A 122,287-nucleotide genomic window follows, 5' to 3' on the forward strand; every position below is an offset into this window, starting at 1 on the left:
GCTGGCATGTGGCAATGCTGTCATAACATTTTACACCAGACTGTGTGCTGTGTGCAGGCGACGTGCACTATTCTGAGTTAACACAGAATGCCATCACCGCGGGGCATTTGCAACTTTGGCTATGCGTTCTTGATGAGAGTTGGTTGTTGCTTGTTTGCTGCTGTTGTTGTTGCCAAAAAGTGACAAAACAATTTTGCATGCAAATAAAATGCTTATTCTATTTTATGACTGCTGCAATTTATATTTTTTTTTTTTTGCATAAACTGGCAATAAATCATTGCTTACCCAACTATGTTAGTTGCTGCTGCGACTGATGATGTTGGCAGTAGCATCATCAGCAGCAGCAGATTTAAATCAATAAGCGTCAAGCACTGTTGGAGTGTGAGAATTTAGCATATGCGTTCGATAAACATTTGCATAAGCTGGGGCCGTTGCTGGCAGCCTAAGCTGGCTGTATTTGAAAGTTCATTTAATTGGTTGCCAGTGTTTGCTTTATCATTATATAAAAGGCTGGACAGCGTATACAGTGCGTATGCGTACTAAATTTAACATACTGTAAAGTCATCAAACGTTGCTACTGCTAAGATTTATAGCTTCAAGCTCTGCGCAATTTCTTTAAGAAAAATCCATCAACAACTTCTGCCAATTGTCACAAATAAGCATAATAATAAATTTTCCGACCCAATGGGCACGTAAAAATAACTTGCGTAACAAGAAACTTCCCCCACCCACCACACACACACACACACACACACACACCGAATGTTTTCGTATACATAAAGTCGCTTTTGTTTTGGGGCTAAAAGGAATATTATGCCAACGCATTGCTTGCAATTAATATGAATTCTGCAGAAGAAGAAACCTGTGTGGGACTACTTAAGTTTATGTATAGGTTTAGGTGAGCATTTGTTTGTTTAGTTGCTTGTTTATTGTTTACGAGCAGCAGACACATGCCATTACCTCTGATTAATCCCTTATTAAGAACTCACACAAAACCTTTTTGTTTACACAACTGCTGATTATGACTTAAGAAGCTTAGCTCAGTCTGACAAAAGAGCAATAAACCTGCATTAAATATAAGTAATGTCCAACCTTAAAGCAGGAGTGCCCAGCTACAAGTTCATGACAACTAATTAGCAATCAATGTGAATTGAATTTTTACACAAACACAAGCACAAGCACTTTGCACAATTAATTAATCAAAACATAACAGCGCACAGCAGCCATATGATAATGACGGTGCCTTTAATTACATGTTTTTAGATATAGCAGCAACACGATATCTAACATTAGGCTGAGCAAATTGCTGTTTTAGTCTTAAGGCATACATATGGCTAATTAAAGCCCTTTGACCGTTGGCCATTAAAACTAATGAACTGACAATGCAGCTTGAGTTGGCATTTTTAATATTATTAAACACAGACACTGAAATTGATTGTAGGCCGAGCGCCCAGGCTCGGCTCGGCTCAGTGGAGCATTAAAAATGCCAAGATGGCAAATACACACAAAGGCAGCAGCAGCAGCAAAAGCAAAAGCAGAAGCGTGAAAAGTGAAAGCTTTTGTTGCTGTCGATATCGGGGCAATGGCAAACCAGCAAAAAGGAAATGCCAAACAAGCAAGAGCCGATGATTAGACGCTTTTAGCGCTTAAGCTTAGCACAAGGCAGGGGCTTCAGCTGAGTGTGGCTGCCTGCCTGCCTTCCTGGCTGCTTGATTGATGTGCCGCTCTTGGCTGTCAATCTCGGACACTTGCTAAGCGGCTGCCGCAATTAAAGCCGCAGTCTGTAGTTTAAAATTTGCTTTTGTTATTATAAAATCGGTTTATTGTCAATTTGAAATGCTTAAGCAACATGCTTTAGCTTTCAAGCATCTAATTTTTTTTTTTGCTGCTTTCTGCACACATACGAGAGAAATAAGCAACAAGCACACAGCAAATAAAACGCCAGCTGCATATAAGAGCGGGCGAATTTGTTTCCTTCTTTTGTTGTTGTTGTCAGTTGTGCTTACATGACTTTGTGGGCTGTGGCAGGCTGCTTACGACAAGAGAGCAGCACGTGCACCCACACGTACACACCCACACCCACACACACTCACATGCGTTGCTGTTGCTGCCGTTATAAGCGCTTGTCGAGTTATTTATTGAACAGCGCGTGCGGCTGCTGCTGTAACTAAAAGCACATTGAATTTTTCTTTACTTTGGCTTACGAAAGCCTCAAATATTTGTCTTAAATAGATTGTAAGTTTATTTAAAATATTTATACAGTTTTGCTTTGGATTGCAAACTGCAGCGGCACATGTGCGAACAATTTCTATTTATATTTTGCAGCTCAAAGAATTTCCAATTGCTTGTCTCGGGCCAACATCTGCAGTAAATTTATTAATATTTTATTGTATAGATGGGCTTGGGTGTGCTGCATATTTTTCGATTTCTAGCGGCACATAAATTTCCATAAACAAGAGCCGCACACAGTGTTGGCCTCTTGGCCTATTACAGTCTGTGGGCTAAGTTTGCGCACACAGTCTAATGTACTGGTGTCATCAACAGCTAAGCAATGTCGTCATAATAGACTCAAACAGCTGCTGCTCATGCTGCCTGTCAACATTCAACATTCTTGTTGCAGCTGCCATGTGCGAAATGCCATTAAACTGCACACAGACACGCACACACCTGCAGACAGACATACACATGCATGTGTGCGACACCTTAGCAGTAGCAGCAGCAGCAGCAGCATAAATAAAATTAAACGCTTCGCATAAATAAAATGTAAGCTGAGTGCATTTTATGCATGCAATATAAAAGCTGGCTAAGCTTAACAACAATTTTAAGCCAACAAAATAATTTGAGAGCTACAAATGCAGCACGAACTTTAAAATACCCTGTGCTTAGCTCAGTAATTTATTACGTATACGCAATATAAGGCCCATTGAATTGCAGTCTTTGTTACAACTAACGAGTCAACAGCATCCGTGGGATACCTTAGGGTATATTTGAACCCTTTTAGCCGACGTGACAGCTTAAGATATTTAACTTTGGCATCAAATCAAATGACAGTCATGCTAAAAACAATAAAGTGACTTCTGTGTTAACATCAAAGTTGTTTTTACTAACTGTTGACGTCGGCTTAGTGCTGCAGCAGGCGACGGCAAACTGGCAGCTGTTACAGTCAGTCGGGCGGCACAACAAGTACAAGGCAGTTGCCGCTGTCAACTTCATTTAAATGCAAATACGTTTGTGGTGCACCTTGGGCTGCGCTACCCAGCAACAGTTACTTATATTTAATGTCTTTGCGCACCACTGTGCACCGAACAGTTTTCAAAATGCAAATTTATTGCTTAGGCGTCTGTCTCTCTCTCTCTCTCTCTCTCTCTTTCTGTTGTATATCTGTAAGCGCTTTTCGGTTTACGGCCTTGTTGTCAGCTGGGCCGCGTGGGCAGCATCCGAAATTGGAGGCACGTGCTGAGAACAACAAAAATATGAAATCAATTGTGGGCAACGAGATTAGACAGCCCCATGTACATGTCCATCAGCAGTTAACTGCCACCACTGAGCTGAACTGAACTGAACCGAGTTGAGTTGAGTTGAGTTGAGTGTAGCGACAGCGGCAAATGTTTGACACAACTGGGTCGCTTAACCTGACTTGCAAAACTGGTTCAAGGAGACAAACAATTGCAGCCAGCGCCGCAAATATGTCGTCTACCAACAACTTTGTTAACTATGCACACACACACTCAACACACACGACCACGCACACACATGTACACGGCGTGCTTAACATGCCTTTAAAAATATTGCGCACACACACGGGGCGTATGAGTGACAACAACAACAGCAACAAGGATTTTTTAATGAGCCTGGCAAATTGCAAGCTTTAACAACAACAAAGGCAACAGCAACAGAGTCAGCAGACAAAAAAGTTGCCGTTTGCCGTTACCATCGTTATGGGCATAGTTTTCTTTTGTCATTGTTTTTATCGTGTTTCTGGCTTAGGAACACGCCTTGTTCGCATTGAGAATTGGCAAATGTGGGCGGCACGGGGGTGGCAATAGACTTTCGCGTATTTCACAATTGTTGATCGTGTTTCTGGCTTAGGAACACGCCTTGTTCGCATTGAGAATTGGCAAATGTGGGCGGCACGGGGGTGGCAATAGACTTTCGCGTATTTCACAATTGTTGAGCCTCGACCACGCCTTGCCTTAAAACTGGGCCAGCTCATCCGAAATGCCAACAAGCACGCAACATGCGGGGCCGCTAAGAGGGTGGCGCTTGTTTAACGAAGCTTTCCAAACTTGTTTACAAATTTTTTTTTGTTTTTATGACGTTGCGTGTCGCAATTTGTTGTTGACTACTGCTGTTGCTACAGATGAAATGTTATTGAAAAGCAATTAGGCTGCAGCCCCTTGAGCTCGTTGCCGTTGTCTCTTTATTGTGTCGCGCCTAAGCTTAAATTTCACAAAATACGATATATAGACATATTTATGTTGTTGACTTCAGCTGTTGCTTTCCTTGTGCCCGCAATCGATCAAATACCAGACACTTTCTCGCTGTACCTCTGCTCCAACGAATCTGCTGCTTCTTCTGCTGCTGTTGTTGTTGTTGTTTGAAATGCCAGCGGCACTCGTGCCGTGTTTGGCTAACTACACTTAAAAACCGCCAGACATCAAATATAAAATTTGTGCTTCACTTGTTGCAGCGCCTACAGTTATTTATTTATTTAAAAGCACATTGCGCATACGCCGCGCTGCCAGTTGCCTGTTGCTGTTTAAACATGGCGCGCCACTGTAGTTAGCCATTTGTTTTTAATTTCGTTAATGAATTTTACTTGCTCTGCCACTTCAAACGTTAATTATTCGCCACTGTCCGTGCCCAGCAGTAAAAAGTGATATTCATTGGTAGCACCTTGACGACCAGGCGGCCAGTTGTCAACGCTATTACGCCATTTTAATGCCAAGGCAGCCGATAATAATTAAAACATTAATCAACATTGTTGACAAATAGCTCAGTATTGTTATAGAAACACGTAGCAAAGCCATCAGCATTGGCTTATGACAAACCTTTTGATAAATGGCGCAGGCAATTGCGTGTTAGAGTAAATTGAATTATTTGCAGTTTTATTTAAATTTCACAAATGTCGAGCTGTTGTACCATACTTTTTCTTAGTTATCTTATCATGCTTGTGTAAATTCATTTACCCTTTTCACAGCGTCTCAAGTTGTATGACAAGTGTAAACCCAAAAAGAAATAATTTTGCAGTCAAACTTTGAGCCAAATGTTGTGGTACCAAATACTTGCGGGCTGTCCAAAAGTTTTGGCATCTAGCCAGCGTGCCAGTCACGTTTGCCACTCAAAGAGGCAAAGAGCGAGATAGAGACAGAGACACAGCATGACACAGAGTGGAGAGGGAGAGAGAGAGAGAGAGAGAGAAGGAGCCTCCCACTGCTTTCAAAATTGTATTACATTTTGCAAGTATTCAATCAAAACGTAGAACGAAATACAGCAAACTTACTGCAGCGCGTCTAAATCGACGCAGCTTTGAAATGCATGCCACACAGCATGTGTTGCATTTATACTACCAACATATATCCGCAATGTTGCTAGACGATTTCACATGGAATTGAGCAACTTGAGTTGCGTGAATGACACTTTGATTAGCATATGGAATATTAAAGTCTTTGTCAGCAGCTGAAACTGAAATGTCAAACAAAATGCTATGCAATGTAAAGTGCTGCATGCCACAAAACATTTTGAAGCAATCAAGCTGGACAGCTGCTTCTTTTATTGCAATTTCCAAGCCTCAGCTGAATGTAGGTAATTGCCATAAATAATGAAACGTTGATGAGCTGGCAAAAATGCCAGAAATGCCAAAAATGCTGGACGGTATCAATCAGAACTTGGCCCAAGGCATTTTTTCGCACATGAGCCTCAAAAATTGTTGCCTAATTAACTGCGCATGTGTGCGTGTGCGTGTATGTGTGTGTGTGTGTGTGTGTGTGTGTGTGTGTTGAAACCTCAATTTGCATTTTCCACTCGCCAGTGGGCAACACGCGCTGTGCTGCAATTATGTTAATTTCTTGGCCAAGTTGCGCGCATTTTACAAAATTACCAAATTGCCAAAACCAAATTCAAAGCCAAGGACGTGCTGAGCTTCGCCCTGCGTGTACTTAATTTAAGCTAATTTATAACCATTTTCATTTTAAGCTGTCTACTGCCTCAACCCGCACTCAATTGCAACAGCAACAGCAGTAACCACAGCAGACAGCAGCAGCGCAAGCAACAGCTGTTAATATAATTAAGGGGCGTGCAGCTTAGCTGTTGCATATAAAACAGTTGCTTTGATAACTTATGGCTAATAACACTTACAACCTTTGACACTGATTAAGCCCAAACTTGACCAAAAGTTGTGTGTGAGAATAGTTCGTTCAGTTTCGAAGGAACTGGCACAAAGTTTGTGCCAGACAGACCATCCCCAAGTGGCTTCTCTTATATTTAGGCTTTGTGTTTTAATTAAATTCTTCTGAAAACTGTCTGACTCAAAAGACCAAAAGAATTAGTAATCAATTAAATGTATTCTGAATAATAACAATAATGATAACTCTATATAATGAAAACGAGAAATGCTTTTAATTACTTATGATTACGCCTACAAATATTTAAAACATGCAAATTCACCAGCCAAAAAAGTAATCTAAGTATTTTATTCAGGTGCATATGCTCTCGAACTAGTTTTTATAAACTGGCTGTGAAACTATGACGACAACTATAAAAACTTATATTTTGTGTTGTGAACAAATTTAAAGCCATTAACTGTGCCTGTTGCTCACCACAGGCAAAATTGCTAAAAAAATTCCACAAAATGACCCAAATTCAAGCAAACTTGTTTGGCTTTTATTTTGACGTGACCACAAACAAGCTATAAACTAAACATCTCTACTATATGCAAGTATGTGTGAGCGCTTGTTTGTGTGTGTGTGTTTGCTTTCGCAGTCCTTGATTTTATGCTGCAACTGGCAACGCTTAACTGGGCAGCTATGCATGCTTTGTATGTTTGCCAACCTTTTTGATTGGATTTTCGTTTATATTTATCGCCTTTGCTTCACACTTAGCCGCTGTCAATGTTTCACAGCTTTTTATTTTTCATGCTGCAGATTGTAGAGAGAATTGATCAAGGCAGGCAAAAATTTAACAAAAACTTAAACTTTAAATAGTTATAAAGCTGTAATTTTAAACCGTATGCTTGCCAACTAAAATATTTATAAATTTATGTAGGGGTTTCACTAAAGAGTTGAGTTTAAGTAATGCTACCCACCTGCAATATCAGCACTAACTCTTCTCTTCAACTTTTTCCATACAAATTAAACTTAAAGTTTTTCGCAGTAACAATTTGGTCATTTAATACTTTTTAAGTACGGCAAATTCCTGAATTTCATTAGCACTTAAATCGTTTACTTTGCCCTTTATTGCTTGCTGGCAATCTGCTGTCTACAATCTCAATTGTAAATCAAACTACAGCCCATGGTACCTTGGCGACAGCATTTAACTCTATGGAGCATAAAAATAAAATAAATATAAACGTAAAGTATGTGAATGAATCCATTTGAAAATTTAGTCAAACTTTTAGCTTAATGTAAAAGTTTAGCTGCTATGTTGTGTGAATTTTTCATGTAATTTTAAATGTTGAATTTAAAATGTTTCTTATCAGAGGCAATTGGTGATTTTTCAATTAAATTTCGCTCTTCCTGTGGCCTTTCAACTGCATTTGCATAATTTATCTGGCATTGGGCTGTAATGAGCATTTAAAATTTAACAACGGCACATTGAAATTTGCCATAATCAATTATAAAATAAAAACGCTTTTCATATGAAATAAATGCAAGCTCATTGATTTATAAGAATTAATTGACAATTATGCAAAACAGGCTGACAGAGCAAGAGAGCTCGCTCGACTGTCAATTTCCTTACAGCTCTGACCGATTTCCGGGCTGCTATTTATATTTATTAGCCCAACATCAGCCTAAATCCTGAGCTGAGTAATGCCATAAATTTGACGTTTTCTGGGCTAGCGCGCAGCAATTTTGGCTTTTCCAGGAATTTACGGTACAAAATTCCAGCAGCTGCTAGCAATTTGTGCTACTGTCTGTTCCACTTTTGATTTAATTTGAGTTCAGTAAACTAATGGCCATAATCATGTATGAATGTGCGGCATGCGCTGCTGACCCGATTTGGGCCAAGCCTGGCGTGCATTTGTTCGAATTTTCGCTATGCTTTGATAAAGGCAACAATTTGTCAATGTTCTAAGCTCGCAGCAACATTTACACAAATGCATTGTGTGTTCATTTATATTCACTGGCAATTAATGCTGGTGCTGGCTACACGGCGCATAAGGAATTCCATTAATGAGTGAGTGAGAGGCAGCGCAAATCGATGCGGGTAATTATTCCAGCAGCTAACTAAGTGAAGGTCGTTAGCCAACTGTGCCATGAATATCAAACAGCAAACAGGCAAACAGCCTGACTGGTGTTAAAAAGAATACTTTATTTGTTAATAATAATAATTCCAATAGTCGTATATCGCTTACGTTATATCGCACCAGTTAAACCACATACAGCTGGCCAGCACTTGGGGCTGGACTAGGACTAAAACTTAAGTTTCTGTATTGCATACAAACTAACATATTTGAATTAAGTCAAGTATCACTTAGCGAGACTTACACGTACGCTTAAACTATATGGAAGTGCTTGGTGGACGCAGGCTCGCTTTGTCAGAGCGTTGCATGCCTCTTGGGCAGGGGCTCGTGTCCGGCGGCATGCAAGGCTGGACAAAGGGAACGAATGCGCTTCAAGCACACAACTTGTTTGTTTGGTTCGTCTGTCTAGTTGGTAATTAAGTAATATTATTATGCTAGGTATAGTGCGCTTCTAGTCGTTGTTATGGTTGCGGTTGGGATTGTGGGGCGCGTGGGGAATTGCTGCCGCTTACAGCCACAGCGCATCGATGGCTTCTTCCATGTCATCAGTTGCTGAACGTCGCAGTCGCTGCGGTTGGGCCGCCGCGCTATGTTCGCTGACAACAACCGCCTTGGCTTCCATTTCAGCGCCACTAAGCAGCACCATCAGCAATACGCTGCTGCGTCTGTTGCGTGTCTGCCGCGGCTCCTGCAGCTCCTGCTCATCCTGCAGCTGCAGTTGTGGTAGCGGCGGCGGCTGCTGCTGTGTGTGTTGTGTGTTGCAACTGTTGCTGTTGTTGTTGCGTAGCTTACGCAGCCAGTCGCTGGCTGGCCATATGCATTTGCCACCAACGCTGCGACGCCGACGACTGTTGCTGCTGCTGCTGTTGCTGTTATTCTGCAGCTTTACGTAGCTGGCAGTGCGAGCAGCTGGACTGTGCGTGGGTTGCAACATTTCAACCACACAGATGTCGTTAGTAGCACCAACTTCGTTGGCACATCCATCAACATCAGGCATTGCCTCAGTCATTGCAGTAGCTGTTGCTGTTGCTGCTACTGCTGTTGCTGCTGCTGTTGACACTGCCCTGCTGCTCTCCTGCTACACATTCGTCACTTGGGTTGTCAGACCCAAATCAATAGCCATGCTCTTGCTGACGGCATCCGTATGCACCAGACGCTGCCTGCCATACGCATCCAGCCCAGCGCCAGCACCATCTCTGCCATCGCCGTCATGCTGCGACAGCGGCAGCCATTTGTCGAACCAGCGCGGCCGGAAGAGCAGCGTAAACGTGCTGCGAAATTGCCGACTCATCGAGCAGTAGAGTATGAAATTGATGCTCGAATTAATAAGTGCCAAGATGTCGATTAGGTCACCTATAACGAGACAAGCAAATGCAATAAGTGCACAATCGATTGATTATTCAGTAAATAATTCAGTAATTGTGCGCCTCACACTGCATATGATTGATTAATGCAATACTCACTCAGCTTCAGGTAGCACTCCATTAAAAATTTATCACCCAGCATCGCAATCAGCAGTCCCATAATGCCCTGCGGAAACTCTGTAATGAGAAAGAGCAACAGCACCGCCAGCAACATGCGTGTGGTGCGATCTGTTTGCTTTTCCTTCTCCAACAGCTTGCAGCTCTTGGGCTGCGTGGGCGTCACCACCTTGCCATTTACAATCGGCTGCATATCGTTAGCCGCATGGCACGCCAGTATCTTGCGGCGCCGCTTCGCCTCCAGCAGCGCGCCAATCAGTCGCACCGACAGCACAGTGAGCGCAATGCAAGGCAGCAGTTTAATCAGCACGCTGTAGATAAGAAACGTGGCGTTCCTCAGCGTTGGATCATGCAGGGCCAGTGCGCTGTGATAGAGTTTATAGACGGTTACGTTGCGCTCCTGCCGCTGCTGCTGTTGCTGAGAGCAGGCTGGCTGCTGTGGTATTGTTGCTGGCAGTGGCCAGCGTCCAAGGCATATTGGGCGTAGTGCTGGACATGACCTGCAGCGTAAGCTGCTCCTCGCTCTTATAGTCCAGTATATACTGGCTTAATGGCACGGAGGTGAGTGTTTTGCCATTGGCATCCAACGTCTCCAGGAACTTGGCAATGGCCGTAATCAGATAAAGCCACGGCGACACCACCAGCACGCACACCACATACGCCGTGGCAATGGTTATAGTAGTGGTGCGCATGCCGCACCAAATGCGATTGCGCTGCGGATAGCTGACAGCGATGTAACGCCAGACGGCCAGCGTAACCGTCAGCCAAATGGAAATCGTATGCAGCACCTGTGCGAAGATCGAATGGAACTTGATGAAGCACGCCCAGTTGTAGCTGAGCTGCTGCTCGCGCGGCAGACTGCTGCCCAGTATGAAGTCGTGCACTGTGTAGGGTATGTACTCCAGCATCACAGCCAGATCGGCCACCGCCAGACCCGTGAGTATTGCATTGGTGGGCGAGCGCATTTCCCGACGCGTCAGCACAATGATGTTCAAAGTATTCGCCAAGGTGCCCAGAATGCAAACAATTAGCGAAAAGTAGCCATGAATATATTTGTAGCTGCAGAAATAAAGGTTTATGTTATATTGTGCTGTGTGGTAAAGTGAATTTTTAAATGCCATATTAAGTATACGCTTCGTTGGCTGGCAATTACACAGTTCATTTCATTATGCACACATCAGCTGGCAGCCAAATCATTATGTAAATTACATTTAAAATAAAAAAAAGATGCGAATAACCCGGAGCAAAGTAATTAATATGTTGACATGGTAGCGGCTCAGCGTGACAATGACCTCAGCCAACCCCCAAATGGCAGTAGCAACCACAAAAAACCGCATTAACAGCTATCAACTTACTTTGTGTGAAAATCATCGAAGCTGGCGCCGCAGTAATGTGGCTGCGACATGTTCGTGACCATCCTGTCAATGTTGCTGGCACGATTGCCCTTCCTACTGCTGCTGCTCCGACTCTCGCTCCTGCTCCTGTTTCCGATCGCTCTCAAACTCTCGCTTTGTGGCTTTTGCGGCAATGGCTGTTGCTGCCAAGGCTGCCACGCTGCCTGCTCATTAATATAACGTTCGTATATAATATATATATGCTATATATTTTTAGTCAATTTTCCAATGCTTAAATATGCCAGCTGCGTAGCTGTCGTGTGTTTGACTTTTTTGCATGCGGCTGAAATTAAATAAGGTAAATATTTATACAACACCCTTGTATCGTGTGCTTAGCGCTAAATTAGAGCAACGTGTGTTTGTGTGTGTCTGTGTGCTATGGAAATACCCAAAAAATATGTGTTACGTGTTGCTTTTAAGGCCTTCGGCTTGATATGCTGCCTAGCTGCAAAATATATTCATGTAGCACGCGAGGCGCAAATGAAATTGTAATTTAGTCGCCACACACAGTCGTTCAAGTTCAGGGCTATGACAATTTAATATATTTTAATGCGTGTGTTTGTTTTATTGCCTACAAGCTTAATTACCTTTGATTAATTTTCATTGCTTCAAATTACATCACACGTTGCCCCACGCCCACTCAAAAGCCCATTGTCTATCTAAAAACAGCTTAACACAATCATCAAGTTCAACTACGGCGTAATTTCCTGGAACCCATGCATGCACATAATTTATTATTAAAGCTCTCCGGATAAACTGTCTTCTGTTTTTTTTTTTTTTGCATAAACCAGAAGCCAGCAAGGCACCGAAAATTTTCCACAACAAACCATAAATTTTCATGTCCAGCACAGTTTCCAAGCAAGCAAGCTAAGTAATTGGCCAAATTTGTAGCACGCCCACGCCTCTGACAATATTTGCGCCAACTTTGAGCAGCGTACGCCATCAATATTGCGCATACGCCCCAGAGGCACACAAATTGAAATCGAACTGTGGTGCTCAAAAAAAATGAAAGAAAAAAATACTCTAAAGCAATAAAGCAGAGAGCTGCGGCAGTAACAAGTAATTTGTCTTTATAGACAAGTGCATGCCAGGCACACGCAGCGTATACGCAATGCCACAAGAGACACCGACAAAGAGCTGCTGATAGAGAGCAAACGTCAGCAGCTGGGTTCTTGGCTTTTGCACTTTGTCAACCGCATTGCTGGCTTGGCTGAACTCTTCTGCTTGCAGCTGTAACTATAATGGAAGTTTTTATGCGACTCTAGCTGCCAGCTACATTTAATATACAACACTTTGCTGCCCACTCACACCTGCACCACAGAGACGATACTGCAAGACATACGAAACTTCCTATTCACGCTTTTTGTTTATCTGATTGCCAATCTACATAACAGCATATAGAACCAATTTGTCTTTCTTTTTTTTTTGGAAAATTGCCGCACTCATGCGTAACAATGTGTGTGAATGTCATATATATAGCTTAACAGCTTTTGCATTTCTCAGTTTCTCTCTCTCTCTCTATGTGTCGCTGTCCTTGTCTAAGATGGTGTAGTTTTTGCTTTATGCCTCGAAATGTGATTCGGTCAAGTGCGAAATCTCTTTTTGGCAAGTTGGCCAAGCACACATTACAATTTGTGTCTGCTGAAACTTTTGCAAACTCATGTGCAAAGTCAACTAAAAGTCAGTTGAGATTGTGGCCTACCAAGCAGCTCACAGGCCGCCCTAACTGACCTAGTTAGACCTCTAAGCCCCAGAGCCAATATTGACACTTCAGTCGATACTAATGCCTAATGCCAATGCATTGAAACATGTGCAGCTAATGAGCAAAGCACAAGACACAGGCAACAATTGCACATTAAGCTACATTATTAAGCCATAGTAATGACTGCGGCTGGCACTTGCGGCAGTAATTAAAATTGAGCGCAGTAAGCATATTCTAAAGCTGCAGTCTGATGCTGTGTATGCTGCCTGCATTAATATTGTAGACCCAATGGCCTCATTAGTTCATTTAAATTGATGCTGTTTTCGCTTCACAAATAACAGTCCGACGCATCAACAAGTCAACGCTGAGTACGTGACATGGCGTAGTTTGAATAGAAGCCACTGAGAGCGGGAGAGATGAAGATGGTAAGATGCTAATGTGCCCAGCTGCTATTCATAGCTGTTCATGCATTAATGTGCGGCATACGGTGCGTATTAGTGCTATTTGAAAGCAACTCAAGTGCCGGCGACTGCTGCTGCTGCTGCTGCTTCTGCTGCTACTGGACTATGGTCGCTAAGTAATTGAAGCTATTTGTTTATTACTTTTACGAAGCACCACATAGAATTCAATTAAGCGCAGCACACACACACCCAAGCGCCTGGCGTGCTTTAAATCAAACCAAAAGCAAACGAGCCCCAATTCAATTTTCGACAAGTATTTAATAAGGGCGCATGTATGGCAGCTATCAATTAAAACTTGCTGAGCAGCCAATTCGATTAATTCCACAGCTGTCCATCAAGCGCTGAATGCCTGGCTCAACGTGAGTTAATTGAAAAGCTGCGAGCCAATAAAACAGCATCCTTTCGACGGCCTTTCAACTTAAAGTGTTAGGGCTTACAGCTAACAATACAGTGCACTAAAGCAGCCCAAAAATGTTGCAAGAGGCAAGAGCAAACAAGCGCAATGAAGCCAAAACAAATTGTGGTCGAAATTTGCAGCAGCAATAACAGCTGCAAGTGTAAATCTAAAGCAACAGCAACCACATAATGCACAGCGGCAAGCAGAAAGACAAAGCGCTGACCAAGCAAAGCAATTGGACCGTGCAAGCCACACATTGCTCAGAGATATAGCAAATGAAATTTTCTATGGCCAAGGCGAATAAACAATCAAGTCGAGCATTGTTCTGCAAACAAATTAAACAAATAAAAAAGCTGCTCAAGTAACATTTGCGTTTCTTTAACCGTAGTCTGCTTTAAATGAAAACTTTTTATCTGCAATACTGTCAACAAAATTTGTTGCGGCAGCAGCTGCTTTCCAGTATCCTTTTCTTTTGCAGTTATCTTTTTGCCATGGCGCTTTGATTGCCTGCCAGCATTTGTCGAATTTGCAGCTTTTTGGCAAATTTCATGCGCTTGGGCACGGCTTAATGTGGTTCGCATATTGCGCATACGCCACGTGCCCTAAATTATTCAAGTATTCAATTATTCACGCTTATTTACTGTTATGCTTTTGGCCATAACTATGCATATATACATGCCGCTGCAATGATTATTTCCTTTAAGGTTCATTTCCGGTGATTTTAGCATGGCTCTTACTTAAGTCCGACCCAAGCAAGTAGCAGATGTATGCAACTACCGGAGTAGCTGCCTTGCCTTGCCTCTGTGTGTGTGTGTGTGCTTGTAATCAAATGTCCAGTGAGCCATTCACGTGTGCGTTTCGAACTGTTAAGCCGGATTTCATGGTACCTGCTTGCCAAGGAAACTTTAAAATATATACGTATTTTTGAAAATGACTTGGTAGCCCGTAATGATTCCCTTTGTATCCTGCTACCTTTGCTTGAGCTTTTTTCTTTTATGATTTAGCTTTGGGCTACATGGCTCAAGGGTGCAGCTCTCATGAAACATTACTTTTCTGTTGTGTGGACAAGCTGTTCGTTAGTAGCCCCTTGGCCATTTAAGTGCAGAAGCTTTGGCTCAGAATTTGTGCAAATTAAAGAGCCACACAAGAACATTGACAGAATGCCAGCAAAGCTTCGTACATATGTATTTAAGTTATAAGAAAATAAAAACTATGCTTCGCTGGACTCGCAGCTTTTTATAGCGAGAGGCAAAGCATAAATAGAAACAGAAATATAAATGATAATTGAAATTGAAAAGGCGATCACAGTGCTTAACATATGTTTAATAACTTAACAGAAGCGGACCAAATTAAAGAATATCTATGCATGCAATTTAATAAATAATTCACCCTTTTATAAGTTTTAGCATTTAAGATTTTACATTGCATTGCAAAACTCAATTTTGTTGAGCAGCGCTCGGTTATGGTTTTCTTAAACTCATAAGTATAAAAGTAAAGCAGATTTTTTGGATTTTCTTTGCAACAGGCATCTCAATGGCTAAGCTACTTAACGGATTTAAAGCGGCTGTGATAATACTGTTGGTGCGCTTAACCCCAGGCAGGATGAGTGCCCAGGCAAATATTTGTAAAAGGTGTGCAGGACTCTGGTGAAGTGCAAGTCACACACACACGAAACAAAAACGCGCTGCATAAACAGACACACATGGCAGGATTTTATAATTAAGCATTCAGAAACTGTTGGCAAAGGACGCGTCAACAAACAGCAAGTGAGAGTGCGAGAGAAGGCAGCACTGGGCTGGCAAAATACACAGATAAACAGACGCGACATTTGGTCGCCATTTGCGGGGCAAGCGGCCACAGAGTTTAAGCTACAAACTGCACTTTTCGTTGCCAAAAAATAAAACGTAGCAAACAAAGCCTTGTTGACAGCACACAGAAGGATTTGCGGAAATGGCTTACCCTTTGTTGTCATCCACGTGGGTCAAGGTAATTGCGCACAAATTGTATTGTCTGAGGTGCAAGCACTTGCAATTAGATTGCATAAAGTACAGCCCAACTTTGGGTGCTTGTTTTCCATTATCCTGTGCCAAATGGATGCATTTTTGGTGACCACTTTAAATTTGGAAAATTGATTTAATGACAGCCGTTTTAATTAGTTTTTGCGGCTATTTTACTTGAATTTATGCATTTGGAAATTAATTTTTAGTTGCAATTAGGCAACTTACCAAGCTGCCATTTAATTTTTGTGGTCACCAATGTGTTGCACAAAAGCTGCCACAAAAAGCCACAATAACCAACAGAGCACTTGTCACCCACCAACCACCCGCCCGCCCACTGGCCAAGCAATCTATTTCAATTTAGCCTGGGCAAATATACTATGCATAGATGTGTAGCATGCAATTTTTATAGACCAACCTGACTGCTCACTGCCGACTGCTGCGAGCGTTATTTAATTTTCGTAAAATAAAACGAAAAGCAAGAGAAACTCATTTTTTCTTATTTTCTGTAGCGTATTTGAACTGCGGTTTATTGTGGGCAGCTCGTTTGTTTGCTTTTTAATTTGCATTCACTTGTGGCGCAATAATGACGCTTACATACAATTAAATATGTTTATAGAGCGATTGTTTAGAGTGCCGCGTTGTTATTGTTTGATGGTCTGTTTATTATGAGCCTTTCTTTGCCCAATAACAATCACAATTGATTATCTCTCGCTCTTTGTCGCGCGCTGTCTCTTTCTCGCACAGTTTGTGCAAGTCTATAAATTATTAATAAAAGTGCAGTTATTTGCTGCTCATCAGAACATTTAGCACACTTTGCTCAATTGCTATGAATCCATAAAATGTTTATTAACAGCGCTTTGACGTCATGCGTGCGTAAATGTTTAATGCTATTAACAATTAAAACTCAATTTTTTACAAATGTTTGTTTAAACCAATTAGCTGCCTAATTAATGCAATTACACGCAGACTAACTGTAATTACAAATGGTCTTCTTTTTATTTATAAAATTTACATTTCGAAAAAAAGTCAATTTGACGCTCATTGGTAGACCTGTCATTAGCCATGCCAACATATATATGTATACATTATATATATATATATGAATGAAGCATGTCCTTGCCTAAGTAGGAAGCAGCGTTGCTGTCTGCCTGCGTCTGTTGTAATATGACAAGCAAACCAAAACTAATATCCGTTTGCTGGCTCAGCAATTCAACAGGCAAAGCAACAAGCAGCAAATGTTGCCTGCTGCTGTCATAGTCACAAGTTCAAGCCGAGACCAAGTTGCCAAAAAACTGGAGTGGCACACACACACACATACTTATATATAAGCTCGCAATTGCTAAGACAGCAGTCCCCAAAGCGTGCCACTCACTCACAAATACAAACGAAAACGAAAAGTCTACTCAATAAGTATTATATTATTTTTCAATTTATCATCAGTACCTGCTGCTTGCGGCTAAATCGCATTTGCTGGCTGCTTATGGTTGTTGCTACAAGAATTTTCATGCAGCGCATTTGCTTTCCATTAAAGTGCCATCAATTTGTGTGCAGGCAGCAACAGCAGCAGCAACAAGAGAAACTTAAAAACCTAAAGCGTTTAGCTGTGGTCCAAAACAAAATGACGCTAACAGCATTTGCCTGTGTCTGCTGTAAATTGTGTGGCAGCGAATTTAAAGCAAAAGCGCCATCAATTTTTCAGGGTCCGACATTACATTGCTGCAATGTCATAATAAAAATAAATCTGCTTTATGTAACCAGCTGCTGAGCTTGTGATTTATGTGCTTTAAAAAGTGAATACTACACCTGTGTCTCTGTCTGCCCAGAGCCAAAGAGCATTAAATTGTCTATTTAAGCTGTCAAGCTTCTGAAATTGAAATTGAAATAGTACTTGCCATGATGGAGCGTTATTTTAAAGCTGGTATTACTTTGCGGCTTAGCTGCTCGTTGGGCAAGACTAACTCGCTAATATTTCATAATTATAATTATTGAGTTTTCAAATAAGCTATTAACGCACCCAAAGCTTATTGTGTGTTTGCCTTCAAACTTTTCTGGCCCAAATGTTTCGCCAACTGCCATAAAGTATTAATAACAAATTGGTTTGAATTGAGATTTAAAGTGCTTATGCTCAATTTGCCTTTTTCCTAATGCAATTCGAGCAGCGCATTATTAAAAAAGTTCTGCCGCTAACAAAAAAGGGAAAAAGTATGTTCAAATTTTTAGCAATTAGATACGCGCGCTTGCCAGGCAACATGCCAAGGTGCCAGCTCTCAATAATTTGCAGCACAGGGTTAACGCACTGCGCGCTCGCAGCGCCAACTTTTCTGTTCTGGGGCTACGTGAATTCCCAGCCAAAACAGAGCGGAGCGCACAATTGAGCTGGCAGCTTGTAAATCCAAATACTTGCTTTACATACTAAATGCGTGCGTGGGAGCGCGTGGAGACGCGCGTGTGTGAGCCGGCTAATGGTTATTTGGTGCTGGCATACGTTAGGGGCGGCTCCCTAAGCGCATTTGTTGTTTTACGCGTGTGTGAGTATAAATAATAAGTATTCACGTGAATTATAAAATGTTTGTTAACGCAGCAGCTTATTTTTACTTATTTTTAGCAAACACAGCATAACAAAATATATTTCTCCCAGCTGTACAGCATAACTGTTAGTCGCGCTGACGTATTTTGTTTGAGTTTTTTATATTTTTAAAAAATTTATTTGCTTTGCCAGCAAAGTCTGGCACACTTTTTTTTTGGCGTCTGAGCTTCAAATATTTAAGACTACAGTTAGTTTTACGCGTGCGTGTCCTGGCCGTAAATGCGTGTCTCCTAACAGCAACGGTCTCATTATGGACAAGCGCCGAAAACACAGAGAGCTAAATACGAGCTACACTTTAGCTTGCTAAAAATTTTATTACGTATACGCAAGCAGCAGCGTCTTATGCGGGACTTTACGCAATTAAGCTGAATGCCATAAAGGCGTCTTAAACGCCCATGCGTAGCGTTTTTAGTACCAGCACTGCAATTAAACTGGCTTCGTAGTAAATTTTTGGCAGCTTAAAGGCAAAGTCTAGGCGTTGCTACACAGCGACTGACGCCTATGTAAATACGGCAGTCACAAAAGCCTTTGTTTGGCAAGTTGATTGCATATTCATACGAAAAATTGACTACAAAAGCGTTGCGTCGAATTTTAAGCCTGGCAAACACACTCGAATAACAAAAGCCGGAACACGCGCGCTTACCTTGAACGCGCCTATTGAAGTGGCCAGCTAACTCACTAGCCTTGCAGCGATGTCTCGATTCGAATTACATTAACATTGTATGGTGGGGCAAGGTATCATGTTTTCTGGGCTGACGCACTTCACATTTGACAAACTTTGGTTGCTTTGGTTGAATTTCAAGCGCGGTCGCTCGCCGCTAAGCAAAAGGAAGCTGTTTTAATTAAATGAGTGTGCAGGCGGAAACTATAAAATTGAGGTCAACAAGCTGGCTGCCAGAGCTGCCAAACTAAGCATTAAATAAAACGCTAGTTGGAACTGCTAACAGTTCAAAATAGCGCCGCAAGCTGTGATATTTGCCTAAGTGAAAGAAAAGTAGCAATGTGTAGGCGCCAGCCAAGCAGCACTTAAGTGTGCTTGACACACACACACACACACACACATACTCATGCCATGGATACGGATACATAGACTTGTACGAGTGAGGCCAAGGTGAGAGAACTAACGCTGACTGTAAGTGTTTTTTCAGCCACTTCTTTGGCAAAACAGTTGGAGAGTGTGTGGAAAGCAATTGACCATAAAAGCCAACTGGCTGCAGTTTCTATTTTAAGCACACTAACCAGCAGCTCAGAGTTATTTTGGCGACATCAAGTTAACTAAGCAGCTTCCATGAACTCTGCACATGGCCTTAAGGTCAGCTGCTTAACCCAAAAGAAAAACACATTTATACTAAAGAGCATCTGTCTAATGATACAGGACTGAGGACAAGGCATGTGAAGGTACCTGCAGTTCATATGCCAATATAGACCTGCGTTAAGTCAATAGACGCAGCGACAGGGCGATTTTAATTAAAATTTTAATATTTAAAGTGCTGTCGTTTTGATTTTGACAACACTGTTTAGTGCGCTGGCAGGACATAGCACTCACGTTTTGCCGTTGGCTGACAGCTTTATGGAGAAATGTCAACACAGCAGCTAAGTGTAATAAGCAGCTCGTAAGTATTTCCTGCCTGATGTCCTACAATTCCCACAGCTTGCATTTCAACAAGTCGCAAAATGTTTGTTGCCTGCAATAACACTACGAGACAGATAGCAAGAGAGCGACAGACAGACAGACAGACAGAGAGAGAGAGTCCTTGGCATCGCTCTCACCTTAGTCTGAGTCTGTACGTGGCTTGTTATTTGCCTTTGCGCTGACATTGCATTTGCAGTTGATGTTTGTCTCCTTGATAAAATGCACTTCAAAAGCTTGAAATATAAGCTAAGGGTGGGCATGAACAACTTTGATATACGCTTTGCCTAATAGCGCACATTACTCAAGCTCAGATTAAAACTGTATTTACTCTATGCGAGCCTGAGATACTTTCCTTTCACTTGAAGCCACCCGCCTTTACTTTCACTGCTTAAGCGCCAGAGCGTATGAAAAATGTTAGCAGTGTGCGTTGTAGGTGAATCTCAACATTTATACTGTACGTGGGCGCAATCAGAACTTTGAGCATGCTAGAGTCAAAGACCTCATAACTCAAACACGAGCCATGCTTTCCAGTTTTTGTGTGGGCAGCGCAAATACAGCAACTCCCAACTTTAATGCCGACCTTAATAGGCAAATTGATAAGTGAAATCAGGCAGCATAACGAGACATTCAATATGTGTGTGTTGCTTTATTGCCGAGCATGTGAGCAATTGTGGAATAATGAGCAGTGCTTGTCTGCTCAGACCGTGCACCATATTTTTTACTCTTTATAATCTTTTAAGTTGTCTGCTCTGCGCTCTGCTGTGCTTTGGTCTTTTGTCTATTTGCTGTATGCCATTGTTATTGCTGTAACGATGGCCACTGGCGTTATTTATTTTACAAGCGCTTTGTCCGAGCGTCTGCACCCAGCTAGCCGAGAAAACAAAGCGATTGAGCTTAAAGCGCCCCAACATAGGTTTAGTGCACTTTGCTTAATGTGGCGCCACTAAAGTGTCGAGTATCGAGTGTCGACCGTCGACCGTCGACATGGCCTGACTAATAAGAGGGTAGCACGGGCCCAGCTCATTTATCTTTTTAGCGGCATAAGCGTAGGCATAGTCATTGGCATAAATAATCGATAAGCAATTCCGCTATGTGGAAGCGGCAGCTTTAACACCAAAATAAAACATGAGCGCACGCGCCCGCTCACACTTTCGCGCCAGACTAAACTATAATTTGCGCTAAGTACAGTCTGCTCTAATAGACATAATTGCAGCACAGTCTTATCTGTGTGTGCAGCAAGTGCTGCTGGCAGCCATAATTACTGTCAAGCTCTACGCACACACATATAATTGAATTTGTTGCTGCTTCTGCTGCTAGTGCTGCTGGCACATTAACATTAACAGCTGCAGCACTTTTGGTGTAAGAATTCTTCATTTAAATGCAATAATTATGATTTTCAGTTGTAGCTGCCAGACGCCACATTGCGTATGCTTGATATGCGCCCAGATTTATGCAATGCGCTGCTAAGTGCAAGTAAAAAGTGAAATATTTAATATTATGTGCATGGCTATGGATATGATTTTACTCGTGCATATCAGCATTGAGCTCTAGCTTGCTATAAGAGCGCCGTAATGGCCGCGCGCTGACCTTGGTAGCTGGCACGCGTATTGCACAAAATATAACGCATACGTAAGAGATTTTGTTGTTGCTACCACTGCCACTGCCACTGCCACTGGCACTGCCACTGCTGTTGTTGTTTGCAGGGCACATATGGTTGCAGAGATACATGTATGCGCCTCGCCTGGAGCATGCTTGATGCCTTTGGCCCACTGATTTATTTCCACTATTTTACAGCCACTGCTCGTTGCGGCAGCTTGACTTGCTCTTGTCGTTGTTGTTGATGTTGATGTTGCTGTTGCTGTGCGGGTGAAATGAAATATTGATCCATTTAAGTGTCTGCCTAGGCATACGTATGCAAAAAAGGCTTACAACTTGCTTACAAGCAGCAGCAGCATGTAACTGTAACTGTGCAACTGTGACTGGACCCCTATCTGGCCACGTTACAGACGTTGACGACAACGACGACGACAAGTTTGTCAACCGCAGCCATATAAATCTTTCAGCTTGCCACTTGCCACTTGCCACTCACCACTTTTGCAGCTTGAGCTACAACTTTTCTTATTGAAAAAATTGTTTGCAATTTAAAGAGCTATTTGAATTGATTTGCGTTACCTGCGCGCCGGCTAGACGGCCCATTTGAGCAGACAAAGAGTTCCGCAGTGCTTGCTATTTATTTTCGCAGTCTAAGTGCCTGGGATTAGACACTTTAAAGTTTAAACAGCCAGCTCAGCCGTGCTCAAGTTTGCTTCGTAAGTTTTTTGCAATCTACTTATGAAATGTTTCGCTGCCGGCTGCACACATGGCCAGCCCAGCACATGTGGCGTATGCGCAACGCTGAGCGCGCGCGCTTTTACAAAGCTAAGTTGAAGGCTTTAATTAAAGCGTCAAAGCAGCTTGACTTTGACTATGCATACATACAGACAGCTGCTAAATGCCGTAAGCGTTACATTGAAATGAGTTTGGTTTTAGCCAAAAAGCCACAGCCGCAATTTGTGCTTAAGCCGTGCCCAAATATGGCTGCTGGCATTTGGCTTTGTTACGGCCATAGCAGCTGAGACTTCCACCACAACACACAATTCCAAGCGCTTCGCCAGCTGCAAAAAGTTAATTAGCTCAGCTTAACATAGTCAGAGAGATAGAGAGAGAAATGATAGAACTTGACCGACTGTAACGAGCAGCAAAAGTTGTTCTAAGCGTATCCATTCAATTATGCCAATTGCATGCCTAGGCTATTGACATTTGACATTGGCATTCATTGCTGTCTCCGACACGCATTACCCAGCCAATATTTATGAACTGAAAGTTAACTGCGCATTTAAATATGCCAGCAGTCGAGAGTTTTTAATTGCAGCCAACGCACATATTTGACAGCTGCATAAGCAAAGTAAATAGAAATATTTTAGTATATATACATAGTTGCATTCACATGCGAATAATGTGTCGACAACTGTTTAGAATGTTTTTGGGTGGCACTTAATTCGAAATGTTTATGTACACTCGCCGTTTATTGACGCAAGCTTTTGGTTTTGTTTGCGTAACTAAAGGCGCAGCGCTGTCTGCATGAATGCAAAGGCTTGCGCTAAGTTTAGTCAATGGTCGCTTGTGCTGGGCAATTTCCTACTGGGATATTAGAAAACTTTGCTACGCTATCTCAATGTCCAACTGTGCAAATATTTTGGCAAACAAAACCTTTGTTACAGCCCCTGGTACCTGCACCACTCTTGACATTTATTATGCCACAAAAAAGCAACATAAAAAATAAAAACAAATTGTAGTATTCGAGCTAGAATGAAAAAAATAACTGTTTTTACTTTGTGGCTTGCGGTAGTCCCTGTTTCATGTTTATTTGCTTGTGTCTTTTACTAAACTTTGCCATTTTGTCTTTAACACAAATTTTATGCGCGTAACTTTTTCTTCTCCCAACTGCAGTCAAAGTGAATGTGATTTTATGACTTTCAAGCAGTTGAACTTGAGAGAGAAGCGCCGCTCTTTTGCTTTTTATTGTTTATTTGTTGACTATAAAATATACTTTTATGGCCGTTCATAAATTTCGAGCACACTACACGCAGCTATACCCCTGTGGATAGTTCGTCGTCTATATATAAATATTGTGAATTGTTGTCAGCAATCGAATTGCACATTTGTGCCCACATTGCTCATAAAAAAGCTTATGTTGTCTGCAATGTTGGGAGTGTGTTCGCACTCAGATTTTGAGTGTCATATTGCGTTGACGTTGAGTGTACGATAAGCGCAGAAGTGCTTCAAGGATGTGCCATTTGCCTCGTCAGTTTGTATAAATGCATAAAAATAGGCTTAAAGCAGTAAGTATTTAAATGACTTTAAAGCTTATTTCATTTCACTTCACTTATCGATAGTTGAGACAAGTTCGTTGCCTAATTTGTTTTTCTTTTTTTATAATTTTTAAATTCAATTGAAACAAATTTTGATTTTTGCATAGAATTTTTTAATTACTCGTTCCACATAAAAACGAAAGGCCAAGCCTTGACAAATTTTTAACGTGAAATTGAACAATAAATATTTCATTTATTGACAGTATTGACGAGACTGTGCTTCGCAATTTAATTTACATAAACGTCCAAATCAATTTGTTTTTTCGCATACAATTTGGCAGTACTTTATAGCGCAGCTGCAATCTCTTTTAATACAGCTTAAAAACTTCATAGCCAATTTGAAATTAAATTGAACAACCCAGTCGGTCGTTGACCAACCACAAAGGACACTTTTCCCCATGCAATTTGAGCGCTGTCAGCTGCCGCTTTGTAAACTTGTCAAACTTTGGCTGGTACTTATAGCATTAAGCCCCAAACTTACCGCACGCTAATTTCGTCAAGGCTTGCAAACAAAGCACAGCGCGTGAAATATTTTGTATGCAGCTGCCAGCACGAATTTTACACGTTTTCAATTAATGTCAGGCCTGAATGGACATTGTTCTTGCAGCACATAAATATTTCACAAACATAAAATTTCACTCACTTTAAACGTTTGACGTTTGAGCGGCGCACACAAAAATTCCGACAAAACTGAAACGTTAAAGAAATGCAGATGCAGCAGCACTCGGGTTCAAAATTTATTAAGACAGCGGGAAATTCGTTGTGCTGCCGAAACGCGTGCGTGCGGCGCCAGTATGGAAAACCAACTGAAAAGCTGAGCCAACTGAGCAAGCAGCTGTTGGGCAATTTCCTGTGCGCCTGTCGACGGTGCGAGGAACAGCTGTTTGGCGCGTAAACAAGTCAATGGCGTCCACAGGCAGACGCAACTGGTGCGAGTGGCATTGGCATCCACATAGCATCCACATAGGCGAACAGCTGTTTACAAGACTTGTTGACGCTGCAGCGCTGCAAAGTAACACACGCCTCTTTCTCTTTCGCTTTTGCACTCTCTTTCTCTCCCTCTCTCAGGGGCACCCACTCTCTTGAGTTTGCTGTTTTTGCATGTGTTTTGCTTTTGGCGCCTTGTGGATTGCGTTTGTTTTTATGAATGAAGCCACGTCTTCAGCTAAGTCTTGTCTGTGCTCGAAGCACTAATTCGAACTGCTTGCCTGATTTCTTATTTTATTTTGATTTGTTTCATTTCGATTCGTTTCGGTTTGTTTACCTGTCTGTGCCCTTTGATTTACTTTTATTTATTTATTGCTAAAAGTTTATTTCGACTTAATTTACGAGCTCTGCTTTCCCCACATACTACAAAACCAACTGCCAAAACTAGCCACAGCACACTCAAACATATGGTCAGAGTAATCGCTCTGCCCACTTGGCGTATACGTAATAAATCAACAAATGAAATGATTTACTACCATACACACCGACACATTTTTTATGTATGTGTGTATAAACAAGAAAAATTAAACCCTTTTTAATACACTTGGCTAGACTCAAAAACAAAAAATGCCAACTATGCATGTGTGTGGGCTTAAATCCCGTTTGAGTGCTTATAAAAAGTTGTTTTATCATTTGAATACACATTTTTTATAGCATTTCATTGTTTTCAAGATTTATGCCTGCACCACATATGTGTAAATGCAATTCAATTTACAATAGTTATTGCCAGGCTTTCAACTTAATTTTCGTTTTTGCAGCTTGTGTTTTTTATTTACTCCTCAACACAAATTTGTTTGCCGATGGATTTATGTGCAAACATATATATGTATCTTTCTTACAGTTTAATCACAAGCCACAAAGTTAGCAACATTTCAATTTCTCATTGATGTTAAGCAGAGCTCATATATCAAGTGCTCAAGCGTTTAAACAACAAAGGCGCCCAAATTGGGCGACACTTGCCTAAGCTAGGCAACAACTATGTTATAATATTCAATAGCAGCGATTAAATTTCAACGCTGCATCATAAAGGCTAAGGGCTAAAGTGTAGTATCAAGAATTTCCATGTGAATTGAAAGGATTATGGCGCATGGGTTTGGGGCTTTAGCCCAAATGATTTTGGTTTTTGCGGTTAAGCGCAAAGTTGCCATAGCAGCTGCTGTTGCTGTTGGCTTTGTTGCTCGAATGGCAATGTCGCTGTCAACTCAGCATTTCCTGTTTACTATGGCGGGGCACTTTTATATTCCCCCGCTACGCACACGCCCACAAGTCGCACATATCGCATAGTGCTAGTGAGAAAGCTTTAATGCAAAGCAGCTGAGTTGGATTTGCTACACACTGGCGTCAAAATGGCTGAAACGTTTAGTTGGCATTACAGCAAAATGGCTGTCAAACAATTTCCGATTAACACACGCTTTAATATTGCGTGTGTGGTCGCGTGTGAATATGCAAAGTAAAAATGTTTGAGCAAACGGTTTCGATTCCATTTAGCATTGCAGATTTAGATTTGAAAATATCGCCGCCTGAATTTCCTTAATGTTTGCGCGTAAATCGCTGCAATTGAAAAATAATTGAACGTTTGAAATGTTTATTGAATGTCAGTTAAATTGAGTTGCGTTCTATTGAGTTGCGGCTGCGTTACCCTCGGGTACATGCCTGACTGCCTTTTGCATATCTAATGGACATAGACACTCTTGTTGTATGTGCATGTTTGTATTCCTGTAAATTGGTTGGCATTCGTTCTTTCCGTTCCGCTGCGTGCGTTGCGTTGCGCTGCGTGTTGCGTTGCGTTATCAAATTCCTCATGCTACGCACGTCTGCCATGTGTGATAACAACAACAGCGGCAAGAGAAAAACGAAACGTAACGGAAATTATTGATTGAGTTTTGAACAGCGAGTGCTTTAACGACACCAAGGCTCAACTTGTGGACATGGTTTATCACCAGCTGTGATAAATGCCTGCGATAGCCGACTTAATGCCCTGAACAATTTCAAAGTAACACATGAAGCTGCAACACAGTATTTCTTCACTAAACTTTGATGCTGGATGTTGGCTACGGCCTTTGTCATTCACTTATTTCTGACAAGACCCCAAAGGTAGCACACAGCTCAAAAATTCAGCTTCAGCTTTGTGTAGCGCTTTCGCTTTTCAACTGTAGCATAAGTTTGGCATATGTGCAATTTGCAGAGCGCCCACAGCGATGAAAGTGAATGTATGTATGTCTGCCTTGAAAGTTCTGCTTTTCTTTGCTTGCCAAAGTGCACAGGAAAATTAAAAATACATACATATATACATAGCCGTAGCTATAGCTATGTGCATAAAAACCACTTTCAGCTTGTTTACCTATTTAAACTTTTAGTGAAAATTTAATTACGCGTGGCTTTTCTTTGCGAGCTGAGCATACAAAAGGCAGCTCCTGAAAGCGCTCAAAAGCTTCTGGGAACTCTTTAAATATCTATGAGTTTTCTTTGAATATGGCTGGATTACATGGAAGCATTAATCAGTTAACTTTTATCATTTACAATGAATTATTTATCTGCTTGGTTATTTTGTTTTTATTGACAACACAGATTTTTATTGCTACCTAAAGTTTTTTATTAAATTATTCTTTCGAATTTTCTCACATCACATTAAGCTAAAGTAATGCTTAAACAATAACAACAAAAACATTTGTGAATGACACTGAATTGCTGCATACCCTGTGGGGCGACTGTTAACCGATTTAAAGCTTAACATAAGCCGTTTAACATACAAAAGCATGAACCGGATGTTCTGCTAAATGAAATTATACAGTGCAGATCGTAAGTTAAAAGTAAACACTTGATTTAATTTAACAAAAGCCTATATTATAAATATATATATTAAATAATAGTAAGTTTGTTTTATTGAATTAATTACTGCTTACCTTTTAAATTTTTAGCAAGAGTATCTGGGTTTTGGTCAGCTTGCATCTCTTTTATTTTTATTTAGGCACAACCCGAAAATTTTTTGCTTTTGTAAATCAAGCAAAGAGCGACAAGTTTATCGCTGGCTTTGCCAACTGATGACAATGTCAGCTGTGCCAAGTCCCAAGCAGCAACAATGAAAAATGTTTCGGTTATTTTGGGAGCTTGTCTGTCTGCATCTGGCATGTAGGTACGTATCTGCGTACGCGTATGTGTGTGTGTTTTTGTCTGCCTAAGCTGAATAAAAACAAAAATTTATTATTACTAATATTTGCGTTGCTGTCGTTGACATATTTATGATGTGTATAGTGATGTGTGCGTGTGTGTGTGTGATGTGGCCTGTTTTCATTGCCTTTAACTTGTGCACGTTTTTTCTTTTCAGCTTTATGCTGCCTACTCGCCGGCGCGAAGCCTTTGAGCTCAACACACACACACACACACATGCTGCAATCCAGCACACACAAAAATAATACAAATAAAAAGCAATTTGTTAAATGAGCTCAGCAAATCACATACACATACATATCTGCAGCCATAGAAGCGAATCAATCAGCCGACACGGCACCAAAAGGTTCAATACTATGTATATATGCAGCTGATTAATTGATTTTTTATTGAATGTACAAATATTGCACGCCCGGCGCCTGCCTGCCTGGCCGCTATCTCGGTCACACGCGCCGTGGTCCAGACTGTGGGTCTGCCGGCGTCACCGGCAACTTTCCAATTAGCAAGTGTTCAAGTTAAAACTCGACACAATTAAGCCGCCCGAGCTGCATGGCTAATAAGCGAAAAGGGCATGAAATGAACTTAATTGGGTAGCATGGCGTTGAAGCAATACTGCAATCAGTGCAGAAACGAGCGAGCGGTGATTCAAAAATGGAGTAATAACATGGGAGAAACTGTGTGAAAATTGCTGCAATAAATACAGATTATATTCTTTATATAAAAGACTGTAAGTAGATTAAGAATTATTATGCTTTTGTATGTCTTTCGCTTAAGCAGCTTCAAAGATTTCAGTAAAATTAAGCTTGTGTTAAAGAGAAAATCAAACGAACTATTGAATTGCTTAAAGCCAAACAGTTGGCATTTAAGCAAGAATATAAAATGAATTAAAATTAATATATTAATATGGAAATTTTAAATGGAATGTATGCTTTGATTTAGCAAACAACAACTGCTAAAATATTTATTTAGATATATTCTTAAGTATCTTTGGCCGCCTCCGATTAAGTCTCTCTCTTGTGGCAAGTCTCATGTGTCTTTAGTTCTCATTAAACTCATTAGTTTAAAATGCATGCATATATGTTTGTATTTTCAATAACAAGCACTGCGTGCTCATTGCTTCTTTTGTGGCCACAAGATTGCAAGTTGAATGCGCTCATTATAAGCCACAAATTAACAACAATTGCATTGGCAGTTGAATAAACGCAATTTGTATGAGACCAATGTCAATGCGAGTGAAGACATGTCAAGTCGGACTGAAAGCTTAATCTCTATTTCACTTCATAGACAAACGAGCACATGCATTATAGAGTTGAATGTGCTTTACACACAATTAGCAAACAAACAGAGTAAAAATTGCAGTAGATATGTTTGTATGTTTGGATTAACTTTTATTGCTTAACTTAGCTAAGAGCGAGCAAAACGATATATAACACTAAATTGCTTGGTTTGTATATACAACAATAAAATGCAAATGTAAATACATTTCAAGTGTCAATGACACTTGATGATTTTTGTTTGCATAGATTGACAGCGATTGCAATTTCCACTAGCTTTTCCACAAAAGCCAGCGCAATTGCAGCAGCGGCAGTAAAATTGTGTGGGCGTGTGTAAGTCTGTCGATATGTATTTGTATGTGTGTGTGTGTGTGTTTGTGTCTGTATGTGTACGTGTTGTTGTTGTTGCTGTTATAGTTGCCTACCAACAGCCTTGCATATGGTTAAGCTGCTGTATGGCACCGCATCCTATGCGATTTTGCATATAATCCGGAAAATTGCTTTGCAGCACCCGCATCGTGTTGCGCTTGTAATCGGGCACAGCATGCGTGACCAGCTGGCATGTTTGGCTGCGGTACACGGGCTTGAAGTTGGCCTCGGCGAACGTGGAATTTGTGTCCCAGCGATACACTTCCGCATCGCCCTCATTCCGGAAAAATATGGCCGATCCATTGTCCGTACCAATGATGACCATGCGGCTTGGTTTTTTACCCAAATCTGCAAAAACAAAAAGAAAAAAATAAAGGCCAATTAGTTGACATGCGGTGCATACAAAGCATTTGCGGTGAGCTCACCTAAAATGCGTCCATCGGCCACGCCGCTGCGCAAATACTCGGATTTCAACGAGAACAGCTTGCTGGTGCTTAGGTAGGTGAAGTAGAGTTCCGTGGAGCCGCAGTCACGGCGTATGAGCGCTATGTAGAGCACATCACGGGAGCGACAGCCAGCGGATACAGCCTTGGGCAGCACCACACGGAAGCCGCGATCCGCTTGCAGATTATAGACGATGATGGCGCGATTGGCCGCATCGCTGACGTAGATAAAGCAGCCGCCATCAGGCGCATAGTCCACCACCAGATACTGCAGACGCGAGCTGCTCGAGGTGAGACCCTCCAGCGAGACTGTCTTCAGCACCTTGCCGGTCTTAACGGACATGGCGACCACCTTCGGCGGACATTTGCGCACTGGTGTCTCCAGCGTGTTGACTATGCCCGTGTCCAGCACCCAGAGCACCTCATTCTGATCCACTACGAGATCCACCACCGACTGCAAGGCCTTGCAGTTGCCCTCCTCCTGCATATCCCAGCAAGGATAGGGCTTGAAGGTCGTGGAACAAGTGCCTGGCTGCACTGTGGACTTGACCAGTGTGGCTGGCACGCCCTTGCGATAACGCGGCAGCGCCAAGTAGATGGTATCGCCAATGAGCTGGGCACGCGTTGCAATCACGTTCTTGGCTATGTACTTGCCGGAGCTCTTGAAGAGCGACTTGGTGCTGGCGCAGGGAAACTCAAACTGTCCGCCCGTCCACTGTATGGGCTGTGTGTCGGCGTGGGCGCGATCTGGCGTCCACAGGCCGTACTTGGTGCCCTGCGCTTGGGCAGCGGCAACGAAGAGAAGCGGCAGCAGCCAGCGTGCTAAATGTGAACGCATTCTATGTGTGTGTATGGGCAAACAATGTGCGTCTTGACTGCTGCTTAAATTGGCCCATTCTTGTGCTTATATAAGCCATCGCTATAAGCCACGACGTGCTGCTGAGCCAATTTCTCAAATTGCTGCCAAAGAACCTTGAAAAGCAGCAAAAACCATCAACAAACTATTGATGTTGTGTGTGTGTGTTGCAGTTGCTGTTTGTTGTTGTTGTTGTTGCACAGTTGGCAGCCAATTGCATACAAAATAATTGAAATATTTCACGCGCAGAAGCCGCAGCAATACCACAGCAGCAATAAATATATAAAAACATCAGTATAAAGATAAAAATCAGCTGGACCGAAGCACTACAAGTGCCTGCTGATTGCAAACTATTTGCCTACTACTATATTTAGCGTGGGCAAATCGTCAAGCTTGCTGTCATGATTAAAATGAAGTAATAGCTTAACAACTCATTGTGCCTTAACTTTAACTTTAAGCCTCACGGCACAATGCACGTCCTGGCCCACAGTCTAACAGCTCGAGCTGCAGGCTGTTCACGGTTTAGCGACATGCTTGGCATCAGCAAAACTTTGTACTCAAGTCCTCCACATGTGTCTCGTCGTGTTAAACTCCCGCCCCAAAACTCATGCGTGATTTATTTGCGCACTCACAAACAGACAATTCTTTAGCTGCCAGGCAGGCAGCCAGGCAGGCAGGCAAGAAGAAAAAAAATATATATTGATGACAAGCACTTCCGGGCCACTTTCCGTACATAATTTATGCAAACATTAGCTTATAGCCTGGGGACAGTTAAGCGTAAGGCAGATAGCGACGACGACAGCATCAATACAGATCAAAATCTGACCGACCCCCATTAGACACGGCTGAAATCTCTGTTCTAAGGCAATTTAGTCCCCACATATCAGGCAGACAGTTTTTATTGGCCGCCTAACGAGGCGTATACTTCATCTGCAGCAACAACTTAAATTAAGCACAAATGCCTGTTTAAAGTACTCTCAAAATATGCCAATAAATGTCCAATATTAGCACGCCTGGATTTAGCAGCAAAATTATTAAAATAATCATTTGTCTGTGGTCACGTTTGGCATAGCGCTCGATTAAATGGGCCGTTAAACTTGCTGCCCAAAGCGAATTTTGTTATTCCGGCTAGCAGGCAAAATTTCACATAAATTATAATAAGATATATCAACATTTTATTTATGTTGTTGATGTTGCTGTTGCTGATATAATGTTTGCGATTTGGCTGTTTTATAGGTTACAAAGGCTACATTGGGTCAGCGACTGTTGCTTCAAGAATTTATTTTTTGATGAGCATATGAAGATTGATATGTTGGCGTGCTTTTATTGGGGTATTGTTTATATTTATACATGCATTTAGTAACAAGTGTGATGATGTGTATTTATAAAAAAAAATGCGCTTTGATTTATGAGCTTATGAGCTCAACAAAAAAAAAATGTATTTGTGTGGCTTTGGAATCAACAATGTTGATTGACAACATATTCAATTTAAGGAAACTTAAACATCAAATATAAATTATCTTTAAACAAAATTAGTTGTACAAAAAAACTTAAAGCGAATAAATACAGTGATATATTTGGCATATAAAATACAATTAATTCATAAACTAAAAAGTAATTTGCACATAAAATTTAAAAAATCTTTACTCATAATAAAATATTAATTTTGCTTAAATTGAAATTAATATTTTTTAAAGTACTAGGGTATCTTAGAAGTCTGCCAGTCTGTCTGCTGGCCCATTTTATGTTTTATGTTTTATTGTTGCTTTCGCTTTTGCTTTCTGGCTTTCTTCTGGGGCTCGGGCACAAAGTTTCTGTTTACGTTTGCTTAAAGTTTTGCTTTACTTATGGCATAACAACTATGTTAGCTCTCGCTTAAAATGATTTGCCATAAATTAAGAAATTTTTGTTTTAACGTTTCTTAAATGCTGCGAAAACTTGTTTTGCTTCAAACATTGTGCAAACCCAATTTAGTTTTAAGCAGAGCACAGCTGAAACGCACAACTTTTTGCTATTTTGTTTGTTGTTATTTATAGCAAGTGTATGGGGATTTTAAAAACGCATTTGAATTTTAAAATCGACTTGTGTGAATTCGAATTTGCGTGCAATATTCTTTTATTTGTCGGCGATTCTCGTTGCTTTATGGCTTTTATTTATGCATTCGCATAAATATTTATCTACGGCTCGTGCCAGCCCACACACACACACGGATACACAGACAGCTGCAGTTGTATAATAAATTTAGAGATTGCCATCGAGTGAAGGCAACTTATGACAGTTTATTAAAATGCACACCACACAAAATTCAATTTGACGTTGTTGGCTAGAAGATTTAAGTTCCAAGCAGTTACATTGACCTCTCGGGCACGGAAGACTGTAACTGAAACCCAAAAGGGTCAGCTTGCTGCTTAATTTAGCCAACACCCATTGTAACTGTGGCTACTGCTTGGCTGTCCATAATTCATGGCACATGCTGCTTGATGCTGCTGCGCCATTGTATGCAACGTTGTTATTTATCTGCTATTATTCGAGCCAAATAAGAGATAATCAGGCAATGGCACCAGCAGCACTTCAGCAGCACTGGTCACGCATTGTTTACGCCAGACTCGCTCAAAGGTCAACGTCATTTCATTTCATTTCATGTGTGCAAAAATAAGAAAACAAAAAAGTGAAGACAAGGGGGCACCCGGATTTGAACCGGGGACCTCTCGATCTGCAGTCGAATGCTCTACCCCTGAGCTATACCCCCAGTTGAAAAAACTGCCAGTCAAACTTGTTATTGTTTTAGGAAAGCAGCTCTGCTGCTGCTGCTCTCATGACTGTTTATTTTCGACTGCTGTTTATCAATTTGACGCCGCACAATCTTTTATCAATATGCAGCCAATTGTCAGACTTTGCTGATAAATACAACTACAGCAAACATATGTTACTTTGAGTTGTTATGTGGGCATCAATTAACGCGCAGCATAATGTAATTGTAACTTCCGCAGTGTAAGCGGGGGTGGCTTGGTGGTCAAGCTATGTTACTTTATGCACTTCCGCTTTGCCGCAAAATGGCGTACAGCAGACGTGCTGGCTGGTGCGAGACAACGGTGTGAAATTTGCGGCAGACACATGTTTCCTCATGTTTAACCAGACGACCTTGCCGCATAGCACGCGCCGGCAAGCGCTCGTCGAGCTCAGCTTATAAATATAAATGTGATAAACGCTGCCACAGTTTCACACATAATCAAGCTGCAGTCAACAGCTAACAACAAGCCAACTCTCAACAACCAACAGCAAGAACAAAAAGTACAAAATGGCCGCCCTGCTGTTGGTGTTGCAGCTGCTGTCGCTGCTCGGTGCAACGTTCGCCGGTTACAGCTCCTCGCTGGGTGAATCGAGCAGTTCGAGCAACTCTGTGGCCACCAGCAAGTGTGATAAGAATCCCTTAACCGAGCTCACCTTTCAACTGAGTGGCAGCAATCTGCATTGGCCCTGCGACTCCACCAAGAACATTTATGTGCAGTCCGGTCGCTATGTGCCCCGGAATGTGATTGTGACGCGTGCGCAGCTGCAGCGTGATTCGGCGTTTGTGGCGCTGCCCAGATACAAGCAGGGTGTGCCATTCACGCTCGGTAAAGTGAATCTGAAAAAGGGCGAGTGCCTGGCCAAGATAGCGCCATATCCCTGCTGGGCGATACAGGAGGAGGGCAACTGTCAGGCGCTGCAGTCTGTGGTCGACATTGCCGTGGATCAAAATGTGAGTGCAATTAAATTTGATATTCTTTGCTAACCCACCCATCAGAGCACCTGCCCTACTCTCCCAACTGACTGACATGCCATTACCAGCCACATTGGCAGTTGGCCAGTCCACGACACAAAGCAAAACAAAAGCAAAAGCAATTTGTTTCTTTTAAAAATGTAAAAATGTAACTGAAAACTTTTTTACACGCTGCCCAACAAGCTTAAAAATGCAAACATGTCTGCATATCCGAAATGCATATGTACATATATTTATTTACACGAGAGCCACTCTACACTTTCTTTTTTTTTTACTTTAACTGAGCTGCGTGAAATTGCCTTTTTAATCAAACAAACTGAGCAGTCAGTGTGGCAAGCAACAAGAAAAAATATACTTTTAATTTAAATGAAAGAATTTCAAAGTTCAAGGTAACGGTAACATTTATCTTAGCTATATAGGGAAAAGATATACATGGGATTTAATTTGTTGCTAATAATGAACACTGGGCGCTTCTACAAACTGACATCAAATTATAGTAGCAAGAATTAAAATATTTTAATTTAAATTGGTCGTTATTGCCCTACCAAAAATTAAATAATATTTGTCCCATTAGCATACATGTTTATATATGCATAAAATCTTTAAATAGTACATTTTGAACAAGTAATATATTTTCATTACACTATTAAATTTTCATTTTATTCAAAGATATAAATACCAGCTTGGTCTAAATTCCAAAAGAAAAGCAAACATATATTAAATAGTTTATTTACCACTTGCATTCATTTTCATTTTATTATAACAACATATTTCATCTATTATATAGCTTGGCCTTAATTAAACACATATTTTTATTTTGTGAACGCATATTAATTATCGTTCCACTACATATTTATATCTGTTTCATTCATTGCAATTCTCCGCGCATTTAAATTTTAATTTGCAAAGCCAAAAGTCGAAATGCATTTCAACAGCAAACTGTTGCGCATTTTAATTAAACAACAACAAAGTGGCAAGCGTATGTTATTCATTTATTTGCATTCCAGCAATTCCATTGTTGTTGTTGATTTTATTATTGCAGCTCATCAAAAATAATCAAAATGTTATGTATAACACTTGCATGCCAAAAGCAACAAATGCAAGCTGAGCTCATAAAAATGCCAATTGCAGTTCTTAATTGTTTTTTAATTTCAGGGCTTACTCTGGGTCTTGGATGTGGGCATTGTCAACACGCTGGAACAGCCCATACGTCGCTGTAGTCCCAAAATTGTGGCAATCAATACGGCCAACAACAAGGTGGTAAAGAGCATTGATCTCAGCGATTTGGTTACCTCCGAAAGTCGTCTGCAGTTCATTGTTGTTGACTACTCCAAAGATAACAAGCCATTTGTGTAAGTTGAGAATCCTCGCTAAACCAAAGTCTGCGCAATCTTATCAGAGCGCGGTGATAAAAGCAATGCTCACTCTAATGGATTTTTAATCAAAGCACGCAACTAATTGAATTTCTCTCTCCTTCTCTTTCTCTTTCCTTCTTTCCACTGCAGCTATGTGGCAGATGCAGGTGCTCGCAGCATTCTGGTGTACGACATAACAGGCAACAAATCATACCGCATTGTGTTGCCACGTGCCACGGCGCCCAGCAATGATGTGCTCTATGTCGCATTGACTGCCAAGCCGGACGGCACCTCGACACTCTTCTTCAGCTATCTGAGCTCCTCGCGCTTGTACTCCATTAAGGGCGAGTACTTGCGTGTGGGTCAGGGCGCCGGCTCCATTATCGATGTGGGACCCAAGCCCTATGGCAAGCAGGCTGTGCTGCTGGGTGCCGATGGCGGCACCTCGTTGTTCTTCCGCTATAAGGGCGAGAACGACATTTATTTGTGGGACTCGGAGACCTGTTTCAAGGCCTCCAATTTGCAGGAGGTGCAACGTGGCGGCGACTGCCGTCTCTCCACGCAGGTGCTGCCCGGACACAAGCGATTCATGTGGGCGCTCGAAAGCAATTTCCATGACTTTATATCGGATCGCACAGGCTGCAACGGCGCCTCCATTGTGCTGCATCCGGTTGTGCGCGAGTGCGATGATTAATTAACTGCAATTTATTAGTCTTAAGTAATTTTTTGTTGCCATGTCATATTTATTAAACGTTAACAAGTGCCTGGAACGCAATAACATTTGACTATATTAAATATCTGGCCTGGCCGACAGACGCCCGGTACCATGGGATTACCTATCGTCTCGCAAGAGAAAAATTTACGGCAGTCCGTTGGGTCCTCCCACATGCCAATCTCATCACAAACAGGAATTGTGCTTGTTGCTTTTGTGGTTGTTGGTTTTGTGGTGGTTCCTTCTGTAGTTCTTGCTTTTGTGGTTGTTGCTTTTGTGGTTGTTGCTTCTATTGTTGTTACTTCTGCGGTTGTTGTAGATTTTGAAGGTGGCTCGCCTTGTCTACACATTTGATTAGAGCTATCAAAGTAGGTGCCCTTTGGACAAGTCTCATATTGCAGTTGCCCCCTCAAGCACCAGTAATAGCCATACTCATCATCCGCCGGATAGAGAATGTCAACGCGACAAGTCTCTGCCAGCAGAAAGCACAAGACGCACAGCAATATAATCTTCAACATTTTGTAGACTCACGCTTGACTTTTTTTCCTACAGGCTCTTAAATAGCAAGCCATGAAGCCATTAAGTCAGAAATATGCTGCTGTTAACAACTTTAATTTGCAGATAAGTATAGAAAAATATTCGCAAGTGTGATAATGCCAATAACCTTGATATAACTAAGCTGATCACCCTTGACATAATTGTACTAAATGTATTTGTATTGCAATCAGCTTTATTATTTGCTGTAATCAGAAGTGGAGAACATGTGCTGGTCTAAACAGGACGACACGTGAGCTGGACGGGATCAAAACGATTGCCGACGCCACAAGTCTGATAATACAGATTGTTGTTGATACAGATATAGAAGCCGCTGTCGTCGTCTGCTGCAATCAGCTCACCATCCATGCAATTGATGCTTTTCAGCGACCTGGAAGACTGCACACAGCTATGGCCATTGAATTCATAGCCCTCGCGGCACTTCATCATCAGCGGATAATAGTAATCGTCGCCGCCCACGGTCTCCTTCTGACACACATAGTAGAACCGATTGTCGGCCGGCCAGGCGCCTGTATCGCCCACAGCGCGACATTCGTATTGCTTCTCCGTGCACTGGTCGGTGTGTCGTGGAATCACACAAGTATTTGTAGCCAGCGAGTAGCCAGCACCATTGGTGCACTGCCGCGGCGTGTCCACATGTCGCTCATCGCACTCGTGATAGCTACGGCAGTCGTAGGGATCAGGGAAAAAACCAGGTTGCTGGCAATAGAACTTGCCACGCACTGGCACCGTGCACTTCGGCTGCCAGGTGCAACCAATAGTTCCTTGACCCTCATCACTGCAGTAAAAGCCGCGTTCCGTTTTGCAATCTGTCATGCCCACAGTTTGCCATTGCCCATTAACGTTTGAGCAGAAGCCCAACGTGCCGCAATCCACGCAGATAAAGCCTGCTGTTTTCACCTCCTGGCAAGGATTTGTCACAAGCGCTGCTGCGTCTATTCCCAAGTGAGTCCTATTCACTAGAGCATTGGCCTGACAGCCAACTAGACCCACCAGCAGTGTTAGCAACAATTTAAAGCACCTCATCTCGAAGACTGTTTGCTGGCTGTGCCTCTGGCAGCTTCTTAAATAGCAGACATTCGACTTGTTAGACGCATAATTAAAAGATAATATTTTGCTGCTTAATTAGTTATCAACAAAATTAAAAGGGGAATGTTGCAAAAACGATAGAAAGGTAAATTCCCTCCATGACTTCATGACATTGACAATTGAATAGTATTTTAAGAAGTGTTTATTTTTTAAATAGAGGAAACAATAATTGATAATAAAAGAAACACTTGACGCTAATTTAACACGTGCCAAGCACACAGGAGGCAACATCTGACTTGTAGTAAGTGCCCACTGGACAGTCCATGTGGCGCAGCCCTCCATTTACCCCAGAGCAATAGTAATACTTGTAACAGCTCTGTGGATCCGCCATGAGACCCACGTGCTCACATCTCATTGGCACGACGGTATAGCCATCATCGTTAGGATCTTCCGACGGTCTTAGTGTAGTCTCCATAGGCACATTGCTATCTGCGCGACAACCAAAGTTATCAAAGACCTCGCCGTCGTTGCAGCGGTGAAGTGACGGATAAATGATGACAGAGTCATTAAGATTTAGATTCACTGTGGACTTGCAGACGTAGAATATGTTGGGGTTGCTGGGCCAGGCGGATACAAAGCCAGCATGTGGACACTGATACTGCGGTTGGGTACAGACACTGCTCTGCACTGTCAAGGAGCACTGGCCGGTGCGTGCGTTGAATGCCTTGTCATTGCCACAGCTCACAGTGGCGGCGACCAATGTGGTTTCAAAGAAGTAGCACATGTGGTATTTCTGGCAATCATAGGGATCTGGAAAAGTTCCCTGGGAGGTGCACTGGAAGTTTACGTCGACGGCAAAAGGATGGCAGGGTCCAGTGGCATTGGAGCATGTGCCCAGGCGAGCATTGCAATAATAACCTTTCGCAGTATCGCAGGACTCGACGGGTATGTTGACCCAGCCGTTGGAGTGCTGCAGACAGGTAGACAACAAATCGCAGGACTCGCAAATAGGACCTGCAGTCTTGCGTCCCTCACAACTGTGTGTTTCTCTTGGCTCTATGAGTTGTCTGGACAAAATGGCCGAGTGTATCAAATTGCTGACGTTGAGCAGCAACTGTTGATAAAATATTATTAGGTATAAGTGTTTCTAATTAATTGTGTAAGCTTACCAAGCAAATAAAAAGCTTATTAAAGGACATAATTGAATTGGTTTAAAGACACGTCTAATTGCTTCAATGTACTCGAATAGTCTGAATTTGTTGCGTGATTGAGAGCAACTATAAATGCTTGACTCATAAGCAACTAAATATAGAAGGTAAAGATATCTCCAAACGTAGAGTCATCTCAACAGATACCAATTGAGTGTGTATGTGTAAGTGACATAGTAACTGTATCTATTGGGGACTATCAGCTAGAGAAGTTAAGAAATTCCATAACAACGCACAGTTATTGCAACAACAAAACCAAGAATTTAATATAAATGTGTTTGTATTTGCTCACACACTCACACAAATTACTCATATCAATCTGCAGGCGGAGCAAATATTAAGCACTTAAAATTTATTTACGCTCTTAGAAAAATCAAATATTTGCCCATCATTTCTCTAAGCTAAAGCAAATTGACGTGGCGCGCTTTTTAAATCTTTTATATGTAGCGTTGCCAGACTGTTATCGAGAGCATGCAGAATAATTGACGAAAGAGATACACTTACTGTACCCATCATGCTGCGCTCTTTACTCTTACGAGTCTAATTCAACAGCTGTTCACTCAAGTTACGACAACAACAAAATTCAACAAGAACCAAACACACATAATTCGTACAAATCTAAAACTATTTTATTTTGTAAATATAAATCATGGATTTCTTACACGAATCTGTGGCGCTGGGCGTTGACCTGCTTATCCTAGGACTCTGTGTGCGTGAATATGCAAAGTGTAAGAACAACGCCAAACAATTGCGGGTAAGTGAAGATTTGTTGCACATTTCTCTGCATAATCATAAACAGCGCGAAAACTTTTGCAGGCGGCGCCACAGTACAACATCGATAGTGACCTCAAGTCCCTAGTGGCGCGTCAACGGGACAAAAAGATACCTTATGCTGTAATACGGGGCACTGTAACGCCGATGGGCGTGCCGCTCCGCAGCAGCTTCGTGCCCAGCGTAAGCGGCGTTCTGCAGATTGTAAAACTGCACGAGCATCGTGTAATGCGCGCTTTTGCTGGATTCTGGGCAGAACAGCGTAAACTGATTCACGAGAGTGCCAATGAGATGCCGTTCGAGCTACGGAATCAGGAGCATGGCGTGGAAATAGTTGATGCCATGACAGCGGCCGTGCTCGATGTGGACATAGTGTATGACAACTATGAGGCCACATCGCTGTCGTTCTTTGATCACGTGTTTGGCTTCTTTACGGGTGTGAGGCAAAAAGGACTACAGACGACGGAGCAAGTGCTACGCGATGGCAGTTTCCTGACTGCCATTGGCGAGCTAGAAATGGACGGCCAAACGCTGCGCATGCAGCCGTCGAAGTTAGGACCACTCTATCTCACCACCGCCACTAAGTCAACGCTAATCAAGCGCTTTGAAGATGCCAAATCATCAATGCTGTAAGCTTGCCAACTAACTAATCCGCTTGAACATTAAATAATTCTCTTTGCAGCTTTAAGATTGTAGTATGCAGCAGCATTTCCATGGTGTTGGTGGGTCTCATAATGCGCAAGCTGTACCGCAAAAAGAAGCAGGAGCGCGAAGAGGCCAAAATACGCAAGCGACTGGAATCAGAACGACGAGAGCGACGTGCACGTAATCGGCCGCATACACTAAGCCAGGATCAGCTCTGCGTGGTGTGCTCTACCAATCCCAAGGAAGTACGTCAACTCGTAAATGTTATAAACTTTAAATTAATTCTTTTTAAAATTTTGCAGATTATATTGTTGCCTTGTGGACATGTCTGTCTCTGTGAGGATTGCGCACAAAAAATCGAAGTAACCTGCCCCGTGTGCCGTTGCAAAATCGAATCTAAGGCGGCAGCATTTATAGCCTAAGCCCATGTATATAGTCAAACATCATCATTTACGTTACGTGTGCAGTTTTACAATTATTTATAAAAATTTGCTTAAAGTTTTAACAAGCCAAAAGTTAAGCAATCTAAGCTCCTTGCATAATCTCTCTGTACTGCCGTTGATGCTCCAAGAGCTTGAGGAACACTTTGTATTTGCGATTGTGCAGCTCCACAGTCTGAGGATTTGGAGGCAGCAGCTGACCAGTGCCACCCATAGCTTTCGAGGCACTCTAAAAGAATTAAAGGCTTTAATTATAAACTTAATTGAATTACTTGAAAGCTGTTACGTACCTCCAAGCTCTTGTAGTATCCTGCAGCAGCTGCACCCAATGCTGCAGCACCCACTAGCACCATTTCCTGTTCATCAGGTATAAGTGCTGGCAAATTGCAAATATCGGCATGGCACTGTACATAGAGCGGGTTCTTGGCCAGGCCACCGCAGAAGAGCAGCGTATGGAATGGTGCGCGCTTGTGCTGATAGAGATTCTCGATAATATGACGCGTGCCATACTACAAATTAAAGAGGAACTAAGTATATTAAATAGCTACTTATTTTGCCTACTCACAGCTAGCGCCTGGGTAAATGCCAAATATTTAATGGCCAACGACTGCACGCCGCGCGTCATGTCCAGACCAGTCAACTGTGGGGGGAAGAAATTTATTTAGAGCTGCATCTACTCGAAATGTTTTAACCCACTATGCCACGTAGTGTTGGATCAGCTACAGGTGAACGATTGCCATGCAGGTCCGGCCAGACATGCACATCCTGAGTCAGGCAGCTGACATTGCTAAGGCCACGCTCTTGGGCCAACTGATTGAGCAATTTATTCAAATGCAGGTAAATATATCTGTAAGTTTAATTTCAGTTTGAAACAAATTTTATTTAATTTTGATTGCTACATACTTGTCCTCCACCAGTTGCTCTTTCAGCGCAGCATAGCTCTCATGAGTCTTGAGCACATGATCCAGCAGATGACCAGCAATAGATTGACCACCTTCGTTCAAAAAGTAGCCAGGAATTATGGCATCCTGATAAGGACCCCACACGCCCTCCGCAAAGCAAGCAGTGCGCGTTATGCTCATGTGACAGGTGGAGGTTCCCGCTATAAGCGCCATCTTGCCCTGCACGTCATCAACAGCATCTTCATTGTTGTCGGCGCGGCAGCCCAACATGCCCAAGGCACCGGCATGCGCATCAATAAGCGATGTGCTAACCACTGTGCCCACTGCCAGGCCTAGCTCGGTAGCTGCTTGTGGGCTTAGACCTTTGCCCACCGGTTTGCCAGGTGGCTGCACATCGCTACCAATGGCTGCGAACTTTTTACTTGCCAGCTCTTGCAGATCCGCAGCACGTAGAAAGTCCTCGTTCCAGTTGTGTGCAGCTGCATCATAGTTCCACTTGCAGACCACGGAGCATAGTGATCTGGTGTCCACGCCCGTTGCACGCCAGGTTAGAAAGTCTGGCAGATCAAATGCGCGCCATATGCCATTATATGTATTAGGCAGATGCCGCTTTAGCCATAGCAACTTGGGCATCTCCATTTCCAGCGACACCTGACCGCCCACATAACGCAACAAGGCATGCTTGCTCTCATTAATCTTCGCCGTTTCCTTTTCCGCACGATGATCCATCCACAGTATGACATTCTGCTCGACTGCACCATTCTTGCTTACTGTCAATGGAGCGCCATCTGTCCCCAGTATTACCAGTGAACAGGTGGCATCAAAGCCAATGCCCTTGACTTGAGACTTGTTGATACCGGCAATCACTTGCTGTACGTAATAAATGCAAACTAAGTTAATCTAAACAAACAAGCGACGGCCTATTTATTTTATTACCTTCACCACCTTGCATATCGCCTGCCAAATGTCGTCCGTTGACTGCTCGTAGTAGTGTGGCTCCGGTGTCCAAGTCTTTATTTCTTGCACCGCTTGCTGCTCCACACGACCATCAGCTGCAACTAGTGCCGCTCGAGCACTGCCAGTACCCACATCCACACCCACGAAGTAAGTCTCATTAGACATATTGCCGCTGTTGAATCTATTTGCGGTCAAATAAATGTTATTATTCAATGACTGTCGCGCGCGCCTCCGGACTCGTGAAGCGTCAAATGTCGACTGAGACTGATAAGAAATTTGAGCTGTCAGAGTGTCTGCAGCCCTTCGACCGGTTTGTGAGAGATCTCTCCCGCTCTCTGGCGCACAGTCAAGCTTAGAGCGCAATGCATCGCGCATCTCTTGAAGAGAGGCTGCGCTGCTAACGGTGTGCAGTTTGCTGTTTATTAAGCGCTGCATATAAATTCATTTATATGGGTAAATGACTTTTTATAAATAAATTATTACCATAACTTGTGTGCGCAATTTAATGTGTATATTATATATTCTGGTGACTTTTACTTTACATCTCACTTGGCTGGTAAACATATTTAATCTGATACTTTTTATATGGTGCTGTAATTTTGATGTAACACTTATTTGTAGAGCGATTTGTTTGATTAGTCGCCGTGCACCAACTCAAGGTCATTGAAAACTTACATTTATGATTATGGCCGCAATTCAAATTGTCAACTGCGCGCTCTCTCACAGATCGCTTGCAGCGTTGCCACCTTAGAATACATAACAAACTGGCAGCGCTATGTATGAGCAGCGCACGTTTCCCACGGTTTGTTTACAATGGTGCGCATTAAAAATCGGTGAGTTAAATTAGCAAATGATAAAAATAACAAGCTAATCATTCTGCTTATCAGTTACATAGCCGTGCAAATAGTGCCACATACGCCCGTGAAAACGCTGCGTCTCAACGACCACACAGTAGCCAAGTGTCTGCTGAAATATGTTGAGAAATATTATGGAGTGTATGCTCTGGGCATCTTGGAGCACGGCTTTCGTGTGAAATACTGCAATGATCGCACCAAAATAGCCATTATACGTTGCTTGCATCGTGGACAACGCTATTTATCAAGCATATTGCCACTCATCACACTGGTGAGCTATCAAATTATGTACACATTTCCATATTATTTGTTGACTGATTGATTTATCATTTGCAGATAGGTGATGTGCGTGCAAAATTCCGCACTCTGTATGTGGGAGCCACCGTCATACAATGCAATAAATTTATTATTAACCACCAGCGGCAGTTTTTGGATCGCATGATGGGCCAAACGGCATCAGCGAAGGAGCGTCAAGACCTCTTTAAGCGCGTAATGGAGCTTGATGTAGACAGATAGTTTGCTTATATATTATATATATACATATAGTTTATTTTTACACACAATATCGATTGGACTAAATGTTAAGATTAAGTATATTTTTGGTACGAATCATGTTTATACTTCAACGAGGAATTTTCGACTTGGTGAACGAGATAGCTTGGCGCCCATTTGCTTGATCCTATGCCTCAAGTCAGTAAATGTCAGCTTGTTCTTCTTGCTGTAAACATTAAGATAAATTCCGAGAACCACAATCAATCCAGACCAGACATATCTAAGGAAACAAAACGTTATTAATCACAATATTGATCTTAGTTGCCTCTTACTTACTGCAAGGTAAATGGCTTGCTGAAGAGCAGAAATGAAAAGGCGATGGTCACAGCCTTGCGTGCGGTGGTTACAGTTGCAGCCAATGGAGCGCCACTGCTTCGCACCAGCGCTAGCACAAATTGTATGCCCAAGTAGCCAGACAGGCTAAAAAGAAGGCCATAACCAAATGTTTCCTGCGGATGTGCAAGACAGAAAGCAAATCCGCTGAAGAAGTTGCCGGTGAGCAACATAATCACAAAAAGATATATAAAGCCTAAGCCATAGGAATAGAACACAACCTCGCTGCTGGGTGCATTGTGCTCGCGCATTGCCTTCTCCTGTACATTGCCAATGGCAGCGTCGCAAAGAAGTGCACCTGATATCATCGCAACCCCAAGTGAATTGAAGTTGGGCGTCATCTGAGAATCGGCTAATGTAAACCAGGCCAGGCCGATGCACATAGACAAGGCAGCCGCAAAATCTAATGGTCCATATCGCTTGCCTTGTATAATAATGCTGCCCACCAGCACTGGTATTAGCTTGCAACACTTGAATATCACCTGCGTGGGATAGTTGAGATAACCCAGACTAGAGTTGGACAAGCCCATGGTGCCGAGCGTCAGTGCTGCCAGCACAAAATAGGTGCGTATGGGAATGCAACGTGGCGCGGGTTGTACAGTCCATATGGCACCACCAGCCCCCATTGTTCTATATGCCTCCAAGCGACGCTCTACCATTCCGAAGATTATGTAGTAAGCAAACTGCACCAGTGTTAAAAACCAGCCGTAGGGCTTGAAGCCCTCCACTGTAAAGATTAGCTCTTGCAGATAGCCATATATGATGTATAGGACGAAGACGCCGGTACAGCTCAAGAGGAACTGCGTCGTCTTGTTGTAGTTGCTAAGATCAAAGCATAATATATGCAGCTCAGCATTTTGTGCCTTGACAGCGGATGAAGGCTTCCGCTGCGTTGTCGCTGTGGTCGTTGTAGAGTGTGTATCATTATTAATGCTGATAATGCTGTTTCCACTGCCAGCTTGGCTGTCAGCTCCCATTTTTAGTGGAAAATTAATTAGTTGCTCTGTGATAGAGTGTGTGTTGATGTAATTTTAACACTCTTACACACGCATTTTGCATTATTGATTATGCATTTTGTAAAATTTGTAATTAAATTCTGTATCAAAACGCCAATTTTTGTTTATGTTACTTTTAATGTTTGTTTTTATCAATTGTAAATCAGCTATGTATATTTAAGTGGAGCTATCCACCTGTTACTTATCACAAGTATGTTGCAGTGTAGTGATTATTTAATCGATATGGTCGCTATCGATATCGAGTCAACAGAGACATCGATACTTACTCTACATTTTACTACAAGCGCGTCATTTAGCTACTCGTTTTTGTTTCATTTTCATTTTAAAAATGGCAGACGTAGAAAAGGAACCCGAGAAGACAATAGCGGAGGATTTAGTTGTTACTAAATACAAATTGGCTGGCGAAATTGTTAACAGTGAGTATTGCTTAAGTACAGCGCAATTACCAAATTACGGTGGCCAGGTGAAAGTGATTTCTGGCATTTTCTGCTTTCGTCTACGCTCGCTGCTACGTGTTAGGCCGAAAACAGTGAAGCTGACGTCGGCTGCGCTGTCGAGAAGTGGCCACGCGGCTGGCTTGCTCTGTCGTTGTACGCGGGATATACGAGAGCGTAAAGCGTGTATAACCTCAAAATTTTGTAGGTGTTGAAACTTTTCCATTGTTTTTAAAGGCCAATAAGCAAGCGATGGCGTAAGAAACAATTGCATGCTAATACGATACGCACGCTCAAAAAGGCAGGAACTTGTTTCGCATGGAAATAACTTGACTATTTCTGTATTGCGTTTAATTTTAGAAACACTTAAATCGTTAATTGGACTCTGCGTAGCGGATGCCTCAGTGCGGGAAATATGCAGCCAGGGTGACAGTCTGCTGACTGAGGAAACCAGCAAAGTAAGTTTCAGTCGGTTATATCCAACACAAGCCACAAATGTCCAATGATTAAAACCTACATAATTGAGACTCTCAGCTCGCAAGCTTTTGCGTTATGTGGCACGGCAGCGTGTGTCAAACATGCTTGCGGCATGCGTGGATATTTTGTCCCACGTGTGTCTTGGCGCTGGTTACAGAACGTGCGGCAAAGTGGGCGTTTATGAGAGCCAAAGATTCATAGATTATGAGATCTGAGGACAACTTGGCAACATGCCAGCTGTTGTGTGTGCTGTGAACAAATTTGCTAACGACGAGTATCTTTTCAGGTATACAAAAAAGAGAAGGATCTGAAGAAGGGTATTGCATTTCCGACATGCTTATCTGTCAACAACTGTGTCTGCCATTTTTCACCATCCAAGAACGATGCCGACTATACGCTCAAGGCTGGCGATCTTGTCAAAATGTAAGTTGTGTATATATTCATATGTGGCCAACTGTTAAATATTTAAATATCTGCAGCGATCTGGGTGCGCATATTGATGGTTTTATCGCTGTAGCCGCTCATACTGTAGTTGTGGGCGCTGGCGCTGACCAGAAAATAACGGGACGCCAGGCTGATGTCATACTGGCTGCTTATTGGGCCGTTCAGGCTGCCTTGCGTCTGCTGAAACCCGGCGCTAGCGTAAGTATATCAAATGTTTGCATTTTAAATCAGTTTAGTGCAAGAAACGGATTGTACGGCGTAGTTTCTTCAGCGACCGCACATCTCAACACTTGCATAGAACAAGTGCGGCAATATTCCTTTCGCATTGTTTGTTATTGCCAAGCTATGTATTTAGGTATATTGTGCACAAATCTAATTTTAAAACTAATTCTGCAGTCAACGGATTGTCTGCTGCTCAATATACTAATGGCACAGTACATCTCAACGGCTGCGGATAATAATTGCAATTTCGTGAACTGAACGAGTTTATACACAGAAGTGTTTGGTCTTTAAAATTGCGCACAGCTCTTAGCTTATCTAAACTTTGATTGAATTTAATTAAATACTAAGAAGTAGTTCTGCAGTCAACGGATTGTCTGCTGCTCAAAATACGAATAGCACAGCACATCTCAACGTCTGCAGATAATAATTGCAATTTCGTGAACTGAACGAGTTTATACACAGAAATGTTTGGTCTTTAAAGTTGCGTACAGTTCTTAAGTTAGCTGCACTTCGATTGGAAATCAATTTTTATATATATTCGATTTATCTTTATAGAACTATAACATTACTGATGCCGTGCAACAGATCAGCGAGTCGTACAAGTGCAAGCCTATTGAAGGCATGCTCAGTCACGAGCTCAAGCAGTTCAAAATTGATGGTGAGAAGACGATTATACAGAATCCAAGCGAAGCGCAGCGCAAGGAGCATGAAAAGTGCACATTCGATAAGCACGAGGTCTATGCCATCGATGTTATTGTTAGCACCGGCGAGGGTGTGGTAAGTGTATATCCAAACCTAAACTTTTCTTGCCAACTTTTGTTCGATGATTAAAACAACGCACTTGAGGATTGGCTTGGCAAAGTGGCGTAGTTTTGGGTGGCATGTAAGTGTCTTGTACGCTTGGCGGCTGCTTCAAACAGCTTGGCACATGTCCTTCAACTACAATGTAGCGCTATTGTTAGTCCAGAGATTGTAAGATTATGAGATCTGAGAACGTTGTTTATTATTTTATTATGTTATAAGAATTATTTGGCTTGCATTACTAACATTTCGTTTTGTTGCAGGGACGTGAGAAGGACACAAAGGTCTCCATATTCAAGAAGTCGGATGAGAACTATATGCTGAAACTGAAGGCATCGCGAGCGCTGCTTGCCGAAGTGAAAACCAAGTACGGTAACATGCCTTTCAACATCCGCAGCTTCGAGGAGGAGACTAAGGCACGCATGGGAGTCGTTGAGTGTGTTTCCCATAAAATGATTGAGCCTTTCCAAGTGCTGTATGAGAAGCCAAGTAAGTGCCAGTACCTTATTCATTATTCAATGGCAAAACTTAATTCCGGATTTGGTCCAACTCTTTTGAGCTTCCAACTACGGCCAGACATTTTGCCAGAGCAAAGGTTTTGACGTCTTCAGCAGTTGCGCCTCATTCTGTAGCCTCTGTCTGAACATGCCAATGCTACAATCAAATCTCTAAATAAAAATTAAGTTTGAAGTGGTTTTTTAATTACTTTTTCTTTAATCTACAGCTGAGATTGTGGCGCAGTTCAAGCATACTGTGCTGCTAATGCCCAATGGCGTCAATCTTGTTACCGGCATACCCTTCAACGCAGAGAACTTTGTCAGCGAACACAACATTGCGCAGGCTGAGCTCAAGGTAAGATATTTGCCAAGCTCAAGCATATTTTACTTAAACAAGTATTACTTATCATTTTTAGGAGCTGGTTGAACAGCCTTTGGGACCCGTGAAAGGCAAGGGCAAGGGTAAGAAGGCTGCTGCTGGCAGCGCTGCGACTAAAGTGGAATCGGCGCCGGCCGTTGAGACCAAGGCATAGGCTGCCTCTCGTCCGATTACAATCACGCCCCCTTAAAGCAACAACAATGTGAACAATTGCGCTGCCTACTGCTGACGCTCCATTAAATTTTACTATAGCATACATTGAGTAGTAAAAACAGAGAAACCTTTTGACTACAAAAACAATAACTCTTTTTGGTTCCAAGAACTTTGAAGAAATTCCTTTCTTTTTCACTTTTTTAAAACAGAACAGTGCAGTCAGCTAATAGTTTCCCTCCTTTTGAAATGCGTACTGATCTTGTCATTAAATTACAAATTTTTGATTTTCGATTTGTTCAAGCAATGCAACGAAACGATTAATTCTAAGAAATGTAATATTAAAAGAAAAAGAAACTATGATCTTTTAAATGCTTAATTATTCAACAAGAAGAAACAAAAAGTCGTTTAAACCGCGCGTAGTAGGTATTAAAAATAAAACTTTTTATACAAAAAGAACACAGTTTTCTTTGTCAAAACCATCGATTCTTCCCAACCTGTGTTCAAACAACAAAAGAATGGCACATCTTGGAGGGAATCCTATAAGTTACAGCCCCTGCTTTCGATCGGACAAATGCATAATATCAAATCCACACACTAGCTGTTGGAGCTAGATTTAGAGTATCGAATATTTTTAACAAATAAAAAATTAAGAATTAATTCCAATACAAATGGGTTTTATTTTGTTTCTTTTTTTTGCAATTATGTTCACAATTTTTTTTAGGTTTATTTTGAATTACTTGCATGTTCCTAAAATTGTACACAGTCTCATTTTTGAACTCTTTTGTATGCATTACAAAAGTTGCAAGAATTTATACATTTTTATTTAATTTTTGCATCTATTTCCCCATTCCCCCTATGACGCCGCTGGACAGCACTCGGTTGCAACACAAACACGTTGAAAACAAAACAAATTAAAAGTGAATGAAAATACAGAAATTGACAAAAAAAATAATTGACACCATCATAGAGATAAATCTTTTGCCTGGCTAGTTATAGTTGAATTCAATTTTGCTGTATGTATTTATGCATCCGGTTATACAAGCAAATCTTAAGCAGGCAGAAGCAATTTAAATTGAGGTTGAACGACGACGACGACGACACTAATAATGACGGTGATGTTGACGATGCCACACGCTTAGTTATCTATGTACGCGTCCACAGGCGCTGTCGCCGTTACATTGCTAGGCTTCTCCGGCGAGTCCAAATAGATCTTGAGCGCACGCTCCCGACGCTGCGAATAGCGTGTCGTTGAAATGCAACCCAAGCGATCCAGACGCGCCTTCTCTTTGTTAGTTAACTGTCGGCGCTCATCCACAGACAGCTCCCGCACCGGCACGCGCTTATCTCTGCAAAAAGTCGAACATGGAATGGAATTCAATGGGAAGCTTTTGTTTGGACTTACTTGTACAAATAAATATTGGCGCATTGCGACGTGTTCAGTGGATATGTCTCCATTGTCGCCGTCACTGAGAGCCAGGTCATATTCTCATTAACACTAATTGCCGATATGCTTGTGCAGGGAAAATTGCTGTTTAACTGTAAGGACAACTAACGTGAGTCAGAATTATGAGTTGTGAGTTGCTGCCTCGCTCACCTTCAAATAACTTAAGTGGTCAACGGGGATGTCGCATATTTGTGATAAACAACTTTTGATTTCGCTGTCCTCTGCAAAAAAGAGAAGCAAATAATTAAAAATATTGCTGAATTCTCTAGCAGCGAATTTCCACTTACTGTCCATTGTAATTTCCTGGAATTTGCCAAATTCCCACTTATCTGGATACCACTGACGCACGAATATGGTCAAGGAGTCTTCATCAGGCTGTGCCACTACCTCGGGCTCGCATTCTTGCACTATGAACTGCAAGTCATGGATTAATATATTACTTCAAATTACTTTATGCTGCTGATTTCAAGCTCACCTCAGCCGCATTGGTGGAGCGCAAGTCGCTGTAGAGCGTATCATCGTTAGCCAATAGTCGGATGGGGGCACGTCCGCCCTTTAGCCAGATGCGACAGTTTTCGACTGTCAGTGATGTATATTTGGCATCGATGCGATGCAGTTTGGCTACCAGATCCTGCTTGGCCTGCGCCGTGGTAGTTGTGGTAGTGTACACCCATTCGCAGGCGCAGGGCAGCTTGGCCGTCTCGTTGTCCAGTTCAGCCAGACGCAAAAAGAAGATTTTGGCCTTGTGCTCGTCCGGCTGCAACGTCTTGCCGAGCTCTACGGTAAGTGTTTCGCCCTCGTTCAGCACCACATTTAACGTGCGCGTGGTGTTGGCCAGGGTGTCGTCATGCTTGCTCTGTAGCTTAAAGTAGGAGCCAGGCACGCGTATCAGCTGCTCGATGTGTCGCTTGAAGGCAGTCATGGGCATCTGCTTGCCCACCAGCAGCTTGTAGGCTTGCGTGGGCTTGCGCAGTTGCGCTTCGTCGTCGGACAGGTGACTACTGGCGGCTGTACTCGTGCTGGTAGTGGTGGTGGACACGTCCACACGTTCTATTTTTTGGGCGTGGAAATAGTGCACGGTTGGACTGTAGCTGGAGCAGGTGTCACCGGTATCGGTGGCATAGCTGCCATTGCCATTGCAGAATTCACGAACGCGCATCATGGTGACATGAGTGGCCGCCTCGTCCTCGGGACTGGACAGCTGCGGTGAGTGGCTGGTGGAGCTGACTTGGCTATCGCCGCCGCCGCGATGCTGCATGCTGTTCTCCACAAGCGTGCGGTCGCCATCGCTAAGGCTGCTGTCCTCCGAGTTGGACTCGTGGCCGGGCGTTGCTAGCGGCGCCAGGGGACGCCAATCACAGTCGTTATTGCCGGCTCCGGCTCCGGCTGCGGCACTGCCACTGGCATGCTCTGGCGTCGCCATGCCATTGCTGATGCCATTGACTGCATGGACTCCATTCATCATGGCAGCATCCACCACATCTCCACCGGCGCTGCCATTGGCAGCCTGCAAAGAGTAGAATGATCACTTGAGCGCGCATTTTCATAATATACATGGTTAAATGCTTGCATCTAAAATAAAAACAAAAGAGCTGTCATCACCCAAATCCGTCTTGAAGAGACTCGCAAACAAAATTAAATAATCTCTAACGCCTGTTTATCATGTGAAGGAGAACTACGCAGCTGTTGCTCTTACCTCGGCGTGCATATCGCAGCTGGGCACACCCAACATTTCCAGGCTGCAGGCATCGGTGTTAGGCACATTTAAGTAGAAGTATGTTAAATATTTGTATTGCGTGTTGGCCAGATGCTGCAGCTGCTGTTGCGCCTCCAACGTCGGCTGGGGATCGTAGGCCACAAACGCCTTGGGCATTCTGCCGCACACGGTGGCCAGCAGGCACTTCTGCTCGTCAATGTGTAAACGCATCGAGATGGAGCGACGCAGAGTCTGCAGATCGCTGTCGTCCCGCGCTGCTGAGTAAATCAGGAAGGGACCGTCCAGCGCATTGTTGGCGAGATCTACCGTATACACATACCAGGTGGCGCCATCGCTGGCGTAGCTTTCAAACTGTTGATCCTCGGCGCGATGCTCCAGCAAAAAGTCCAGCGGATTCTTTGAAGCGCGCAGCTCTGTCAGTGCCGGATCGGTATCCTCCAGCGATTGTATAATGGTGTCCCTTGCCGAGTCATAGGCCACCAGACGACAGCGCGACAATGGCGCAAACTGCTCCACATTGAGCATATCGTAGGCAGATTGCAGCACCAGATTGATATCAAAGCTCTGCGATACATAGACGCGCGTCATCTTGAGCTTCTTCAGCGCTGGGTTGTAGGAAATAGACGCGCGGCTTGTAGAGATCAGGTAGCGCCAGATCTGTGACGGTAACATGTCTGCCCAGACGTGTGACGCGCGTCTCCTCCTCGGCGTGCAGTTTCGGCAGCAGCGACTTGATATGCTCTGGGAAATCGGCACACTTAACCGCATGCTCATTGCGCTTGTGGTCCACCTGACGGTACATTAACATATAGGCATTGGTGCTGGATGTGTAGGCACTCGAGTAGTAGCTGCCATTAGGACCGCCAAACGAGCGTTGAATATCCTCTTGCGTAATCTGCAAAACAAAATATGAGACTAAATTCCAATCTCTAGTTGGGCCAGCTGGCAACTTACAGGCGACACATTTTGATCGTTGAAGCAGAACCATTTGTGGTTCTCAAAGTCCTTGATGTAGGCATAGTAGTGGCCACCCGAGGCGCTGCCCGAGTGTATCATAATGGCAAAGAGCTCATACAGATAGGGACCCGCTTGAGCCTCCTGCTTGAGCTGAGCGCTCTTGCCGGTGCTGCTGCTCATGTCGATGCCTTCATCCTCATCATTCAAATCGTTCTCATGCTGACTGGAGCTGGCCGTGGTGACTACGCCACTGCTTAAGTTATCCTCCTCCATGGCCGAGCCGCTGTCCGCCGTGCTGCAGTCGTCCACGTTGCTGGTGCCATTCATGTGATACTGCTCGCCCGCAGGACCGCGATTCACAAAGCTGTTTAGATTCAGTGTCTGCGGAAAGGTCACTCTGGAAAAGAAGCAGGTTGGCGATCGATTTTAGACTGGGACTGTCATTTAGACTTACCTGTCATTCAGTTTGATGCGATGCATGGTTTGGTAGTCAAAGTCAAAACGCTTCAGATGCAGCGTCAGTATATAGGGAAATGACTTAAAGTGGAGTCCCTTGTGAGCATCGCACTTCTTCTTGCACTTCTCGCACAGATACTGATTGTTGCCATCGAGTGTTTCGGGCTGGACAAAGGCACGCAGCGCTTCCTCAATGCTGCCATAGGCGGAGCTACTGCCGAAGGGACGCACTGGCAGCGGTATGTCGAGAAAGGTATCCTCGCGCGTTTTCTCCGTGTTGCACTCCAGGCACTTCACATAGTCGTTCATCTTGCCCTCGTAGAGCGTAGAGATGAGATTCGCCTGTTTGGTGTTCTTGAACTTGTGCTCCAGTGCATCGAACATGACGCGGCACAGCTCCTGTATATCGTGCTGCTGCCAGGCCTCCGTCGAGTCCCAGCCAAAGCTGCGCGTCAGATCTGTAGTCTCCACTGAGGGCTTGGGTGATGTCTGCAGATTGAGAAACAACTTTTGCAACTGATAAGGTATATTCTTGGCTTCGTTGTCATTGTCAAACTCCCAGCGATAGAGCGCATTGCGAAACTCTGGCGTCATATAGAGCGCCTGCAGCAGACTGTTCAGATAGCAGGTCATGGCCTGGTTAACCAAGCCCACATAGCCACGCGAGCCGCCATTCAGTTGCATTTCTGCCTTCCTGTTGCCGGCGGCCACAGACTCCGCAATGCTGTTGTAGGCGGGCTGCCAAGAGGGCACATCGTCGCCACCGTACTTGCGAGTATAGAAATTCTCTTGCTGAGTTGGCTGCTCATCGTTGTCGGACAAATCGCCAGCAAGCAGAATCTCGTTTGCTGCGCTGTTGGCCAACAGATCGCTTTCAGTGGGTCCGGCGTTGCCGAACTCGTAGTTGGGGCTCAGCTGTGTGGGACTTGCAGAGGCGCCCAAGGCCAAGTCATCGTCCGACAGCTGTTCGCCATCCGAAACGGGACTGATGTTGAACAGTTCCGCAGGCGCATCGTGCACAGGCGAAATGAGTATGCGATTTTGTTGCGGCAATTGCTGCAGATGCTCGGTGATTTCCACTTTGGTCAGCTCATCAATGGGCAGCTTGGTGGCACAGCTGCTGGTCTGTGTGTTGGCCTCAACCACATGATCCACATTGTTTTCGCAGACTTTGCTTTTAATTTTTACAGTTTTGACCTTAACGGGACTGCTGTCGCCGGACTCGGCTGTCGATTCGCCTGTGCCTGTGCCGGCTGACTTTGTTTTGCTGGGTGACTTCTTCTTCTTCTCGCCAGTTTTACTAGGCGACTTCTTTTTCTTCTCGCCTGTGCTCTTAGTGGGGCTTGCTGTGCTGTCTGCGGACTCCGACGCTTGTGGCTTGCTGGCAATCTTCTTGACGGTGAGCTCATAGCGCTTAGACACATTGCCATCCCAGCTGCCCTCGGGCAACAGAACGAGATTGTTTTTCAGCTGACGCTCAAAGCCTGGCACATCGTAAAGCAGCTGTGAGGCGAGCGCATTTAAATGCACCTAGAACACACATATGGGGAAATAAGCAAAGTGGAGCAGAGAGTAATGGACGCTTGCTTACCAGATCTTTGTTGCCATGTGGCTGCAGCAAGAGCTCGAATTTGTTGTAGGCAAACTGTGTGCCGATTTGCGTTATGACACGCTCCACTGTGTGCTGGGCACGCACGATGACATTGATTTTCTTTTGTTGTGAGCCCGGGGTTTGGTCAAAGACGGCGCATTGTGTGCTGCTGCTCTCGCTGTCCTTTTTGCTGTTATCCTGTTCGGCCATTTCCTGGCGCGCGTTGTTTATCTAAAATGCTTTGAAGGCCTGCCGAATGCAAAGTTCACTTTTAATTTACACTTAGAAATTTTGATAATTTTTTATGCTTTTTTTTTTGTGTTTTTAATAATTTTATGCTATAAATATACAAATTACAAACTGACATATCAGTGAGTAGCTGCTTGAACAAGGAAGCCGCCGCACCCACAACCACAACACACACACACAGCCAGAAAGACAGACAGATAGACATAAATAAAGCAATTTTCATGTGCTTTTCGCGCCTTATTTGTACGCGCGGCACCAACGAAAAAAATATATAGGAAAATGACTAACATGCTGCGGAATTTTATAAACAAACTGCGCTCCAGAAACGAAATTTTCTTCAGTTTTCAGCTGCAAGTTTCGGCAAAAGCGTCATAATTGCCGCATAAATTGCTCTCGCCGTCCAAGCGAATGTCATTTCAAGTTGCTTTCCTTTCTTTTAAGCAATGGTCGTTGGGCAATGGGGCAGTGGCAAGAACAGTGGACACAACGGAAGTTGTACAATAAATATATACAAATTTAATACATATTCGACAGTTGGTGCTTGGCGCCTCTGCTTGACCGCAATGCGCAAATTGCAACACGCGTCATGGGCACATTCTACATATTTACACTATAATATAATGAAATATGATTTGCATTTGCACGAAAATCTTCTGGAAATCGTGCAGCGCACTAAGAACATTTTTAGAAATATTATTTACTTATCGTTGAATTAATGTAGCTTGTCAGCTGCTTTTAAATATTCAATGCAGTTAATTCTTTTTTAAAATTCTTTTTTGGAACCTGCTGTGCCCCATATCTTTCAATATTCACAACTGTCGTCTGTCAATCTTGAGTTTTATTTGTTTTGCTGCTCTTGTTGGGAATGAAATGAATACATATAGTACGAATCTGTGTACAGTTGCGTTATTGCAACATTTGCTTGTAAGCCACAGAGATGTTTCATGTTTATTGATAAAATTAGCGTAAGTGCAATTGCAATTGCAATTTAATTAAATGTCCAAAGCAATTAGTTAGCAATAGAAAATGTATAAAAATAGTCACAAACATGGCCAGAACACTGAAGCAGAGCAGGGGCTTTGACCAGACAGGCAAATGAGCTGCAATTTCAAACACATGTTGGATGTATACAGATCCAAACATATAGATACAGATATATGTATATGCACATGCAAAGACAGACAACGAATCCAAAAATGCTAATACGCAACCAAAGCAACAGAAACCAAAATAAAAAGCAAACTGATGAAAAAAATTGTGCGTCTAAAAATAAAAACAGGCGGCGACAGCCAATATACAACACTTTAAAGCATTGGGAGAGAGCATAAGAAAAACAAATATTCAAAGCTGTAAATCCGAAGGTTTTCGATCAGTTTCAATATCTTATAAAGATGCATAACAATCTCATCAATATTTACACAACATTTTCAGTTGAAGCTTCTCAGTGGGTTAAACATGTGTGTGTGCCCAACATCATCTATATGTGTGTATAATTTTATATTTTTTTTTCAATTCGCATATAGTTGAGCTATTTTTAAAAACTATTTCAATACAATTGAGTTCTTCATGTCTGCGCCACACATGCCAAATAGTTCTGATTTCTTCTAGACCTACATATAAAGCATATATCCATACATGCAAAGCACAGGAATTAGTTCGAGTTATAGACGAGAGTTGCAGTTGCGTTTATTACGAAAGCGTTCTATTTAAAAGTGGCATTTATTTTTAGAAGAATTATTTTGCACGTTTGATCATTAAGAAACTCCATTTGAAGCAATCACACAAACACACACACACACTACTTAGTGGTATAGATATATACTATATATATTTTTATAATCACACTTAATGCCTGCTTTTTACCGTCTATGATTTCTGGCGTAAGAGATCTTTGCGCCCCCGTTAACGCAACGACATCGTTTCACGCGTATACGAGTACTGACCACATCCCACGAGCTGACGCAGCTGCTGGCGCCCCAAAGAGTGCACACGATCATAGCGGATCGCTTGCCATCATCGCTGCCGCCAAGTCGCCCAGTTGAGTACGCTACGCTGTTGCTCAGACCCTGCACGCACTGATAACAACAACAGGCCAATTAGCCACAACTGTTTATATTGCATATTGCGATAATGGGGTGTGTGTGAGTAAGGCAGTGGCAGAGTTTATTAAGCTCTGCTGACGCATTATTATCAAAGCGTAGCCTATTGGAAAAGCGCACTGTGCCTAATCTCAGGCAAATTCTTTGAACAGCAAGAACGGCAGAGAAAGAGCGAAAGTGATTTTGTGTAATGTTTAGATCCGCTCGCAGTCATATCCCAATGAATGACTATTTTTGTTTGCTGTCCGCTTGATGCTGCTGCTGCTGCTGCGGCTGCTACGCTCCCCCATCCAAAGCCATAAGCGATTCAGGTGTGACTAAGAAGCGCTGATTGTGTGTACCGGCATCTACGTACATTGTATACTCATTCGCTCTTGGCTGAACTTTGCGTGTTATTGGCAAATTTCTTTCTTGTTTGCGCAATACTCAATGGGGGGGTGGCCCTAACCGGGCAGGCGGGCGATCGGTCAAGGCTTCGCTGCTGGAATGTGTCACATGTGACCAGTGCATAAGCGAAAAAAAAATTGGAAAACTAGTTCAGGCTGTCCGTCCTTCTAGCGGCTCCAAAAACTGTGCGTATTTACCTCCATACGTGAATATGTTTATATATGTCGTATGTACACGGCACTTAAAGCAGTCATACAGATGTATGTGTAGCTACATACATATGTATGTATGAGTGATTTCACTTACCTGAACTGTGAAAATGTTGCAATATTGTGTGTGGGTGAAATGCAAAATCCGGCGGTACGGCTGCAGCGTACACGATGCGTTCGATTTTATGCTATCTAAACTGGCCTAAATTGATGATGCTTGACGTTGATACCGAGCGACAACCATTTTTATAAATGAAACAAATGTTTTTTGTTGTTCGGCTGCGGTTTACTTTTTTTTGGTGAATATGATGACCGCTTGGATGACAGTGAGTTGCATGCAATATGAACAGAGAATAACTGAATTAGTTCACAGCTCCGACATATAACAAATATCAAAACAAATTTTACATGGAATAACGATTATATTAATAAACACATTATTACTGCTGGTTTTTTTTTTTATAAGATGTTAGTTGACAGTGCGACGCCAGCAATAACCACAGGCCGCGCTCACTATCCACAGGTGATTTATCGATAACATAAGTACTTTTTTACAATAAAACATCGATTCCACAGTAGTTTTCCAATCGGAAATGCTTGTCAACTTAAACGGCATTTATTTTTACACCATAACAAAATAAATGCATTTCACTGCGTATATTTTGTCAAAATTTAAAAATACATGAATTACGTATATGATAAAATAAATTGAATTTTCGCGCCAAACGTTATTGAGCACGGTTGCAGGTAGCCCTTTAGTGCGAAAAACATTGAGCATTTTCAACTGCAACCAGTACTACCATTGTGCGTCAAAAATATAAAAAAATTATACATTAATATATCGTTAAGGTAGTTATTGCTAATGAGTTACGCGGTTAATTCTTACAGTAATTCTCAAACTGCGACCAGTAGGACCAGGTTAAAATTGTGACCAGTGTTACCAGGTAGTATGCGTAAAAAAATACACTACTCTTTACTAGAATATACTATACTTTCGAGAAATTTCTACGAAGAGACTGTGCGAGTCTATATAAAGGGTGCGTAGCTGCCCAAAAAATCATTTTATCTGAAAAATAGCAAAGCGAGTAGATAGTGTTATTGAGCACGGAAGAATCCATTGATTGGAAGAAACTACATAAAATATTTAAAGCAGAAGATAGAAAAGCCTTTTTAGACAAGAAGAGAGCATCAGGAAAAACATTTAAACAGCTGTATTTACAAGCAACAACAAATAAGGTAAGTCAAAGCAAATCTTTGCTGAAATTTGCATGTTTTCATGTGGCATTTGTGCAGCTGTAATGTCAAAAAATAAAACCACAAGTGAACAATAAAGCAATAATATACAACAATCAAATAATAATACATAGTACAATAAATGAGTATGTAGATACGCTATCGTCGACGTCACCGTTACACACACGCAAGTTGACAACACGGCAGCTACAGGCAGCAGATACATTTCGCTGTCGTTGCACAACTCGAAGCTTCTAGTAAATTCTACTGAGACGCGCGCGCATTGAAAAGCAAAAACAATTTGTACGCGTTCCCTTGTGATTTTAATTTTGCATTTGCTGTTCTGTCAGTTACGAATAATATAATAATAAACATTTGGTGCTTTGTTTTGTTTATTTGCAGTTGAGTGCACGACGCTAGAGTAAAACAAAATGGGCAAAGATTTCTACAAAATTTTGGGCATCGACAAGAAGGCCACAGATGATGACATCAAGAAAGCGTACCGCAAACTGGCCCTCAAATACCATCCGGACAAGAACAAGAGTCCACAGGCCGAGGAGCGGTTTAAGGAAATAGCCGAAGCATATGAGGTGTTGTCCGATAAGAAGAAGCGCGACATTTTCGATCAGTATGGTGAAGACGGCTTGAAGGGCGGCCCATCGGGACCAGATGGCTGCCCCCAACCTCCCGGAGGCTACACTTACCAGTTCCACGGCGATCCGCGCGCCACTTTTGCACAGTTCTTTGGCTCGCCGAACATCTTTGGAGCTGCCGATCCATTTGGCGCCTTCTTCGGCGGATCCGGAGACGGTACACAAGAGCAGGTCTTCTTCAACATTGGCGGCGATGAGATGTTGGGTGGCGGCGGTGGCTTTGGCGGTAACCCCATGGGCGGTGCCTTCCGCTCGCAGTCGTTCAATGCCCAAGCGCCCCCCAGTCGAAAACGTCAACAGCAAGATCCACCAATCGAGCATGATTTGTATGTAACGCTGGAGGAGATCGAAAGAGGCTGCACCAAGAAAATGAAAATATCGCGCATGTCCATGGCTACGGGCACGGCGCGCAAGGAGGAGAAGGTGCTCAGCATTACAGTTAAGCCTGGCTGGAAGGCGGGCACTAAGATTACATTCCCCAAGGAGGGCGACCAAGCCCCACAGAAGGTGCCAGCCGATATAATCTTCATCATACGCGACAAGCCACACCCGTACTTCAAACGCGAGGGCAGCGATCTGCGCTACATTGCAGAGATTAGCCTGAAGCAGGCGCTATGCGGATTATCAATGACAGTGCCAACGCTGCATGGCGAGCGCATACCGATAAACACAAAGGGCGAAGTCATTAAACCCACCACAGTGAAGCGTATTAGCGGACGAGGACTGCCCTTCCCCAAGGAACCATCCCGCCGTGGCGATCTGATAGTCGCCTTCGATATCATATTCCCAGACACCGTGCCGCAAGGCGCGCGGATGACTCTGGCGGAAATACTACCCGACTAAGTGGGCGAGGACGAGTCACCTAGCCACACAATTGTATAGTATGTTCTAAATTTATTTTAAGTTTAATTAGTTAACCCTATGATTGCCTAATGTCAAGCAAGCGACCCTTAAGTGTAAAGGTTATGGCCAAAATCGAGCTTGGTTTATGGCACAACTAGATACTCTGCCAAACAAACTGTAGATATAAATGAATGATCGATAGCATAGCAAGGCAAGAATTCTCGCAGATAAGATAAGTACACTAACAAACAAAATACTGATACACTTACACACATAAAAACACAAATGGTTAACACGCTAGTGTTTTGTGCTGGAGACTGAAGAGTTAAGATCTTGTAAACCATAGCATAGCAATAAAAGATACCAAAATATGTAACTGCAAATTGTTTTGTGCTCCACCCCCCCAAAGACAAAGCCACACATATCCAATTAACACTGTACTCTCCCATTCCAACTTGGCTCCCTCAAAGCACTGCGTTGTACCTTGAAAAAAATAACAGTGTGTTCCAATTATTTATTAACATGCGATTGGAGTAGTACGTTCTAGTACCATAAACAAACACATGTCAAGCTAAACAAAGCAAAACTAAAGAAAACAAAATTGTTTAATAAAAGTTATTTAAATGAAAATTCAAGTGTATAATTGTGAACAATAATATTTCATCAGCGCATCTTTTAAAATGGGCATGCAAATGTTATTTCACATTTTGTTTTTATTTTTGTTCACTTCAAAAGGATTTTTAGTAATTAATTTATTTTCACATATTTTTTCACTTTCCTTACTTTGAGTGTTTAATTTGCATACGCAATTGTATAATTATTATTTCTTATCGTTTTTTTTTTGTTTTGCTTCTTCTTCATTGTGTACTTGTATATTTGGTTGTTGTTGCTTTCTCTTTGCAAAAAATATTAACATCGATTGCATTTGCTGTTGTTGTTGCAGCTGTGTTAACATTATTATAATAAAAATTGAATTTGCAATGTTTGTTCATTGGTTCATTATAACTAGAATTGTTGCTGTTTAACTGTTTTCGTTTTTGTTTTTGTTTTTGTTTTTGTTACTGTTGTGTGTTTGTTGTTTTTTCTAATCTTGCGTGTGTTAGCTGACTTATGCACTTAACTGTAATACATTTGCATTTCCTTTATTCGCTTACTTGTCTCTCCAAATGATAACTAATCAAACCTAACAATTGTTTAAGCAAATCAAATGCTCAATAACAATTTGTTAAACACATTGCCGTATTCAAAATGTGAACTGGCCTCAGTTTGAACTAAAACTAAATTACTTTGTATTATTAATAGTTATACAAATACATAAATATGTATTTACCTTCATTTAAAATGCATTAAAATTAGTCAAATGTGTAAAAAAGTTGATGCTATTATCTTGAATGAACAACGTTTTATTAAATGAGCTTTTCTTTCTTTTATAATTTAACTATTTTCATTGACTAAAGTTTTCCTGCTGCTGGCTCTCTGCTCTCTGCTCTGTATTTCTTAACTATGTATGTATATTTTTTGTTTTTAGTTTAATATTTTTCGTATTTTATTTGATTTTTTTTTCATATTTTTTGTTCCAAACTTATCAAGGAGAGTCCCACCAATGCGTTTGCAAATGGACAGAACCCCACGCCACATACAGGTAAACACCCTACAGCACATATAGTTTTCGTTCTTAGGTTTATATATAGCATAAGTTTATTTATTATTTACTGCCTTTTGTAGTTTAATTAAAGTTTACATTGTATACTCGTATTTAATTCAATTTGATTGGAAACCTAAAAATGTTTTGATTATGTTTCGATTATTTTTCTTTATTATTATTCTTGATTGGTGTATGGTTGAAATGGAAAGGGGGAGGGGCTTGGCAAAATTAATGCGACAATGTACAAGTACACTGAGAAAAACTAAAAAACACTTTGGCACATACTGCAGTTGCCTAAACGACAACTGGAAATTTCTGCAACTGGAAAATTGATTTACTTGTTGTTGGGGCTTCAAAAATTTTCAAAAGCTGCATTCACAACCAATATAATTATTATTTCTGTTCTTTATTATTTTACTTTGTTTAATGAAAATGCTTGCAAATCAAATAAAATTGCAAAATGTGCTTTGTATAATTTTTTGTTTTTGGTTTTTCTTTTGACTATGGAATTTTCCTATGCTTGCATGTTTTGTTCGAGTGAAGTTCTTAAATATTATATTATTGTAATTTAGCTAGAAGAATGTTTTTATTTTTTTGTTGTTTGTTTTTTGCATTATGTGTGTATAATTTTTTGTGTTTTTTTTTATATATATTTGCTTTGTATACTTTTTAGTTTATTCAAATGTTTGACTGCGTTTAACAAGTTGAGTTTTGCAATTTTCCATGCATGTGTTCATGTGTGTGTTTGTAAGTTTTTTCTTCAAGTGTATGAAATTGTTGTGTGTTTAGTATTACTTGTTAGTTTACCATTTAACATTTTGACTAAATTTGTTTGCTATTTGCTGCGTGTGAGTTTCGTTTTTGCTATTTTATTATTTATTTCTTTCAGTGTACTTTCCTATAAACTAATCAATTTTGCATTGCAGAATTTTCTTTTCTTGTTTACGTTTTTATACGAGTATGTGTAGATGTGAATTGTGACTTACATGGCTAAATTCTTTTCATTTTGGTTTTCATTTTTTTAGAACGCTTGTTTAAAGTTGCATTTTTAAATATATTTTGTTTTGTTTTTATTTTTAAATTCTCTAAGCCTAAGTACAATCAATGTTTCAATTTGTTCACGTTTTATCTTCTCATAATGTATGCGTGTGTGTGTGTGTTTATTTTTATTTTTAAATCGAAATTTATTTTCAAGTCTTTTTCAGCGACAAATGCATTTGAATTTGTTCATACTAGAATTCATTATTAAATTTGTTTTCAAAATCCTTTGCTTTCATTGCATCGTTATGTATACAGTTATTATATGTTTTGCACATTAAATACATTCCGATAATAAGTACGTACACATATATGTAAATCAAAAGTCTTGTTGTTTTATTTATTTGTTTAAACTATTCCTTCAAACGAACGAACGAACGAACGAACGAATGCGATTCAAGAGTTTTGTTTTGAAAACGAATTAAGAAACAACAAACTTGTTCGATGTGTGTGTGTGTGTGTGTGAGAGTGTGTGCTCTCTATGCTTAACTTTCAACAATTTATTAAAACTTTGCATTGCATTCGCAATTGTTGTTGCATTTTTTGAGTGTGTGTGTAGTTTTGTTTTTGTTTAGGGTTTGTTGTTGCTCTTACACTCGATGGAACAAAAGACAATTAGTTAAGAGAGTTAAGAGTTCTTATGTTTGCTTAGCTTCATACTAAATGTGACGTTTTGCTTTTTCTGATTTAATTTTTCACATCGTCTTTGCGGGTTGTTGACTGTGGATCTGTGCCTAAATTTATCATGTCTCGTGGTTTCCACACCGGGGACCCTACAATTAAATGAAAGAAAAAGAAAAGATACAATGGAAACCATATATGAAAAAATATGACAAAAATTTTCAACTTGTTGAAACTTTTCGTTGCATAAATGTTTATAGTTTTTGTTGTTTTTGGTTTTTTCGTTTGAGCAAGGCAAGAATAGAAAAGCTTTGTTAATTAGAGTTCCAATTGCAGTTACGTTACTTTCTGTTTTTTTTTTTATGTTAAAGGCATGCAAGCAACGCTTTTGGTTTAAGCTTAAATAAAATGTAAGGCAAAAACTAATTAGTTAATGTATTAATGAGCACTACGTTTAAAAGCTTTGGTTTGCAGCTACTTAATAAGAATTAACTAAGTTCATAGAGCTTTGATATTTGTGGGGGGTGTTGTTGGTGTGTGGGCAGGTGTTTTTTAGAAAAGGTTGGGGTGGGTAGGCGTATAAAATTGAGTACTGTTGGCTAAAATGTTGACATCGCTTGGTCTCGGCACTTGTTCAATTTGTAGCTTTTCTTCTGTATATATCTTTAGTATTTAGAGTTTATACAAGTTTTGATTCGAATTGCATTTATCGGTTTTGCATTTATGCCAACATTTTTGGTTAAAAAGGTTACAAATGATGCAAAAATTAAATGAAACATGTGTAGATGTGATTTGTTGGAAAAGTAAAGTAAAGCCATATAGTATAAGTAAAAGGTGCGTTCATAAAGTTGTAACCTATGGACACGAAAATAAATAAACTATAGTAGTGTTTGCAATTTAGTTGCGATAAGTATTTGCCAAATTGTTTGTAAGTGTTGTTGTTGTTGTTGCTGTTGTTGTTAGGCTGGAGAGTTGGGGTCGAGAGTTGAGTTGAATTGCGATTGATTGCGGGGGCACGTGTGTGTAACCATAAGACATATAAATATATATATATATTATATCGTTTATATATATGCATAACATTTGCTTTAATGCATTGGGCACTAAATTAAAGTTGACATTGGCACAGTTTTCATTTAAAAAGATTCTCTTGCTAGAAAATGCAAAACGGATTTAAATTGTATAAAAAATTCTGTTTCTTTTGAATTGTTTTTGATATCAAGCGATGTCAACTAAGAGTTAATAGAGTGTGTGTGTGTGTGTAGTACAGTGTGTACTGCTTACAACGCATTGTGTGTGTGTGTGTGTGTGTGACTTAGGTACAATAATAAATCAGATTTGATTTTATGGCTGTCCAGCAATTAATATAATTTAATTTAATTCAACAAAATTAAATATCACCCGTTGTATTCATTTAATAATTAATTCAATTAATTTACTAATTAAATATACAATACACAATATGCGCCTAATTACATTGATGCACACTTACCTGCTAATAATATGACTAAAAACTATAACTAATGAATACACAACTAATTTATATATATATATAATGGGTGGGGCGCCTACTCGAAACTAAAAAGGGGTGGCCGGGTCAGTGGCTTGGGCGTGGGCGTGGGCCGTGGGCGTGGGCACAGGGAATCGCTGCAATGCATTTTACTCGAAAATTTGTCGCTGTCCAAAGAGCTGCTTGTATTTAATTTCGCTTTTAGTTTTACGTTTTTAGTTAATTAGAGCGTGTGTTTACTTTTGTGCTTAAATATTATATATAGTTTACGTATTTTGTTGATTTTGCTCGCGCTAGATTTGATTTTAGTGTTTTTGATTATTCATTTTGTGGTATTACGGTATTTTAAACAATTTTGTTCGCAACATTGAGTTTTAGTTTTAGACACATTTTATTTTATATTTTGATTCATATTTGATTAGGGTTTATGCTTTAAATATTTATTTTAATCCTTCACATGTAGTTAGTTGAATGCTTATTTATTTATTTTGATTTACTTCTGTTTGGTTTTTGTTTTTCGTTTTAGTTTATTTTGATTTTGCTGCTGTAAAGCCCAGTGAAAACTGTAAATGTTTTTTGGTTTTTATCTTTATGCTTTAGTTTTGTTGAATAGCTTAATTAATATTTGTATGTATGCATGTATATTTATTTGAATACTTTTACGCTTTTACGCTTGAACAACCTGACATTTGATCTATAAGTCCGTGTTGGGTTTCTGTTTGTATATAATGCCTGAATAATTAGTATTTGCTTCCTGGCTGCCACCCAAACTTACGTCTAAGAATATTTGTTAATTTGAGCGCGATGTCTATCTGCCTGCTCGATTGGTATATATATATATATATAGTTTGTATGTATATAGTATATGTAGCTCTTATGTATTTAATACTGAACATTGAGGTACAACTTACGATTATCATTCTTCAATACATTTACTTTGCATTTGCATTTATTGTATTTGTTAAATTTGCCTAATTTAACTGAAATATGTCTGAACTGAACAATAAACTCATAAAATATTATAAAAGTATGCAAATTATTTGTCACAACATTGTTTAATTTTGGTTTAGACTGAGACTTTTATCTAACTAACTACAAGTACATATATAATAAATATTTGATTTGATTTTCATTTGATTTCCGTTAGTTATATAGTTTGTTGTATAATGTTAACCTATAGAATGTTGCCAACCCGCATTTTCACTTAGACTTAAATTAAAATATATGCGCTAGCAGCAGCTGCATTTTCATTAATTAAAAATTTGCTCATCAAGTCTTGGGGAAACATGTCAGTGACACAGTTTGCTGACATTTTCTCGGAACAAATTTTACTCCCAGCTGTGTAGTGAGTACTGCTCTGTGTGTGTGTAGAGAAAAGTTCTATATAGTTTGTTTGTATGTATGTATCTATGTGCGAGTACGAATTTCAACTTTAGTTAGTTTCACATAATTACACCACTTGAGTATTGTGTGTGCAACGCTGCGTATGCTGCATATGCGTTGCATTGCGTATACGTTGTGTATACCGCTTGCAAATCATGGCCAACCTTAATTAACCTGCTGATTGCAGCGGCAAAAACTTTCGACATCTGCTCATAAGAACTAGTTTAGTGTTTAGTAGCTCACTTTAACTTAGTTTAACAGCAACTGTGCATTTTATTGTTTAACTATCATCTTGAGTGTCTGTGTGTGTCTCCCCTATAAATGTCTGTGTGTGTGTTTAGTTTACGTATATCTGTAATTTAGGGCGCAAAGTTTTAAATATTTATTCGCATTTAATAGTTATGTAGTTAATTTATTTAGTTTGAGGCATTTCGGGTTGTTGCTCGTGTTATCTTTGGTTAGTTCCCTGTTTTTCTCTCAGCCTGTAATTGTTGGAATTGTTGTTGTTGCTGTTGTTGTCCATTTAGACATGTATCTCGAAGTAGTCATGGCAATCCACACAGCCGCCGGAATTCGGGCATTCGCCTGCGCCTGCGCCCATCTCGGGCAAGTAGCCTATGCCGCCGCTGGCCGTGGGCTGTTGGCTGATGACGATGCCGCCTCGTGGCGTCTTCTTCCGCGTGCGACTTTGCCGCACGCGGGACTTATGCTAGGAGGGTCGCTTCTGATACAGACAGTCAATGCAAGTGGTGTACTCCGGAGCTGAGGAGCTCATCTGATAGTTCGGCTCATGCGTGCAGGCGTGCGGCGGCGGCGTCGGCTCGTAGCTCAGCTCCTGCTCTGCTTGTTGCATGTAGTTGATCATGGGCATGTACTGCTGAGGCGGATGCCTGGGCAGCGCATCGTAGATGGGCTGCGAGAAGTTGTTCTCCGCCGACTGCGAGCGCAGCGGTCCGGAGCTGTAGACTACGTAGCTCTGGCTGGGGCGCTCCGGCGAGATGCCATAGGCGCGATAGTTGTTGCTGCTGTCGCGACTGTCGCGGCTGGCGGTGCGCTCCAGCGACTTGCTCAGACGACTGCGCCCATTGCCAGCGTGGCCCGCATTGTAGCGGCTGCTGGTGGGCGCGGCGGCCACGTAGTGATCGCTGCAGGTCTGATTGTCATACACGGGATAGTATTGATATGTCTCCTGTGCGTAGGACTGCTGGCCCGTCTCGAAGCTGCCGTGGGCGGACATGCTGCGCTTGCGTGAGCCGCCCGCATAGGGCACGTCCAGATTGTGATCGGAGCCGCCGTGGCTGTCGAAGCTGCTGCGCGGCGAGTGGCGCTGGCAGATGCTGGCGCGATCCGGCGACAGATGATCAATGCTGCTGCGTGGCGAGATGCGCGGCGACAGGCCAGAGCCGGAGCCGCTGGGCTCGCAGACGTGCGAGGGTCCGCCCTTCTTCAGGCAGCTGCGATCGGGACTCTTGGACTTGGCCGGACTAGCTGGTGGCTTCAAAATGCTTGCGCCTGGAGTCGTAGTGTGCTTTAGTATGCCGCCGCCGCCCTCGGAGCTGCGCCGCGGACTGGGCGTGCGTCGGCCTTGTAGACGATCCTGCGAGTTGTCGCGACTGCTGCTGCAGATGCTCAGACGCTTGCCCTGCTCGCTGACGCTGCTGCGCGGCGACTTGATCTTTATAATGCGCACTGGCGAGCTGCCCTGGGACTTGGCGCGATCCGGCGATATGTAGATGCTCTGGCGCTTGCTGGTCTTGGGCTTGGTGCCTGTGGCACGCTCCGGCGACTTGGCCTTGAAGATCTTGTCCACCTTCTTGTCAATCACAACAATGTGCGAGGCCAGCGAGCTGGTCTCTGTCTCTGTCTCATCGCCGGAGCGCTCCGAGGGGCCCGTGGTGTTGCCGCCAGTGCTGTCCGACTCGGTGGCCGGACGCGAGGGCGACTCTATGTCCACCACGACAGTCTGTTGGGTGTTCTCCACCACAGTCTGCGGCTCGGGCGACAAGCTCGAGTCGTTCTGCTGCGGATCGAGCGTCTCCTCAGCCTCGGCGACATGCTCGAAGGACTTCTCACGCAGGCTGGCCATATAGGCGGCTATGTCGCAAGTGCCTGCTGCCAAATCCTCCTGCTCCAGCTCGCACAGATGCTTGTCCATAATGCGCGCCGTGGCGTCCACTTCGTTCACCTGCTCAATATCCGAGCTGCTGCCATTGCTGCTGTCGCGCTCCCGGTCCCGCTCCCGCTCCCTATCGCGTTCACGTTCACGCTCGCGTTCGCGCTCGCGTCGCTTGTGCTGAGATTCCCTGGCCTGGTTGCCATGCTGATGCACTACGGCCACCTGCTGTGAGGCCGCCAGCCGCTCTGACTCTGACTCAAAGATCTCGATCACTTCGATCTCTTGCTTGGGCGACTGGCGTGGCGATTGCCGCGGCGACAAGTGCCTGAGGGTCTGAGGTGTGGGGGTCGGGATTGGTATTGGTATTGATTGGTCGCTACTCTGCTGGGCAAACAAGCTGCCGCTACTGCCTAGACTTAGATTAAAGTTGGCTGCCACCTGTGCGGCATGTGCCTCGGCCTCCGACTCCAGCTCGGATTCGTCGGGCAAGTGCTTACCTAGATCCTTCATCAGCACCGGCTGATAGCTCGCCGGCGGATGCGATGATTGTATCAAGCGCGCCTGGCTGCCAGTGCTGCCCACCGATAGCGTCGATGTGGTGCTAAATGTTGTTCAGTCCCAAATTAAAGCAATAGATCAAGCAATAGGCAAGCGTTAATACGTTTAGCTAAGTTAGTTTCATTTTATATATAAAGTTAATCAGAGAAATTCAATTTGCTGCCAAGACTTGAGCCACAGTCGAACTCGCCGCAAAGCGTGTAAACCAATAAATTATTTATTACAAATAATTAACTGACTATCATAAATGTTTGGCGCCAAAAACTCATTGGAATTATTTATTATTATTTGAGTGGCAGTTCAGTCAGCACGTGTGGAGTCGTCAACAGTCCAAGCACAACTGACTAGGCGAGGACTCTTCGCTTGCTGCCTACCTGCCAAGCTCCCACTCATGTCAACTGCTCTTCTCTCAAATGCTAGGAGAGTTGCTCTTCTCTACCTGGCAGTCTCCCACTCAACAATACAATAATACAAGGTAACGGATTGAGCTCTTCGTTTTCAGTGTTTCGGGTACTTAGCTTCAATCGCTCGCGACCAGCACAAACTAAGGAACCCAAGAGCGCAATCCGCTACTTTATTGTATCATGCACCAGTCAGTCTCCCACTCATGTCAGAGCTGCTCTTCTCTACCTGCCAGCCTCCCACTCATGTCAACTGCCCTTCTCTCAAATGCTAGGACAGCTGCTCTCCTCTACTCGGCAGCCTCCCACTGCTAATGAGAGCTGCTCTTGTCTCTCGTTCGCTTGCGCTGGAGTCGATCGGCAGTTAAACGAGAGCGTCGCTGCGTGATGCGTTGATGCTAAGCGAGCGCTCAATGTGCATCGTACCATGTGATGACTCCAGCTAGAGTAGAGACTGACTTCAGGCTTAGCACATGAACATATGTGTGTCCTATATATATATTATATTTGATATATATGTGTGTTTAGCTCTACAAATGCTACGTTCAATTATTTAATTTAAAAATTGATACAAATATGTTTGATATGATTGCAGAGCAGTTCAATAAAATATTTCAGAGCCCAGCCTGAACGTCTTTGTTGCTTCAGCTTTACTATAAACATTAATTCTGAGTTACAAATATAATAATACAAATTACTGAGCCATCATTTGCTTTAAATTTGTGCTACAAAAGTTAATATGTAAATATATATTAATATATAAAACTGACTATATCATTTGTAGTTTGCCAACTGATTTGTATAAACAATTGCATATATTACTCGTAAAAGTGTAAACTTTATGCTCAATATATATTAATGAAACTAAGTTATAAATGCAAGTAAAACAGTTAGTTTTGCTCATACAAAGTTTGAAGGCTCTATAAGAACTTTTATTCTTCAATTGGAGTTTACTTGAATCAAAACTGTGCCTCATTTTCAATTTATGCTCAAAGGGAAAACTAATCAGACTTATGTTTATTATGTTTTATTTAATAAATATTTGTAGCCTAGTGTTAGTCGTAGCAAGCAAACAAATGAATTGTGCTTTAAATTTGTGCTCTGGCTTTAAGTTCGAGTTCGACTGTGTGTGTGCTTGGCATTAATTTTTAATTAGTTAATTCATGAGTTATTGCCAAGGCTTCTTCATCTTGTTTGTTGATTAGCTAGATATATACTGTGTGGCTTGACTTGTGGGATTTACCTCAGTGTCAGGTGATTGGGTGTACGGCCCAGCGTGGCCTTGGGCCTGATTGTGCCTTGTTGCGAATCCTCCTCGCCCTCCGACTTGGTGCCCGGATCGATGCGCTCAATGTCGCTGCTGTGATGATGCAAATGCGGCTGCCTGATGGGTGGCGGCGGTGGCTCACGGGGATGTGGATGCGGGTGTGGGTGTGGGTGTGCTTGTTGCTGCTGCTGCGACTGCTGTTGTTGTGCGCTGCTGCTGCTGTTGTGGATCTGCGGAGGAGTAAATGATTTCTATTTGATGACATGATGTGGATGCAATGATGTGGCAACTTGTTAGCTAGCAAAAGTGACTTTAACCCCCTACCCCAATCCCTGCTCCATTCAGTTACCCACCTGTGACATCGCCCAGAGTTTTGCTGCGACCTCGAAAGCCGCCGCCGCCGCCTGGCTGGGGCTGAATCTGTTGGCTTTGCGTGTGCGTGGGCGCATAATGCACCACGCCCACCACGCTGGGCGGCAGCTCATCGCCTTCCTGGCTGCCCGACAGATTGTCATAGTCAATATTGCCCGCCGAGTGACGCTGTGAGCCAGACTTCTTCTTCGGCTTGCCCAGCGTATGCGAGCCATGCACAATGGTAATCTAAAGAGAGAGAGAGAGAGCGAGTTGGGTATGAAGTGTGGACAAACAGAAAATTAATCGTTTGCACATAGCTTAAGTTGATAAATGATGCTGGATGGACAGTCAGACGGACGGACGGACGGACGTACCTGCTGCTTGGGTCGCTCCAGCGTTTGCGAGTTGCCTGCATAGCCGCCCAGCTGGCTGGAGAGGCCCGAGACGGAGCCAGAGCTGCCGCCAAAGTTCTTCATGGGAATTGACATGTTGCGCACGCTTTCGCGTATGATTTGCCTAATGGTCTTGAGGAATGCGTTGCGGAAGTCGGCGGTGCTGTTGGAGAGCACGTAAACCTTCTCGGAGCGGCGCTGCAGCTGCGAGCGCAAATGTATGAGCTCCCAAAGGAAGTGCGAGTCCATGTCCTTGGCCGAGCTGGCGCGTACCTGCACCTCGGTGACAGGTATGAGCACCTGATAGCGAATAATTTCCACCTCATTGGGTGCGTTCTTGCTCGAGACGCCCTGCAAAGCAAATGAATTTAGTTTATAGCGAAGAAAGATGGAGATTGATGCTCACCATTAGTTTCTTCTTCTGGCGCAGACGTTCCTTGCATAGGAACACCACCGCCGATTTGAAGACAAAGCACATGGCGTGCAGCTCCAGTCCCTTCTTGATCTTGCCCAGAAAATCGGATATATTGAGCCACTCCACGCCGCCGTAGTAGAGCAGATCGCCTGGGAATGCAGCAGTGGTATTTGAGGCTTGAGCCTGTGCTTGGGCTTGAGCTTGAGTAAGCGACTTTTGCTTTAACCCACCTGGAGTCAAGTCGATTGGCTGCTTGCAGGACTTTTGATGCTGCCTGAACAGATGATCGAATATGGCGCCATATTCCTCATGTATGCGCTGCATCTCGTTAATATGCTCCGCCACCTTCTCCATGCCCTTCAGCGCCTCTGCAGAAACGATGAAAAGATGAAGGATGAGGGTCAGTTTGAGCTTGGCTTGGGGATTTGGACTTACCGCATAGGTGCATGTGCTCGTCGGCGCGTTGGTCTGTCAGGTTGCGCATCTGCTGGAGCAGCAGCGGATACTTGAGTATGCGTTGTATGGGCTTGATCAGATACGACTCCAAGGTGCTGCTGTGCTGCTGCTTGGGATTGCGAGCGGCGAGGAATTCCTTTCATACCACGCTCAGTCTGTGTGTGTGTGTGAGTGAGAGTGAGAGAATGAGTAATTGAGACATTTGACAAATGATTTGTGTCTCTGTCTGCTTTCAATTTGCAACTGAATTGATTTGCATTCAATGCGCCTGAGTTGCCATTAATTGCAAAAGCAAAGCGCAAAGCGAAACGCCCATTAAAACCTGCACAGGCAGCAAGAAGGATATGCAGTTACAAGGATATTGCAGCAGGAGCAGCCTGCCTGACAGCAAAATGTCATTAACTTGTTCTTATTGTCAGCTGAGAGCGAAGCTTTGATAAAGGCACAGCGCAGAGTCTCAAAGCCTGTCGGCTGCACAGATTTGCGTCTAATGGCGCCTGTCAACCTTTCTGCTAACCTGCTAAACGTCCCAAGCGCACGCTCACGCCCTCGCCCGAGTCCCGCCCCATGCCCAAAAGCGTTTGCTGCTTTAGCTTGTAAGGCACTTAAGTGCACTTCTTGCTATAATTAATTATCCTTGCCAACTTTTTGCATAAAATTGCGTGCAACAGCCAAGTGCAGTCGAGTGCCACACCCACCAGCCGCCCATTTTACACTTTGCCACGTTCCACTCTCTAAACGCTGCAGCTGTCGCTTGTAGCTTTAAGTTTTTGTGCTGCCTCCATTGATTGCATTGATATACTTAAATTTTTACCTAACAATTAGCTGCTTTTTTTCTTTGTGTGTGTGTCTGTGTGTGTGCCACGCCCACTAGTTAACGCCCACACTTACAGCTGCTTGCTGTTTGCTCGAGTGTTTTTAAGCTGCGACTAAGTCTAATTTAATTATGACATGTTGTCGTCTCTCTAAGCCCCTAGAGTCCCAGCTGCTGCTAGTCAACTTAGCTGCCTTTTATCCGCTTGGCTGCTGCGCCAGCTCCCAGCTCCAGCGGGCATAGCTGTGACATAGTTCTCTCGGCAGCAGCGGCAGCGCCAATGCGTGTCATAATTCTACAAGTTTAATTAACAAAAGATACTTGACAGTTGCTGCCGAGGCATGAATATGAATTTGCCAGCAACACATTTGCCGCATTTGCGGTTGTAATTATGCATTTAACTTGAAAATGATTTAAAGCGCTGGTTGGTTGCTTGGTTGGCTGCCAGTGCGTATGCTTAACAATTGAAGCGCATAGTTTGCCAATTGTTCGTAACTTGTCGCTGCTGTTGTTTGACTTTTAGCCAACTTTCGCCTCCAACTACTGTAAAACTCAAATAGACTTTGACGCTTTACGCTGATTGCAATAGTTGAGCGTCGAAAGTTCCTCGCTCGCATGTCTATAGCGCCAGTTAGTTCTACTCATAATATATGTATTTATGCATATGGCGAAACACTTTGCTGTTTGATTTTGCCATTTCGAGTCCCACAAATATGCAATAGTGTCGCCAAGTTGTCTTAAACTTTGTCAGGGTTGACAGACAAAAGCTTTTATTGTTTGGGCGCACAGTGCGTATGCGTAATCAACATTGAATATGCCAACTAATTTATACAAATAATAAACAGCAAAATCTTAAAGCCACAAATTTGCTTTAATTTTTGTGATATTTTTTTTTTTATTTATTTTTCACTTACTTGGATGTAGAACCTTTTGAGCTTTGCTGTGACTAGCGCAGAACGATGAGTACAGCTTGAAGTGATTGACATAATAGAGAAAAGCGGAGCCTATGGCAAATAGCACATTCTGTAAAAATAAATTTTATAATAAATATTAGAGTCACGCACAGTTTGGGGCTTGGGCCTGGGCACTTACCCTAAACTGGCCGCTGTGCTCGAATTTATGGAATTCCGGCTCAAGTTCGAGCGACTCTTCGAGATTCTGTAGAAACTGTCGCTGGAATGTAACAATCTCGTGTATGTTGCCAAAGAGCGCATTAATCTCCGCATTCGATAGAAACGTTTCGCGTTTCATGGGCTCCAAATAGTGCTCGAGCAGATTGTTCAAGTGCTGAGAGGGAGAGAGTAAAAGTTCTTTTAGTAATTCACTTTTCTTGTTCAATAAATTAAAATATTGTTGACAAAAACAAATAAATAAATAAGAGTAGCATAACAACACAAAGAGCAGGCAAAATGCATAAATTAAATTAAAAAATCAACAGCAGACGCAGCAGCAGCAGCCCCTTAAACAAAATAAAAAAAAATTATGCATGTATATTCTATATATAAAAAAACTGTCCACACACACACAAGCAAACAAACAGAAAGAGCGAGCTCAGCTCCCAGCTGAGGGGACCGAGCAAGCAAGTTCTGGTTAACTGAACAACTTTTTAGTTTACTGAGTGCAGAAAAGAAAATAATAATAAAAAAAAACTGTAGCATAGCCACAGGCGCGCGCTTTCATTTGGAACAATACTTCCGGCCAGCGGATAGAAGCGGCATACAAGCAAAGCAGAGTAACTAAAGCAGCCAGCAGCCAGCAGGAGCAGCAGAGCTGGCAGCAGATAAGACTGTCCAAACGTTGCCGCAACGGCGCTTTACATAATTTCTAAATTATAATAATTATTTGTATGCTTCCTGGGCCCAAGCCCGACGCGATTCTCGCCGTGGCGTTCACACTGACGCTGGCGCTGGCTTTAGCTTAAAGCGCCAAAAAAACAAAAAGCGTAACAAAATAATAAAAATAAAGCAAAAATGTAAAACTGACGACGCACAGTTAAAGGATTAAAATTTGCATTTTTAATTGCAAGCGGACGCCGGGCCGACTAATGAATGTGCCCAACTACTCAGAGCTCAGCTCAGTTTGGACGGGACGGGGGAGGGGCAGACTTAAAGCAGCTGCGAACTAAAGCGTAACTCACCTTGACGTAGGTGCGTTCGGTGTCCACCAGTTCCATGATGACTTTGCGCAGCTTCTCGGCATCGGTGAGTTGGCGCGATGGCGTCAGCGCTGTGGTCGAGACTGATGATGTGACTGAACCCGTGGGGCTCGATTTGCGCGTTTCCTGAGGTGAACGACAAAATCCGGTAACCTTAACAGGTTCAGGTTCGGTACGGTTCAGTTGATTGTGTTGTGTTGTTGTGTTTTGTGACGTGACCGTGCACTGCACATTGAAATTGTGTTGTTGCATGATGAGGATCGTGAAACGTAACAAACGAAACGAAAACGAGCCAAGCGACCACAAAAATAAATGACAATAAACAAAAATGAAGTTAGCATGACAGAGATAGATAGATACAGCGATAGTTACAGTGGGGGTCTGTATGTGTGTGTATGTGTGTCTGAGTGTGTTTGTGTTAACTAGGTCGGCTTAAGGGGTCGCTGGTTAGGGGTCATAGGGGGTATTTTTCTTTTTTATAGTTGTTTGCTTGGTAAAAAAGGGGGAAGGGGGGGGGGGGGGCGTTGCTAAACTCGCGGCCACTTTACAACGGACAAAACCAAAAACCCCCCCCAAAACCAACACCCAGACAGCAACCCAACCAATCTCTAACCATCTAACTCATGCTCAGCTCGTGCTTCAGGCAAACGTCAGCTGCGGTTCTAAATGACTGTCACGTCCTTGTCGTAAGTCCAAGTTGGGGGCGTCGTTTTGCGCTTGTTCTCGCTGTTGTCCTCGCTAAAGTTGCTGCTGCTGCTGCTGCTGTTAGTGTTCGTGTTGCTGTTGTCGTTGTCGCTGTCGTTGCTGTTGGGGTGTTTGTATTTGTGTGCGGTTACAAGCACATTTGGCACTGACAGTTGACGCTTGACGCTTGACATAGAGTGCACACACACACACACACCAACACAGCAATGCATACAACAACACACCAACACTTACAGCAACACCCTCAACAACCGCATTTTGCATAAAGCATTGGAGGTGCGCAAATCTTCAGCCATCTTATGTCACTTTGCACAGTGGTTTTATTTTTTCTTTCCCATGCCCATTGCCATTCCCATTCCCATTCCCATTGGCCATTGCCATTTGCCATTCCCAGCTTGTTATTTGTTTTGTCTGTACCGTTTTTCTCGCTTCTTTTAGCTCTGAACTTGCTAAAGTGTTAAATGACGCATTGACCGGAACTTGTGCTAGCAGCTGATAAATTGACTTGAGACTACGCCAAAGGCGTAGCGACAAAATATTGAATGAATTTGCATTGTAAATGCCTAAACAAATATTTTTATGTGCCTATCTCTGTGTGTGTGTGTGTCTTAGTCTGTGCAATTTGCAAAAGGTCAAAGCTTAAATCAACAGAGCAAAGAGACAAAGACAGAGCCAGAGACTGCGACTGAGACTGAGACTGACAGTGATGGGCGTTTGATGCCGATGTCAGCGTGACTAAGTAAAAGGCTTAGCCCGACCACATTATTCTCTCTTGCTAATGTACATAGATTAGGCATAACGCTGCCACGCCATTTATCTCTTTATATACTTAGTAGCGTAGTTGCTTAATTGCAATTTTCGCAGCGCCAAGGCAACATAATTACAGCGCTAAATTAACTGAAGCTGCTAAAGAGCCAAAGCGAACGCACTGTTGACTTAGATAAATGAGCAGCTTGCTATAAATAATATACAGCAAACTGACTTGAGCTTAAATGAAATTGTCAATAAGCATTACATTTGGCCTTAGGTATTGTTGAGAGTAAAGTTACTTTTCGCAGAACTGAACAGAAACATAATTATTAGGTATTCAATAGCAATTGCAACAATTTTGCTAGAGCTGCAGTCGCTTACAATCAGTCAGTCAGACAGATCAGTCACATTAGCGATAACTGACATTTTGCGCTATAACTGTAATATGCCGTTATTTTCGTTACATTGTTTGCAGCTAGTTTTCTTAACTTTCAGCTTGAATGCATTGAATGTATTGCGAGCGCCGTGTCTTTGTATTTTTGTCACGTTGCCATCGCTGCCATAGCCCTAACTACCCACCAAGAGCTATCTAGAGCCCAAGCTCATGAAATTTCAGTTGTCATTGTTCAGTCGAATTGCTGCTGTTGTTGCACTTGTAGTTGCTGTTGCTGTTGCTGTTGCTGTTGCTGTTCACTGGCATTGTGGAAGACATTTCACTTTTATGCAGTTGCACTTTGTGTATTATTATTTCGTTCGTTCTGTTTGTTGTTGTGCAGCTTGTTCTTGTCTACTTTTAACTGTTTTATTGTTCTGCATTTCTTTCGTTGCTTTCAGTTGCAACGTCAACGGTTGCGCCGCTGATTTGCATAAGCGGCGACTGCGACCCAAAACCAACAACAGCAACAGCAACAGCAACAAAAAAAGCTGTAACTGAAACGAAGGCACAAAGCGCAACAGCGAGAGAGAGAGAGAGATGAAAGCAAGAGCTTAAAAGAGCTGTGGTGCAGGGCGCTGGGCCAGGTGAGCTTATGGGCCAGCTGCTGAGTGCCAACATTGTTGCAGTTGCAGCTGCTGCTGCTGGCGTCATGGCCCAAAGATGAAAAATTTGAAAATGTCTTGAATTTCTGCTGTGTGAAATGTCAACTTGAATTAAAAGGATTCTTATGTAACGCCCTGACTCTTCAGTCTCTGTCTCGCCTGTCCATTGTGCATGTGTGTGTGTGTGGGTCGGTCTCAGTGTGTTTGTGTGTCACTGTGTTCAAGTATCATTAAATGAAGTGGGTTTCTGCCAGTCTCGAGCACACTTGGGTAAAGCATATCCAGAAACAAAGTGCATTCTGTGGCGTCTTTGCGTTGCCCTCGCTCTCTCTCTCACTCTCTCTCTCTCTCTCTCTCTGTCTTCTCTAGGCGTCAGTTGTCTGTCTGGGTCTGTTGTCTTGTATTTCTATGCACATCCTTGATATTTTTATGCCAGCCCATTTCTATTTGTGACGTTTATTGTTTGCTGACTTGCAACACAACAAGACCCAATAGGCCAAATTTCCACTGACATCTTTGCCCAATTCCCCAGACCACAGCCCAAGACTCTGGCAAATTTCAATTTCAATCAGGCAGCCCTCCCCAACTCTCTTAGCTGCAGCTCTCATGTTTGGCGCTCGTTTTAATAGTTTCCGCTTCCGCCGAGCGAGTTCAAAGCAATTGCAGCTGCTGTTTGGCCATTGCTTCCAGCCAGTCAAGTGCCAAGTTCCGGCCCCGCATTGGGTGTGTGAGTTAAGTTTAAAGGGAAGGAAGTTCTTGGCGCGTTTACATATATAAAATATATTCGTTTTGCTCTTTGCAAAAAGGGAGTGCAGTTAATCGTGTTTGCGTTTTGTTTCTTCTTGGATCATGTTTATGCTTTATACGATATATATAAAGTTGTTTATGTTTATAACTAGGCACTTACTTGCTCCGCCGTCTTGAGTAGATTCTCGATTTCAAAGCTGCTGGTGCGCGATGTGGGCTTGCCCACGCCCAGCGCCGAGACTCCGGCCATGCCCACAGTCAGCTGCGCCATGGTGGGGTCCACAAATGAGGGCGCCGGCGAGCTTTCTGCCTCCGGTGAATACAAATCCTTGCCGTTGCCATCTACATTACAAAAGGCATAGAAAGAGAGAAAGAGAGAGAACATAAAGAGTTGCAGATAACAGTTAGTTATGTTTATGATTATTAGTTTGCTTGTTGCTCATAATTAGTTGCCCATGGGCAAAGTGTTGCTCTTGTTGTTGTTGTTGTTGTTGTCGCTGCGGCAATTTAAAGTTCGATTAAGTTTTTTATTTATGTTCTTGCAGCTTGTTTGCTCATTTTAAATTCCATGTTTGCGCAATAAACAGCAGCAGGAATTTAATACTTGCCCAAATGACGCCCAAAAAAGCAACAACAACAACAACAGCAGCAGCAGCAGCAGCAGTCGCACAAAAGGCTGCAAGTAATAAAAAAAATAGCAACCAGCCAAAAATAAGAATAAAAACAAAAACAACAACGAGCTGTAATGATTATTGCTGCGATGTGTTTGCCACAACGTCCACACGCGAGAGCAAGGAATCGAGCACACACACACACACACATACAGAGACAACAGCGCTGGCAAACAAAAAAAAGTAACAAGAATATAAATTTATGAGCCATGCATGGCTTGTATACACATGTAAGTAACACAGTAACAGCAGCAGCTATACATGTGTGTGTGTGTGTGTGTAGTTGTGTTAGTGGCAGTTCTGTTGGCGGCAGGAAGCCGTTTAAAAATCATGTCCTTGAATGCCACTGCGTTCCTGTCGCATGCAAATTGGTTACAACAAATTTTATGAACGTTTCTTGCCTCAAATTTGACACTACACTTGCCACACACACACACACACATAGAGTTGTGTATAAGGATATTGAAAATTGCTGCCATATAAATTTCAGCTTGCGGTCCTCTTACAAATTGCACATACTCGTAAGTCCTTGCTAGACAACAAGGCAAATGCCTTGGCTAATAACTTATAGACATTCGCTTCCTTTTTATTCTTTTTTGGGGCTGGGGGGTTGCCAGAACGTGCCAGCTCAAATATGCTCATAAACTGCAGAGTTTTAGTGACTTTAAGTGAACTATAAAGACGTACGGGGCGACTAGTTTATGTTACATAGGCGCTGCTCCAAGTCTGAAACCATTTCCGAGTATCGAATACGTTGCAGGCTACCAGAGCTAGAGCAGTTTGTATGCCATGAATGTTTTGCTGGGCCTTAAATAGATTTTATGACACTTGTTTGCGGCTTATGTTGCTGTACAGTAAACGCTCGCAAGTGTGAATTTGTTGTTGGCAGCTGCTTAAGGCTTAAGTTAGGGCAGTAAATCAAATGAGCAGCACAGCTGACTAGTTCGATAGCCAAGACTGAACTAAGCTGCAAGCTGAACAGCTTAAATTTAAAACTAAAACAAGCAAATATTTATTGATTTCGTTTTAGTTGCTTATTGTTAGTTCAAAAGAATATTTTTTGATTCGCTTTATATTAATCTTACAATTCTTTGGAATTTGTATTCCTTTGTAAGCAGCTTAGCTGTGAACTGAGAGAGCTGCACAAATATGAAATGTGTATTCAATAAAAGTCAACTGTATATGCATATCTGGAAGCTTTTAAATTAAATCGTATATTTATTTTTTTTGCGCCATGCTGTATCCAACACATTTTTATTTGCAGCTGAAGCTGCAGCTGAAACTGAAGCTGAGCTACTTATCAAGCCAACACTTTTATATATCAAGCTGTGCTGACTCTGATTACCAGCACTACTCGCTGCGTGTGTCTTTTGAGCGCATACATGCTTCATTTAATTGTAGATTTAATTAGCTTCAAGTGCTGCCGCTCGGCTTGTTGTTGCCCGTTGCCGTTTAATTGCCAAAGTGAAATGTAATCCACTTTTTGTACTAACTACACTTCCTTGTTTCGCGCTACCCTTTTGGAGCGACCAGACTTGCACATTCATTATGTATGGCAAGCGTTTTATTTCTTTTTATTGTTGCTGCTATATCCCATATCCCATATCCCACATATGCCACAAATGTCCGTTCATGAGCTTGTGCGTGTGTGTGCCCAAATGGGCTACACCCACACACACAGGCACACACCCACCAATACATATGCTGCTGCAATATGAGTCGTTTAATTTTTTCGCAACAATTCTTTTTTGTTGTTTGCTGTTTTCTTGATTTCTTTATTGTTGTTCGTGTGTGTGTATTTTAATTCTTTTTTTTAGTTTAGCTGTGCCTTTTAATTGTTTGCCGCATAAAAAGTTTCATTTTGTGTATAACAAACACACACACGCACACACACACGCATACACACATGTGTTTTCATTTTATTTTTTTACTCACTCACATTTGTTGTTTGCTGCGTTTGTTGGTTTTTAATTGTTTTGTGTTCTTAGCCACTTCGGCTTTTTGAGTGCACTGCAGCATGTGTGTGTGTGTGTGGGAGTATCAGTGTATATGTGTGTGTGTGGGTGCAGTTTGTAATCCTGTAATTATGTAGTTGTAGCTACGAAACGAAACGACGGCACGGCCTCAGTTTCTAGCTACCCCCACCCCAGCCCACTCCACTCGCTTTGCTGTTAGCACGCTACTTATTGATGTAATTGTTGTTTTGTTGCCGCAACATGCAGCAGCGGCAGCACTTGCAACATGCATTTAACAAAAAAATATATGTATATACTACATACATATATAAATTACTTTAATGAACTTTACAAAATCGCATGCGCGCCCGGAAATGCGCTTTACGTTTCCGCAAGCTACACACACCGCAACTCAACAACAACCACAACAGCAACTGCAACTATTAAACATCAAGGCTATGTCCTTCTCACTCGCTCTCGCTCTATCTTCTATCACACACTCTGTAGTGCTGCTGTGATTAGTTTGCTTTTGTTGTAGCGCCCAGAGATGAATGTTGTGTTGCGGTTTTAAATGTTAACAAAAAAAAGTAACAGGCACACACACAGCTTTAGCTTTAGTTTATTTTTTTTGAAGTCAAGCCAAAAGTATTTAGTGTTTAGTTTATAGTTTTTGCTTTTGTTTACTTACTCCAACCCGGCGCTGGCACAATGAGTCCTGTGATCATCTCCTCACTCATCACGGGCGGATCTGTGGGTGGCGGCGGGCACACCAGCGAATCAATCATATCATCCGTAACACGCATTATTCCCACTAGATCTGGCGGCTCGGTGCGCGAGGAGCTGCAAATATTTACATAAAATTTTTGTTATTCAAGTGTTGCTTTGGTTTTTGGGTACACGGGCTGCCCTTAAAGCTCACAACACCTGCTGGGCAGCTGTACAAGTGGGCTGACCTTTTTCTATGTCAGCGCCAAAAGAAGCGGAAAAATGTGCTGCTCTTCAATGTGCATAAATTGTATGAAGGGATTTTTGCTGGCGTTTGGCATTTGCCCATTTGGCCATTTGGCATGGGTTACAATTTGTGGGCTATGGACAAGCGCTTAGCACAAAGGCGACTGCTGGCCATAAAGAGCAGCTAATTAGGCTATCAAAATGCTGTGTGCTGCAAGCTGAGGGCGCAGGGCAGTCGAATGAAACAACTGAACTGTAAGCAGCACTCTAACCCGACTTCGCTCTCTCTCTCTCTCTCTGGCCAGGAACTGGTCAACGTGTTTGTATTCGGCTGCGGCTTCAATTTGTTGTTTTGACTTTGCAACAACAACAGCAACAGAAAAAAAAAAACTTCAAGCCAGGTGGGTTAACAAAATCACAAAATATGAGAGAAAAAAAAGCATAAAAGTTGCAAGCATAGAAAATTTGGTTTGCTGCTGCCATTTTTCGTGCTAAATTTCACATTTTTGATTTGTTGCGAAACAATTTTCGCCTGTGTATAGGTGTGGGCTAACTGTACGTGTGTGTGTATTTTGGGTTTTCAACAGTTTTTGCCAGCCAACTTCATATTGCTGAGCATCAGCAAAAAATTAAAAAAAAATGTTCTATGTAGAGAGAATTGCAAAGCTTTTCAAATGTTGACATTTTTTGGGTTTTTTCAACTAAAAGTTTGATGTGTGCGGTATTTAACATTTGATGCTGATGCCGTAGAACATTTGGCAGCACGACTTGTTAATTAACAAAAGTGGTTTTGATTTTTTGCCCAAAGTGCAAATTTATGGCAACTTTTCGTCTACATGAATAGTTCGAATTTATGGGCAAATTATTGAAAATTATATGAGCTGCACGCTGAAGGGAATAAATATAGAAAAGTATGCAGAATTTTTTATAAAATGCTTTGACTGAATTTCAAGCAACAACAAACAAATTAATTAAAAAACAATTATTATTAATTAATATAGCTAAGTTGAGACTTAGTAATGAACGCACTTTCATAGAAGTTTGACAGCTTGGGAGATAAGCTTGGAGCATTAACATTCAAATCTTGTGTTCAGTCTTTGTCGACTGATTCTTATGCTTGTAAGTTTAGTTTGAAATAAAAATTAAGACCTTAATTGCTGGTCATATAAAATTTGTTTACTATTTTTTATTTTTATTTGTTTTCAGCAACTTGCAACATAAACTTTTGATTGACAGCAGAACTGCCTTTGAGCCCAAGAGAATAAATTTTATATATGTAATTTCTTTTTTGAAATTCAAATTGAACACATGACTCTAAAGCTTTTTATCAATATGCTACAGTTGTGCATTTCCAATTCGCAGTCAACTATTGAACTGATGCGCTAAAATTTTGACATTGTGAGCCAGACAATGGAGACTAAAATAGTTAATTAATCTGTGTAACTGTTTAAACAATGCGGCTGAAATGCAAATACGGCTAGCGCGTATTGAAATAGGAGACAGGCACTAAGCCACGTCAACAGATGTTTGCGGAACGTGCGAGCTAGTTGAACAATTGATAGCGACGACGACGACAACGACGACAAAGTAAAGCAAAGCGAAGCCAAACATAGCATAGAATATAATAATAATAATATAATACTTACCGCATCATCATGCTAAGGGATTGTTCCTCCTGTAGGACGCTTTCCAAGTACATCATATCTAGATCGGATACAATCGCACCATTGATGACCATTATTTCGTCTCCTTTGATAATGCCTGCAATTGAACAATGGAGCAAACAAGTGAGTGAGTGTAACAATAACAAAACACACACACACACACACACACACACACATACGCATATGCATGCACAAAAGACTGCGCACAGCGAGTCTTACAGTCCATCAGTTTCAGTTAAAAGGAGTCAAAGTATATGTAGCTATAGTTGCGCGTTGTCTAATGTAACGTAGATAGTTTTTGTTCGTGTGTGTGTGTGCGTGTGTGTGTGTGAGACAAAGCAACTCTCAATTGTGGGCTAGGTTGTGACAAGTTTTGTAAAGATAAGCGCCATGTCTTTGCCAGTGATAAAACAATAACAGCATTGTGGCTTTGCATTGTTCCATACGCCATGTTGCCAGTTTTATGTCTTACAGTCTACGAGTCCTTTGGCTTCGTTAGCATAGGTGAGGGCGTTCGTTCGTTCGCTCTCTCTCTCTCTCTCTCTCTTGCTGTTTACTACAACATTTATTTGGTGCAGTCTGCTGACTGTTTTGTTGCCACGTTATCGCAGCATTTGTTGTTGCAGCAGCAGCTGCAATTGCAACTTCGTCTTCTTGTAGTTGAGACTATGCTTTAGTATGTGTGTGTGTGTGTACATTTTTATCTGCCTGACAGCATTTGTATTTTATGCTAGACTTTGCTGCACCTTGAACCAAACAGTTTTGCATTTTTTTGTGCTGTTGTCCATTTAAATGGAATTTTTCTTATGCATGGCAAGTTACCAGTCGCTTCCTCTTTGCCAATTGTTCTGTGTCTTGTCTTGTGTGTGTGTAAAATTTGTTACGTTTCGTTACGTTTTGGCCGGGGATTATTTGGTTTTGGCAGCATATGCATTAGACAAATATACTGTTTACTCAACTTGCATTTGGTATTTATTTTGTTTTTATTGCGGTTGCTCCTTTGCTCGACTTTGCTGCTACTTTTTGTCAACAGCTACGCTCGCTTGTAGTAGCTGCACAGCAAATTGTTATTCCATGTTTGCCAAATACTTTGCCACGCTTGTTTTTCAACACTCGAGCGTGGTGCGTGGGGCTGCCAACTGCAGCAGCAGCAGCAGCAACATTATTATGGATTGCCCTGGCTGCCTGCTTGGCTGCATCTGTTTGTTAACTTGAAAAGGCCAAGCACACACACACACACACACACACACACAGACAGAGAGGGTTGCCAGTTAGTTAGCACTTAAAGCCAGCGTGAGTTGTGCTTCATTAAAGCCTTGGCTACGGCTGCGGCCCACACAGACTTTCGAGGTTTCAATTAGCTCAAGAAAAGTGGTTCGACCACAGCATTTGCATTTGCATTTGCCCTGTAGTTGCTGCTGCTGCTGCTGCTGCTGTGGCTGCATTTGTTATTGTTTGTGCAGCAGCAGCAGCAGCCGCTCTGGGGCGAGTTTTGTTTGCGGTGTCCTTAAATTGGTCTAATAGGCATTAACGTCCTCGTCGAGCGCACTTTAAGTAGCTTTGCTGCCTTTGCTCATTGCAAGTAATAGCCGCAGTCTTAATTTATGCGCACACACGCAGCCACTAAACATTGCATGTTTTCTCTCAAACAGTCTCTCAGACTTGAACTATGCTAATGTGGCGTATACGTAATGCACAGCTATCTATTGATTTGCTGTTACAAATTATTTGGGCAACACAATTTGAATTTAAATGCAATCAAATTCAATTCGTTAGCCCACTCGCTGGCTGGCTAAAAAAAATTGCTATGAATCATTAGCAAGTTTCACACTTTTCACAGCGCGTTTTATTTGCTGCTCATTAAACTTTCAACACCCGCGCAAAAACTTGTCCAGTGGCATTGTTAACGCAGTTTTGTCCCCCCCCCTCCGGCTGGCAACAGCAAAAAAGTGACAAAAAAATAAAAATAAAGTTGCAAGCAAATTATAAACTAACCAGCAATGGCCGGAGCAAGTTTTTGCTGCATGTCTCACTTTTTTTTGTTGTTTTTCTGTCGCCAGCGAAATTTCGGGGTGTGTGCATTGTTTTATGCACTTTTGATTTCTTCGTCGTCGTCGTCGTCGTTGTCGTCGTTGCCACATTCGCACTCAGCATGCTTAATGAGTTTTTGCGCTGTGAAATTTTCTTTCAGGTTCATCACGTTTGCAAGTGCAGCACATTTTCTTTACTTTTTTTATTTCTTATTTTTGCTGCTGCTGCTGTTGTTTAAGCTGCCAACACCTGAGCAAAGCAAAACTGCAAGCCACTGTCAACAGCAGCAGGCAACATAATTTAAAGCGCTGTTCTAGTGGCGTTTCGACTACAAGCACTTGACTGCAGCCCTAGTCTACCCCAGGGCGCATGCAAATGCCAACTTAAGTTGATTTTAAGTGATAGAAAAACAACAAGCCAGCTCCAAGGCAGGTGGGGCGCACACAGCGTCAGCGTCAGAGTCAGAGCAAACGCAAACTAAGATGACGCCAAAACCCTTTAAGGACTCAGCACACACACACACAGGGACACAAATGTGTGCGAGTAGAGTGAGAAAGTTCGAGTGCGCTGCTCATCATCAACGTGATCTCTACTCGGTCACAAGCGTTGACTGTTGAGTTTTGAGTTCTTTTTGCTTTATGCATCGCATGCTGAAGTGGGAGTAGCAGTAGCAGTAGCTTGGCCCCAAGGAGTTGCTGAGCCACTTGACGCGACTATGCGACCAAAGTGAGTTTGCTCAAGTTTGCTGCTGCTGCTGCTGCTGACATAAAAGTGAAAAGCATTTAAATATAAAAGCAGCGCTGCAAAAAGCGCATGCCAAAGCTAACAAATGTAGCACGAGCATGCCATGCGTATACTTGATAATTTCTTTGGCAACATTGTCGACACAGTCAGTCAGTGGTGCTGGCAACATTGGCCAATTGTCAATGTCATAAATTTCAGTTAAAAGCGCTGCGCATTCAGCTCCTGGCCATTGACTTACCATTGTGCATGGCCACGCTCTTGTCCTCGACGCGGCTCACATAGCAGCAGAGCTCGTCCTGCCGCTCGGCGTTCTCGATCAGCTCCGCCTCCACGGAGAAGCCCCACATCTGCTCCAGCGTAGTGCGCTGCAGCTCCACCTGGTACAGAATCTTCATGCAGACTTCCACGAACTCGTGGTTGTGCAGCTGCAAGACAAATAAGCAAAGCATCGGTATAAATAAGAGCAGCAAAGGTAAATTTCAATAAATTAAAGAGCAGCAACGTTGCTAAAAATTTACTACGAAAAAGTTTTTGGTGCAGCTGCACTTTTGACCTGGCAATATTTACAGCTTGTTGTTCGGCACACAAACTTTCAGTTTGCGCTTCTTTTTCTTTTTTTTTTTTTTTTTTGTAAGCGCAGTTTGTGTTCAAGCACTTTGCAGCAGCGCCTGACTTGGCAGTCCAAGTTGAGAAATGGCTTTCTTTGAACTAATCGCTTGCTAAGTAGACGCCCATTTGGCAAGTTCGAAATCCAAACTGACAAACTTGGCGCCCGGAGCGGTTAAAGTTGTTGCTTGCGGCTTAAGCTTAAAGAGAATTGTGCAACAACATTTTTGCGCAATTAATAATTTGTGTGTGTGTGTTGTGCAAACAAAGCGAAATGCTTTTCAGCTTTCGTTCATTTCATTGCAAAAATATTTGTCTAATTGGCCTGAACTTTGCACAAACAACATCCGCTTTGCATGTTGAAAGTTCAAAGTTCAAGCCAAATTGGCACACACACACACACATACACCTCAATTACAATTGTGTTTGCTTAGCGGGGTGGCTTACTGGGGTTACTTACATAATTTTCAATCAGATCATTGCGATGCGGCACAAAGTAATTGTGATCCTCCATGTCACGTCGCTTCTTAACGCGCACAAAGTGCTCCATGGGATTGAGGTTGCGACGGGCGCAGGCGCTGGCAAGGAATTCCTCCACAGACATCGCATCACGTAGATAAACTGTCGAGTAAGCATTGTCGGGCATTGCAACTTTGAAGGTTTTTTCCGGCTCGTCACGTGAATTCATCTGGAAAAAGGCAGAAAATTCGATTGGATAAACAGGCGAAGTTGCACACACACATACACAGACACACACACAGCTACAATGTCATTAAGCGTGTTGTTGGCAGACACACACACACATATATACATGTACTTACGGAAGTGAAAATTGAAAAATAGCAAAAACACATTTCTACCCAGCAAATGTAATGAAAAACGTCAGAAGCAGCAGGCGGCTGCTCCTGTTAGGCGTAGGAGCTTGAGCGGCAGGGTATAGGCAGAGTCGGCAGTCGGCAGTCAGCGGACTCTCGTCTCTGACAGCAGCCAGGCACTGCCAGTTTGAGGAAAACTCAGTTAAAATGCTTAACGTCATCATCGTCTGCCAGCGCCAGGACACTTTGCCACAGCTTCAATGTGACGGAGCTGGAGCTGTGATGCAAGCAACGTTGCAACGTTTGGTTAACTATATTGCACAGTCTGATGCAGCTTTGGGTAACTTGTTTGGCGGGCCATTGGTAAACGAATCAAGGGGCGCCCAGCTGCCAGTTGTCGGCTGCTCAAAATTGCATTTGTATTGGCAGCCATCGACGCTGGTTTTGCTTGCCTCGTCTCACTCTCATGCGCTCTCGCTCTATCTCTTTCAGTTGCCAGCGGCAAGACTGGCTTTTGCAGGTGTAACACACACAACATATGGAATTTCCAAGCGCATTGCGTGTGTGTGGTGCAGTTTACTTACATTGCGACGACAATTGAATAGTTTGGCCAGTTACAAATTTACACACACCAGGCACAATGAACAGCACAGCATGAACAAACAGACAACTTGTGAAAAGTTTGGGGTTTGGGTTCTCAAACTACAGTCACATCCTTCAGCTTTAGCAACATGATGTGTGAGCAGCTGGCAAAATGAATCTTTGCATTGCATAACAATTGGGCAATGCTTGGCTGTATTCTCTGCATGCATTTATATATGCATGAGCATTATATATACAATATATATAAATTCTGACAAGTCATTATGCGCCGCTGCTGCAGCGTGAAATCAATAATAAATATATAATGCAAGCGTCAATTTCAAATTCATGTACACAACAACAACAGCTGACAATTTTGACTTGTGAATTTAAAATGAATTTAGAAAAAGCATTAAATTAAAATCGCAAATTGTCAGTGGCAGTTTGTTCAGCACTTAAAGTAACATTCACACTCTTTTGCTCAAATCAAAAAATCTCAAACAAACCAATAAACGACAATAACCAACATCTTTGAGGTTTTGCTTTCAATTATTAATTATTTTAATTAAATTTCTGTCATCAAAAGGTGCCAAAGCTTGCAGCATACCTGGCAACGTCTTTGTAATTGAAATTGCAAAATCTTTTGTGCTCTTGCTGTCGCACCGAAGTTAGAATTTATGTAGAAGCGGGTGGTAAAAGCGACTTTTAATATTTCTGCTTAGTTTATTAAACACGCGCCCAGCTCCCACTACGCTCGAACTCAAAGCTTGAATGCATATGCACATTGTAATAATGAAATTACAAAAGTTAAGTCTAAGCATTTATTGAGTTTTCCAATTAACTTAATGAATTGTTAAAATGCAACATAATTAGAACTGAATGTTATGTTGATGGCGTGGAATAAATAAATGTTGCCGCACTTATCACTTAAATGTTTTGGCTTATTGAAGACATTGATGCATTTAATTTGTAGTGCCCTAAAATGTAGGCAACACTTTTTCGCTTGTGCCTTCGCTTGTTTTGCATTAAGCCAATAATAAATAATCAACGAATAAACATTTTTAATGGCTTCATCCCTTTATAATTATTTTAATTTGTTGTTGCTTTTGTTGCAGGCAAATATTTTGCTGAATAACAACTGCAACAAATTGCATTCAATTAAGAATTGGTAAACAAGCACCGAATTCAGAGAATTTCATTGTTGCCTGCGCCTTAATAAAGTGGACAACTTAATGGAACACGTTGCGCACGTTGGTGTGTGCCATTTGTTAAGTCAATTTCGTCTTTTTTTCATTTGTTGCTTAATTCAATTTGGCGTTGATGTTGCACTGCAGGCCGCCACTATTGGGGCAATTAAATGCGCTGTGATAAAAATGGTTTAAAGCCTTTTAACGCTGGCGCTCGGCTCACTGCGTCGCTCTGCGTTGGTTAATTGCCAGTTGTGAGCTGCCAGCGCGCTGTGTGGACACCTTTAATTTGATTTCATTTCATTTTCAATTGAAATTTCTGCTGCATTGCAGCTGACATGTTGGCCAAAATGGCAGTCGACAAAAACAAAAACAAGGGAGAGCAATTTATATACACTCGACTTGGCTGCATAAAAATATAAACCAAATCAAACGCACATTTTCCTCTTTACTTTTTGCTCGTGTTGTTGTTGTTGTTATTGTCAAATTCAATGAATTTTTAGCGCATTTATAAAACAACAAAACAACAGAGAGATAGACACAGAGCGCTTCAAGTCTCATTTTACACAGCTAACAATTTTGTATTTATGCTATGGCTACAATAACTGCAGCGTTGGCGAATTTAATTGAAAATGAAGTGTGCACGGCTCTGTGCATAACGCGTTTGTATATGTAATGCACATGCACATGCATTTGTATTTGTATGTGTATTTGTGTAGCTGTGGCTGTGTATTGCACAAGATTATTTTGCCAATAATCGAAACAAATTGAATTTTCGAAATGAATTTCATTACGAATATGAGTAGATACAAAATTGCCAACTCTAATTGAAGTTTATTAAATAACCAGCATCAAATATATAGAGAAACTAATAACAACAACAGCAGCAGCAACAAATTTAAAGTTGACTTGTTTCAAGCATCCATTAGAGTAAATTAGGTTTACAACTCTAATGCACTTTAACTCGAGTCGAACAAGTGCTACGCAGCGTATGCGCAATTTAAGCATATTAAACTTTAAAACGTTGCGTGCTGCTGCTGAATTTATTTATTTACTTTTAAGTTCTAACTGCTTTTTATGCGTGTATTTGTGGCCAACAGTTAAGCCACTAAAAGAACTTTTCAATAAAAAGCTGAGCGCTTGCATTGACTATTGACTTATGCAGATAAATGTTTACGCTCAAAAGCACACACACACACACACAGGCACACACATATGTATAAGTGTACACATGCTTTTTGCAAATTGTAAATTGCAATAAATATTTGTTTAGCAGCATTTGCTCAAAACTGTATAAATTTGTCTATTAAAATGAAGCCGCGTATTTTATGCAAATATTTATGCAACTTAAGTTTGCTTTGTGCTCAGCCTGCGTCTCTCTCTCTCTCTCGCTCTCGCTCTTTCTGTTTGACGCTTCATTATTTTTCGAGCCATTTGCCTAATGGCCGCCTAACGTGCCAATCTAAACAAGCTACTACCAAAAAAAAAAAAAAAACGAAAAACCTTCAAAAATTGTGTAGTTGTAATTCTTGTTGGCCATTAAATTTAAATTATAAAAGCCACACACACACTTTGTAAGCGAGTGAGGGTGAGTCAGCGAAAAATATGTTGGACACCATTAGCTGTGGATTCGAAAAACTGGCGACACATTTGCTCGCCCAGCTGCGCATTAGCGCTCGATTTGGCTTTAAATGCCGTTGCCGCTGCCTTAAATACAAATTCAATTATTCAAGCACACACTAAGCAGATCATAAAAATTGTGGGACAGACAGACACAAAATGTTGTTATGTGTAATTTTATTGCCGCAGGGCCTGAAGTGATATAGGGAGCGTAGCTTACCTGCATGGAGCGACGGCTGGAGCCGCTATTGGAGCGCGATAGCATCGGCGGTCGACGTTTGGTGGCGCCACGTCCAGCCAACAGATTGTTGAGCAACGACGGCGAACGGGCGCAGATGAAGGCGTGGAACGAGGAGACCGTAAACACGCCCAGTTTGTTCAGAGTGTTCTTCGTAGGGCGCGACACATGCGTCAGCAGCGACTGCAAAGAACAACAAATAAAACACACATGAGTATAAAACATATATAAAATATAAGTAGGCATAAAATCATAATAGATAAGCTGCATGTAAATTACTTTTATTTTACTTAAAATAGAAAGGGTAGAAATTTTAAGACGCATGATAAATTGAAATATTAGTAGGGAGTGCGTTAATCCTATTAAACTAACATAGAGCAGACTTTAAATTTGATTGAAAGTAAATATACTAATTTTAATATATAATATATTTCAAATGTAAGCACATGAAATTCTCAGAAGCATGGGAATCCGATTTAAAAGTTTCATGCACAATTTTGAATGCCGAAATAGTAAACAAATTACAAATTTATGTTTTATTCTTAGAAAAGCGTTTGACAGTGGAGCATTGTGCGTATCTATTTGAGGAGCGTCCACTTGTAATGCTTGAAATCCTCAAATTCCTAAGAAGCATTTTCAAAAAGGAAACGCAACGACTTTAGTATGCACTTCATAGCTGAACTTTACGTACGTGACTTAACTAATTTCATTTCATATATGCAAGCAACTTACAGCTTGTGCATTAACTGACAGACATGCATGTAAATACGTGTGTGTGTGTGCTTGGCTTGTACGTGTGCTGTACAAATAGCCTACGGTGCATGCAACTCGTTGTGTAAGTGGCGCTGCTGAAGTTGTTTGAGTTTTGCGGTTATTAATAATAAATGCGGTTGCTCTTTATGCGAGTTGCAAGTTGCGAGTGCATTGCACGCCCACAAGTCATAAAAAGCGCAATTAACTTCCACTCACTCCCAGGCACAAGCTGCAACCTCATTGAGCTTTTGGGGCAATGCTTTTTAAATGCCAGTGTAAAGTTTAATTTGGCTGTCGTAGTATTTGAAGTTGCCCTTAGCAGCATCTTTGACCCTTTTGAAGCGCATTTAAGGCGCTTACGAGCGTGTTATGCAGCTTAATAGTGTTTGCATGTTTTTGCAATGCTCAAGTGTAAATAAAGTAGGCAAAAAGTAATTATAGACTGACTGTGTGTGTGTGTGTCTGTGTGTGTGTGGATTGCAGGTGTCTTTTAATCCCTGGCTTTGTGTGCAAAGGTTTTTAATCAATCGTCAGCTTTAAGCTGATTATAAAATTGTTTTTGATTACGTTGCTGATTGGATTTGCTTTGCTTTGCTTTGGTTTTGTAGTTCAAAGCAAACAAGCAACGCTGTTGTTGCGCTAACATTTGAATTCGCTTTAAATTTAAGTCAAGCGGTCGCATTCGACATAAACAAATTGCGTTTGAACTTTTTGCATGGCGCACTTGACATGCGAAGCCATCGATAACTATTTGCCATGCAATTTTTTGCCTCTGTTAGTGTCGCTAGTTGACTGCTGCAGCTCTAAGTAATTCAAATTGACGCCATAAGTGGCATGTGGCATGTGGCATGCGGCATGCGTGTGCAAAATAAATTACTGCAATTGCAAATGTGTAGAGTGAAGTGGAGTTAACTTACCTTTGGATTGGGCAATTCGCCGCTTTGGAGCGAGGCCATGTAGCAACGCAATCGAAATTGCTCGCAGTGCAGACGCTCCAGGTTCTCCTCCCATTGTAGAATCTGTGTTTGGATTTGATGACGTGTCTCCTGATCGGTGACAACTGATTGCTGCAGCTCGGCCATGTGCTTCAGCTTGTGATCCTGTAAATGGGAAAGGCCAAAATGACAGACGTTAGTACGCACACATGTATACATATATTTGCTGCTGTGTGTGTGGTTGAATTTGTGGCGCAAGGATATGGCTGTGTGGCACTCGTGACGGTTATGAAAGCATTGCTGGCATCATTAGCATTTCATGGCAGCAAAATTCGTTGCTGTTGTTGTTGTTGTTGTTGCAACTGCGGTGGCTGCCATTTGACGAAAATACATAAATCACGCGTCATGTGCAGCAGCAGAAATTTTTTGTTGCCGCAATTCAAATATCTCTAACCCACTCGCTCTCGCTCTCGCTCTCGCTCTCTCTCTCCCTTACGCTTCGTCAGTGAAGTGCGTTGCCAATGCAGCAAATTTGACACACACACACATCGTTAGCATACACACACACACACACACACATATGTGCAACATGCAACACATGCCCCTGTTTTCGTTACAAATAACGTTTGACTTCCGCCGCAGCGCGTCGCTGCTTCCTAGAGTTTTGCACCAGAGCTTCGAAGAACCCCAAAAGCCAAAGCCCCCACCCCCACCCCCTCCCCACTTCTTTTTATAGTTTCGTAGCATTGCTAGTTGCATTGCAATCCCAATCCCAATCCCACTTTCACGTGCATTTATACACGCTTGCATAGATTTCATGGAGCACGTGATTGTTTCATTTTGGTTGCTAGATTTTCCTCTTTTCTCTGCCTGCGCTGCGTATTGTTGCTGCTGCTAGTGCTGCAGTTGCTGCTGTTGCATTGCATTCAGCTCGTGTAAGCTGACAATTATTTGCAGATGCAGCTACCGTTGCAGCTGCGGATATATAGTGGGCGTGGCCGTGGCACCAACAACCTGAATGGGCACTTTCGATGTTCGACATTTTAATGAATGTGTACACATAAACAGCAGCGGCAGCAGCAACGAGTTGCAACAACAATGAGCCGCAAACACACACACACACGCACACACACATATGTAAATGTATTTGTTCTCGGCTTACACAGGTGTCTGTGTATTGTGCACTTTGTCTGTTTATTGTAGTGTGTGTGTGTGTGTGTGTTGCAGCGCTTATGTAAAGAGCAGCTCAACATTGTTTGCTTTACGTGAAATAAATCATATTTGGCGTATTTTATATGCACACATATATATATATATATATAAATTCTCTATTTTTTGTGCTTGCTGCACTTGACGCTGGAATGCATTGCGCAAACACGCTGCGTATACTTAATACAGCAGCAGCAACTTGTTCTAAGAATAACAATTGCAAAGCAGCATCAAATTTCCAATTACTTTTGCTATTTATTGATAACTTATGCAACTTACGCTGCCAAAGTTATTTATTGCAATTACGAAGAATATATATGTATTTTTTTCTTCTTGCTGCGTATACTTAATACAACAGCAAAACTGTTTTAAGCATAACAATTGCACCCTAAGCCACAGAAGCATCAAATTTCCAATTACATTTGCTATTTATTGATAACTTATGCAATTGCTGTCGAAAGTATTTAATGAAATTATGAAGAGCTTGCTAAAGAGTAAAGAATCGTTGTTAAATATTTTTTATATAATAATAATAAGTTAGTAGTCAACTAACAATTTATTTCTAGCCTCAAAACAGATTTTATTTTAAATAATTGATAATTTTATTGAGTTCTTTTAGTAAGACAATTAAATTAATAGAAATTTAAAACAAGCTGCTCTTAGCTTAGCGTAAATAGCATTTTAAATCTTAAAGAATCATCAATTGCTAGCGAGAACATTGGGCACATGTCTTATTAGACTAACATGGCTAGCTCAGTGTATTGATTGTGTGTCACTATTATTTATAAGTTATTAATTCTGGTAGCTCGTTCACTGCTTGCTTAGTCACCAACAGTCCAAGCACAACTGATCTGCCAGACGTTTCGCTACCTGCCCAGCCTCCCACTCATGTCAACTACCACTCTTCGCTCAATTGCTAGGAGAGCTGCTCTCCTCCCATGTATGCTGCTAGTCGCTCAAATGCTAATAAGAGCTGCTCTAGTCTCTCGTTCGCTTGCGCTGGAGTCGATCGACCGCTCTACTGCAGCTAAACAAGAGCGTCGCTGCTTTGTTGCTAAGAGAGCGCTCAATGTGCATCGTACCATGAACAGTCCAAGCTCAACTTGCTCGCTGCCTCCCACGCCCTCAAATGTATGCTACACTTCGCTCACAAAGCTTTGGGAGAGCTACTCGCGTCTCACATTCGAAAGCGCTCGATCGCTTAATGCTGTGAGCAGCTGCGGCTGAAGTGAGCGCTACAACGTTCGATGGGGCTGAGTTTTATTTTGACTACAGATAGTAACTGAGCTGAGCTAAAAATTAAGCTTATTATGGTCGAAAGTATTTAAAACTATGTGTAGGTTTGTATTTAAATGTTGTATTATGAATCATTAAATGAAAGTGTTATTATTTGAAATGGTTCGTTAGCAGAACAATTCAATTAAAATGTTTCTGAATCATACTTTTGCTTTAAATTTGTGCTTCATATACAAATAATTTGTTATTGAGCTTGTTAAATGAGTTTTTAGTAGTTTTGTGGCAAAATCTAACGAAAAACTGTAAAGAGCGCTGAAGTTTGCTTAAACCTCAACTTGAGCTGACGAGTTGGGGACTTTATTGTACGCATATATTTATCCCTTTATATTTATTTTTATGTCTTATTTATGTGCTGTCTTATTTATGCGTAGCTGAGTTTAATACTGCGAACTGAATTGTCTTTGTTTTGGGCATTCATTTTATCGCGGGACAGCCTTGGAAGCTATTGAAGTGTCTCTGATACGATCAGGGGCTTACTTAAACACAATAAAGTTCACTAGAACTCACGCCATATGCGCGGCACATAAAATGTATTTTTAAAATTTAATAGTCCGCAGTTTCAGTTGCTGCTGCTGCTGGCTGCTGCGGCAGTCATTCGTCAATTTAATGTTTGTCAGAATGACTGCACTCGCTCTTCAGAGTTGTGCAAATATACGAGCCAGGCCAAGGCACTCAAAGTGGCTCAGCTGTAGCATCAATTTTATAATAATGCAACAACTCAAGTGGCAAGAGGCAATTAATAAAGCAGCTGCTGGTCATTATTGTTTGAGAGACAGAGAGAGAGAGAGACGGATAGCTAATTTGACAAACAGCAATTGGCAGGCAACGTTTGGCAAGTGAATTTTGTAATTAATTATGGCTCAAACTGGCAACAGTCAAGCAGTCAACACAGTGAGCAGTGAACAGTCAACAGTTTGTGCTTGCAACACGTAGCAGGATGTCTTCAAAATAATATGCGCCCATAAATATAAACTGCCCAACGTGACATTATCTATATGTCTGTGTCGCTCTCTCTCTGTGTGTGTGTGTGGCCAAATGAAATGTGCACACATTAATCGTAAGCATTGCTGCTCTTGTTGTTGTTGTTGTTGCTGCTGCTGTCACGTTGTGCACTTCAAGGGTTAATGGCAATGTTAATTGGCTTGTAATTGCAGCAATTGCAATGTAAATCCTTGCAGCTGTGTCGCCTTGCTACACTTTATGCTTATTTATGATTATTTTTTGCTGTCCAAAAAAAATGTATATACAAGCATCTCTTGTGTCCGCCCCACTTAATGCGAATTTTATTGTTGTAGTTGCTGCCGCTGCTTAGTTAGTTGTTGCGCTTTCATTAAGCATCGCACTCGTGCTATGACTCCCCATGCGCACATTTGTTGTAAGTTGGGCAGAGCGAACTTGCGTGCTCAAAGCTCAAGTAGGCGAACTTTTAGTTGTCCTGCTTGTCTATCTGTATCTGTATATGTGTGTGTGTGTTTGTTGTCGTTGTCATTGTCGTACTGTCATTTCCGCTTCCTCTGTTTGGCTGCGAGTCGAGAGTTGAGTTGAGTAGAGTTCAGCTGGAGAGTTTGTGCTGCGTATGTGTTGTGTGGGTGTGTTTACCCAGAGAGTACGGAACTCGCCCTCCAGCTTCTGCTCCTCGACCGTCAGACGGCCGGTGGGACGACGCAGTCGTGTTAGAAAGATGCCCGCAAATAGCAAATACAACATAAGTATGGACGGTGTCTTGCCGCCCAAATTGACAGTCAGGCGATAGACATAGATGAATATATCCAGCACAGGTTTACAACGCTGCAGGGCAAAGGACTCATGAACTGATATCAGTTCTGTTTTCTTTTTTTTTTTGTTGCTACTAATGGCTTCGGTTCCTTCATAAGTCAAACTGCTACCAAAGACAATAACGATCAATTAACACAATGGCCTCAGCTCAAAGTAACTTATTGAATTGCTGCTGCTGCTGCTGCTGTTGCTGCAACAGACAGCCACAACAACAGCATATTGAGCTGGCAAGTTATAGTCGTAGTCATGGCCACTATGGCCACTATGGCGTATACGTAATGTAAAAATTTTTTAAATGAACTGCAGCTGCAGCTGCTGGGGCTGCTGCTTGGGTCACGACTTTTGACTTTGGTCTGTGCATTAAATGCCTGCTCCATGGCACTCACAAAAAGTCAAATGTGAGGCCGACCAACCGCATAAAGTGGGTGGCACGTGGGTGGTGCCTGGTTGGCTCTGTGGTGCTGAAAGGTTGCGAATGTCAACAAAAGGCCTGCAAATTGTATGCTATGTGCATGTCCTGCATAAATGCTGACCACAAAATGATGGCACATTATATAACGTGTGTGTGTGAGTGTGTGTGTGTGTGTGGGCTTAGTAGGTTTGCGAGGGCAGCTAAAGCGCTTTTGTGCGTGAGTCGACCGAATCCTAAACCTAAAACTGCCTGCCAACCAGCCAGGCTGCCATCCTGTTTGTATTTGTGGTCAAGCACACACATATCGCTGTCTCGCTCGCACAGTCTGTTGACAATTGAATTGAATTTGGCAGCAGCAGCAGCAGTAGCATATGCCACGCCCACATGCCAGACGCATAAAGCATATTTTTCAGCATGCAAAAACAACCGAAAATCCCAACACCCGCTCCATAGAAAAAACCCAAAAAAAAAAAAACAAATCAAAAATGGCTAAAATCGCATTTGCCGGACCTTCCATTACCAAACAGTTGGGTCACGCAACCAACACCTAACGGCCCCAAATCTCTCACACTAACACACACACACACAATCACCCGCTAACGTCTTTCGTGCTGGCATAGCCAACAGGCCGTATGCCTCGACCATTTCCTGTGCAGCTTGCGACCAAAAGTTGCAAAAATATTCGCACGTTTGCTTCAAAACAAAAGGCCAGCGACTGTGAACGTGTTTGTGCCTGTCTCTCTATGTCTATATGTGTGTGCGTGTGTGTGTGTGTGTGCACAACTGCCAGGGAGATCGTTACATGTGTGCGTGCTTTATGACATTCAAACTCAGCTTTTGGCTCATATATCTTGCCATAAATTTGCCAAATTTTTTGTGTCTTATTGTTTTTGCTGCTAGTTCATAAAACGATCTGGCCACGCCCACTGCCCATGTACGCTCATGTGTGTGCGTGTGTCTGTGTGTGTTTGTGTGTGTGGCTAGTTAAAGTTGTGCTTGTGCACTAAATTTTACGTTAATTATAAACTTTATGCGTGCATTACAAATTTGCGTTGCACAAAAATAAAAATGAATTTTTAAAATACTTGCGAGTTGCAAAGTTGTTTGCTCTCTCGCTCGCTCCTACAACTGTGGTCTGGTTTATTGTTTCGCACAAACTTGCTCGATGCTCTCTATGGCCAGCATATTTTGTGTGGCTTTAAGTTGGGGCCCAGGCAACGCACTAATTAACCAAAAGTTGAAAACCCAACTAAATATATATTTCATTATGCACACACGCTCAGTTGGTTTAAGCTGCAGCTTAAATTTAAGCTTAATTGTTATCGAATTCATTTGTGGCTTAACAGGTTTATTGCATAAAATCATATGAAAATGAAAATGAAACGTAGCTTAAGTGAATTTAATGTGGTTTATAAAAATAAAAAAGGGTTTGCTTACTAATTTTGTTGTTACTTTTGTTGATTGCATAAATTGCATTACACAATTAAATGCGTTGCTCTGCATTTAATTAGCCCAATTATATAAATATTGATGCCAGCTAACGCTTTAAGCTTTAAGAGGGCGTGCGCATCGGACAGTTGGCAGTTTGAAGGGTGGTGGGGGTGTGGGCGTGGCTGCTGCTATTGAGCTGAAATGACAGCAACCATTGCAAATTGAAAGCAGCAGGCAAGTGAGCCTTGTTTAGACTGCACGCCATGGCAATTGCACACGAGTCACGGCAATGGGGAATACAAAAAAAAAAAACACACACACACATACAGAGCAGAATAAAAACAGTTACTGTGGCGCCTGTAGATAGTTGAAGCGGGGGCTGCTGTTGCTACTGCTGCCGTCGCAGGAGTCGTAATTAGAGCGTAAAAACCAGAGCGTACGAAAAACCAAATGCGCTCGGGCAGCAGCAGCAGCAGCTACTACTATTTTTTTTACGCCTGCATTGTGTGCGTCAGTGTGTGTGTGTGTGTGTGTGTGTGTGTGAGTGCTTTATGCGGAAAGAAAAATAGATAGCTAGCGAAAAACTAGAAAAGCTAAAGCAAACGAACCAAAGTGCTGTCCCCCACTGACACATATATGATTATTTCCGAAAGGTAACAGCTATAAAAAAGGGCAGACAAACAGCAGCAGCATCGTATGCGTATGCGTATGCGTGTGTGTGTGTGTGTGCTACACCCACATTATACAAAGTAAAAAGCAAGACAAAAAGGCGTACACAACACTGTTGCTCTTTTGAGTCATGCCACGGCTGCTATCATGACCATAAAATGATGATAGGCAGCCACGTTGGGCGCCAACTGGCAACACCTTCGCTCTCGCATTTTTAATTTCATTCAACAGTTTCTTGGCTTGGCTTGGCTTGGCTTGGTTTGGTTCAGTTCAGCTGCTTGCTGCTTTTATTATGCGCTGTACGGCTTTGTTTAATGCCACGGCACTTTAATATATTTTTTATTATCTTTGCCGCTGCACACAAAATTAATTAACAACAAATGCGAATGCGATTGCGAATGCGAATCTAAATGCAAATGTAAAATGCATTTTGTGGCCAGCAGCCAGAACAGCAGCTCATTTAATTAATATTCATCCGGCAACTTGCGAAATGAAAGGCAAAAACTTATGGCCAGTGGGCGTGGCCCTTGAAAACTAAACCAGCTGACTACCAAGTGACTCTTGAGTATGGTAAGCAGCTCTGGAGCCGAAAACAAACAGAGAAACTAACACAAACTACTGTTGGGCAACTTGTAGTGGGCAAGCGCAGAGAAAAACGCAGCATTCAAGGAAGTAATTATGGTTTATCCGAAGGGACAGTTACCCCGCTCAACACCCGCAGCCAACACTCAGAGCAGAAGCAATAACGAACACGACAGTTAGAGAGACAGACAGACGGACGGGCGGACAAACGGACAAGGAAATGTGAAAGCAACGAAGACAGTTCATAACATCAAACTTCAAGTTTACGTGTAAATGAGAAAAACTAAATTAGAAAAAAAAGGACCTGAGGCGGTGAGGTGGTGGGGGCGTCAAACTGCGACAGAGACGAATGAATGAAGTGAACGCAGACCGACAGACCGACAGACAGACAGACAAAATAATTGTCTTAAGCACAAGACACAACAATAACAAAAGCAGCCTGAGCAAAAACAAGAATTATAAGCAGCCAGCAAAATAAATGGAAATGGCAGAAGCAAGCAAAAATGCTAAATTGCTTGATTAACAAAAGCGCCATAAACAGTTGCGAAGGCAGACGTAACGTAAATTTAACTAAAAAAAATAAAAACTTGTGACGCAGACGACATTAGAAGACCCGGTACAAAGGCTGAGCAAAAGCAAGTTACAAAATAGCAAAGAAATAACTTTCATAATAACTTGCTGCAAGTACAAACAAAAAGGCAAATCAAATAAAATGTAATAAATCTGGCATAGAAACTAAGCTAAGTAACAAGATGTACATAATTACATATTTAAACTGCAAGTTTGATGAGTCTGGCGCTGTTAGTTGCTGAAATCTAGACGCTCATACAGACAGACAGCCAGACAGCCAGACAGCTCGTTAGCCCAATAAAGTATATTTATACTTTCTAATGAATGCCACGTCTGCTTTCGTTTGTTATGCACAAATCGTATGCAGAACTTATAAGACCCTTTGTATTCTTGTAATGGGTCTAAGACCGCAACTGTAGCATATGCTGCTTGGGTGGGTGTTTATCAAAAGGTTGTGGCACTGCGAATGACATAATGCAAAAATAAATAAACAAATGGCGAAATTATAAGTTGCAGCTGCTGTTGCAAGTACAAGCTGAAGCCGCAACGCTGCTTCAAGTGCAGTTGCTTGTATTCTCAAGCGAAGGCGGCTGCTGTTGCTGCCTTTTTGCAGGAGCAGGAGCTGCCCACAAAGCTAAACAAATAAATTGCACTGTGCACAGTGCTGCACAGACATATAACAAGCAAAAACAAATAAATGTTGTTGCGCGGCAGCCGCAACGCGAAATTGATGGCGAATTGATTTGAAAGCAAATACATAAGCTGAACTCGAAGTCTCTGAGACTGAGAAATTGGCTTGGCGAAATTGACTAAAATTGGCAAATGTGAAATGGATTTTTGTTTGCCAGTTGAGAAATCATGCATGTGCATGTGTGTGCCTTTGTAGTTGATTACTTTAACGAATGATTAGGTGCCGAAACGCAGAGCGTCATGTTTTGAATATCAATGAAGCTTCGTCAGCAGCAGCAGCAGCAGCAGGAGCAGGAGCAGAGTCGGCTGTATATTTGATTGAGCTCGAGTGGTTTAAAGATAATTTTATTGATTGACTTAATGGCTTTATATTTGTTGTTGGCCTATTGTTTACTTTTGGCCAAGTCGCTTCTTGAGCTCATAAATCAACGAATTGCTTTTTAGAGTTTTCGCAGACAAATTCAAATCAACTGCAATATCCTTTTGAACGCTTTAGCTTGTGCATGTGTATTGAAGTATTGCTGTCAATCACTTACCGATTCAATGGCTTTCTCCAGGCGAAAGATCTCCTCCTGCAGCAGATGCAGTGTGCCCGTTTTGCCGCGATGACGTGCAAATGCCGCAGCACAGGCGCTATGTATGCTGTTCACCCAGTTCTCCAGCTCCACCTGTCCAAAAAGAAAGAGAAAGAGATAGATAGATAGTGAGTGAGTGAGGTGTTGAGGCAAATAGTAGTCGTCATAAAATTGCTGAGCCAAATGCACCGCCAGCAATTTGACGTCACTCCCCAGCGCCAAATGTCGACTATGCGACGTTGTACGTTGTCGATGTCATCCTTGTCACTTGTCTATCAGTTATGCAAATTTAATGACAAATCACTGAGGCAGCCGAGCGGGCACGACGACAGCCAAAGCAGCAGCAGCAGCAGCCAGGCAGCAAAATGTTGCAAATCTGGCCGTCAGCTCGCTAGCGAGTTAGTCAGCTTGACAGTTTGGCCACGTTGCGGTGTGCCAAGTGTAAGCGAGCGAGCGATAGAGCGGACAGAGAGAGATAGAGCATTAAGCAACGTATGCCTTTGAGACATGTAACAGTTTAGGCACAAGGACCGACCATGCAAACTGCTGTTCAAGGCAAACTGCTGCTGCCAGACCAGCCTCAATCGCACTTTAAGCTTGCTGATTTGCATATCAGAGAGAGAGAGAGAGAGAGCGAAAGAGAGAGTTGCAACTGTTAACGCCTGCAACGTGTCGCTGTGGCACACATTTCGCATTGCAGGCGATTACGGCTGCGGTCTCTGCGAACAGCCCGCGAGCTATGAACTGAACTCAGCATACGCAACGCAGCCTCTGCCTGATAGATATCCTTGCATCCTTGCGCAAACAAACTCTCTCTGCTTCTCTTTTGACTATGTCGTTCAAGTCCAAGTTTTGTTTGTCAATGTTGTCGTTGTCGCTGTTGCTGTTGTGTCGTTGGACAAGGCCAGCTTTTATGCTCGGCAGCTGCCGCTGGCGGGGCTGATTCCTTTTCTAATTGCAACATGACAGTCTTACGCTTCAAGGACTTCCAGGGTTATTGAGCAAGCCACCCAAAATCCTGCGGCACACACCACCCCACCCTCTTTGCAATCACTCACTCACCTGACAGGGCGCCTGGAATAGATACGCATCGCCAAATGCGGTGCTCAGACAGAATATGTAATCGCGCTTGGGATGCTCCGGTATTGGCTGCATAATTGCGCCGTCCACAATAATTAAATGCTTGGGCGCCGCCTCAACGCTGCGACCCTCACGCGAGTCGCACGGATAGAAGAGCAGCGTGGTGCCCTTCAGGCACACCCAATAGCCCTTCCAGCCTCGTTTGCGCGCCAGCTCGATTTGATGCTTCTTGCGTAGTAACCATTTCTTTACCGATAGAAAGCTGTGGTGGTGTGTGTGTACAAAAGAACAAAAACGTTGAGAGCATGTTAAATAATCACAGTCAAGTAGAACGATACACGTACGCAGATAAACAGTTACGATTGTTCGCCAAACAACACACAAAAATTAAGAACAAGACCAGGGCCTAGACTATGGCCTATGGCCTATGAAGGAGACGTTTGTCTTCGACTCAATTGTAGCAATATATTGTCTGATTTAATTTTTATCTTTAATTCAGAAATACTGGAAAGCCTTCGTGCCATTGAATTATTTAATATTTTTGGGGTTTCACATAAAATTCTCTAAAGCCATTGGCATCAAATCTAAACAGATATATTCAGTGTCTTAAAATATTCCATTTGGACTCTAGAGAAGTCGCAGTTCTGTTTTGCGTGGTTTTGGCTTGATTAAAAGCTTCTGGATGTGAAAATATCTGTTCTATAGCCCAAATCACACTTAGCTCTGTATAGAACTGGACTCTGGCAACTCAGTATGAAGCTAAGACGTTTGTCTCCGACTCAATTGTAGCAATATATTGTCCGATTGCGGTCATATTTAATTTCTAACTTTAATGTAGGAATACTGGAAAACCTTTCGCAGCATACGTGCCATTGAATTATTTAATATTTTTTGGGGCTTCACATAAAATTTTCTAGAATCAGTGGCTTCAAATCTTTCAAGATGCTTTCAATAAGACAGTGCCTTAAAATATTCCATTTGGACTTTAGAGGGTGCGGTGCCTTTGCACCATGCGTGCCATTGAATTATTTAATATTTTATAATAGTCCAGAGTATTGGCTTCAAATCTCTTCAAGACGCTGAAATAAGACAGATATATCCAGTGTCTTAAAATATTCCATTTGGACTCTAGAGAGTCGCAGTGCGGTTTTGCTTTGGTTTGGCTTGGCTTGAGTTAAATCTCCTGAATGTAAAATATTCTGTTCTATAGCCCAAATCACACTTAGCTTAGAATAAGAGTCCTGTCAACTCAGTATGTAGCTAATTTCAAAAGTATAGAGTATTATGAAGAGTGTCAAGACATCAATGCATAATTCATTTGAACTCATCGTAAAGTTATTTGTCCAGACTTCACATCTAAGTAAGTTACTGCTATTTGTATCTTTAATAAAAATCTATAGCAATCGCAATCACAACTCTCATATTTATAACCTTAAGGACGGATTATCTTTGATTTGATATCTATCAATCTGTAACTAAACTAAGCAGGCAAGTGACGTAAGTGGCTGAGGCAGAGATTATCTGCAGATCCAATCGCGACGCCATAAATTCGTTGTAAGCTGTCAGGCATCTAATCAGCTCCTCATTTGGCTTCGCAACTCTTTGCACACACTTCATCATGCATGCTACATGCTTATATAATAAATATGGAATGCGTTGTGGCGTAATCGCAGTGAATGATATTCCAAGTGGCAGCCCCGAGAGCAGCCCCATTTGGCTGCGTTATTTATGACGCAGACAGGTTGCACACGTAGCGCTTGTGTGGCAAGCGCCCCATGAGAGAAGGTGGCTGGTTGGTGGCTGCCACTGATTATGGCAACATACATAAGTAGTAGTTGAGGCATAAATTTCATCGTTTAAATGAAGTTAGCTTACCCAGCTTTACGCACAGCACCCGTGCAATTGAACGAGGATGCAGCGGTGCCAGTGGCCTTTGCTTTATATGGTGACGCCATGACACTTTCGCCATCATCTTCATCCGAAACGGCAGTAGTTAGGCTCATTCGATCATCGTCCGAAATCTGCAGAAAAATACCCAAAAGCAATATATATATAGTATATGTGTTTGGCATTAATTAGTCAATCTTGTTTGTATATCTCTGTGTGGCGAAAACAAATGGCAATCAATAAGATTAGAGACTGAGAGAGAGTGAAGAGTGAAGAGAGCATAAATGAGAAAGTCAACTTCATATACATAATCAATATGAAGTGACAGTTGCTGGTTGGCCACATTTACACCCACAAGGACAGCAAGTACGTGTGTGCATGTGTGAATGGGCAATGATAAAATTCAATAAGTCTGGGAAATAATAATTGAAATAATTAAGTCATAATTAGCAGTGCCAGTCAGTCAGTCAGCAGTTCGGGTGTGTGCACAAAACCCCATTCGAATCGACCCGTAAGCCATTTGAAACCAATAATGCTTGACTGGCTGCTCCTTGTTGTTGTTGATGTTGCTGCTGCTGCTGCTGTTGTCACTGCCGACAGCAACATTTGTTACGTATGTCGTCGATAAAGCAATTTGTCTTCTCTCGCCTGCATTTTTAGTGAAGTTAGTAACATGGGGACAGGCAGGACTATAGACTGATAGCACAACCGATAGATAGACAGAGAGACGGACAGTCGAACGGGCGGACGGACGAACGAACGGACGGGGCACAACAATTGACAACAACGAATCGAAACGAATCAACAGCAGCAAAAATAAAGCGAAAGATAAAAGTGTGAGCGGAAGGACGGTCGGGGTGGTGGGGGGGGGGGGTTGGCAGGGAAAGAAAGCTATGCCAGCCAAACTGTTACTTGGCCATGTTATCGGCAACGAGAGCAAGTCAGCCAGCTTGCCAGCCAGCCAACGAGCATTCCATCAAAGGCCGGGTCGCCAGCCCCAGTTCTGACTGCTAGAGCTGCCGCCCAACTTCCTTCCGCTTTCACCACACACCACAGCGCGCCCAGCACCCAGTGCGCCAATTTTGCTTTGGCAACAGCAAAACTAGAGCGAGCACAAGAGAGAGCGAGGGAGAGGCTGGACAGGCTGTGAGGTCCGTGTGGGAATCAAGTTGAGGCAACGACCAAGGCGCGCTACGTGTCCCGCGTGGCAATAAAAATTGGTTTGCCCATTCATTCGTTTCAATTGGGGATGTGGCTGGAGAGGGAGCTGAGAGGCGTTGGCGACCCAACCCCGCATGCTCACGTACACACGCCCACAATGTCGCTCACTTGCTTTTCATGCCATTTTTATTTGAGTTCCCAAGGAAATCAATTTACAATGTGTTTATTCGTTACGCTTCAATTATAAATTGCGCATAATATAAATTATAATATTCGTTTGCCTTTTGTCTGCGTCTCGGTGTGTGTGTGTGTGTGTGTGTGTGGCTTGGCTTTGGATTTGGTTACTACGATACAAGCGGCTGGGCTCCTACGCGCTTCCTTTACATTTTGGCAATTTTCAAACATTTTTGCTCATATGCATGTTTTACAAGTTATTTATTTGACTGCCCAGCGGGTGGGAGAGCGGTGGGAGAGCGGTGGTAGGGCGGGTGGGTGAGCAAGCGGGCGGCAGAGGCAACTGTCAAGTGGCGTGTGCGTTTTTGTTTGCACAGCAGCCACGCCCCAGTGCTCAATACCAGCGCCCAAAAACTCACACATGGGCGTGTGTGTGTGCGTGTGTGTGTGTGTGTGCTTAACCCACAAGCAAAGAGCTCTTTGCTCGTTCGCAACTCTCGTTTGGGCAAGTTTAATCAAATTTTATATTAATCGAAGGAGTGCAAAGGCATCCAAATACCCCAAACGTGAGCGTGTACAATAAATATTTTGCGACTTGCAAATTGGCAAAAAAGCAACAAAAAAGAGAAAAAATGTAAATAGAAAATTATACTATAGATCAAAGCGTAATGCGAATGACAGCGCTCTGTCTTTTTGATTAACATGCTGAAAATGTTGCAGCAGCAGCAGCAGCGCATTAAGCCAAAGCTTTCTATGTAATTGAGAGCGAGCGAGCGACTGTCAGTGTTTTGGCAGAGATAAGGAAAGTCACTTGAGTGTTTACTTGCGACAAATTGATGTGTTTGCATTAGTCGAAAATAATAAATGAAGTTTTCTGTGGTCAGCGCGTGAAGGATTAAAGCTTCAACTGTATAGCAGACAAAATGAACCCCCCCTTCCAAGAGCAACAACTACAACAGCAGCAACAGCAGCAGCAGCAACAGCCATGCTATTTCCACTTAACCCAACGTCCACCTGATAACATTTATAGCACCAAATGAAATAGTTTCCGCTTGCTCAATGAAGTTTTCCATGAAATCATCAAGCCGAACGGAAGCTGTCGAGCGGAACTGCTGCTGCTGCTGCTGCTGTTAGGAGCTCTGCCGTTGCCATTGCCGTTGGCCGTTGCCAGGCAGTCAGCTAGTCAGCGAGGTGTGTTCAAGTAGTTTCAGTACAGTTTTTAGTTGCATCTCTTCTCATCGCTTGTCAGGCAACAAAATCACATTATAGAGCCATATGGCTGAAACAATTGCTAGGCTAATGTAATGGAAAACTCTTGACAAAAAGAGCACAAAAAGCTTTTGTAGCTCGGAAACCCTTTTACAACAGATTAGTGTGCATATGGAATTGTTGACACACACACACATACGAACACACAAACAATTGAGGGCCTAGTGCTCGACATGGACTGATTGGCCCGGACTGGGCTTCGTTTTAATCATTTTTGAGGCCCCCCAAAGAGTTTGTCAAATGATTCATGAATTTTTAATTGATATAGCCAGGACTAAAAAGGACTCACGCACACGCTCGCACAATCGGCAAAGTGTTTGTAGAATTTCGAGCGTAGCTTGGGACGAGAGCTGACAATGAGTTTACTGCTTCATGTTTGCTAAACATGGGTAAGCCTAAATGGGCAACCCAAAACACGCACACACACATACAAAAGATTAAATTATGCCTGAAGAGGGAGCGATGTTCCATGTGTATGTGTGTGTGTGTGTGCCTGCTCACCTGATTACTTTGGCCTAATATGCCATATCTCAGCATCAGTGCAAAATCAAAATTCAATTTACTCACACACACAAGCACACACACACATACATGTATATACGCCCACTTGGGCACCCTTATCTGCTGCACGGACAGGTGCTGGCAACATTTTCTAATCAAGAATTGATTGTGATCCCTTGACGCGTCTGTCGTTCACGTTTCATCCATAATTATCAATGACTTTTGAATGTCAAATTTGCCAAGTTGCCAAATGAAATAAAAATCATTTCATTTATCGCCCCACACCAGCATCAGCGTCGCGTATATATAACAATGCTTGATAGAGTGTTTAGCAGTATATAAACCTCTATGCCTAGGTGCCCATATATCTGAGAATCTCTCTCTGACAATCTCTCGACAATTTCACATATGTAAGCACGCATCTACTTAGATTCACAATATGCTGCCAGGCCAGACCAGGGCAGGGCAGCTGTCAACAGCGAGACTGAGATTCGTGGCACGTTCGCCTTGCGCAACGCTTAAGTGAGGCATTAAAGAAGTTTAAGCGCTCCAACACACACACACACTTGCGTTGAAAGCAAATTGATTTCGACTAAAAGCCAACGTGAAAATCTGCAGCGAGTGCCAACACTTCTTCGTCTTGCGTTTTCCACTGATTTTTCTTTGCTATCTGCTCTTTTTCATCTTAAGTTGTTGTAAATGAAGCGATGTCTGCTGTGCATTCAAATTGCTGCACTGGCGTTGCTGCTGCTGCTGCATGAAAAGCAATTTGGCATTAACTCCAACCTGCCAAGATGCTATTTGGGATTTGCCAAATGATTAAGACGGAAATTCATGGTGCGCTTAAGCTTAAGACGCAGCCCATGACATTGGCATTTGATTAAATATGTTCAAGCCGCTTGTGCGAGCCAACATATATTAATTGGCTTAGATGGCTGCTGCACAGCGATCAATCAAAACCTACTACATGTAGCATAATAAGCCTAATGAGAATTTGGCGACACAGATGCTAACAAGCTATGGGTAGGCTTAAGTACAAATGGGTTGTTGTTATTACAGTTGAGCCTCGCTTAACGAACACGAATTTTAATTAACAGCGGTATTGTAAATGCTTAAAAATGCTTAAAATGCATTTATTTAGCTTTTGAAAATTGTTGTTTAATATTCATACAAATAAATGCTCAATGCTGTTGTTGACAACTCAAGTTGATGGGCAAACAATGAGTTTGAATTATTATTCTGAAATAAGAATTCTAAAATTGTTGACAACTCAAGCTGATAAGTCTAATATTTTGTATTATTTTGAAATATGAATTGGCGATAGATGTAGGCTGAACATAAAATCAGCAGTAGACCATATTAGCAGTAGCCTAACAGTAACAGCTGTTTAACATAAAATGAAACTTAACAGATCGATTTAGACAGGAGAAGTAGAAGCGTTGAGCACGCATAGAGAGTTGAAAGAGTAAAAATCGTAAAAAACATTGAAATTAATGATACAAATTGATACAATAAATCGATTTTACACTTTATGCACTTTTAGTTTGTCCAATTCTGAAATATAAATTTAATGTTTTATCTATTGGTGATGCAATGAATTCACCAACGTTAATTACAGTTTAAGCTTATGGTTTAATATTAAAAAAAAGATTTTGGCGGCTGTTGATTTGCTTGTAACAACTTCATAAAAATGCCAACAAGGTCAGCTCAAATACAAGACCTTGCTTGCATTTTTATGGGGACGTCACAAGCGCTGATGATGTTGCCATATGCTGTATAATATAAAAATATATAAATTGTTATTAAATATATTATGCTGTATTCGCTTGTTGTTCATAGTCAACATTTAATTTAATAAAGCAAACTTTATCCTTTTTAATTGTAATGCAAAGCTCAAGCTTTTAATTTGGAATTTACAATGCAAAGCTTTGTGTATTTTAATATGTGAAATTTAATTTAGTTTGCAAATATTTCCACTGTCTGCGCGTTTCGTAGAAAATGATTGCAAGTCAAAAATATGTTTAAATTATGTGCTGACTGCAGCTAATTAAAATCCACTGCGTTCTCATTTTGCATCCTTTTGTGCAGAGGATATAGTGGTAGTAGTGTGTGTGTGTGTCTGTCTTGAATGCATGCAGCTGCGCTCTCATTATAATGATTAGTTAATGCCAACGTTGATCTGGCAATTAATTAATATGCAACGCGTATTGCCAGTTATCAGATACAGCAGCTAATGCGCCATTCAAACTCACTCAGTTGTGTGTGCACTGCTCAGTCAGCTTACAATTTACACATTGAAGCCAAGAGCAGCGTCTGTGTGAGTTGAATACTCATTTTGAATGTAATCAGCACATGCAGCTGTCCAGCTAAAATCTACACACATAGCGCTATGCATATAGTTTTTAAATTTTGCAATCGGTCAAGTTGCTACAAGTGTGGCAAAGCAGCTGCCACTTCAATGCAGCAGCAGCAGCATTGATGCCACGCCCTTTGCGCTGCATCTGGCTAAAGATTTGGCTTGCCTCTTTTTTTTTTATCACGTTTGGTAGCCGTGATTCATGTGAAGACCAATCAATGCCATTCATTAAACGTAAAGCAGAACAAAACTGAACAAAGAGCAGCAGCAGCAGCAAAAAAAAAAAACTAAATACAAGTACAAACGTTAAATGAAAATGCTTCACTGTGTGTGTGTGTGCGTGAGTGCTAAGAGCTTTTTGGGGGCTGAAGCTAATGCTTTAATTTATTGCCTGACTCTTTTGTGGCCATGGCCAAAAGCAGCAGCATCCAGCGCAGTCAAGCAGTGGCAGTAGCTCGAGCATGAAAAGGATGCTTTAGCTTTGATCAACGTTTTGTTAGGCAACCAAAATGAATTTGCAGCCAACAGAAAAGACAGACAGACGAGCGGACAAGAGCAGCACCAGCAGTGGCGACAATACATTCAAGTCATTTGTTCAAGAGTTCAGGCTGCTGTCTGAGTCTTAATGCCGGTGCGAACTTTACTCAGGCAGAGCAGAGTTCAAAGTTGAAGATGCTGCAATTACACATCAAAATGCTTAGCAGCTTTGTAATCAGCGCCATAATAAGGGCACTCCGTTAATTTGCACAAGAGTTGGGCTTAACTAAGCTTAAGCGCTGCACAATTTATATTATAATTATTCCTAGTAATCTATATGAATATGCTTGCCCACAGTTTCCAGGAATCATTTAAAATTCAACAGAATTTCATTGCGTTGTAAGCAGTTTCATTGAAAATGTCTAAGGATTATTTATATGGTAGTCAAATTTGTGGCAGGCTTGAGCTTAAATTCACAGCTAGTTAGAAATTCAATTAAAGATTGAGTCTAAAATTAGAGCTGTACACCTAATTTAATATACAGCAACTATATTTAATTAGGTTGAGAATTTTGCTGTATACTCAATAAGCTGAGCAAGTTGTGGGCATAAGGATTTAGATATAGACTGAAGATCGTTTCGATAAGAGGCAACTTTATATGAAAGAACTAAGAAAGGAAGAATGTCATTTAACGTTAAGTTTTGAATACATTAATTTAATTAAAATTATGTTTTTGTTTTCAGATTTGATAAACTTATAGTTTGGAAGTGTTAAACAGACACAACATTTGTTGCATGAATTGGGAAAAATGCAATCAGGTCTGGGTTAGTGTAATTATTAATAGTTAAAAAAGTTAAAATAGAATCGAACATTAATTCAATAAATATTTTTGTTGTAAAAAAAACTCTGCATATCGATTGAGAACTGTGTTGCCTTCAGAATTTAAGTTTGACTAGAATCTGTACATCATTTAGTTTTGTCCTAAGAAATTGTTGCAAAATTATGAATAGATATTTCATTTTTGTTTATCAATTGACAATAATCAATTGAAAAACCTATGCAGCTCATGGGTATCTCTCTATTTAATCGCTCTGAACTAAAATCTATTGTTGTTTCGGTAATACTGGCTGAGAATGACTACAGACCATACTGTGTACCCAAATTGGATTCAGAGCTAAAGCTTAAGCCAAAAGGCTTAGCAGTGAATAGCTCTAAATCTGTTGCACAAATAGATTTCTATAGAAATTGTTATTTTTTATAAAATTCCAATTTATTCAGATGTGTATTTTGCTGTTAAATTAGTTTGCTATTAACTATTTGGCAACTTTATCTAATTATGTTTTACTAAATTATACTAAACTATACTATAATAATACTAATAATAAATAATACTATAGTATTAGATATGAGAATAACTAGTTATCGGGAATTTGCACATATGTTACTATAGAACTTTTTCAATAAGCAATTAAAAACAATGGCAAGTTTAAAATCGATTGGCTAAACTGTGAATTAAGGCATTAGTTCAGGCTCGGACTTTTTGCCTGGCGCCTGGGAGGCCTGTCTTAAATTCTTACTTAATTGATGGGAACTCCATCAACGGTAGTTAGTTCACGATTGCCGACTGGTTGTCCATTTTGGACCGTAAGGCTATGTTAAAGCTAAAGGAAGCCTCGTTACTGGCATCGTCTTGCCCCAAACAGCTTGCAGATGAGCACTAAAGCCTGCTGCTCATACAAGCAATATTATCACCGGATCTTGGACCTTATGCGCAATCCAAGCTTGGGGTACAGCCTCTCAAGCGACCAAGCTTTAAAGATAGACTGTGCGTTTGTGGCTACATGTCACGGCTGCTCTGCGTGCATTATGGTAACAGAACAAAAAACAAAAACAGGCATCTATAAAAGCGACTTTCGATTTTATACTGATCGAGATCAAACTAACTGGCGGACAAACTCATGGCCCATCCCAACTCGTTTGCTAGCAATCTGTTCAACCCGCTACCAATAAGAAGATTAAAAAGAATTCACCCAACAGATCTACCTGACAGAAGAATAACATAAAATACGACTACATATAATTAATCCATTATTAGACAATAGCTCTAATGGCCCAATAACGTGCTAGATGTTTCCCGCTATATGGAGATGAACGCTCTTGCAGAAATATAACGGCACGTTGCCTAAGTTCTAACTTAAACAAAATAGGGTTAAGTCCAAGGCAGATCGCTGAGGGAAATTTCCGGCCAACCCAACAAATTTCGGACGCAACAGGGACAATCGAAGAAATTTAAAAGTGCGATGAATTGGAAACGGTTAATGCATAAAATTTGGCAACCAGAGTATGTGGAGACGCCTCGTGACCACGACAAATGCAGCTGCCAGGCAACTAAAAGCGCAACCAACGAGAGAGACGATGTAAAAAGATGCACCTATGTTGGTTGTTGCGGCCAGTTGACCTTCCCTATGATAGGGTCATTGCACTTATGTAAATAATTGAATATGTATATAGTATAGTTAGCATATGTATGGACCCATGTGATCCCATGTTATTGTTCTCCCTTATATATAACTAGATTAAGTTGCCCCAAAACGTGCTATACATAGGTCATATTCAAAAGTATGAATGATTCCGGCCGCAATAAATAATTTAATTTCAAATTGAAAAAATGAAAAAAGAAAGATTTTTATAGAAATCGTTATTGTCATATATCGAATTTAGAATCATGTTTACTATATAACTTCTCAAAAGCAAATAAGAAACAATGCAATACATTTATGTCATGAGCTTGGAGTTTGCTTAAACTTTGCATAAACATTCGCACTCGAACTTAATCTAATAATATTTCATAAACAAACCTCACACACATCTATAGATTCAACTTTTCTACTCTTGTTTACCTTGCGAAGGAACATTTCATTGCATTGCTTGGCGGTGCTGCGCCAGTGCCGATGGCGATAGCGCGAGTTGCCCAGCTTGAGGGTGCCCTGGAGATCGGCGGCCTCCTCGACGACGCGTCGTATGCACTGATAGCGCAAGCGATTGCAACGATGAATCGGCTGGAGTGCGACCAGACTGTGCTCGGGCTCCGACTCGGCGCCGGAGCGCACCTGGTCCTCGTCGTCGTCCACCCAGGCGCTGAGCACGCCCTCGACAAAGTTGTACAGCATCTGGATGTTGGCCTGCATGGGCGCCGATCCCGATGGCACTTGCTCCGTCTTGATGAGCTTGCGGTTCTGGCAAACCTCGCGCAGCAGATTCTCGCCGAAGTGCACGGTTTTGTGGCGACGTCGACGCGAGTTCAACGAGGCAGCCGAGGCGGATTTCATAAGTTTGCCATTGCCATTGCCGCCATTGAGCACATGATGCAGCTGCACAGTCGCGGGCTGCTGCTCCAGCGGCTCCAGCCAGCCCAGCTGGGCGCCCATGCCCATGCAGCTGGAGGCAGTGGAGTCGCCGCGCTGCAGCGTATTCGGCTGCGAGTTGCTGCGGTAGTGCGGCGGACGTGTGGGCGAGCTGAGCGCTGGCAGTGGCTGCAGCTGCAGCTCGAGCGGCGCCGGCTCAATGGAGTCGAGCGTGTCCAGCGTGGCGGGCGGCTGGGCGAGCGAGGTGCGCAGGCGATTGAAGTCGGCGGCGCAGCGAGGCAGTGAGTTGCACTTGGCGGCATTGAGGCATTTGCGATTCTGGCAGCTGAGCAGGGGAGCGCAGGAGCGGCATTCGTGGCAGATGACGAGCCGACGCTCGGGTATGCTCGATACGGGCGGCAGTGGCGGTGGCGGCGTGGCTGTGGTGCTGGGCGTGGTCACATCGGAGCCGCCCACTAGATGCGCGGGCACCGCATGCAGCTGCACCTGGGCCAGCTGCTGATGACGCGCCAGGTTCACCGAGCTGGCGGAGGAGGTGAGGCAGCGACGAGCGCGACACTCTTGGTAGCGGCAGTGGGGATCTGTGCAAATGGGCAGAAGCGGGCAGGCGGGATCAGTGCAGGGCGAGGGTGAGCGCGAGCGTGGCGCACGCTCCGCGCTGGAGGATTTGCGCTTATGACCAGCTGGCGCACCAGCTGCAGCTGCTCCCATGACAGTGGAGCCGGCGCGCGGCACAGACATGTCCGTCACTGTGGCGGAGCGCTGCGTCTGATGGCGACGCGAGCGCTCGCGCTTGGACCTGCCACTGCCACTGGCCGTGGCACTGGCGCTGGCGCTGGCATGGGACGGCTCCTTGGGCACATATTGATAGCGCTCCTTGTGCGGCTTGGCATAGAGCCGCTCCAGCTGCTGTGCGCTGCTGCTGCTGGGCTGAGCGCTGCTGCCCACCACTTCGCTGGCGGAGTGACGCAGGCGACGCTCACGCGAGCGCTCCTCGCGTCGCCGCTGCTCCTGGCAGAGCGGCGTGTGCGTGGCCGCAACGGGCACGTCGTAGCCGCTGGGCACGTTGGTTGGCGGTTGTGTGGCGGGCGGCGGGCCGCCGGGCTGCTTGCCCAGCGAGTGCAGCTTGTGCAGCGGATAGGCAATCCAGTCCAGCATGGGCGGCAGTGGGAGCGGCAGCTCCTCGGCGCCACTTTCGCCGCCGCTGTGGCCCAGCGAGTGGCGCTTGCGCTGCAGCGTGGCGTGTTCACTGGCCGCGTGATCCTCCTGCGAGTTGGAGCGCGGAGTGGCGCCGCTGCTGCCGTTGCGTCGATGGTGCGAGCGACGCGTCGACTTGCTGGCCACGCTCGTCTGCATCTTGGTCAGCCACTCGACAATGTCCGTCTTGAGCAGCGACACTTCGCAGGCGCCTGGGCCGGAGCTTTGGCGTGACAGCGGCTTCTTGAGCAGCTCGGCCAGCGCCTTGGCATAGGCGGAGCTCACAGGCTTGTCCGCATTGGACTGACGCTCACGCTGGCGCGGCAAATGCTCCAGCAGCCAGTCGGGCAGCTCGTCCTTCAGCACGGTGATTTCGCTGGGTCCGCTCGAGGTGCGTGCGGGCTGAGCCGCGCTGCTCGTCTTTTGCAGCTTCAGCCACTCCATTGTCTCCTCGCGCACTTGTCCGCCCTCGGCGCTGCGCGCTGAGTGACGCTGCTGCGCCTTGCGGTCGAACCACTCGAGCTGCTCATTGGCGCTGCTCTGGCGCAGCGCGCTCTTGGGCATGGCCACTTCCTCGGCGCTCTTTTGGCGTCTGGGCGGCAGCTGTGGCTTCTGTGGCTCGGGCAGGCGCACATAGTGCGGCTCACTCAAACGCACCGAGCCCTTGCGCTTGATGCACTTTTGCTCCATGGTGTCCTCATCGCGTGCGCGCACTCGCCGCGTAATCTCAAAGATGTCGCCATTGATCTGATGATAAAACTTTTCCACTTCAACGCCGCGTTCGAATTCCTCGCGCACGCTATGCTTGGCGGGCTGGCGCGCTGGTGGGCGTGGCGGCGCATCCTCTAGCTTCTTAGTCTTCTCCTCACTCTCATCGGAGCTGGCTGCGGTCAGCAGCGCGCCCGCGCCACCACCATCCACCACCCAACTTATGGAACGCTCGCCTGTAATTTGCTGCGACTTTTGTGGCTGCTGCTGCTCTTGGAGTTCCGCCTCTTGTTGCTGCTGCAGCAGGCGATCGAGTGAGCCATGATGGGCTGTTGTCTGGAGCGGAAACTGCGCATTGCAGATGCAGACGCCGGTGCGCTTCTTGCTGCCAAAGCGAAACAGTTGGCTGGCTAGCTGGGAGACGTTCTCGCCCAAGCCTAAGCTGAGGCCACCGCCACCACCGCTAGCGCCAGCGCCAGTGGCGGCGCTAGCGTCCCTTCCCGAGGCCGTTGTTGCCGACGTCAGGCGTGCCACCGGATGTGAGACGGGGGTGATGTCGACGATCACGCAACAGCAGTGTAGCGAGAAGGATTTCTTTGGATCGGTGGCGAGGCTGTTGCTGCTATTGCTGCTGCCGCCGCCGTCGACGCCAGCGGCGCTGCCGACGTTGACGGTGAGGCCGTCGTGAACGATTTGCTTGGCGGCGGCGGCGGCAACGAGATTGCTCGGATTGTTGTTCTGACTGGGGTTGGGGTTGGGGTGCGGGTGCGGGTTGTTGTTGTTGTGGGTGCTAAGATTGTTGTTGTTGTTGTTGGGTTCGCTGCTGTTGAGACGTTGCTCGTTGTGTGGCGTCGTCGTTGCTGCTGCTGGGTGTTGGTGGTGATGTGTTGGTGGTTGTTGCTGTTGTTGGGCGGCCAGAATGAACTACAGCAACAGCCAGAGCGGCAGCAACAACAACGTGGGCTAATTAAATTCGTGGGCGTGGCTAAGCCCAGACGACTAAACAATAGTTGAAGCTGCTTGGCTGCTATTGCTGAGTTAATGACGCGCGTTGTTGTTGTCGTTGTTGTTGTTGTTGTTGCAAGTGAATTGAACACATGGATACGCATTTATGCATATGTATTTGTATTTGTATTTTGTTTATTTATGCAGTGATTAATTAAACTAAAAGCTCATTTTGCATTGCAGTCATTTATTAAACGCGTTGCTCGTCGCTTCGTTGCTCGTTGTTGTTGTTGTTGTTACTTTTGTGGCAATTTATTTATTATCTTTGGCGCTGCGTAGCTCTCGCTGCAGCTGAACGCACACGTCGCACACATTTATCTATAATTAATTATTTTACTTGTTGCAAACACACACACACACACACAGACATAGACACAGCTACAGACAGCGCGAGCAGTTGAAATAAATTCGTTTTTTTTTTTGGGTTACTTTTTATTTATTTATATGTTTGTTATACGTTTGTTGTTGTTGTTGTTGCTATTTAGTTTTTATTTATCTGCTTATTTACAATTAATTGCATTAAATTTGCGGCAGTTTGTTTGTTTGTTTATTTGTTGCCTTAAAATATTTAACAATTAACATTTGTTATTTGCGCCAGCAGTTTTCAGTTTTCAGGGTTAGGCTTTTGTCTATGCGCTGACGCTTTTGGGCACAAGGACACACACACACACACACATACAGCAATGTGTAGGCCTAGTGCTAGTCTATGTTGCTGCCTTTAATTAGCATAGCAGCAGCAACAACTACAACATTTTTGTGCAGCAGCCTTAGCCTTTATATTTATTTCAAAATTTATTTTCCCACTGCTATTTTTAAGTTTTGCCAGCAACTACAAAATGATACAAAAAAAAAAACTGAACAGCAAAACTTTTTGCTCGACTTTTCGTGCGCAAATATTTTGTTTGTTATATTGCTAGCATAAATTTGCTGGCTATCTGCACACACACACAGACACATGTGAGCGTGTGTGTGTGTGTGAGCGAGAGTTGTGCATATATAAATACTTTGCTCTGGCCTGGCAGCGAATGCATAAATTTCCACAGGCATGTGAGCGTCGGCTCCAGTAAGTCACATCCTGTGGCTCTCTCTCTCTCTCTCTCTCGCTCTCTCTATGCAATGCCCCCGCCAGGCAGCCTCCGCCGGACTTGTGTTTATGCAAAGCACAACATAACTGTTCTGCTTATTGTTGTTGTAGTAGTAGTAGTAGTAGTTATAGTTGTTCTTGTATTAGTCGAAGAAGTGCGCAAAGTTTTTCGGTCTGTTGCCAAAAGTTTGCTTGTTAAGTGAAAGGATTATATGATCCACAGTTTTTTTTTTTTTTTTTGGCAAAAGTTGCTTAAAAAAGAAGTTTTCCTATTTTTATGTTATGCTTATGCCAGTTTGTTGTCAGATTGTTGTTACTGCAGGCAGCTCTAGTGGAAATCTTCTGCAGGTTGCCGCCGAGTTCTGTTGATAGTTTTTATAGCCTACTTTTTTGGGGCGCACACAAGCAGCACAAACAACGCACGAACTTGCAGCAGAGTTGAGAATTAGTGCGTCTTAGCTGCCTTTTTGAAGCTGAGAGCACACTTAGGAATGTTGTTGGTGGCAGCGCAAAAAGTTTTTTGGCCTTAAGATGCGACTTGTCGATAAGTTAAAGTTGCCATGTGTTTAGTTCGGGGCGTAGAGAGAGTTTGGGCTCAACTAGTTGGCGAAACTGCGGGCAACGCAAAAAGGTGTTTGGGCGCATTTGTTTAGCAATTTAGCGCTTGATTCGCCCAAATAAACTTTTAGTTGTCACACAGACAGACAAAAACCTTAAATGACATTTTTATAAACGAGCCAGCTAAGCAACTGTAATAAATTATTTCGATTGTTTGGCAACAAAAAGAGAAAAGCGAAAACAGCAAAAATAAAGTTGGGCGTAGTGTTTAGGCTAATGATGAAATATTTAATAGCTGAAGTAGACTTAAGCTGTTGTTTGCTTGATTAAAATTATTAAGGCACTCGAGACGCGCAGCTCTCAAGCTAAGCTACTTAATATACACACATATATATATATAGTATATATATATATAATATATATTTATAAATAATTATAATTTATTTCGTATGAAAACAAACAACAAAGCTTGCCAAGGGCCACAAAAGCTCATTGAGCTAAAATTTATAATTAAATTAAATGCTCAGTGGCTTGTTATTGTGCATTGCATCAATTGCTCGCTGCCAAACATTAACTAACAACAAACTAATTTGCTATAAATACACGCGCATTAAACTCGAAAAAAAATGTTTAGCCAGCGGCAACTAATGAAACTAGTGGCAAGTAAACGCTGCAAGGCGCAAATTATTTGTTATTCGAAGCTGAATAAATTCTAATGAATTTATCATGCAGTCAAAAGTTTGATGAGAAATTGGACACGGCGCTAAGCAACAGCAGCAACAACAGCAGCAACTGCAGCTGCAAATGTCGTTGCCAACTCTTTGGCCCCCCTTTGCTCACTTTGTCTTGTGTGCGTGTGTATTTGTTACTGTGTGTGTGTGTGCATGACGTTGATAATATCCTTGCACATGTATGACGTTGCTAGCTGGCTGCCTGGGCTGCTTACCCTTGCAGCAGTAGCAGCAGCAGCAGCTGCTGTTGCTGTCGTTACTGGCAACAGCAGCAGGCGCTGCCTTTTCAATGTGCCACAGCAATTGTTATTGTTGTTGTTGTTGTGTTTTTGCTGCTTGCGCCCATTTGCTTGTTGATATGTATTTTATTAGCCAACGACAGGTTCAGAGGGAAAGGCGCAGGCAAAACTTTTTCTGCGTTGGAGATTTAAATTTTCGTGCTAAAAATATAGGCAAACAATAATAACAACAACAACAAGTACAACAGCCATAACATGAGCTTGACTGTCAGCGCTTGGCATAAAAAAAAAACAACAAGCGTCAACTACAAACATATCCTAGACATGAATCTCGAATCTTAAGTCTTGAGTTTACGCTTTCGCTAGGTACACACATGTGTATATACTATATAATATATATATATATATTTTAGCGCTGCCTGCGCTGCTGTTAAATGTTGCTGTTTGTTGTTGCTGCTGCTGCGCTGGCTGCTATGTGTGTTAAGTGCGTTGGTATTTGCGTGTTTCTTTTTTATTTATTGTTGTTGTTGTTGCTTGCTTTTGCACACACACACCGCTACAGCTGTGTGTGTATGTGTGTTGTATTTTTCAACACTTTTCTTTTTTTTTTGGGCAGTTTTCTTTTTTTTTTGGAAACTTTGCACTTGTTAATTTGCTTTTAATGGCGATTGCCAGCGCATTTTTCCGTTTGATTTCTGCACACGCAC

At 42.6% G+C, this 122,287-nt stretch overlaps 14 protein-coding genes and 1 non-coding gene across 15 annotated transcripts; 5 read left to right on the plus strand and 10 right to left on the minus strand.

The window, feature by feature from the left end:
- Window positions 1-8,949: 8,949 nt before the first annotated feature.
- Window positions 8,950-9,486, minus strand: LOC117134789. The gene has a single exon (XM_033293643.1). It carries the CDS (start codon window positions 9,468-9,470, stop codon window positions 8,970-8,972), a length of 501 nt encoding a protein of 166 aa, XP_033149534.1. The 5' UTR covers window positions 9,471-9,486; the 3' UTR covers window positions 8,950-8,969.
- Window positions 9,487-9,524: 38 nt separating this feature from the next.
- Window positions 9,525-24,805, minus strand: LOC108600790 (sex peptide receptor). Its single transcript, XM_017988565.2, is given in 5 exon segments — window positions 9,525-9,814; window positions 9,925-10,343; window positions 10,345-11,001; window positions 11,298-11,619; window positions 24,509-24,805. Coding segments are annotated over 4 exon segments (1,413 nt in total). The 5' UTR covers window positions 11,360-11,619; window positions 24,509-24,805; the 3' UTR covers window positions 9,525-9,539.
- Window positions 24,806-29,831: 5,026 nt separating this feature from the next.
- LOC108597922 (protein yellow) lies at window positions 29,832-31,106 on the minus strand. Its single transcript, XM_017984578.1, has 2 exons — window positions 30,251-31,106; window positions 29,832-30,173 (listed from the first exon to the last, which is right to left on the minus strand). The coding sequence occupies exons 1-2, from the start codon at window positions 31,104-31,106 to the stop codon at window positions 29,878-29,880; spliced, it is 1,152 nt and encodes a 383-aa protein (XP_017840067.1). The 3' UTR covers window positions 29,832-29,877.
- A 2,695-nt stretch (window positions 31,107-33,801) lies between these two features.
- Window positions 33,802-33,873, minus strand: Trnac-gca. The gene has a single exon. It is a non-coding gene; the product is annotated as a tRNA-Cys (tRNA).
- Window positions 33,874-34,422: 549 nt separating this feature from the next.
- On the plus strand, window positions 34,423-36,936 carry LOC108600791 (major royal jelly protein 1). Its single transcript, XM_017986010.1, has 3 exons — window positions 34,423-34,866; window positions 36,043-36,239; window positions 36,393-36,936. The coding sequence occupies exons 1-3, from the start codon at window positions 34,423-34,425 to the stop codon at window positions 36,934-36,936; spliced, it is 1,185 nt and encodes a 394-aa protein (XP_017841499.1).
- Window positions 36,937-37,666: 730 nt separating this feature from the next.
- On the minus strand, window positions 37,667-38,536 carry LOC108599260. Its single transcript, XM_017986055.2, has one exon. The coding sequence runs from the start codon at window positions 38,533-38,535 to the stop codon at window positions 37,726-37,728; it is 810 nt and encodes a 269-aa protein (XP_017841544.2). The 5' UTR covers window position 38,536; the 3' UTR covers window positions 37,667-37,725.
- A 260-nt stretch (window positions 38,537-38,796) lies between these two features.
- LOC108599334 (CG13806) lies at window positions 38,797-39,785 on the minus strand. Its single transcript, XM_017986138.2, has 2 exons — window positions 39,708-39,785; window positions 38,797-39,652 (listed from the first exon to the last, which is right to left on the minus strand). Exons 1-2 carry the CDS (start codon window positions 39,735-39,737, stop codon window positions 38,798-38,800), a joined length of 885 nt encoding a protein of 294 aa, XP_017841627.2. The 5' UTR covers window positions 39,738-39,785; the 3' UTR covers window position 38,797.
- A 548-nt stretch (window positions 39,786-40,333) lies between these two features.
- LOC108600634 (mitochondrial E3 ubiquitin protein ligase 1) lies at window positions 40,334-41,681 on the plus strand. The gene is made up of 4 exons (XM_017988321.2): window positions 40,334-40,500; window positions 40,563-41,146; window positions 41,200-41,407; window positions 41,465-41,681. The coding sequence occupies exons 1-4, from the start codon at window positions 40,396-40,398 to the stop codon at window positions 41,582-41,584; spliced, it is 1,017 nt and encodes a 338-aa protein (XP_017843810.2). The 5' UTR covers window positions 40,334-40,395; the 3' UTR covers window positions 41,585-41,681.
- LOC108600633 (FGGY carbohydrate kinase domain-containing protein) lies at window positions 41,599-43,722 on the minus strand. Its single transcript, XM_017988320.2, has 6 exons — window positions 43,441-43,722; window positions 42,506-43,374; window positions 42,299-42,449; window positions 42,168-42,242; window positions 41,893-42,111; window positions 41,599-41,831 (listed from the first exon to the last, which is right to left on the minus strand). Exons 1-6 carry the CDS (start codon window positions 43,624-43,626, stop codon window positions 41,688-41,690), a joined length of 1,644 nt encoding a protein of 547 aa, XP_017843809.2. The 5' UTR covers window positions 43,627-43,722; the 3' UTR covers window positions 41,599-41,687.
- A 334-nt stretch (window positions 43,723-44,056) lies between these two features.
- Window positions 44,057-44,912, plus strand: LOC108600631. The gene is made up of 3 exons (XM_017988318.2): window positions 44,057-44,294; window positions 44,349-44,586; window positions 44,652-44,912. Exons 1-3 carry the CDS (start codon window positions 44,275-44,277, stop codon window positions 44,829-44,831), a joined length of 438 nt encoding a protein of 145 aa, XP_017843807.1. The 5' UTR covers window positions 44,057-44,274; the 3' UTR covers window positions 44,832-44,912.
- LOC108600630 (adenosine 3'-phospho 5'-phosphosulfate transporter 2) lies at window positions 44,862-46,335 on the minus strand. Its single transcript, XM_017988317.2, has 2 exons — window positions 45,144-46,335; window positions 44,862-45,087 (listed from the first exon to the last, which is right to left on the minus strand). The coding sequence occupies exons 1-2, from the start codon at window positions 46,175-46,177 to the stop codon at window positions 44,931-44,933; spliced, it is 1,191 nt and encodes a 396-aa protein (XP_017843806.1). The 5' UTR covers window positions 46,178-46,335; the 3' UTR covers window positions 44,862-44,930.
- Window positions 46,336-46,544: 209 nt separating this feature from the next.
- Window positions 46,545-49,767, plus strand: LOC108600118 (proliferation-associated protein 2G4). The gene is made up of 8 exons (XM_017987496.2): window positions 46,545-46,632; window positions 47,011-47,108; window positions 47,414-47,550; window positions 47,607-47,769; window positions 48,349-48,570; window positions 48,858-49,083; window positions 49,319-49,446; window positions 49,508-49,767. The coding sequence occupies exons 1-8, from the start codon at window positions 46,545-46,547 to the stop codon at window positions 49,622-49,624; spliced, it is 1,179 nt and encodes a 392-aa protein (XP_017842985.1). The 3' UTR covers window positions 49,625-49,767.
- Window positions 49,768-50,285: 518 nt separating this feature from the next.
- LOC108600116 (ubiquitin carboxyl-terminal hydrolase 47) lies at window positions 50,286-59,032 on the minus strand. Its single transcript, XM_017987490.2, is given in 11 exon segments — window positions 50,286-50,969; window positions 51,026-51,159; window positions 51,218-51,288; window positions 51,355-51,481; window positions 51,543-52,574; window positions 52,764-53,399; window positions 53,401-53,679; window positions 53,739-54,138; window positions 54,196-55,727; window positions 55,789-56,037; window positions 58,830-59,032. Coding segments are annotated over 10 exon segments (4,632 nt in total). The 5' UTR covers window positions 55,999-56,037; window positions 58,830-59,032; the 3' UTR covers window positions 50,286-50,758.
- Window positions 59,033-59,788: 756 nt separating this feature from the next.
- On the plus strand, window positions 59,789-62,052 carry LOC108600944 (dnaJ protein homolog 1). The gene is made up of 2 exons (XM_017988787.2): window positions 59,789-59,968; window positions 60,368-62,052. Exon 2 carries the CDS (start codon window positions 60,397-60,399, stop codon window positions 61,459-61,461), a length of 1,065 nt encoding a protein of 354 aa, XP_017844276.1. The 5' UTR covers window positions 59,789-59,968; window positions 60,368-60,396; the 3' UTR covers window positions 61,462-62,052.
- A 3,928-nt stretch (window positions 62,053-65,980) lies between these two features.
- On the minus strand, window positions 65,981-117,963 carry LOC108599515 (protein still life, isoforms C/SIF type 2). The gene is given in 23 exon segments (XM_033293397.1): window positions 65,981-69,833; window positions 69,918-70,375; window positions 71,977-72,207; window positions 72,209-72,251; window positions 72,354-72,600; window positions 72,729-73,097; window positions 73,153-73,310; window positions 73,392-73,529; window positions 73,597-73,772; window positions 75,342-75,454; window positions 75,524-75,718; window positions 76,569-76,739; window positions 79,987-80,168; window positions 83,141-83,292; window positions 85,050-85,164; window positions 88,081-88,267; window positions 88,909-89,136; window positions 92,873-93,073; window positions 94,561-94,743; window positions 103,750-103,881; window positions 104,851-105,130; window positions 106,744-106,889; window positions 115,594-117,963. Coding segments are annotated over 23 exon segments (7,923 nt in total). The 5' UTR covers window positions 117,946-117,963; the 3' UTR covers window positions 65,981-68,367.
- Window positions 117,964-122,287: the final 4,324 nt, after the last annotated feature.

This window comes from Drosophila busckii, chromosome 3L, assembly GCF_011750605.1.
Source record: "Drosophila busckii strain San Diego stock center, stock number 13000-0081.31 chromosome 3L, ASM1175060v1, whole genome shotgun sequence".
Classification (NCBI taxonomy): domain Eukaryota; kingdom Metazoa; phylum Arthropoda; class Insecta; order Diptera; family Drosophilidae; genus Drosophila; species Drosophila busckii.

Bases quoted from the DNA above. Each gene is read 5' to 3' on its own strand.
- LOC117134789 (XM_033293643.1), bottom strand. From the start codon at position 9,470: ATGACTGAGGCAATGCCTGATGTTGATGGATGTGCCAACGAAGTTGGT.
- LOC108597922 (XM_017984578.1), bottom strand. From the start codon at position 31,106: ATGCGTTCACATTTAGCACGCTGGCTGCTGCCGCTTCTCTTCGTTGCC. The intron at 30,174-30,250 runs GTGAGCTCACCG...TTGTTTTTGCAG, and splicing joins GGCCGATGGACGCATTTTAG to ATTTGGGTAAAAAACCAAGC.
- LOC108600791 (XM_017986010.1), top strand. From the start codon at position 34,423: ATGGCCGCCCTGCTGTTGGTGTTGCAGCTGCTGTCGCTGCTCGGTGCA. The intron at 34,867-36,042 runs GTGAGTGCAATT...TTTTAATTTCAG, and splicing joins ACATTGCCGTGGATCAAAAT to GGCTTACTCTGGGTCTTGGA. The intron at 36,240-36,392 runs GTAAGTTGAGAA...TTTCCACTGCAG, and splicing joins AAAGATAACAAGCCATTTGT to CTATGTGGCAGATGCAGGTG.
- LOC108599260 (XM_017986055.2), bottom strand. From the start codon at position 38,535: ATGAGGTGCTTTAAATTGTTGCTAACACTGCTGGTGGGTCTAGTTGGC.
- LOC108599334 (XM_017986138.2), bottom strand. From the start codon at position 39,737: ATGTCCTTTAATAAGCTTTTTATTTGCTTG. The intron at 39,653-39,707 runs GTAAGCTTACAC...TTTTATCAACAG, and splicing joins ATAAGCTTTTTATTTGCTTG to TTGCTGCTCAACGTCAGCAA.
- LOC108600634 (XM_017988321.2), top strand. From the start codon at position 40,396: ATGGATTTCTTACACGAATCTGTGGCGCTGGGCGTTGACCTGCTTATC. The intron at 40,501-40,562 runs GTAAGTGAAGAT...AAACTTTTGCAG, and splicing joins ACAACGCCAAACAATTGCGG to GCGGCGCCACAGTACAACAT. The intron at 41,408-41,464 runs GTACGTCAACTC...AAAATTTTGCAG, and splicing joins GCTCTACCAATCCCAAGGAA to ATTATATTGTTGCCTTGTGG.
- LOC108600633 (XM_017988320.2), bottom strand. From the start codon at position 43,626: ATGTCTAATGAGACTTACTTCGTGGGTGTGGATGTGGGTACTGGCAGT. The intron at 43,375-43,440 runs GTAATAAAATAA...TATTACGTACAG, and splicing joins CGATATGCAAGGTGGTGAAG to CAAGTGATTGCCGGTATCAA. The intron at 42,112-42,167 runs GTGAGTAGGCAA...TTTAATTTGTAG, and splicing joins CATTTACCCAGGCGCTAGCT to TATGGCACGCGTCATATTAT.
- LOC108600631 (XM_017988318.2), top strand. From the start codon at position 44,275: ATGGTGCGCATTAAAAATCG. The intron at 44,295-44,348 runs GTGAGTTAAATT...TCTGCTTATCAG, and splicing joins ATGGTGCGCATTAAAAATCG to TTACATAGCCGTGCAAATAG. The intron at 44,587-44,651 runs GTGAGCTATCAA...TATCATTTGCAG, and splicing joins TATTGCCACTCATCACACTG to ATAGGTGATGTGCGTGCAAA.
- LOC108600630 (XM_017988317.2), bottom strand. From the start codon at position 46,177: ATGGGAGCTGACAGCCAAGCTGGCAGTGGAAACAGCATTATCAGCATT. The intron at 45,088-45,143 runs GTAAGTAAGAGG...TTGTTTCCTTAG, and splicing joins AGCAAGCCATTTACCTTGCA to ATATGTCTGGTCTGGATTGA.
- LOC108600118 (XM_017987496.2), top strand. From the start codon at position 46,545: ATGGCAGACGTAGAAAAGGAACCCGAGAAGACAATAGCGGAGGATTTA. The intron at 47,109-47,413 runs GTAAGTTTCAGT...GTATCTTTTCAG, and splicing joins TGACTGAGGAAACCAGCAAA to GTATACAAAAAAGAGAAGGA. The intron at 47,551-47,606 runs GTAAGTTGTGTA...AAATATCTGCAG, and splicing joins GCTGGCGATCTTGTCAAAAT to CGATCTGGGTGCGCATATTG.
- LOC108600944 (XM_017988787.2), top strand. From the start codon at position 60,397: ATGGGCAAAGATTTCTACAAAATTTTGGGCATCGACAAGAAGGCCACA.